We start from the raw sequence: 144179 nt of genomic DNA, 5'->3' as shown, positions 1-144179 counted from the left end.
CTTGACTCTATGTTAACCTCTGTCCTAAGACATTTCCTTCCTACCCCTGACTCTCAACTCCTTTCAATAACTTGATATCAACCATAGGGGTGCTTGAAAAGACTAAGGGATTCCAAGAATCATCACCTGAGGTGTTTTGCATTTAAGATGCCCCCTTGGCAAATCTGGGCCAGAATTTCAGCTATAAGAGACAGCCCAAATCATTTACCAATAATTTATTTATTCAGCTTTTGTAAAAGGCAACATCAGTGGAATTTCAGATTTGATTTGATCATGTGATAAAATAAAGTCATGAGTAACTAAGATTTTTTGCCTATTTAGTCAAAGCAATAATATATAATTTTTAAGAAAACATAGAAGGAAGCAATGCATAATATTGTCAAAATCTCAATTTTTCACAGCAAGATAATTTTGTTTTTGTTTGGTTACTTTATTTTTTGCTGATTTGGTTTTACAATCATTGACATTATATAAACAACACAAATCACAATCCTTATAAAAAATCTCACACACCTGGGGAAATCACACGAAAGGTAAAGATTACCTGTATAATATCTATTTTTAACAGGATTCAGAATGCTTGAAAATCACTTATACTAGAGAGAAAGCAACATCATAAGTTTGCATTAGTGTAACATATTACAGAACTGGGTTTAGGAATTCCTCTTGTCATTAAACATGGCAATGAGTGGATTTTACTAAAATGTTCCCATCTGATTGCTTTTTAAAGATTTAGGTATTATAAACAAATAAATGGATTTCACTTCATTTGGAAATTTTAAAACTTGTTATAACACAACAAAGAGCTTTAACAAGCTCTTTCATACACAGAGATGAAATGACATCTGACTTTAAAACAAAACTAAACTCCTTTTTTAACAAGAAATTAAGTTATATCTATTACTTTACATCATACTTATATTTCTCTATCATTATTACTCCTTATATTGTCACATATACCCATATTAACTCTATCTTGTAGCTAAATTAAGGAAGCTCTATTTTACCATGAGTTAGATAATGGGTCATTATCTGTCACAGGAAATTTTGCAGTCTATAAAACTCAACTCTTGTAGGTACTACCCAAAACTTTCCTGATATGAGAACATATTCTCTAACAAAAGTTAAAATTAGAGACATTTTATAACATAATAATGTAAATTTTTATTTTGTACATATATTTATTATTCGTGTTTATGTATTCAACACATTTAATCTATGTAATATTTATGAAATACTTAATAGATACTTAAATATATGCATATATGTTTCAATTCAGTTCAGTTCAGGGGCTCAGTTGTGTCCGACTCTTTGTGACCCCATGGACTGCAGCATGCCAGGCTTCCCTGTCCATCACCAACGCCTGGAGTTTACCTTTCAATTATATAGTTTAAATTTTATATTTTAGCTTATACTATATATTTAAATATTATATGAGTTAAATGTAGATATATGTATGTAGGTATGTGTGTATATATATATATATACAGATGGCACTAGTGGTAAAGAACCCATCTGCCAATGCAAGAGGCATGAGACATGGGTTTGATCCCTGGATTGGGAAAATCCCCTGGAGGAGGGAATGACAACCTACTTCAGTCTTCTTGCCTGGAGAATCTCATGGACAGAGGAGCCTGGAGGGCTATAGTCCATAGGGTCACAAGGAGTCAGACATGACTGAAGCAGCTTAGCATGCACACACATACATTATATATATATATATATTTATTTAAAATACTTGCTCACTATAGCTTCAAGTCTTCATTTTTATAAATGTAGTTAATTCAAATTAAATTCCTGATTTTAAAGCTTGCAGTCTTTTATGCTATGATAATTCTGAGTACTACCAAAGGTGATTAATATATCAATGTGGTACAGTTCCATGTTCAGCAGAATATCTCAATTATATGTTCTCTAGATTATTGGTGCTCTGCTTATAAAATTTGAGTCCTATTGTGCCCTATTTGATTTTAATACTTTAAGTGTATCCTCAAAGTTAATTAATTTGACTTCATGAGAAGACAATTACTATAGTTCCTAGAATCAGTCCGCCTCAGTGTTCAGTGACCTCTGTTAGGAAATTTTTGTTAGTCATACCTTTGCCTGGATCCATAGCAAGAATACTCTGTATTTTTTGTTTGTTTTACCAAGATGATTTATTGTGTTTCACACAGATAGGATAATAAAAGGTGTTTATTATAGGAAGAGACAAAATACTAGATTTCAGCCTCCGTGATCTATTGTGTGTTGTTAGGAATGTAGACAGTCAAGACTTAAGTCAGAAACTAGAGTTAACTGGATATTGGAATGAATGGCTGTTATCACGCATGTAGTGTGCATTTTGTTTAGGGCAGGGCAGGGGACCCGGATTCAATCCATGGTTTGGGAAGATTCCCTGGAGAAGGAAATGGCAAACCACCCCAGTATCCTTGCCTGGAAAACGCCATGGACCAAGGAACCTGGTGGGCTGCAGTCCATGGAGTCACAAAGAGTTGAGCATGACTGAGAGACCAACACACACACTAAAAAGCATAATAATCATTGACCCAAAACAACTTGCCAGAAAAATAATTCCATTTAGCTGAATAGAGAATTTTACCTGTTTAATACTCCTAAGAATTATATAGAATGTTGGATTATTAGAACTGTAAAACTGTTCAAGTATTTTAATAAGTCTAATCAACCTCATTTTAAGGAAAAAACCCCAAATTTTATTAAAAATAAAATGCACAGTTTAATTGTATTCTGTACTAATAAAAACAGGGTTAATGCAAATAGCTACTTCCTTTTTCTTAAATAAAAATTTTAAACCATTCTAATCTGTTCAGTATTCAAGTTTGTATTTGGTTTCTCATGTAGAAGTACTTGTGAGCAAGAGGTTTATGTAATAAAGATAATTATTTTCACATAAAAATTATCACATCTTAGGTTAACTTTAGATTTATGTCTGTTAATTTAACAAATCAATTAAATATAAATTATTTACTTTAAAATATTTTATAAATCATTAAAACTCTCCAAAGGAGAAATTGTTCACCCTCACATAATGAAAGGTAAAGATTTTTCTCATTCACACCCAAAGTGGGCAGCTTTAATGTCCTCAGTTATACCTCATGAAAAAACACTATAAACGCTGGCTTAAGTTTAAAAAAAAAAATAATTTTTCTTTCAATTAGCGTGAACTATTTTATTTGATGTCAGTTCACAAATATTCTAACAGAAAAGCAAGTAAAAGTTAACAAAAGACATTCTTCCCTGTCAGTTATTTTTTATCTGATAGAGAATGGAGCCAAATCATCCACCCAATAGATATAACCAAAGAAGCAAAGAAAAGATGTTCGTAGCGATAAATAGACCATGAAGAGCATCAGTGGATTAATTCACTTCATTGATTCTAGAAGATGGGTCTACTTATGCATCTCAATAGAACCTCCAAAACTCTGAACACACATAATTATGAAAGTATAGGCATTGCTTAAATAACATGCAAATATGAAATGAGTGCCTGTCAAAGATTTTATTAAATATATTAATTAATGAGGGAACCAGAAACTATAAACCTACTTTGAAGGAAATGCTGGTGACTAGAGATTTAAGTATTAAATTATGTGTACCTTCTACAGATTACTTTATAAATTAATCTGTAATTGTAGAATACATTGCCACTTACCAAACAATACATATAGAAGATCTATTACGCTAGATCTATTACTAATTCTTGGCTAACTCTCCTAAGCAATGGCATGAAGAAGAAGTGCATACAGTCTCGTTTTATTTCCTATTTTATGTTAGTTTTCCTATGTTATGTTAATATGTTATGTTAACTTAACATGCAGTTGCTCAGTCGTGTCTGACTCTTTGGGATCCCATGGACTACAGTATGTCAGGACTCCCTGTCCATCACCAACTCCCTGAGTTTACCCAAACTCATGCCCATTGAGTGGGTGATGTCATCCAACTATCTCATCCTCTATCATCCACTTCTCCTACTGCCTTCAATCTCTCCCAGTATCAGGGTCTTTTCAAATGAGTCAGTTCTTCGCATCAGGTGGCCAAAGTATTGGAGTTTCAGGTCAACATCAGTCCTTCCAATGAACACCCAGGACTGATCTACTTTAGGATGGACTGGTTGGATCTCCTTGCAGTCCAAGGGACTCTCAAGAGTCTTCTCCAACACCACAGTTCAAAAGCATCAATTCTTCAGTGCTCAGCTTTCTTTATAGTCCAACTCTCACATCCACATATGACTACTGGAAAAACCATAGCCTTGACTAGACGAACTTTTTTGGCAAAGTAATATCTCTGCTTTTTAATATGCTATGTAGGTTGGTCATGACTTTTTTTCCCAAGAAGTAAGTGTTGTTTTTTGTTGTTGTTTTGTTTTTATTTTTTTTATTTTTTTCATTTATTTTTATTAGTTGGAGGCTAATTACTTCACAACATTGCAGTGGGTTTTGTCATACATTGACATAAATCAGTCATGGAGTTACACGTATTCCCCATCCCGATCCCTCCTCCCACCTCCCTCTCCACCCGATTCCTCTGTGTCCTCCCAGTGCACCAGGCCTGAGCACTTGTCTCATGCATCCCACCTGGGCTGCTGATCTGTTTCACCACAGATAATATACATGCTGTTCTCTCGAAACATCCCACCCTCACCTTCTCCCACAGAGTCCAAAAGTCTGTTCTGTACTTCTGTGTCTCTTTTTCTGTTTAGCATATAGGGTTATCATTACCATCTTTCTAAATCCCATATATATGTGTTAGTATGCTGTAATGTTCTTTATCTTTCTGGCTTACTTCACTCTGTATAATGGGCTCCAGTTTCATCCATCTCATTAGAACTGATTCAAATGAATTCTTTTTAATGGCTGAGTAATATCCCATGGTGTATATGTACCACAGCTTCCTTATCCATTCATCTGCTGATGGGCATCTAGGTTGCTTCCATGTCCTGGCTATTATAAACAGTGCTGCGATGAACACTGGGGTGCACGTGTCTCTTTCAGATCTGGTTTCCTCAGTGTGTATGCCCAGAAGTGGGATTGCTGGGTCATATGGCAGTTCTATTTCCAGTTTTTTAAGAAATCTTCACACTGTGTTTTGTTTTGTTTTGTTTTTTTGTTGTTGTTGTTTTGTTTTTTTAATTTCAAGGCTGCAGTCACCATTTGCAATGATTTTGGACCCCCCAAAAGTAAAGTTTTTCACTGTTTCCACTGTTCCCCAGTCTATTTGCCATTAAGTAATGGGACCAGATGCCATGATCTTAGTTTTCTGAATGTTGAGCTTTAAGCCAACTTTTTCACTCTCCTCTTTCACTTTCATCAAGAGGCTTTTTAGTTCCTCTTCACTTTCTGCCATAAGGGTGGTGTCATCTGTATATCTGAGGTTATTGATATTTCTCTTGATTATAGCTTATGCTTCTTCCATCCCAGCGTTTCTCATGATGTACTCTGCATATAAGTTAAATAAGTAGGGTGACAATATACAGCCTTGACGTACTCCTTTTCCTATTTAGAACCAGTCTGTAGTTCCATGTCCAGTTCTAACTGTTGTTTCCTGACCTGAATACAGATATCTCAAGAGGCAGGACAGGTAGTCTGGTATTCCCATCTCTTTAAGAATTTTCCACAGTCTGTTGTTTTCCACACAGTCAAAGGCTTTGACACAGTCAATAAAGCAGAAATAGATGTATTTTTCTGCAACCCTCTTGCTTTTTCAATGATCCAAAGAATGTTAGCAGTCTGATCTCTGTTTCCTCTGCCTTTCTAAAACCAGCTTGAGCATCTGGAAGTTTCTGATTCATGTATTGCTGAAGTCTGGCTTGGAGAATTTTGAGCATTACTTTACTAGACTTTACTAGCGTGTGAGATGAGTACAACTGTGCGGTAGCTTGAACCTTATTTGGCATTGCTTTTCTTAGGTATTGGAAAGAAAACTGACCTTTTCCAGTCCTGTGGTCACTGCAGAGTTTTCCAAATTTGCTTGCATATTGAGTGCAGCACTTTCATAGCATCATCTTTCAGGATTTGAAATAGCTTAACTGGAGTTCCATCACCTCCACTAGCTCTGTTCCCCCTCTTAATATCTTCTGCTTCTGTTAGGTCCATACCATTTCTGTCCTTTATTGTGCCCATCTTTCCATGAAATGTTCCCTTGGTATCTCTAATTCTCTTGAAGAGATTTCTAATCTTTCCCATTCTATTGTTTTCCTCTATTTCTTTGCATTGATCACTGAAGAAGGCTTTCTTATCTCTGCTTGCTATTCTTTGGAACTCTGCATTCAAACGGGTACATCTTTTCATTTCTCCTTTGCCTTTAGCTTCTCTTCTTTCCACAGCTATTTATATGGCCTCCTCGGAGAACCACTTTGTTTTTTTGCATTTCTTTTTCTTTAGAATGATCTTGATCAATGCCTCTTTTTTGTATAATGTCTTGAACCTCTGCCCATAGTTCTTCAGGCACTCTATCAGATCAAATCCCTTGAATCTGTTTGTCACTTCCATTGTATAATCATTAATGTTTAATGATTGGAATGTTAATGTTAATCTTTCCAATGTATAATGTTGATATAATTTTATTACAATTTAGCTCATGTTTCTTCCTATTGTGATTTCTTATTTGACTTATGTGTTGTTTAGAAATAATTCATTTTATCTCCAAACCTTTGAGTTTTTGTAATCTTTATTCCACATTTGTTTTTGGTAATCTCTTCATTCATCAGAGTATATACTTATATAATTTCAGTTATTTGAATTCTGAATTAATTGGTTTATTACTCAGTATCTTGTTTCCTTTAACTTGAAAGACACACTTTTTAAAATATTTGTAGTGCTTGTATACTGGTAGCAAATTTTCTAAGTATCTTACTATAAAGCATAATCTCATGTTAATTTTAAAACATTATTTTCCCCTACTACAGAATATTATGTAGCAGCATCTTCCCCTCTAAGGCACACATCCCAGAGTTTAGAAATATTCTGTCATCTTCTGCTTTTATAATCTCCGTTGAAATGTTAGCTGTTATTCTTATTGTTATGCTTCCAAGGTTTTTTTTTCTTTTCTACTATTTTTAAGATTTATTCTAAGATTTTTTTTTTTTGTTGGTTTGCTTAAATATGTAGTTTCTAAGTGTAATTATTTTTTATTTATCCTATTTGGGAGCTTCTTGAGCTTCTTGAAATTATTACTTACTCAGGCGTGTCCAACTCTTTGTGACCCCATGGACTATAGCCTGCCAGGCTCCTCTCTCCATGGGATTCTCGACGCAAGAATACTGGAGTGGGTTTCCATTCCCTTCTCCATGGAACCTTTCAGAGTGAAAGATCAAATCCAAGACTCCTGCATTGCAGGCAGATTCTTTACCATCTGAGCCATTAGGCAAACCATTGAACTTCTTAGATATCTGGTTTAAAATATTTGATAAGTTTCAGAAAATAATTTAGTCTTTGTCTCTTTTAGTATTCCTTTGTGCCATTTTTTCCCTACATTAATTGGATTTATTTCTGAATTTAAATAATGACTATCTCAGAGTCTTTCTTTTTTTTTTTTTAAAGTCTTTCATTTTATAAACCTTGCCTCTTCTTGTTTCTTTTTCTTTCTAGTCTTTTTCTTTTGTTTCCTTTCTTTCTTCTTTCCTTTTTTCTTGCCTTACTTCCTGTCTTTTTATTCTTAATACTCTCTAATATTTTTCATTTCTTGCTTTTCCAAGTCATTAATTCTGTCTTAAGATGTGATAAATTTGTTATTAAACCATTCTCTTCCAAAATTTAGTTTTACACATTCAGTTTTATATTATTCAAGTTATTTATATATTAATTGGAATTATTTTTTAGACTTTTTTTCTCTTTCCCATTTTCTTATCACTCTAATAAAGGAATCATATGCCACTATGAATATATATTTCCCTTGCCCATTGAGATTTTGGTAGGCCTTGTAATTTAATGTAAGATGTTCTATGTTGTCACTGAAAAAAATAAAAGTTCTGAAATGTAATCTTCCTTCAAATTAGTTGGTATATTTTATGACATGTAGATTGATCACTCTTATCCTACTTAGACTTGATTTTAATGGCTACAAGTCTTCTCCCTAAACCTGGAGAATGAACTTTTTTGTATCTCAAAGAAAATACAAAGTGTATTTGTGTTTATCACGTCTAAGTTTGTTGCTATGACTTGATCTCTAATTTTGTTTTTCCTGCTGCATAAAGGATAACTTCTCTAAATAGATTTCTAAAGACTCTGATTTTTTTTTTCCCATTGTTTTAGAGTCTCACTTTTTGTGTGTTTTGACTTTCATATTCTCCTGTATTTAAATAAAACTTCTGCTTTCTGCTTGGGTTCCATTCCTTCCTACTGTGTTAATAATAAAGTTAGGCGGTGATGAAACACAATTAATTCATCTCCCTCTTCTTTCAATAATTTTAGATATTGTTTACTTTGGAATATTCCCTCTAATAAGTTAAAAAAAGATAATTTATGTGTTTTCCAAGTTTTATTGTTGTTTTGGTTAAACATGAAGTCATGTACAATTTAGAACAAGAAATCCTGTGAGATTTGTTTCAATAGAATGATTCTAATTGCGCTTGGGTTAATAAAAAAATTCTACAAATTTAAATTTGGGAAGAAGGTTTTAGATGATATGAAATATTTGAGTTTATTAGTTCAGTTCAGTTCAGTCTCTCAGTCGTGTCTGACTCTTTGTGAGCCAGAAATCACCCCATTAATCGCAGCATGCCAGGCCTCCCTGTCCATCACCAACTCCAGGAGTTTACTCAAACTCATGTCCGTCAAGTCAGTGATGCTATTCAGCCATCTCATCCTCTTATAATCAATGTCATAAAAACATATTGTTTTAGTTAAAAATAATACTTTTATTGACAGTAGTAGATTTAAAAAATAAACTAGTAAGTGTGAATTTCTTGAAACTTATGATAAATATGGAAAGACATTACTACTTTATATAATGTCATCTTTACTTATCTTCATCAAGCTTTCTAACTTTGCATATTTTGCTATCAATTATGAGAAGTAATGTTTTGCTTTTATCCTTTTTGCTAGCTATTCTGTTTGTTAAACATATGATAATTGAAATTTATGCCTGGAAGGACAATGGTACTGAAAAATTTTATCTTTTTATGAACAAACGTTGATTTGTATGCTAGGACATACATGATGACATGTTAAGTCCCTTGAATATGGGTAGGAGTTTTTATAAACTTTATAAGCCAAATTTTAAAAACAAATCATAATTTCCTAAGAATACCTGTCATGATTAGTATTAGCAAGTGGATACATACACAGTTTGGCTAATAGCTTTCTTAGGGAATAGAATCTGTTCAGTGACTAGCAAGACCTCAATTCCTTTGAACTACTGATGAAAATTTACCCTTATTTAAAGAACAGAGAGTACATTCCACATAAAATTGCTAATTACAGTATCTCAATTTTAATTCTAAACTAAGAAAATACTTTTCACACATTATATGATTAATGATTCCCCAGGGCATACTAAGAAGCTTAGTTTTTATATGTATTATCACACAAATGATATTTGCATTAATCCTATTAAAATTAAAATATATTTCAGAAGTTATAATATATTAACTTTCAAGTTGAAAAAACACATTTTACCCGAAAGGTTCTTATTTGATTTAAAATAGAAGAGGAAATCTCTGTATTACTTTGTAATGGTTACTTGTATTTTCTCACTTAGAGTGTATAAAAAATATTTTATTTCTCTAAATCTTCCAGTGAATCTGAGAATAGATACACTTTAGAAGCATGAGAAACCTCCAGATGTTAGGATTTCCCCTTTTTGCAGCTTTATTTATTTTAATGAATATATCTACCAAAGTTGAAATACATAATATATAATATACAATATATATAAATAAAATTATATATATATATATATATATATATATATATATAATAGAAAACAAAGAGAAATGATAGTTCCTGCTGTGATCACTAGACTGTAAATGTTATTTTAAAGGTTTAATACAGTAATTAAAAATGCATGTGCGTATGATAAGTCACTTCAGTTGTGTCAACTCTTTACAACTGAATGGAGTATAGTCCACCAGGCTCCTCTGTCCATGGGATTCTCTAGGCAAGAATACTGGAGTGGATTGTCATGCCCTCCTCCAGGAGGTCTTCCCTACCCAGGAACTGAACCCACATCTTTTAAACCTCCTGCATTGGCATGTGGGTTCTTTACCAATAGTGCCACCTGGGAAATTCTAGTTAAAAATAACAGCACCCAAAAATTTGAGCAAAGGACAAGTAGGGTAAAATGGATTCTCTGAAAAAAAATTACTCTAATCAGCACCAAGGTTTTCACAGAAGGACTCAGTAGAGTGTTAAGACACTAACATTGAATGTTCCATATTAAGTCAAACTTTCTCAAAATGAGGCAAAGTCAAACAAAGTAATGCAACTATTTCCTATCACTCTCAACTCTAGCAGAAGCAAGAATAATTATGGTGAAGAAAACTTTCCCATTTGACTCAGGAAATACTGTTTAAATTTAATAAAATATGAAATGAACTTCAATAAAAATGATAAACCCACAAAAAATTAGTGCCAGGAAAGAGTCCTTGTTATTTTGTTGTCATTAATTGGAGACACATACACACAGAGATTACATAACACACCAATAATAGCAGACTTCTAGAACTTTGTATCAGCAAACCCCCTGAACATGAACATTTTTTCTCTCTGAGCAATTTATATGTTGATATTAATATTGAAGTTTAATCTGTATAAGAAGCTATACTAGAAGAAGAAAAAGAAATTTTTTTAAGTTGAGGGATATCTGTGTGAAAGAACTGACAACAAATGAGATTTATACCAACCTCATATGATTTTGAATGCAAATCAAATCATGCTAACTCTTCTTAACAATTTAAAATAATTATTTGAAGAACCAATTTTTTTTTAAATTTGGATGGTGATAAAGAAGATCATTTTATGGTGTCAACTGAGTATAATAATTACATATATACAAAAGAATGAACAAACTGCTTAAATTATACCTCTGAAAGAGTCACAATTAATGTTGCAGGGAGAAAGCCAATTCTGACTCCATGTTGGAAACTATCTCTTTGACTTACTTTTCATTGTTTTTATTATTATAAGCACACTCAATGGCTTTGCTGGAGGACCTTGCCCTTCTGTTTAACTGTAAATTAAAGTGCTTTTGTTCAGTTCCTGAAGAGATAGTTTGCCCCTGCCCACCCGTGAACAGAAGAAATTAACACACTCTCCTTCCAAAGACTGGCTATTCCCTTCCCTTGGAGGTGTTTTGCCAGACTGAAGACCCTTTCATTTACTTCCCCACTGCCTCTGCTCTCTATTCCGCCCTTTGAGTTTAGTTCCTCATTGCTTCTTTCTCTGATCTATACAAAAACCTGGCGTGCAGACCCCAGTAAAGTTGTTATTTTGAGATGCTAGCCTGCCATCTTCTCAGTCTGCCATCTCTCCAATAAAGTCTCTTCCTTGCCTCAACACCTCGTCTCTTGGACTCATTGGCCTATCATATGGTGAGCAGAACAAACTTGGACTCAGTAACATTAATATTTTGATGTTTCTGTCCCTATTGGAGATATACATATTTATATGTAATATAGACAGATATTATACATAATCATATATTAGATATTGTATAAATATAAAATTGGGGGAAAATAGGAAACAATGCTTATACTCATTTATTTTATTTTTAGTTAGCAATATATAATTCTCATGAACAGAAATATCATTAAACATGCTACAAAAATTATTGTAGAATGTCTGGCAACCATTTCCTGGGAGTATCAGTTTATCCAAATAGCTACTTATCTATTATTTTACTTCTGTCTTGCTACTAGTTTCCCAGTACTTTAATACTTGAACAAATATTCTTACAGGTAAGTCCTGCAGTTAACATGTGGTAACTTTTTTTTTTTTTAAATAATCTACCAATGTGAAAGTCTCATCTAAGGAACATGAACAACTACGCAATTTGTTGTATTTATTGAAAAATAGTTTAATGCTATTCAGAGGAGATAAAGGTTTCCTTCAATCCTCTTAGGACCTCTTGCTGGGCTCAAAAATTAAGCTAAGACATATTTGAAAGTTTGTAGCCACGAACTGTGAGCTACACTAGGATTTGTGACCCCCAGAGGAGATGATTTCAATCTGGGGTCAGAGACGAGGCTTGAACACTTGAGGTTTTTGTGAGTCAACTAAAAAAAGATGTACAACTTGAGAGTTGCGAGTTAAGTTTTATTTGAGGCAAAATGAGGACTACAGCCCAGGAAGCAGCATCTCAGATAGCTCTGAGAGACTGCTCCAAAGCGACAGTGGGGAAAAGTCAATATTATAAGGTTTTGGTGCAGGGGGAGTTCAATACCATGAACTACTCATGTTACAAATGGTTTTTGTTAGTCATGAGAATCTGATGTCACCATGAAGGGATTTACTGCTTTTATAGATATAAGGAGATGCAACCATTGAGACCATAAAATTTGTTCCTAAAAGTATCCAACTATCTAAAGATCTGTCCCACCAGATTCCCTGGAACACAGAATGCCTCACTCCACCCTGAACTCCCTCAGGGGTTGTTGAAGGTCAATAGCTATAGCAGCATGGGGTTCAATCTCCATAGAGACAGATGGCAAATGCCTTTGCTCTTCAGTCATTGGCAAGGCTTTTGGTAAGTGCCAATTTGTAGTTGACATGGCCCCCTGTGGTTATAAATCTGGCCATACTTTGGTGAGCATTTCATGACCATTTTGCCCCGCATTGCTGGGAAAGCTTGTTCCCAGTTCTGAAGAAGGTTTTTGTTGATAGACCACTTAATGTGCTATTGATGGACTAGGTCTTAATAGTCAAAGATCTCTGGACACCAGTCTTCTAGTCATGGTCCAGGGAAGTATTCCCTTTTCATTGCATCTTCCCATATCCAGAGTTATACTATTACAATCAATGATCATATATGGAGCTATACATTTGATCAACTGCTTCAAGTCTAGTCATCATCATTTTTGTTGGAGGCTCAGTCACACACTTGGTAATACAAGAAATAATAATCTTGTGAAACAAGCAAAATACAAATGATATAGTTAATAACACTGGTGGAATTAAAAGTAAATACTTTAGCCATGAGTCTCCCACACCAGACCAGTTTTTTTTTTTTTTTTTTTTTTTTTTTTTTTTTTTTTTAAGGTCATCAGGACTAGGAAATGAGTCCCTTAAAGCATAAATCTGATTTTTCATGTGATTCATCAAATGTGTTACATTAAAGGATTTATCAGGTATAAAAATACAGCATTCACTTTGAATTATAACACAGATATCTCCCTGAGGTGCTGTAACATGTCAAGGGCCTTGCAGTTATGTAGCACTGCCTTTCTCATCACAGAGATCTCAGAATTCAATAGACTAATAGCTCAGTTACTATCATTTAAAGCTTATGAAAGTTGTTAGAGCTTTGATATGGCCAATTCCATCCTCCAACCCCAGTGAAGACACACACACAACTGCTAAATGATCATGCCAGTTAGAATACAGATCTTTGACCCACTGAGATCATACCAATAGTAGATTGGTTAGGGTCACCTCTAATTTGTTAATGTGTATGACCTTAAATTCATGGGACTCCCAGGATACATCTTTGTATCCATCTCTGTAGATGTCAAGGCCATAAATTAGTGCCACAAATCCACTGAATTCCATCCCAATCACTCTTTCTAAGGGTAATAATAGGCAGAGTTCATAAAGCCTTGTTTCATAATTACCAGGTTGATCACTTTTAGTATGATTTAACTGTTTCCAACATAGAGGAGCTTTTAAACTTTAAACTCTATTAACAAATTGGGATTTAACATTCATTGAAACATCTTTTTCTCCCTAAGAGCACTATCATTTTTACCAAATATATCCAAATTAAGACTTGTTTGTGATATAGGTCTGTTCTCAATAGACTTGGCCTGATGATTTATATAACCATAATTGATCATAAGTCTTTTTGCTTTGCTGAAACTTTTATAAAGTCTCAGACTGAACTTTTAAAATTAAACCTTTAGAGCTAGGAAAGTCATGCCAAAAGCTTATCACAGATTTTGCCTAACAGATCTAAGTGAATTCCTCTCATCTCAAGTGAAATGCAGTGAAAGTTATTCAGTCCTGTTCACTCTTTGTGATCCCATGGACTTAAAGTTCATGGAATTCTCCAGGCCAGAATACTGGAGTTGGTAGCCTTTCCCCTCTCCAGGGGATCTTCCCAACCCAGGGATTGAACCCAGGTCTCCCGCATTTCAGGCAGATTCTTTACCAGCTGAGCCACAAGGGAAGCCCCAAAGATTTCTCTGGCCTGTAATATGAAAGTTTTACTTTTTGGTATTCAGACTATAGCCTTCTCAACGTCTCCAAATTTCCATGAGATTTCTGTAGCTCTTAGTGAGATAGCCTTCCTAACTTATCTGATAAAGTAACTGGAAATTAAGAGCTTTCAGTCTCTGGAGGGTTCAGACAGAGAGAAAAGATACATGTTTCAATTTTTTATAAAATATAATTTTACCAAATTACTGTCGTAATTAGAGGGAAGGTTTTTTTTTTTTTTTTCTTTTTTTTCTTACAGTTGGTAAAGACAGGTTTAAATCAGTAATTTTTCAGATAGAAACCATAAAAATCATAAGCATATTCAACAGTTCATTCAGTCCTTTTGTTAACCTTTGTGAAGTCATCAGGTTTTCCATTAGAATTTTTACCCAGTTCAGAAACTTGTATTTATCCAAAAGTCCTTTCTATAATTCTTCTTGAAGAGGAAGCATTTTTGTGAAACTTGGTTTGTGTTAGGGCAATATTTTGAGATAGTAACTAGAACTATGCCTGATAATATTTTACCCAAACATGTCAGAATTTTAGGAACTTCATACCGTTTCTAGGATATCTATATTAGTAACATTTACCATACGATAAAACCTGAGACTTAATACTCACTTGACAATACTCCCCAGGTAATTTTGTATACAAAGTGAACCTAATTAGTGTAATATCTCTCTTTGGGATGTTTTAGGGGTCCTCTGAAGCAACCCAAAGTTAACCATAAATCAAGTTTTTCAGTACAATGATTTAGGAAGTTTGGTCAACAAATATTAAAAAGGTTTAGAACACTCAGTCAGATAGGAGTATAGGTCATTGTGAAAAAATAGCTATTCAGTTAGCCAAAGTAACAATAAAGGATTTCAGAACAGATCATTTAAGAGATGAAGAACCATAAATCTATTTTCAAAGGCAGTTCAATATCTGATGAAAAGTTGACTTCTTAACAGAGAGAAAAGCTAAATTTAAGTTTTTGCACCAGCTTACTTTACTTACCATTCCCATCACTTCATGGCAAATAGATGGGGAAACAGTGGCTGACTTTATTTTTCTGGGCTCCAAAATCACTGCAGATGGTGACTGTAGCCATGAAGTTTAAAAGACGCTCACTCCTTGGAAGGAAAGTTATGACCAACTTAGACAGCATATTGAAAAGCAGAGACATTACTTTGTCAGCAAAGGTCTGTCTAGTCAAGGCTATGGTCTTTCCATATGTATGGATGTGAGAGTTGGACTATAAAGAAAGCTGAGTGCTGAAGAATTGATGCTTTTGAACTGTGGTCTTGGAGAAGACTCTTGAGAGTCCCTTGAACTGCAAGGAGATCCAACCAGTTTATCCTAAGGGAAATCAGTCCTGAATAGTCATCAGAAGGGCTGATGCTAAAGCTGAAACACCAATACTTTGGCCACCTGATGCGAAAAGCTAACTCATTGGAAAAGACCATGATTCTGGGAAAGATTGAGGGCAGGAGGAGAAGGGGACGACTGAGGATGGATGGTTGGATGGCATCACCGACTCAATGAACATGGATTTGAGTGGACTCTGGGAGTTGGTGATGGACAGGGAGGCCTGGCGTGCATGGGTCGCAAGGAGTCGGACACGACCGAGCGACTGAACTGAACTGAACTTTACTTAAAATGTAAACCTAATTAACTTTATTTTAAACTTAGTCCTAACCACATACAAAACTCTTTCCTCATGGTTCACTTTCCACAAATATCACTTTCTGTACCCATTATTGTGTTCTTCCATCCTAAAATGTCACCTGTAAGTCAGGCTTACTTCCTTTCCCCTTCACAAAATGCAATTCAATTCCTCATACCTTCTTTACTGAAAACACACCTCCTACTTTCCTTAAGCAACCAAAACTGATTTTTATATTAGCATTTTATAGATTGGTAAACATAAATACCAGTGATAATTTCTAAAATCTTTGCTTTCTTAGAGAGAACATTTTAAGATGGCACCAAACATTGTTCATTTTTAGTCCCAAATCTCTTTAGTTTCTCTGTAAGAGGTAATTAGTGTTTAGCAATAAATATTTCAAAATCTTCTCTTATTTGGCAGTGACCCAGCTATTCAATAGACTTCCAATACTTAGTTTAGCATAACCCTTAGAAATTCAAGTTAGTCCAATCTAGAGAGACTATTTCAGACAGACATTCCTAAAGCATAATTATTCTTATGTTTAGAGTTTATCTAAAGGCTCATATCTCATTTACATTTTTTTAGAAGTTTCTTTACTGAAGGTAATAATTTCCTTGCTGACAAACTTGTAACAGATATAATAATATTTAACTTATATTAAACTTAGGTACAATGAAAATACTCTGCTTAATGTTAGTTACTCTTAGACATGTCTATATTACTTAGATCAACAAACTAAGTTTAGTATCAGGTATTGAATACTGAATATTTCCCAGTTCATGTGAACCTGAAGTTCATTTAGGTTCATTTCTTTTGTATTTAGAATTATTTGACTTGTAAGCACTTACTTTTTCTTTTTTTTAAAGGCCAATTAGATTAGAGCTTGTTTACAAACTGATCTCAGCATCAACAATTTTATCCAAAAACATCAACAACAACAACAACAATAAAAAACAAAGACATACATTGAGACATACATATATCCAAATAGACACAAGAGACCACATAGTTTTCTTTTCCAAATTTAGTTATGAAAACTAGTTGTGAAAAATGGTTGGAATAAGATTTTAAAAGGTTTTGTTTCCCTTTTGGATTCAGGAATTAGACATGGTTTAAAGAAGTGGTCCAGAGAGCTCTTGTCTAAAGGTATAGAAGGAGCTGTTTCCTCAGGGCAAGAATTCTTAATGACATAAGTTTTGTTTTGTTTTGTTTTGTTTTTCCCAAGATTTCTTTGGAGTCTAAATAATATTGTGACCACATTGTGAAACATCATATTTTTCTGTGATCATAGTTTTATAGCCAACATTTAGACCAAACAGTGCTAAATTTGGCCCTGATAACAAGGCAGACTGGTCCCAGCAGGGATTGTCCCTCTGGGGAAGTAGGCATCTTAGTTTGATCATCCCCAGGCTGTTGATTACAGGAGGAAGTCCTGGACATAAGGGAACTTCGGTCCTTTTCTCTATTCTATGTCAATAAAGATTTAATATTTTTAGGCCATTTTTCTTGTCATTGGGTCATAGCTATAGATTGACCAGCAAAAGAAAAAAAAAAAAAAAATCCCCCCCCAAAAGGGATTCCCAGGTGGCATGTGTAACCTTAGAGTGAGCAATTCCCATATTAACTCGAGCAGTTTATACCAGATGTCTGTGCTCGCAAAACCGAACCAACAAAACCAAACCGAACCAGAACATCACCAGCTAGGAGTCACACTCCAAATGAAACAAAAGGTAAAGAGATGCCCAGAAATCAAAAGCCAAATGGCATAAGTGCCAAACGTGACTTCCCAGTTTCACTAGACCTGCTACCTGGCAGTCAGTGCTAGCAGCCATTTTTAGTTTTGATATAGTTCCAAGCAATTTCATGTTGGTTTCCTGTGAAGAAGTGACTCTATCATTTCCTCTTTTACAAGTTTCTAGATAACAGTCAAAGTAAGCACTGCCAGCCTTTTCTAATTGTGTGGACAAAATTATCAATTTTGAAATATCACAAGAACCCCAATTTGGCCATTTTAGGTTGAGATCTCTTTTAGTATAATTTGTCCAATTATCTAGGTACTTGCAAGTATGAGCTCTGTATGTGTTGTACATGAATCTGGCTGGAGTGTTGGTCAGAGGCAGGCTTTCTGACACCCCTTTGTTTCTGTTTTTGAGAGATTCTGTTTCCCATTTTAAGCTGAATTTGGCAACGATACAAATCACTAGCGAACGTGTGTAGTGGTCCCATGCGCTGCTTGTGAGCTTAACTCCTCCAGGAGTCACCCCAGAGCTGTTTCAGCCCGTCTTATGTGTCTTAGATTCTGGCTCTGGCAGTCTAAGACCACCATGGCTGCTCAGGTCACTGAATGGCCAGTTCTTCTGTGCAACCCCTGGATGAGCAAGTATGTTAATGAATGAGTGGGTTTCCCTATGTGACCGCTGCACGGTATGAGAACTAGGCCTCCACCACTCCCATAAATTTCTCACTCATCTGAGAAAACTGAAACTGGACAGGAGTCTTGTCCTTTATCTTCAGAACAAAGCTCTCATTTATTTTCCTCACTTTTCTCCTAACAAATTCTTTAATGACAGCCAAATTGAGGAAAAGTGTCAGATCAGCTTCTTACTTAACCACTCAGCCAAGACTATTCAGTCCCCTACAATGGAGCGACCTGGGCATCTTTCAGTCGAGCCCTGATATCCATTGATTTTTTTCCCAGTTGAGCACCCCCTTACCCAGTACCTTTCCCTTGGGTGGGCAATTCCCCTGGCATCTTTCAGCCAGCCCCCACCCAGTATCTTTTGCCTGGGTGGGAATTTATCAGTATCTTTCAAGTGAGTCCCACTCAGTGTCTAGACCATGAGAGGGTATGCTGAGGATGTTTCACCGTCCCCCACCCCCACCCAGTATCTTTCCTACTGGGAGGTGGCAGGTAATCTGCTCCACCACCAGATAAAACTCAGAATCTCAATCAATATGGGAGATTCGAGAACCAGGAGTGACTTACCCAAATTTGTCTGGACTCCCCAGGGTGGTGGATGGGTGTAAGGGGCCACTGCTGGTACCCAAGCTCTGGCTCCTTGTGGAGTCCAGCTGAAGGAAGGAAGTCCAATCTGGGTTGCTTCATCAGTCCCCATAACTGTCGACTAAAAAAAAAGATATACAACTTGAGATTTGTTAGGCGAGTTTTATTTGGGGCAAAATGAGCACTGCAGCCTGGGGAGCAACTTAACTTAAAGTTAAACAAATAAAACTTAACTCACAACTCTCAAGTTGCACATCTTTTTTTAGTCGACATGTGTAATAAAGTTTTATTAAAGTATCAAGGGATAGAGGAAGCTTCTGGCATAGCATCAGAAGGGGACAGAAAGAGTGCCCCCCTTGCTAACTTCTAGCAAGGAGTTATTTATCTGTTAAAGAGTCACCTCAAAACTGAGAGAGTAGCATCAGGCCCCTCTCTCACAACATGCATTTTGAAGAAGCTTTGGTGTAAAGTGAGCCATCCCTGTCCATAAAACAATTGACATGAATCTTGAAGAAAGGCAAATTTTCAAGCAAGTATATAGTTTCATTAACATAGTTTCAATGAGTGAGACATACTGGTTTGCTGAGCCATTATTGGTTCAAGATTTGAGTCTTAGGCAACCAGACTCGAAGAAAGACAGATTCTTAGGCAAATACATAGTTCATTAACATGGTTTTTTTTTTTTTTTCCCATAAGAAAAATGCATTGGTTAGCTCAAGGTTTGAGAAAAGTTAAGCTCAGACAGAACCAGGTGTCATCATGACAACACATTATTTAAAAGAAATCTACTTTCAATTTTGCATAGAGAAGAAAAAACACAAAAATGTCTGCCACTTGCAGTTTATTTTCTCTGCTTGGGGGCCCTAGCCTTCCTACCTGTTACCCTCTTATATTAACAGGAGAAATTTTTACAAATTTGTCTGTTTCACATGATGTGAAAAGTCTCATGAGGAAGTAAAAATTGAAGAAAAGCTTAAACCTGATTATCGTTATACTAATTGTGATGTAAACTGAATGCTTGTGGGAGAATATGACAGATGTAAGGTATGAGGTAACGATAGTAAATGAGGGGAAAATTGAAAGTCATATTTATTCATATTTGTCTTCCCAAATGGCTCAGCAGTAAAGAATTTGCCTGCCAATGCAGGATACACAAGTTCGATCCCTGGGTTGAGAAGATACCCTGGAGTAGGAAATGGCAATTCATTCTTGTATTAATGTCTGGAAAATTCCAGGGACAGCCTGGTGGGCTATAGTCTATGAGATTGCAAAGAATCAGACACGACTGGGCACACACACCACATCGTACCCTCGTCTTAAAGATAAAAATATTCCTTCCCTCTGTGTGTAGGAAAAGCACTTCTCACATAAGGGTCTTGTGATCTATCTATCATCTTGTTGCAGTGAGGAAGCCGGTTCTGTCTGCATGTTGGAACTGTTTCTTTGACTTGCTTTTCATCGCTTTTGTTATTATAATCATACAGAATGGTTGGTCTCAGAGAATCCTGCCCCTTTGCCTGACTGCTGAAGTAAAGTACCTCTGTTCAGAACCCTGTCCACCTGTGGATGGCAGGAAGGAAGAAATTAACATATACCCTGCCTGAAGTCTGCCATACTAGCAGATGTTTGCAAGAGGAATGACCCTTTTACTTTGCTTCCTCACCTCCCCTCATCTCTAATCTCTAAAAGAACCTGGCATCCAGCCCACAATAAGATGGTTATTTTGAGGTGCTAGCCTGCCTGATGGCAGTCTGATTAAAGTCTCTTCCTTGTCTCAACACCTTGTCTCGGATTCACTGTCCTATCCTGAAGTGAGCAGAGCGAGCTTGGACTCAGTACACACACACACACACACATGTATATTTGTTCAAACTACTGCACTCATTTCACAATCTAGCAAGGTCATGTTCAAAATTCTTCAAGCTAGGCTTCAACAGTACAAGAACCAAGAAATTCCAGATGTACAAGCTGGATTTAGAAAAAGCAGAGGAACCAGAGATCAAATTGCCAACATACATTGGACCGTAGAAAAAGCAAGAGAGTTTCAGAAAAACATCTATTTCTACTTTATTGACTATGTCAAAGCCTTTGACTGTGAGGATCACAACAAACTGTGGAAAAATCTTAAAGAGATGGGAATACTCGATCACTTGACCTGCCTCCTAAGAAACCTCTATGCAGATCAAGAAGCAACAGTTAGAACCGGACATACAGAGAATGGTTCAAAACTGGAAAAGGAGTATATCAAGGCTGTATATTGTCACCCTGCTTATTTAACTTTCATGCAAAATACATCATACAAAATGCAAGTCTGGATGAAGCACAAGCTGGAACCAAGGTTGCCAGGAGAAATATCAATGACATCAGATATGCAGATGACAACAACCCTTATGACAGAAAGTGAAGAGTAACTACAGAACCTCTTGATGAAGGTGAAAGAGAGGAGAGAAAAAAGTCAACTTAAAACTCAACATTCAAAAAACTAAGATCACAGCATCTGGTTCCATCCATTCATGGCAAATAGGTGGGGAAATAATGGAAGCAGTGAGAGACTTTATTATGTTGAGTTTCAAAATCACTGAGAACGGTGACTGCAGCCATGAAATTAAAAGATGCTTACTCCTTGGTGTAAAGCTATGACAAACCTAGACAGTGCATGCGAAAGCAGAGACAGCATTTTGCTGACAAAAGTCCATATAGTCAAAGCTATGGTTTTTCCAATAGTCACACATGGATGTGAGAGGTGGACTATAAAGAAGGCTGAGTGCTGAGAAGTGATGCTTTCAGACTGTGGTGTTGGAGAAGACTCTTGAGAGTCTCTTGGACAATCAAGAGGCAAGGCAATCAAATCAGTCAATCCTAAAGGAAATCAGCCCTGAATATTTCTTGGAAGAACTGATGTTGAAGCTGAAGCTCCAATACTTTGGCCACCTGATGTAAATAGCTGACTCATCGAGAGAGACCCTGATGCTAGGAAAGATTGAAGGCAGGAGAAGAAGTGGACAACAAAGGACGAGATGGTTGGATGGCATCGCTGACTTAATGCACATGAATTTGACCAAACCCTGGGAGATAGTGAAGGACAGGGAAGCCTGGCATGCCACAGTTCATGGGGTTGCAAAGAGTCAGATGTGACTGAGCAACTGCACAAAACAACATATACAAATCTATGTTAGATATATGAATATATGTTTAAATAGATCTTTATTAATTTTTAGTACATGTTATCTAGCAATTATATGAAACAGGAAAATAACTGCTGTTATTTCACAGGAATATAGTTAGTACATATGTAGAAGTGGATTTGACAGTGAGAGAAATGGAGATGCAAACAGGAAAGGAATGAAGTGATTTGCTTATAGAATTATAGAAATAATGGAGAAAATTCAATAGAATTTCAAAAGATGTCAAATATACTTTACAAATTAATAGTTCAGAATAGTAGTAAGAATACATTCCAGGGTTCAAGGAAGCATGATGGGGACGAAGCAAGATTTTAAAATGTACTCAGATTATAAACTACCTTAAATTTAAAACTAACCACTTTTGCACTTGATTCATGTGCTTAGAGGCCAGACCTGGGGTTTTAAATTAAGAATATGTAGATCAGAACATTCTGAACAAGGAGTCGGAAGCCATCCACCCCTTGTCAGCAGGTAATTTCCTCAGAATCTGAGCTCACACTTTAGGGAAATGGAAACCACCCATTGTTTTGATTGAAGACACAGCTTCAGTAACTTCACAGAGTCAAGTCATAAGATTAATTACTTAGATATCCCAGAAAGAGGGGAGGGAGTTTGGGGCAGAGGCACTGAACCAGAGGAAGGACAGTCCAGTCCCAGGTCACCAGTGCACAAGAAATGGACAGTAGGCTTGCCAGCACCTATTACTTATAAAGTGATTGGTGTGAAGGTCACTAATTTTACTAACTCAGCTTCTAAGAAGTTGTATTAAAAGCTCCCCAGGAAAAGCAAAACAGGAACTTATGGCAGGAATCTTAAACTTATCTAAATGTCTAGATTCTGAATGTGAGCAGTCTTCTATTCTGAAATACCTAACCAGCAACTCAAAGTAGTATTTTTTTTTCTAATGACAATTCTGAAATGAGATCCAAGAAAAATAGTTAAGAAAATAAATACACTAGTCACTTCTGTGCTTTTGAATTATACTATGGAAAGGTAGAAATTTAGTATAAATGGGAGAGAAGTGAGGCTAGGAAACCAAACAAAGTCTATTTTCACAGACGAGGTGAGAAAGAATGAGTGCTTGACATATAGGGCATTGTATTTGAAATGAGTATGAGGGCATAATATCATAATAATTTAGATAAATAGCAGATATTAAAAAGGAGACATGCAATTGTTAAGAATTTGGTAGCACAATCATTGCATATTTTATATACAATATCAGTATATTATGTAATACTATAAGTTGATATATAAAGTAATTATAAATACTAAAATATTGATACATATCTCTCCATAAGAAGTAACAACAAATTAAAGAAACTATTTCTTTTAGGAAGTTTAGATTGTTCTTAATCAGTGTTTTCATCAAGAATAGTCATGTTTTTAAAGTAATAATGAAAAAATGATGGAAGACAGATTAGACTGTTTTTTTATATATCAAAGGATTATCAAAAGCACATATTATAAAATTTCTAAGAAATTTTAATTCCAAAATTTACTAGCTACTTTAAAACACTACAAAGAATAAAACTTATATTTCTATGCACAAAGTCCTTGTGCATTTAGTGCTAATGATATATCTAAGTTATAATAAATATAACAGCCTTCCATAATTCTTTGTAATTTTCTATTATACAGTCTAGTTAATTACAATATTGTTGCCTTATAGAAATTTATAAAACACAATGTAATGCTGCAATACTTTAATAGGTGCTAATTTTTAGTAATATTCTAAATATTTTTATTGCTGTTAATATTGTTTGTGGTGTTTGATATTTTTATCATTTGTGAGACCATTTTTATGGTCCCTACAAAATTAATCCTTGCTTAAATTAAAATCATTCAATGTTAATTCCAGAAAACAAATTCTTACCAATAAAATCATTGTAGCTTCATGATGTATTGTTCAGATACATTGCTATATTTCATATATACTGTATTCAAACTTAGAAATTCAAAGATACTATCAACTTTTGTACAGTTAGCATTGTGCATGAGTGTGCTCACTCAGTTGTGTCCGACGCTATGCGACCTCATGAGTGGCAGTACACCATGGAATCCACTCCAGTATTCTTGCCTGAAATATTCCATGGACCGAGCAGACTGGTGGGCTACCGTCCATGGGGTCACAGTGTCGGACACGATGGAGCAATTGAGCTCACACATACACAATGTTAATTTTACAAAATATAATAGTGTCTTTGAATTTTTAAGTTTCAGTACAGTATATATGAAGCACAGCAATGTATGTAAGCAACATATCATGCAGCTACAGTAATTTTGTTGGTAAAAATTCATTCTCTGAAATAGATGGTTTCACTGTCCTCAGGTGACCTGCCTACAGTTGCATAGTCCAATGTACCTGGTGACTACCTCTGAAACTAGGAAGATTTGTTGAAAGTAATCCTGGACCTGTGCTCTCACTCATTAAAGTTCCAAAAGATATTTTCATGTAGGTTAGATTTTCTTGATAACATTTCTTCTTTTATCTTGGTCAACTGAAATAATGGAAATGGAAAACAAAAGAAAACTCAGTTTTACCAGTTACTAAATATGACTAGTGTTAGCTGAAGCATGTAATTTTCTTGTTTAGAAAATAATGGAACATTAGCTCTGATAATGGTATTATTAAGCATTTTATTCATTGTGATATCTATAGGTGTTAGAACTCTGATTCACAATGGTAATCAGATATTTCTAACTGAATAATGTGCTTATCAGATATTTCTTGAAGGTCTTAATGAATTAAAATGGGAAAGCAGCCCCAGAATACTTGGTAAATATTTACATGAGCTGAATCAGATTCCAGTATACCCATCTCAGGGGCTTCCCTGGGGGCTCAGTGGTAAAGACTGTCTGCAATGCAGGAGACTGCCTGCATGTAGGAAACACACATTCTATCCCTGGGATGGGAAGGTTCCCTGGAGAAGGAAACGGCAGCCCATTCCAGCATTCTTGCCTGGAGAATTCCATGTGCAGAGGAGCCTGGCAGCTGCTGTCCATGGGATCGCAGGAATCGGATATGACTTAGCAACTAAACCACCACCACATACCTATCTCATATTCTGCAGTTTGAAAGAGAAATAATAGTAAAGATGTTTCTCTGTGCAACTGGAAACAGTGATATAATAATTGTCTTAGGCTGATCAAACAATGCTATTTTCTTACTTGGGAGGTATTACACTCATTTTCAGTCAATCATATTACATACCTTTGTTTAAAAATGGATAATTGTGTGTTTATGTCTGCTAGAAACTTTAATACCTCAAGATAAATCTGCTAAACCATTTTCTCATTTATGCATTCATATGCTTGTTTATAGATAATAAGAGGCAATTAAATTGAAAATTGAAAGAAGATTAAAAATTAAGTAATAATGGAATTAGAAGAAAGAAATGCTCTTCTTCACCATCCTCATTGATTCACTTACTCTTGCTTGGTAAAGATCTAACAGTTTGCCAATTGAAAAATGGAAAAACAGAATCAGACTATAATGCTAAGACTACTATGTTTAGAACTCGGTAAAATGGGTTAGGTAGTTTTCTACTCTGTACTTTATAGTAGTAGTGTGGGCAGATGTTTTCTTGAATCCAGCACAATCACCCTTCCAGTCCCCTTTATTCCTACTTGGTGAATTCCATTTTTGGCATGTTGATGACGACATTGATGGAGTTAGAAGTTAGCATACTAAGTGAAGTCAGACAGAGAAAGACAAATACCATATGGTATCAATTATATGTGGAATCTAAAAAACAGCACAAAACTAACAGAAAACAGACTCATACATACAGAGAATGAGTCAGAGTTGCCAACAAGGAGGAAGGAGGGAGTGAAATAAGTGAATGAGGTTAAAAAGCACAATCTTTAGCTGTGAAATAAATAAACCATGAGGATGCAACATGCAGCATAAGAAATATGGTTGCTGATATAGAAATAACTTTATATGGGGGCAGATGGTTACTTGACTTGTCATGGTGATCATTTAAAACTGCCCACAAATATCAAATCACTATGTAATACACCTGAAACAATATAATATCATACATCATCTATATTTCAATTAAAACAGTGTCAGAAAATGGCAAGTTTTGCTGAATATATGGAGAAGTCAAAACACTTGAGCATCATTTATGGGAATGTAAAGTGGTGTAGCTTCTGTAGAAATGAGCATTGGGGTTCATCCAAAAACTACATATAGAATTACCACATGATCACTAACTCTACCTCTAAATATATACCTCTAAATATAGTAAATATATTACTTCAAAGTTTTCCTTTTAATCTTTTTCTTTTGATTTAACCGTTCTTTCTTGTTTTTTTTTTTTTTTTCATTTTAATCTTTCATGTATGTAACTGCTTGATTTTAATCCATCATTTTCTGTCTGTTGTAATTTTGTTTAATTAGTAGCTATTCTGAATGAATGAAAATTTAGAACTCAAGTGTATTTGTATTGCGGTTGGCTTTCTTTCAGTGAATTGAAAATTATTTACCCTAGTTTAATATCCTAATTTTTGATTTGATTTAAAAATATAATTGAATTTTCATTCTCTTACTTTCTGTGAAATTGATAAAAATAAGGTTGAAACATTTTATATCTAGGTGGTGGAATGAGAGTGAAAGAGCTAAACTAGCATGATTAAAGTGTTTGTATGTTATGAAGAAAAAGTAGCAGTCAATAATGTTAGCTTACTAGTGGTAAAGAAATATAGGTATGGAATTTAAGTTGAAAACTATGAACAAATATAAAAGTTAGAAAACAAAAATTTCAGATCAGCAGGGGAAAAAAAACACATTTTAATCCAATGTAAATCTGGAAAGAAAAATATTACTCAATTAAATGCTGCATATAGGAAGCATGAAATATTGAATACTCAACTGAGTACAAGGATTAAAGTGAGTAGCACTGAAATGACCTTTCCATTGACATGGTAGAGAAATGCAAACGTAAAATCCAACAAGTATAAGCTGAAGTAAAAAATTTACTGCTGTAATACTGCAAGAAAAAAAATATATATATACACATATACATACATATACATATACATACATATATGTATATATGTACAAGCATAGCATATCACTTCATTTATTGCTGAAGATGAAGAAGGGCAAGATAATACAATAAGTAGCACAATGACAGGAAGATCAGGTGAAAAAAATATAGAACGTGACTCTGGTGCATCTGGGGGAGACAACTCAGCTTAATCTGAGACCCAGCAGTGAAGATGCATTTCTCCTTTTGTCATTAAAGCAATGTGTTTTTACAAATATAAATCAAATGCACACATTGGCTAAAAGATTTTTTGAAAAAATCATTTTCACTTCTTATAAATAGTTGCATTTTTGGAATGTTTAATCATTCAATATTTTATATTTTGATTTCTACTTTGAATCTTATTTTTAAAATTACAGTAGTGATTAATTTGTGGTGGTGAAAACTTCGTTAGTAGAATTAGAAAATTATGCAGTTGAATCCTTTCAGTTCAGTTCATTTCAGTCACTCAGTCGTGTCCAACTCTTTTCAACCCCGTGAAAGAGATGGGAATACCAGACCATCTGACCTGTCTCTTGAGAAACCTGTATGCAGGTCAGGAAGCAACAGTTAGAATTGGACATGGAACAGCAGACTGGTTCCAAATAGGAAAAGGAGTACGTCAAGGCTATATATTGTCACCCTGCTTATTTAACTTATATGCAGAGTACATCATGAGAAACACTGGGTTGAATGAAGCACAAGCTGGAATCAAGATTTCTGGGAGAAATATCAATAAACTCAGATATACAGACGACACCACCCTTATGGCAGGCAGAAAGTGAAGAGGAGCTAAAAAGCCTCTTGATGAAAGTGAATAAGGAGAGTGAAAAAGTTGTCTTAAAGCTCAGCATTCAGAAAACTAAGATCATGGCTTCTGGTCCCATCACTTCATGGGAAATAGACGGTGAAATACTGGAAACAGTGTCAGACTTTATTTATTTGTGCTCCAAAATCACTGCAGATGGTGATTGCAGCAATGAAATTAAAAGACGCTTACTCCTTGGAAGGAAAGTTATGACCAACCTGGATACCATATTTAAAAGCAGACATTACTTTGCCAACAAAGGCCCATCAAGTCAAGGCTATGGTTTTTCCAGTGGTCATGTATGGATGTGAGAGTTGGACGGTGAAGAAAGTAGAGCGCCAAAGAATTGATGCTTTTGAACTGTGATGTTGAAGACTCTTGAGAGTCCCTTGGACTGCAAGGAGATCTAACCAGTCCATCCTAAAGGAGATCAGTCCTGGGTGTTCATTGGAAGGACTGATGGTGAAGCTGAAATTCCAGTACTTTGGCCACCTGATGTGAAGAGATAACTCATTGGAAAAGACACTGATGCTAGGAGGGATTGGGGACAGGAGGAGAAGGGGACAACAGAGGATGAGATGGCATCACCAACTCGATGGGCATGGGTTTGTGTAGACTCCCGGAATTGGTGATGGATAGGGAGGTCTGGCATGCTGCAATTCATGGGGTCGCAAAGAGTCAGACATGACTGAGCGACTGAACTGAACTAAGCCCTGAATATTCATTGGAAGAACTGATACTGAAGCTGACATTCCGATGATTTGGCCACCTGATTTGAAGAACTGAGTCCTTAGAAATATCCTGACACAGGGAATGATTGAAGGCTGAAGGAGAAAGGGATGACAGAGAATGAGAGGGTTGGATGGCGTCATTGACTTGATGGACATGAGTTTGAGCAAGATCCAGGAGTTGGTTATGGTCAGAGAAGCCTGGTGTGCTGCAATCCATGGAGTTGCAAAGAGTCAGACACGACTGAGCAACTAAACTGAACTGAAATATCTAGTATTAACGTTTGTTTGCTAGTCTAATTAAGATATGTTTTGAGTCATCAATATTGTGTAATACATTTATTGTGCCTAGGTTTAATATAAGCTATATTTGTTAACAAGGAAAGTGACTCAAGTGAAGAAACTTTTGTAAAAGAAAAATATAAATGAGACAAAACCTTTTTGATAAACTTTATCTAGAATAATTATACTTTGTGAATGTCTGTCTAAATTTTTTTCTCCAGATTTGGGTAACTTGAATTTCTAGGGTTGTGCTAAACTAAGTGATGAAAATTTATTGGATAGCTAGGTCATTTTCAAATAAAATAAGATTTTGAAGCATTAATTATTGAACACTAACTTCCTCTTACAGAGGAACTAAAGAGATTTTGGACTATTAATGAATATGTTTTGTGTCATACTGAGATATTCTCTATAAGAGAGTATATGATTTTAGAAAGTATCACTTGCATTTATGTTCATCAACTTACAGAATGCTAATATAAAGGGCAGTTCATGGTTGCTTAAGGAAAGTAGGATGTATATTTTTATTTTAAAAAGTATGAGAAATGAAATTACATTTTTATTAAGAAAAAAGGAAGTAAGTCTCACTTACAGGTGGATTTTTCTAAAGAACAAAGTGATTAAAAAAAAAGAGGTCTAAAGAAAGTGGACCCCAAGAAAAGAGTTTTGTGCATAATAGAAGTTTTCTTGAGATGTTGAACTGTGCCTGATAATGGATTTTAAATTTCTTTGCCTCTAAATTGATCTGTTCTATGTTTACCTTTGAAATATATATATATATATATACGTATATATATATATATATATACGTATATATATATATAAACTTTGGCTAAGTGAATAGCTGTTGTTTCACAATGAATTAGATGATCCTATCCGACTGTTACAAACCCTTTTGATAATTTTGGCAAAACTTCCTAAAATTAAATTCTACTGAAGTTCTTTTGACCTCTATCTGACTTTGGGGTGCTTCAGAGGGTCCCTGAGACATTCCAAAGAGACATATTAAACTACATGTGTTCATTTGATATATTAAATTACATGGTAAATATTGTTGGAAGAGTGATAGATTTTCTTAGTTTATACTTTACAACTGATGTTACTAATATAGGTATCCTAAAAATTCATGAAGATCACATATGTCCTGATAAAATGCTGTCAATTATAATTCTAGTTATCATATTAAAGTGTTATATGTAACAGCAATGATCAGGTTGCTTTGTCAGTTGGAATATAATCTGATTTTAAAAATGCCTTCTATGGTTTCACTTTGATGCCTTTGACCAGATTAGAATGTTGCTTTCTCTCTTTGTTAAGAAAACAAAGTTTTCTTAGAATGCAACTTTTGACAACAGATTGTGAATTTCTTTGCCTTTAAGTGAGTTATATTTGTTTTTAAAATCTCTTGCTACTTTGGTAAATAACATTATTTCATAGTATCTATGAAGATTATGGTACATGTAGATAAAGCTCATTCTGCTTCTATAAAATTAACCCCTCACTGTCAGAATATTGTTATACTGATGTCCTTAAAACATGGCAATAGTTTATTCCTAAATTGGGGAATTTAAAATGGGTGAGCAATAGCTGTCAATCAAACAGTCAGAGCTATGGGAAATCCAAGATGGCCACTTTTCCCAGCTGGCTTTTCCTAGCTCCTTGACAAACCTCTCATTTTTATTTGATGGAATAAAGCCTTCCATGGCTGTAGAGTTAATGCTCTCACAATGAAAAATGTTTATGTTTCACTGAACATTAAATCCTAGTTTTGCTACTCACTTTTGAGATAGTTCCTTGCTGTTATGTTATATTGTTAAAAATTTAATTGAGCTATTAAAAGGACACTCTAACTTTTTTTCTAAAGCTTATATTAGTAGTCAATCTTTGTATAAAAATCAAATGCTCCTTGATTACAACCAGGAGATTAACACCTTTCTATAATCATTTAGCCAGCCAGATGGCTGGATGGCATCACCGACTTGATGGGCATGAGCTTGAGTAGACTCCAGGGGTTGGTGATGGACAGGGAGGCATGGCAGGCTGCGATTCACAGGATTGCAAAGAGTCGGACACGACTGAGCAGCTGAACTGACTGACTGATAATCATTTAATTAATTCAGATAACCTGAGATATATTGGGCTATACCTAATGAGAGTTATTAACTTAAATTCTTGTTTGTGACCTTACTAATAACTGCTAGCTTTATTATTTTCTATGTTGCCTGTTTAAGAAGTTTGTTGTCTCTTACATTACCAAATATGTGACTGAGCCACTGAAAAAATGATGAAATATAAAGCTCCATATGAGATGAAAGATTATAATAATGTACCTCTAGATATGGGAAGAAGCAACAGGGGAAATATTCCCTGGACCAAGAGGCTAGTAAGAAAGAATGGTCCGGAGACTTTTGCTATTCACAGGGCCTAGTCCAATAACAGCACACGGAGTGGCCTATCAATGAAATCTTTGCTAGACCTGGAAAGTGAAAGTGAAAGTGATGTTGCTCAATCATGTCCAACTCTTTGCGACCCCATGGACTGTAGATTACCAGGTTCCACCGTCCATGGGGTTTTCCAGGCAAGAATACTGGAGTCTATTGCCATTTCCTTCTCCAGGAGATCTTCCCGACCCAGGGATTGAACTCGGGTCTTCCGCATTGTAGGCAGACGCTTTACTGTCTGAACCATCAGGGAAGACCTGGAAATGACCCTTTTCATCACGATGGGACACAATGGCCATGAAATGCTCCCAAAGCAGGGGCCCTGCTGACTGGAAACTTGCACTTGCAGACTACCTCTGCAAAGATTAAATTGTGCCCACTTCAGCTGCTGAACTTCAACACCCCTTGAAAGGAATTTGGGGTGGACATTAGAAATTAGTCCCTCAATCTGTGGTCTGGGAAAAATGGATAAATCAGGACTTCGGATAGTCAGATGTTTTCATATAAAGATTTTTTTTTTCTTTTTTATAAGCCCAAATACTTGCATCTTCTCATACCTGGAGAAAAATTAATGTCATGGGCCAATGTCTGGCCCTGGTTCTCCTGTCTAGCTTTTCTTCTAGGCACCTTGAGAGTTCTTCTACTTTTATGCATCTTTAACCATCTGGCTAAGTTTGCCTCTTTGAGAATTCAGTAAATGGATCTCCAAATGATAACACAAGAATATCACCTGGCCAACAACCAAGACAACTTTATGTACCCTACCATTGGTCAGAAGACGCATAAAATCATAGCCTCTTACAAAGGTTATTTTAATGTTACTCTTCTTGCTTATACCGGATGTAGGGGTGATGGACATTATGTACCAATTTCATATTTTACCTGTTGTTTTTAGAGAAATATATTGGTGCCTCAGTTTTACTAAAAATTATCTAGATTTTGATAATAACTGCACCCATTTCCTGACAGATTGTGACAAGACTATGGAAGAACTGCTGTATGAATGAATTTCTCAAGTTGGAGAACCCTGCTTATTGGAACACTCCATCAATTACAGTAAATTGACTGTCTTCACTAAAACCTACAGTATTTCTACATTGTTACTTATATAAGTAATAAGACTGCTTGTGCTATTTTGCCTTGTTCCTATGCTCTTCAGCCGAAACAATCAGGGGATCACTGTTAGGGAAGTAAAACAGAGGTAGTCTTGCTCAGGCTTCAGAGGAAAAAGGGTAGAGCAGACCTCTGACCTTGCTTCTGACCTACCTGGACCCTGCCCTGACTACTGCTGCGGGAGTCAGCCAAACCTGCGGTGAAGGGAAACACGATAGATAGATGGGAAGCAGATCTTGGAGTTTGTTAAGTCCCTGGAGGATGTCTGGCCAACCACTCCCCAGACTTATCAACATTCCAAGATTTACAGAATGCAAACAGCATTAACCTGAAACCAGAGCTGCAATTTGCTCACAGACTGATGATGGTATCCGTTTGCATCCTGGGATTATAAGGGGGAACCCTGAACTGCAATCTTTGAAGTCTCACTCAGGGAGCAGACAGGCTGCCTGGGACCTTTTTTCCCAACTGTGACCCCAGATCTGCTGTGACATTGGGCTTCCCAGTGCTGTTTAAGTTCAGATGTTTCTCAAAACCCAATTTGGTAAGCAAAGTCCATTTTTGCTCTTTCTATTTCTTTTTTGGTGGCTCAGACGGTAAAGCATCTGCCTACAATGCGGGAGACCCAGGTTCAATCCCTGAGTCGGGACGATCTCCTGGAGAAGGAAATGGCAACAGACTCCAGTACTCTTGCCTAGAAAATCCCATGGATGTAGGAGCCTGGTAGGTTACAGTCCATGGGGTCGCAAAGAGTCGGACTAATGTTAGTGTTTTGAATGTTAAGCTAGATAATTCTTTAATAAATATTTGTATTATTTATGAGTGTCTTATTTCATTAACAAACCTTTGAACCTGAGATGAAAATGAAAATTTTGGAAAAACAACTTATTGCAATTTTTCTTTAGATGTCATCTTTTTCACACAGTTTGTTCATGAGATTGCTGAAAGAGAAACTGGGGAAGAGATCTAGTCACATGTTAATTGCTTATTCTTCTTTTCAACTACTTTGATCTAAAGAAAGAACTAACAGTTTAGGCAAGGTATGCATAATTGAAATATCTGAAAGGTGTGTCAGGGCCAGAGATGAGTAGAACATAAGGATGCCTGATTTTGAAATAAGAGAAAGGGGCAGGAACAACCTTTAAAAGAATGACATAGCCTGAGGACACAACGTAAACTGATTGGAACCAAACAAGTCCAGAAGACAGAAAATTTGACTTCCAGTGTACCTTGTGGCTTATTATATGCTCATTGTAATACATTATTATCTAAGTGACACACCCATCAGTGCCATGACAGTTTGGAGGCCACGGAATTGGTTGATGGCCCAATTTCTAGAAATCCCTGCACCTTATTCAAAATGATTGGAATAATCCTCCCACTCATTAGCCTATTAGATTACCCATAAAAACTAACCACACCATATTTCCAAGCACTCTCACTTTCTGAGATGGTCTAGGCTCTGTCCGTGGAGTCTGTTTTCTCTCTAAATCAATTTCTTACCTATCACTTCATGTGTGAATTTTTAGCAATGAATAAATAACCTTAAAATTCACCAGCAACAGTTGAGGGCCACTTACAATGTATTGATATCTCTGTTAAAGTGACAAGAAAAATAAGTTTCCTGCTGAGTGTTCTTACCTGCAAGAGCTGCTTACTTATGGGCAGAGTGGGGGGGAGGAGGGGCTGGGCAGGGGACAATTAACTATACAATGCAAGGGCAAGAGCTTAAAACAAATAGATTCAATATGAAGTCAGGTTACTTCTTTCCTTTTACAGAATGAAGATGGAGATTAGAGATAAAATAGAAATAGAGTTGTAAGTAGTAGTTTGAGACAGAGAGGAAATAGAGGAAAAGAGAAGGAATTGGTATCCATATCTGGAACAGGTGAAGCATGGAGACATAGCTTATTAAAAGAATCCAAGAGATAAATACACCAATAAAAATTTGTAGAGTCATGGCCCAACTTGGGAAATATAGTGAAATATTGGGGAACATATGAGGTTTTCAGTCACAGAACCAAGAGGGTATAATCAGACTATGGAGACATACTTGAGAAGTAAAGCAATCTTTGAAGCCCTATAGGTTTGTTATATAAAAAATGCATTTCAACCTCAAATTGTTTCATCTTTTCAGCACCATGGTATATTTTCAATGATATACTTACTACTGCCGGAGAATAGGTGTTTCTACTGTAGACTATACCCACATATGTGTATAGGATAAAGCTGCCTGTTTCCTACTGATATTTTGAGGGCAAAACAAATAACCTTGAGCTGTTGACATCTGGTGTTCAAATATCTTTCTAGTTATTTTAATATAAGAAATATTTTTAAAAGATTGCAATAGAATGAAGAGATAAGATTATATTTAAATAGAAATAAAAGCAATAAATTCATTTGCTTTTCTGGTTCATACCTCCCACTACTGACATTGAAATTTTCCTATAAACTTATATTATTTGAGCATAGTGTTTGCAGGTGAGGAGAAAAATGATAAATAATGGCACCAAATAAAATATCCCTTTCAAATCATGACTGTTGTTATTTTTTTTCTTCCTCTGAAATCTCTTTGAAATGTGTGAATATATCTTCCAGCTACTTATATAATATCATATTGTATGTAAATTAAATTCAAAATAAGATTGCCTAAAGGAATACCTGAATTTCCTTTGACCATGTAGTCTGATTTGCTAAGACATTCTTTCCAAATGACAAGTGATTGTAAAACTAATAGCTAACAGGAAAATAAATATCATTTGAAGAAGTAACTAAATATTTGAAATGAAAAGATAAAAAATATAGCTGCTCAGAAATGTTGAGCGGATAAAGGCAAGGTAGGTCCCAAATAAAATACATTTGCTGAGATTTGAATGCTGTCAGAAACTTTGACCTAAGGCAGAATTATAAAGTGGAATCTTACTCTTCTAATGCTCTATTTCCTATGTGACCTTCACTATTCACTATTTTCAGATGCATATGGATGTGAAAAGACATTCAAAGCTGTGATAAAGTATTACAACAGTATTTTTTACAATTTTATATTTAATTTTTTGTGTTACTACTGAAGGAGGAAACAGAACAGGCTCTATCTTGAAAGCAGGACTCCATCTTGGGCTGGACTGTGGACTTTGAGCTATATACCCAGTGTCTATGGAAATGACATACCAACTGGAAAACCAGGCCCCCGGAAGGAAGAACCCCAGGGCTCATACCTAAACATCTCCATACCATAATTATCTATGTAACTGAATAGAATCATGCATTCTATTATGCTTATTGAGGTATGACCATAGACCTATTGATAATTGTCCACTGTTAACTACCTGGGTTTAAGGCATATGAATCATGGGATAACTTTGATTGTATCTTTCTTTTCCTTTGTTCACACTAGTTTCAGGGAATTGGGGGAGGTGGGTTTGGGCACGTATACTTAGGGTATATAAGATTTTCACAAAAACTGATCAGGGTCCTTGGCTAAGAGGGGACTGCCTTGGGTCCACCGGTGTAATAAACTGCACTCCACTATCTGCATTGTCTTTCTGAGCGAGTTTGTTTACAGGAACACATGGTTACAACACTATAAATATGGGATATCATAGTGAAAATAATAGACAAATGACTTCATTCCACATAAAATATAGATGTATATAAGTAGGGTGTTTTGTTCTGGGTTGCTGATGGTGGGGGTAATAGGAAGAAAAGAGGAAAGATTATGTTTTCAATAAGTTTTTTTTTAATTGTCGTTTGTGGGAGAAATTACATTCTTGACAAAAGTACTCCCAAGTCTGATTAGACTTAAAATAACTTCACAGAAACAGCAAACACTCTCAGAATTTATAATATACCAAAGCACCTATATTAAACTATCATGACCTTTGTACCTGTTAACTTGTAAGCTCTCCAGTTACTTGAGCACATTTATTTGTCTCTTCTACATAGTTCAGAGACTTTACAAAAAGAAAAAAAATCAAACTTATTTCCAGTTGAGGACCATCCTCAGTTAATTGGATTAGGCACATCTATTAGGTTATTTTTGGTGTATACTGGTAACCACCATACTCTAAAATTTTGCCATCTGGGAAAGATTGAGGGCAGGAAGAGAAGAGGATGACAGAGGATGAGATGGTTGGATGGCATCACTGACTCAATGGACATGAGTTTGAGCAGGCTCCAGGAATTGGTGATGGACAGGGAAGACTGGCATGCTGCAGTCCACAGGGTCATAAAGAGTTGGACACAACTGAGTGACTGAACTGAACTGAATAATACTAAAGAATCATACATTCCAGCCCTCTTAGTTCTAAAACATCCTGCTTGAAAAGTTTATGTTGGAAACATGTGGTGGAATTTCAGAGGGATGTTTAGTCAAACCTCTGTTACATCCAGTCCAAGAAGAGTCTACTGAAGCAGCAATGGGAACTTTAAAGAATCAAGGATACCATTCTAAAGGATTCTTGTCACATAGGTTCCTAGACTCCTACAACTTGCTTCTTTAGAGGAAACACATTATTTGTTCTTATTTAAAATAGATAGCCAATGGGAATTAGCTGTACGGCTTAGGAAACTCAAACTGGGGCTCTGTAACAACCTAGAGGGGTGGGATGGGGAGGGAGGTGGGAGGAAGGTTCAAAAGGGAGGGGGCATATGTATACCTATGGCTGATTCATGTTGATATTTGACAGAAACCAACACAATTCTGTAAAGCATTTATTCTTCAATTAAAAAGTAATTTTTTAAATAAAAAAATAACAAAACAAACAAAAGTAACACGTTATTTTTAAATAGTTGAGCTGATTCATGTATCTTGACTTACTCTTAGTGAAAGATGTTGTCCAACATCCGATTTCCTAATTTGCAAGTCATTAACTTTAACAACAACAACAAAAATTTTCCTACTATGTTTTAAACAATCAAAAAGCATTTCATAGCATATGTATGTATGTGTGCATATATATATACACACATACATGTGTGTGTGTGTGTGTGTGTGTGTGTGTGTGTGTGTGTGTATAATCATAAAAATCTGGGACAAAAAGTTCAATGTGTTTAAATGATAGAAAAGCATAGAAGTTCAATTGCTTTTCATAATATAAATACCTTTCATAAAAGGATAGGTATGGACATACTCATATAGTTACTTATTGTGATACACTTATCACATTCCTATAAAATAAGTAATTTCAAGGCACCTTAAACAAAATTTGGGCTTCCCAACTGGCTCAGTGGTAAAGAATCTGCCTGCCAATGCAGGAGATGCCGGTTTGATCTCTGGATCAGGAAGATTCCCCTGGAGAAGAAAATGGCAACCCACTCCAATATTCTTGTGTGGGGAAATCCCCTGGACAGAGGAGCCTGGAGGGTTACAGTCCATGGGGTCACAAAAGAGCAGGACACAATTTAGCACGCAACAACAACAAATTTTAAGTCACACATTAAAATGTATTTTCATATAAGCACATATATTTTAGACTTTCAAGTGAACGACTGTAAATTTCTCAGAAGAATAAACTGTCTCAACAATTAGAAATAAAGTTAAAAGTAAAATCGTCCTGGTTTTATGCAGAGCAACTGTAGCAGTGGGTAGTATGTAAATCCTAAATAAAATCTAATGAAGGCATATACTACATTCTCTCTCTCACCCTGAACCCGTGACCTCATGGAGAATTCACTGTGACTATCTGCACGAGAGAGATAAAAATGGGCCTGGTTTACAGTAGGCTGCCACCACCTGAAAGTTATTGGTTTAGAGTTACTGCCATATTTAGGGATGATGCTGAGGAACAGTGGTGAAAATGCCATTTGCTAATGGGCAGAACAGTATGTTATGTTGTTATTGTCATTGTTTTATTTTTGTTTTTCAGAGAAGGTAGCAGGAGGGAGAGATCTAAAGTGGTTCATGAACACTGAATCAGTGGTAATTCCAGAGTTTATGGTTATTCCAGTTTTATGGTTCCACAAAAATTGGAAATCTACAGATAAGGGTATCTATTGTTGCTGTTCAGTCCCTCTGTTGTGTCCAACTCTTTGCGACCCTACGGACTGCCACACTCCAGGCTTCTCTGTCTTTCACCATTTCCTGGAGCTTGCTTAAACTCATGTTCATTGAGTCAGTGATGCCATCCAACCATCCTATCCTCTGTCACACCCTAATACTCCTGTCTTCACTTTTTCCCAACATTAGGGTCTTTTCCAATAAGTCAGCTCTTTGCATCAAGTAGCCAAAGTATTGGAGCTTCAGCCTCAGCATCAGTCCCTCCAATGAATATTCAAGGTTGATTTCCTTTAGAATTGAATTTCTTGATCTCCTTGCAGTCCAAGGGACTGTTAAGAGTCCTCCAACACAACGGTTCAAAAGCAAATAAAGATAAGTGTCATCAAGTAAGCAGAAAGTGTGAAAATCTGTAACCTATATAAATATTAATGGAAAAGCAACTTCAGCAGAGAAAGATCTTAATAAAAGGTAGCAGTATATGCCACCCCAAATATATTTCTTTGGTATAATGATTATTTTGAACTGTAGACATTTGACAAACAGCAAATGCAGATTGTTACCAAATTCAAGTTGAGCTGCTTGCCACTCAAAATCTATTGAAGAGCAAAATTCAGTTGAAAGGAAGGGTGCTTCAGTCAGAAAAGCCAGCAATCTGAGGAGAAGCTAGCCTTATGTCCAGAGACCAACTCTGAAGATTCTGCTCAGCCATGTAAGTTTTTAAAGGGAAAGGGGGAAACAATCTCAGTTAATCATTAAGACAGAAGGTTAGATTCTTCATCATTTTCCCATTGCGTGCAAACCTGCTGACTTCTCCTGATCTTCCTTTGTCTCCTCTCTTGTGCACCTTGTTGGCTTGTAAATTTACTAAGGGCAAGCTTATTCGACTTATTAAAGTTGAGAGTCAGCCACTCTTTAAATACTTAGTTCTTCATTCTTACTCATTTTAATTCAGAAGAGGAATCAACAGGTTAAGCAAGGGACTGTGTACCTTCAGTAGAGCACTAGTCAGGAGCTGGGTTGAATGTTACCTAGTAATCTCAAAAGTTTAAGGGGAACAGAAATAAGAAAGGGACAAATGGGCTGCTTACAGGGTTTTCTTTAAACTCCCCTTTCTGCCTAAAGACAGATACTCCAAAAGGAACCATTTGTCACACATTTCTTTCCCAGCAGTTTTATGAACCAGGGAAGATAGCTACTATCACAGGAGATGGGACTAAAATTCCATATCACATTCAACCTTTGTCACAAATGATCATACCTCTAACCTATTTTTCTAAAGGTTTATTCATCTCTGGAAAAAATTTCTTTCCCCCAAAGACTTGCATCCCTCCTTCCTTTTCCTTTATAAGATGATGCTTAATTCTGAATTTAAAGGCACAACTTTGTGCTTCTTGTTTTTCCTGAATATATCCTGACATGAAATATATATGTTAATGTATCTATTGGTTTTTCTCTTGTTAATATCTTTTATTACAGCAATTTCAGCCAAAAACTCAGAAGGGTAAAGAAAAAAAATTGTTTTTCTTCCTCTACATCTTTTGACCAGGTGAACAAGAAGATGACATATTTGTGATATGACCATAACCCTGGTCCTTATGAACCAAATGGCTGTGATGGCAGAGATGAACTTTAAGCCTGAGCTCAGCAACATATGCTTACCTCACCAAGGAAGTTTGGCTATAGATACTGCTGAGTGACAAACATATCAGTGTAGTAGAGAAGAACATATTAGGTTCCATATTGGATCTGTCTATTTTACTGTAAACTTTATGTTCAAGGGATGGTGCCTATAGCTTAAAGTTTATATAATGGCACATCCCTGGGAACCCTGCCTCTCATGCCTGAGAATTAAGCTAAAATACTTTTGTTTAAACTCACAGGAAGTATTCTGACCAGGCCCACCCGTGAATGGCTATAAGAAAGAAGGAATTAGCGCATCCCCTCCAGAGTCTGACCAGAATCAGGAAATATTTGCAAACAAACAATTATCACCTTTTTTACTTTTCCTCCTCACCTTCCCCTCTTTGCTCTATAAAAGAAACTAGCATCCAAATCCTGGAATGATGCTTTTTTTTTTTTTTTTTTTTTTGAGAAAATAGTTTATCATCTTTTTGGTCTGTTGACTTTCTGAGTACTTGCTATTCCTTGTCCCAATAACCTATCTCTCATTTAATTGTCCTGTCCTGCAGATGAGTGGAACAAGCCTGGATTTGCCAACATCAGCAGCAGAGACCAAGCTGAACATGCATTGTAGTATCATTCACCCAAGGGACCAGTCATTCAGGCATCATTGAAGGGAAATCCATTTGTTGGCACTGGAATAAGCCACCAGGATATGGATTGTCTTCCTGGCCCATCGTAGCTCTGCCATAACCACTATCAGTCAGCTCACAGGATATTTTATTCATTATGTTTTTCCACAGGCAAGTATGCTGAAAGGAGATTGCCTTAACAGCAAGCAAATTGCTGTAATTGGCTTATGTTTGTTGAACTCACTCACCCTATAGTAGTTGGTCTGATTTAGAATTGCCTTATTTGGAAGTTAAATATTATTACAAGAGGTATATAAGGAGACCAAGTTGACAAGGGGCACCTTGTGGCAATGTGGACTATAAATTCCCACTTTTGGATAAACCTGAAACTCAAAGTAGGCAAAGGCTCCTTCCTCAACTGTTGCCTGCTGGGGCTTGGCCAAAATAAAAATTTATGAGATATTTGAAAGGCGGAAGCAAAGCAAAGAAGCAAGGCAAGTTTCTGAAGGTTGACCTGGTTATAAATGAAAGACAGTAGCAGAAATGTGTGTGCTCCATCTTGTGCTCACTTTCTTCTACCTCATTTCTAATTTTATTCCTAACTATGAACCTACTTAAAGACAGATCCTGGAGCCTGACATTAAATAATCTACTACAGACTCAAAGAGACAACAATGTCTGGTAAATGTCACCAACTCTCTCTCCCTTTTCCACTTGGGAAACTGATTTTTGGGGGGGTTCTCAGATTGGTTGGTTTGGTGACTCCTTTCTTCTTATAGTCTGTTTCTGATCCTCACTCCACCAGTTTGACTTATTCAGTGCTTCACAGAGGCTCTGTGATGGAAGACCAAAACAAATCTCTATTGTCATGATTGAATCAGGAAAGAATTATAAAAGGATGCTAAATTATTAGGTTATGGGAACATTTCCTCCCTCTCTTCTCCTAATAGTACCTAATTGTCAAATCACAAATTTCTTTCTGGCAATTATTGGTCATCAAGGGAGCACATGTTTTGCCTCATGACATTGATGCAACTTAACTTATTATCATTAATATTAAAATTTTGCCTTTTGGGATTGAAGTGATTTAGTTTAGTACATTAATATTGGAAAACAACATGCCATAGCATATAATCTGAATAATTATATATATGTACATAAAAATATATGTCACAATTTAGAAGAGTAATAAATACATTTTGAAGAAAGAAATAAGCATTTGTTAAGTCTATGCTTATTCCTAGTTAAGAATCAAGCATCTTACTTAACTGATGTGTGTACATGTGTGCAAGTGCATGGTTTATTTTTTTGCTTCTTGTTCTTACTCTCATGTAATTTTTCAAATATTCAAAGCATAGTGCTTGTAGGCAGGTGAACTCCTGAAGTGCAGATAAGGTCCAGGCCTAGAAGAAGCTAAATTTTCAGGCTTCTTCATAAGACTCTTCCCAGAAGCCCTTGATGGCCTCTACTCAAGTCTATCATCAGCTTATCTTGGGACCTTTTTTGATATTTATGGTCTAGAAAATTGGAGTTAAATTTCCAGATCCATTTGTGAAAAAAATAACTGGGTGTTAAAAAATATTTTTTTTTCCTTTGAAAAAGAAAATTTGTGATTTTATAAATTGTTAGATGAAAGAGAAAATAGTAGCAGGTCATTTATTTTCACAAGAGTGATAGTGTTTCACTAACAGATGCTTATTATAGAAAGATAACCCAATCAAGTATTACAAACTTTCCTGGGGTTTTGTAATGCAATGAAATATTGTTTCAGCAAAGTCATAGTGATAATAATGTGCATTTTATTGCCTAATTTAATCCATAACTTATATATGTATTATTTCACCATTTTGTGAATCATCATCTCACATGAAAACAAGCTGTTGTTGGTGATTTTCTTTCCTCATGAGGGAGATATTTGGGCAAACAATCAAGAAAATGTTTCTTCTTCACTATTTTGCATATTTTTAATGGCAGGACTTATGGTAGGTCCCAGAAACCTTGTGTTAAAGCTTTCTGTGAATGGGTTGATTGTCTTGTATGAAATAATCAAAGGAGCAATTTTGTTAAGATTTTAGTAAATAGTGATGCTTAATATGCTCTCAAAATACAAATTTTGTTCATAGAAGGTTGATGGTGCCATGAGGAAACAAATGTGAATGTTAAAGCTTGTGTTTTTACCTTCAAACATATGTAACTAAAATCTCCCGAGTCTGTACTATTGTACAGGGACTCTTGCACTTTCCCTGTTTTAGTGTTGGAGTGCATTTTAAGAAATGGTAACTATAAAGATATATCTATCTGTCTCTCTACCTATCTATCTAGTGTTCCCTTTCTGCCCGTTCGTTCTGCCAGGGAGCTGAGTGAGACAGTTTCCAAAGTTTACATTTTTCTGATGACTAATAGAGAGGATACAGAGGGTGGTGAGATAAAAGCAAAAGATTGACAAAAGCTTTCAAAGAAAATATAAGTTGATCAGCACAATAAAGACTCAGAAGATAGTGAGAATAGGTAGCAAAGAGAGGAAAATATAACAACAGCAAAAGCCTAAAGACAGGGTAGATGAAAGACTTGGAGAAGCAGGAATTTAGTAGAAGCAATGAGGCAAGAGAACTGTAAATGTCAAGACTGAAAATTATTACTAAATTTTAAGAATCAGATTGCTCTGAATACTCATAAGGGCAATAAAACTTGAAAATAATTTATGATAATTATTAATGATTTTATTTTTGTCATTAGGCTTGGCTGCATTACATGCAAATTTGCACAGAAACCAAGCCATGGGAATCTACATAATCTATCAGAAATATAAAGGACAAACTCAGTAAGAAAATAGTCTGCAATTTACAGAGTTTTTACAATTGAATTTTAATTTTGAAGCTAGAGAAAACCGAAACCAATATAATTGACAAAGTCTATTTAACTATCAATGACACAGATTACTGATGAAAATGCTTTTTAAAAATTGTATGTTTGTAAAGATTTTGAAAGAAAGTGCTGTCATTATGAAATGTGAAAATTATGACAACATACTTCAATTTTGAATGACAGTCTTTGAAGGAACAAGCTCCCAGGCAGTTTCCATACATATCTGTTTGCTCCTTTGAGAAACCTACATCCACTTATGGAATAACCTTTAAGCAATTTTTCTTTAACTACCACTTAGAAATCAGAATTTTCTGCAAGCAAAAATCAGGAAGGTTATAACTATCTTTATATATAATTTTTCTTGAGTAAACAGTACATGCAGGACAAGTTCTGGCATAGTAATATTTTTCTTTCAAATGACTGCAAAGATGTATCAACTATTTTTATTGAACTGTAGCAGGAAAGTAAACTGCTTGCCAGAAATTACATTATCTGAAACATTTATTTATCAAAACATTTCTTGGAGGTAGTATTGCTATTAGAATTTTTCTCAACTCAGAATCATATTAAGATATTTATTTTATAATGAAGTCATGTATTTGGTCAATAAATATGTTTATTCCATCTGTTTCTTTTTGTTGATATTAAAATGTACTTACCTACAAATTAGTATAATATTTGAAGATATAAAATTTCGTATCAGAACTTTCTTGACATATGTCATGTATTATGTAGTAAACTATAACAACATATTATCAAGTAAATAAGCTACATGATTGAGGTGTGGCCATTAGATCCAATGCAAAGGGGAAAATCAAATTGAAAAATAATATGTTGTAACAAAATACAAAGAACACTTTATGAACACATTATTAAATAAATGAAAACTTAGTTATATCTAAGAGTTTGTTTGAAATTTAACTCTGGAAAATTTTATTATCTCTTATGCTCTTCAAATACCTGTTAGTAAAATAGAAATGGACAATTTCTCATAGTATAGCAGCAATATGTACTAGAAAGAATACTTGGTTTGGAAAAGGAAATATTAGTATTCAGTGCTGAACAAATTTTAAAACTAGTTACATCTTTAAAAATATGAAAAGTAAGCACTTCCCCTATATAACACTTAACACTTCTCTAAAGATAAAATATTAGTGTGAATATGTTTTTATAGAGCTGTATACAAAATTATTGTTGATAGGACCAAATAATCTTCACCTGTGGGTGAGTAGAATGTCTCAAAGGGAACAATGAGGTCAGCTTTTTGGCTGTGAGGTAGCAAAGGTTTTGAAGAATCCATTTCAGTAAAAGCAGGAAGAAAGGGATCAGGGGAATAAAGAGAGATAATATCAGTTAAATCCACAAAGAAAGAATGAGATATAGAAAATAAATTACAGACACTTTGTAGCAGGAAACATAGTATGTTGAATAAAATATTATCTCTTTTCAAAAGTCTCCTTCTATTCAATAATTATAGAAGATAGCAGTTTTCTGAAAAGGCGAAGTTGAAAGACAAAGAATAACAAACACCTAGTTGGATGCCTGTAGTCAAAGAAAAAGAAGGTGGAAAATAGAAAAAGGAAAGTGTATATATATACACACTCCATAGAGTCAAAGCTGTGGTTTTTCCAGTAGTCATGATGTATGGATGTAGCAGTTGGATCATTAAGAAAGTTGAGTACTGAAGAACTGATGTTTTTAATTTGTGGTGCTGAAGAGGACTCTTGAAAGTCCCTTGGATAGCAAGGTGATCAAATCAATCAATTCTAAAGGACATCAATCCTGAATATTCACTGAAAGGACTGATGCTGAAGCTGAAACTTCAGTACTTTATCCACCTTAAATGAAGAGCCGACTCATTGGAAAAGCCTCTGATGCTGGGAAGAGTGAGCGTAAGAGGAAGGGGGTGGCAGAGGATGAGGTGGTTAGAAAGCATCACTGACTCAATGGACATGAGTTTGAGCAAACTCTGGGAGACAGTGAAGGAGTAGGAAGCCTGGTGTGTTGCAGCCACAAAGAGTTGGGCACAGCTGAGCAGGTAAATAATAGCAACAAAAATATGTATATGCATTAGTTGAATTACATATGTCATTGTCTCAGGGTGTATTTTTAAAATGATCAAAATATTTTAGCACTCTTAAAAATTTATTGAGAGGTCTGTGATATGAGTTGAACAGTGTATGAACTAAAACTTTGGAGTGTAGAGAACAGAGTTAACTAACAACACAGTGCTTTTTTTTCTTTCTTTCTTTTTTCTTTTTTTTTTTTTTACACAAACAGAGCATAAAAGTTCATGGAAAGCAGAACTCTATCTCTTACTGCTACCGAAGAAAACTTTTGAACACTAAGTTTAGTCAATCAGGTATATTTTAAAAGTGAGGACAAACAGGTACTATCACGATTACCTAGTGAGTTTCTTTCACAGTAAAGGTAAGACTTAAGCATGATTTATCTTTTGTACATATTGAATGTACAAATTGGAAAATTTTGAAATTGAGAAAGGAGTACAAATTTCAAAGTTGGGTAAGGAGTAAGTCAAGGATGCATATTGTCACCCTGCTTATTTAACTTATCTGCCGAATATGTCATGTGAAATGCCAGGCTGGATAATCACAAGCTGGAAGCAAAATTGTTGGGAGAAATATCCACCTCAGATATGCAGATGACACCACTGCTTATCTGAAAGTGAAGAGAAACTAAAGAGCATCTTGATGAATGTAAAAGAAGAGAGTTAAAAAGCTGATTTAAAACTCAACATTCAAAAAAAGCTAAGATCATGGCATCCATTCCCATTACTTCATGGCAAATAGATGGGAAAAAATGGAAACTGACAGACTTTATTTCCTTGAGCTCCAAAATGACTGTGGATGGTGACTGAGGCCATGAAATTAAAAGACACTTGCTCCTTGGAAGGAAAGATATGACAAACCTAGGCAGTCTATTAAAAAGCAAGGACATCACTTTGCTGACAAAGGTCCATATTTCCAAAGCTATGGTTTTTCCAGTAGTCATGTATGGATGTGAGAGTTGGACTATAAAGAAGGCTGAGTGCTGAAGAATTAACCCTTTTTAACTGTGGTGTCGAAGACTCTTGAGAGTCTCTTGGATGCCCAGGAGATCAAATCAGTCACTCCTAAAATAAATCAACCCTGAATATTCCTTGGAAGAACTAATGCTGAGACTGAAGCATCAATAATTTGGCCTCCTGATGTGAAGAGCCAACTCAGTGGAAAGGACCCTGATGCTGAGAAAGATTGAGGGCAAGAAAAAAGAGAGTAACAAAGGATGAGATGGTTGGATGGCATAATCGACTCGATGAACATAAATTTGAATAAACTCCAGTAGATAGTGAAGGACAAGAAAGCCTGGATTCTGCAGTCCATGGAGTCACAAAGAGCCAGACATGACTGAAAACTGAATAACAGCAACAACAACATCTCGAATGTATATTTGTGTGTGCATGTGTGTGTATGTATCCCTGAGCATCTAATTTAAAAGGAAATTTCTCTGACACTTTCTAATCTCATATATTTTATTATTTAATAATCACTACACTGTAGTGTGAAAAATACCTTTAGATTTTAATTATTTTAGAAGAGAATTGTTTTAAATGTAATATGATATTGAAAAGTAATAAATACAAAGTTAATGATGGGTATTTTATACATGAAGAACATAATATAAAAAGTCAAAGACAAAGCAATAAAATCAGAAGTTAATTTATATGTGTGAACTGAAGCTAATTTACATTTATTTATACATAAGAATTGTATAATCTGTTATTATATAAGAAATAGGCTAAGGAATTTAAAATTGCTTATAAAACAAAGCATAGTATAAAAGATCTTTGTCTACAATGATAATTAAATATATAAAATTTTAAACTATTTTCAATTAATCAGATATGCAATTATCATGAAGATCTGTAACTAACTTTCAGTCTCAAGTTTTTCTGAGAGAAAAATATTTTCTCTTTTTAAGAACGAAAGACAACTGTTTGTTACTTAAAGGGAATGTAAACAGATAAAGCCTCAGTTCACGTCAGTCGCTCAATCATGTCTGACTCTTTGCGACCCCATGAACTGCAGCATGCCAGGCCTCCCTGTCCATCACCAACTCCTGGAGTTCACCCAAACTCATGTCCATTGAGTCGGTGATGCCATCTAACCATCTCATCCTCTGTTGTCCCCTTCTCCTCCTGCCCTCAATCTTTCCCAGCATCAGGGTCTTTTCCAATGAGTCAGCTCTTCGAATCAGGTGACCAAAGTATTGGAGTTTCAGCTTCAACATTAGTCCTTCCAATGAACACCCAACACTGATCTCTTCAAGATGGACAGGTTGGATCTTCTTACAGTCCAAGAGACTCTCAAGAGTCTTCTCCAATACCACAGTTCAAAAGCATCAACACTTCAGTGCTCAACTTTCATTATAGTCCAACTCTCCCATCCATATATGACTAGGAAGTTAATTGGAAATATCTATCAAAACTATTTAAAAAACACCTAGAACCACCACTTTATCTTTAAATATTTGTAAAAAGACATATATAACATTTTACTAGTTGTATTTGTCATTGCAAAACATTTGAAAAATGCTGGGTGCCAATTTACAGGCTTAACTAATTTACAGCATGCTGATGTAATTTGGGTTTACCAAAATTGTGAAAATTTGGATAATTCCACAGAATACATCATGTCAAATGCCAGAATGAGTGAATCACAAGCTGGAATCAAGATTCCCAGGAGAAATATCAATAACCTCAGATATGCAGATGATTTCACCCTTATATCAGAAAGCTGGAAGTGAAAGTTGCTCAGTAGTGTCCAACTCTTTGTGAACCCCATGGACTATACTACCCATAGAATTCTCCAGGCCAGAATACTGGAGCAGGTAGCCTTTCCCTTCTCCAGGGGCTCTTCTCAATCCAGGGTTCGAGCCCATGTCTTCCATAATGAAGGAGGATTCTTTACCAGTTGAACCACCAGAGAAGCCCAAGAATACTGGAGTGGGTAGCCTATCCCTTCTCCAGTGGATATTCCTGACCCAGGAATCTAATTGGGGTATCCTACATGGCAGGTAGATTCTTACCAGCTGAGCTACCAAGGAAAGAGGAAGTAAGTAAAGAGCCTCTTGATAAGGTGAAAGAGGGGAGAGAAAAAGCTGGCTTAAAACTTAACATTCTAAAAGCTAAGATCATGGCATCCAATCCCATCACTTCATGGCAGATAGATGGGGAAACAATGGAAACAGTGACAGACTTTATTTTCTTGGGCTCCAAAACCACTGCAGATGGTGAATGCAGCCAGAAAATTAAAAGATGCTTACTCCTTGGAAGAAAAGCTATGACCAACCTAGATAGCATATTAAAAAGCAGAGACATTACTTTACTGACAAAGGTTCATATAGTCAACTATGATTTTTCCAGTAGTCATGTATGGATGTGAAAGTTTGACCATAATGAAGGCTGAGTGCCAAAGAATTGATGCTTTTGAACTGCAGTGTTGGAGAAGACTCGTGAGAGTTGTTTGGACTGCAACGAGATCAAGCCAGTCAATCTTCAAGGACATCAACCTTGAATCCTTATTAGAAAGACTGATGATGAAGTTGAAGCTCCAATACTTTGGCCACCTGTTGCAAAGAAGTGCCTTGGAAAAGACCCTGATGTTGGGAAAGATAGCAGACAGGACGAGAAGGGGATGACAGAGGACAAGGTGGTTGGATGGCAACACTGACCCATTGGAGATGAGTTTTAGCAAGCTCCAGGAGATGGAGGAAGACAGGGAAGCGTGGTGTGCTGTTTGCTTCACAAAGAATCAGACACAACTGAGAGACTGAGCAATGCACAACAATAGGGACTGATGTGAAAAAGTTATCCAGACACATTGTGACATAGAAGGACAATTGTATTAGTTTTCTATTGCTACCATACCAAATGACCACCAACTTAATGGCTTAAAATAATACAAATTGATTCTTTAGATCAACAGGTTCTTCAGATCAGAGATCTGATAGCTTGGCTGGGTCTTTGTTCAGAATCTCAGAGTCTCACAAGATCAAAATCAGGGAGTTTCATGCTTGTGTTTCTAGAAACTCGAGGACAGAATATTTTTCCTGACTCATTCAGACTGTTGCCAGAACTCAGATTGTCGACTGAGGCTGGATGACTGAGGTCTCTGTTTCTTTGTTGGCTGTTAGCTAAGGGTCATTCCCAGTTTGGAAAGAACACTTACCTCTGGGTTCATGATTACCTTTATTCATCTCTAAAGCCTGTGTCCACAGGTGGAGTTAGTAGTCTGCGTACCTCAGATCTAATCCAGTCTTCTCTTCATGGAACTCTCTAAACACTTCTGCCTTCCTTCTACACTCTGAAGTGCCCATGTGACTATCTTGAACCTACCCAGGTAATCCAGGGCAATACTCCTATTTGAAAGTCTGTAACCTAAATACATAAGTTATCTCTTTTGCCACTTGATATAATATAATGATATATTCTATTGGTTAGTGTATGGATATCTTCCAGGGATCAATATTCTATCTACTACACTAATCTAACATGTTACTATCTGTTTTATAAAAACAAATGTTGCAACATATTTGGTTATATAAAGAATATCTCTAGAGGTTACTTTAAAAACTAGGAAAATTCTGAAGAGAGAAACTGATTGCCCCATATCTGGAAATATGGCAGTGGAAACTGCCTAGTGAAAAAGATCCAGTGTAAATTAAAAAAAAAAAAAATTTGCAATGAAAAATGATTATATAAAAAAAAGCTTTTAAAAGCCTTTTCAGCTACTCAACACACATTAATACTTGTTATAAAGAAGGAAAAGACTAGAGCAAAAGGCTTTATAGAGAAAATAGGCCCTTAGGTAGTACAATATATTAATAAGCATAGAACATTTTAAAAATAGAAATAATTAAAGAATTAAAAACAAAATTCATAACAGAAGAACAGTAGGATAAGAGAAGAAAGTTTAAAAAAAATAATGGATAAGTGTGTGTGTGTATGTTCATAAATGCTTTTCTCTAGAGTATAAAAAAAGATACAAAAAGTGGTATTTGCAGAACACTCACATTATGGAGAAGCTGTTCTTAATGGGCACTATTTGATGTAAGAGAATGTTGACTATGGGAAACCTCATCTTACTTAGGAAACTCAAAATATTTAACTGTTATTGAACAATTAAAATGTGATGGAACACTTTTGAATATAATGATTGACATTTAATTCTATTAGATTTTTATATATGTCTGAATAAACCTACATATGATTTTTCATTTGGGAGAAGGAATAAGTAACCAGCATAACCAATGAAAAATAGTACATGCTCTTTCTTTAAGGGAGAGACAAAGACTATTGGATTAGGAAGCTTCTGACATGATTTCATATACATGAATAGGAGACTTTCTTTTTGGATTCGATTTTTTCAGATTTGCTTTTCCACCAAAGCAGGAAGAATAAGAAAGGGTGTATGAGAGAAGGTCCAGGAGTGTATCATATTTGTAACAAAAACAGAAAGTCAATGAATGACAAAACACAGAGTATCCCAAGATGGTAAGGTGAAAGAATCATCTTCTCATCAAAAACTATGTTTAAAGAGGACTTCAACTCTGTTCAATTACTTGTAAAGAGATACTATGTCATCTAAACTGCCTAATTGTATAACAGAAAAGATCAGTAAAGTAGACTGCATTATCTAGGAGGAAATGCATAAGTCAATTACAATTAACTAAGGAAATGAATGAAAACTTATTACCCTTTCTATGTGCATGCAGTTTATAAAAACTGCAAAGAGAAAACATTTACAATATTTAAGTTGTCAAAAGTAAAGGATACAAATTCTGCAGGTCTAGAAATTAGATAGATTAAATTATTCAATAATTGAAAACAATGGAGCTTAGAGAAACATATTGGATTACATTAGAGCAAGACACAACAATCAGTAAAACAAATGACTTATACTGAGAAATTATATTTTGTTGAATTAATATCCATTACAAAAGAAGAGAATGGAACTGTGTGAAAAGCAACATATGATTTGAAGGAGAATTCTGCTCCCTTATTTTTTTTTATGTGTTTATTACAGAAGATCCATTGTGTGATGGACAGAAAGATGTCAAAGGCATATGCTAAGAAGATAAAAATATATTGGCAAAGTTATGAAATTCTGTGAGAATGTTTGCATAAGTAGCAATTAATACAGTTGGCTCACAGACATGTGGTTTCCTTTGTTTTCAGAGATCCTATATATTCAGTAAGAGAGGAAGATTTAGTAAATGGAGTTTGCCATTTTTGTGGGAGTCTCTGATGCTGGGAAAGATTGAAGGCAGGAGGAGAAGGGGACAAGAGAAGATGAGATGGTTATATGACATCACCAACTCAATGGACCTGAATTTGAGTAATCTCTAGGAGTTGGTGATGGACAGAGAGGCCTGTTGTGCTGCAGTTCTTGGGATCCCAAAGACTCAGACAAGACTGAGTGAATAAATTGAACTGCTGTTCTAAGGGGCTTCCTACTTGGTGCTAGCAGTAAAGAACCTGCCTGCCAATGCAGAAGACGTAAGAGATGCAGGTACAGTCCCTGGGTCAGGAAGATCCTCTGGGGAAGAAAATGGCAAGCCATTCCAGTATTCTTGCCTGGAGAATCCCATAGACAGAGAAGCCTGGTGGGTCAGACATGACTGAAGCGACAGTACACACACGTGCTCTTACACACTTTCAAGATTGGTCAAGGACTCTGTATGCCAAAGGCTCCACAGTCCTGAAATTCAACTCTTAGACAAGGGAAGCCAAAGTCAATTTTCCTCATGAATTATTTTTCAACCAATCCTGATTCAAATCCTTCTAAAAGGATGAACTAAAGGACAGAAGTGTATTAAAAAATGGGAAGTTATCATTGGAACATAAGATCTGGATTATACAGGTTCTGAGGTCAGTTTTACATTGTATTAGTCATATGTGACTGTCTCTGAAGTATATAATCTCATCAAGGAGGCCTTTTAGGCACATCGAGGAAATAAAGTTGGGATGAGGAAAGCAGCCTTACAGAAACATTTAATGCTTATGTAGCCATGATTTAAAAAGCAGACAATGCTTATAATTTGTGTGGGTTCTTCTTATATATATATATATATATACACATACATACATATATATATATATTTAATTTTCTTTGAATCTCCTGTGAGAAAGGAGTGCTCAACTAAAATGGAGTAGAATCATTTTCAAACGACATAGTATCAATTGTAAAACATGAAGAGAATGCCTCATAACAGAGTAAAAGACAATAAAAGTTCCAGAAATTTAATACATTAAAACAAGGTAAAGAAGGATAATCATACTAAGATTATTTTACTATGTAGTGTAAGACCCAAACGTCAGGTCTCTGTTCCGGAGAGGAGCTTCCGCGACTCAATAAACAGTCCAGCAGATGCAATATGCAAGAGGCTTTATTGTCGGTTTGCGCAAGCCGGGCGACTCTAGTCTCCTCGGAGGCAGAGTCGCACCGTATAGCAGTGTAAGCTGACTTTTATAAGCAGAAGTCACATTGTCAGCACATTCAGTACAGTGAATGAATAACATAATGTATACCGTTGGCACATCCAGTACAGTGAATGAATAACATAATGTACACCGTTAGCACATCCAGTACAGTGAATGAGTAACATAAGAGTAACATAAAAGTAACATAATGTGTATCATATGGGGTCATCTTATCTGTGAGTACAGGTGCTTGACGTCAGTTGGTTCCGGAAAACAGCAGGCTTGTTTGTGCAGTTATTGGGAAACCTATAGACGTTCCGTTTACATTTCTCTATCCTTATTTTGCAAACGGAAAATTCTGCGCAAGTGGAAAATTTACACAGGCCAGGGAATTTCATGGTGTTTTTCAGATTCTTTCAGTAGAAAAAAGAACAATGAAAGGAAAAGGAAGGAAAGAAAAAAGGAAGGAAGGCAGGAAGGAAAAAATAAAAAGATGGGGAAAAAAGAAAAAGATGGGGGAAAAAGTCACATATGTAGACAGTCTTAAAGACTTTTCACATTTTAAAGTCTCTGCCTCTCTTAAATTATTTCCTCACCCTTTCTCTGCTGTTTCCTCTATGCAAGGAAACTGACACCCAGCAGAGTTTTCCTGATACCCATGTCTGTAAACTTCTCGATAAATTGGATCAACAAAGAGTGCTGGCAAAATTTTGATAGAAGTTGAAGCTTCCTGCGGTTGCTAATGCCCGGATTTCTCACCATTCACTTTGTGCATCTCCAATTCACTTTCTTTTTTACATCATGTAGCATTATGGATTCTGGATCTTTCGTCACAACTCTAGGAGTCTTTCAGCAAACAAGGAGAAAGTCTTGATTCGATCTTTTCTTTTGGACAGTATAAAATACATTAGAAATCTGAGGTTGAAGATAAAATCTATCTGGAAATAAAACAATGCAGAACTATGAATGGGATATAATTTCATCACAGATATTTGTACTTGCAATGTTTCGGGTGACAAATATATATGTTTCCCCTGGATAGCAAAGAACAAATTAAAAAAATATATAAATGTTGTTTTCATATCCTATGAAAGTCAAGTTATATGATGGTCCATTCAATTTTCCAATAAAAAGAAAATAGAAGAAAAATATCAAAAACAATGAAAAGATAGGCAACTCTCTAAGGCAAAAGACTAGAAATCACAGTTTTAATTCTTAAGAATTGTGGTCTTCCTTAAATATTTCAAGAACTTTTAATACCTTTACATTAATTATCAAAGAGACTACAGGAGTAGTTTATTTAAAATGAATGAACTTGCCTTATAAAAAGTGTTTTAATGTGCTTTTCTAAACATGTTTTATTGTTTTTTTACAAAAAATAAAAATAAAGCCACATTCTACCTTCAGTGATCTCAGTATTCTACTTCCATGTTTTTACCTAACACCTTCAACATCTTAGTCATTGTGTTGCAGGAAGGGGGACCCCTTCCAGGGCCCAAAACTGGGCTCTTGTCTAACATTCAGCAATTGTCTGAGGAGACACACGTGCTGACAAAGCAAGAGATTTGATTGGGAAAGGGCACCTGGTGGAGAGCAGGAGGGTAAGGGGAACAGCTCTGCCACGTGGCTCACAGTCTCAGTTTTATGGTGATGGGATTAGTTTCCGGATTGTCTTTAGCCAATCACTCTGACTCAGAGCCCTTCCTGGTTGGGCATGCCTTGTTCAGCCAAGATGGATGCCAGTGAGAAGGATTCTGGGAGATGGCCAGACATGTGGTGTCTCCTTTAGACCTTTCCCAAACTCTTCCAGTTGGTGGTGACTTATTAGTCCCGTGTTCCTTACCACGACCTCCTGTCATAAAACAACTCATGCAAATGGTTACTATGGTGCCTGGCCAGGGTGGGCAGCTTCAGTCAGTGTGCTTCCCCTAGCCGTTGGCTGCTCACTGCTCAAAAGCAAATACTTGAGGGTGAGTGTTTGTATGAACAGAAAGTCTGCTTTACTCAGGAGGCTGGCACTGCAAGGAGAAGGTAGACTCATGTCTCAGAACCTATCCTGAAGATACTGCTTGGCCATGTCAAGTTTTAAAGGGCAAAGGAGGAAGTAATCTCAGGTACTCATTGAGATGGGGTGTCAGATTGGTCATCATCTCCCACTGCTCAGGTTTTTTAACTCCTTGTGATTTTTCATTAGATGCTATCTCATTCATGCAGTTTGTTTGGGAGATTATTGAAAGGGAAAGAGGGGGAGAGATCTAGTCATCCATTAATTACTTATTCTTCATTTCTATTTCTTTGATCTAAGAGGGGGAGGGGAAAAAAACCAGATTAGCAATGTCTTTTGTGATCAAAAGATTTGAAATGTGTGCTTGGGCTAGAGATGAGTAGAGCATGGGGGTCTCTGGCTTAAAAGTTAGTTACAATATAGCTTTGCTAAAGTGACAAGACTAAAGGGACCTCCTGCAGAGAGCCACTTCCTGCAAAGAGCTCTTACCTGCAAAGAGCTGCTTACAAAGCAGGTAAATTGCAGATAGAGCTGATAGCATTAGGAAGATAAAAGTTTATTGATTCATGTGGGGCTTTGGAATTTAACTCAGTGAACCTATCTCATATAAAATGCTAAATAAATAGTATTGTACATGTTCAGTTAATGCATTTTTAATTACTAGGCTGTTAAAGAAACTACACGTTGCAAAAAATTAAGAAAATTTGATGTGATATACATAAAAAATATATGAATAGATACATCCTATATAATTGTTTTAATTTTCAATGAAAATTATAGAATACATATAATTAAGTATGTACAAAAATTAATCAATCTTAGAGAATAACTAGTAAATGTTAAACCACCTACCCACCCTCCAGTCCAAAGTGGATTTTCTTGAAACTAAAGTCCTATTCATGACCCTCCTGATATCACCCTCCCTTGATTCCTTCCTAAATAATTAAACAGTCTGCTGTACTCAACAACTCCCATATCCATGCCACAGAATATTCCAGAAACCAAGAAAACGCTCTACAATCTGTCATCCTCTGAAGTCTTACCCTAATTATCTGTGCAACTGAATAGAATCATAAATTCTATTGTGCTTATTGGGGTATGACCATAGGCCTACTGATAATTGTCCACTATTGACTACCTAGGCTTAAGGCATTAAATCACGGGTTAACTTTGATTGTATCTTTCTTTTCCTTTGTTCAGACTAGTTTCAGGGAATTTGGGGAGGTGGGTTTGGGCACATGCACTTAGGGTATATAAGGTTTTCACAAAAACTGATCAGGGCCCTTGGCTAAGAGAAGACTCTGACTTGGGCCCGCCGGTGTAATAAGCTGCACTCCACTATCTGCATTGTCCTTCTGAGTGAGTTCGTTTCCTGGAATGCGTGGCTACAACATCGGCTTGGGGGATCTTCCCAGAGCAGGGATAAACTGGTGGCTCCTGTATTGCAAGCCAGATTCTCAACCATGACAGTACCAGGGAAACCCTGAACTTTGTCTTTTAAGGTTAGACATTTTTCTTCACATTGTACTTTGCGATTAATTCATGATGCTAAGTGGCACATTTTTTTCAATGTGGCATAGTATCCTATTATATGATTACTGTCATTTTTTGTTATTTAGCCTCTAAGTCCTATTCAACTCTTTTGTGACCCCTGGATTGTAGGCTACTAGGCTCCTCTATACATAGGATCCCCCAGGCAAGATTACTTGTATAGGTTGACATTTCTTTCTCCAGAGGATATTTACCGACCCAGGGATCAAATCTGCGTCTCCTGAATTGCAGGTGGATTCTTTACCACTTAGCCAGCAGGGAAATCTCTGGAAACCTCTTAGAATTTTACAGAACTTATTAATATATTCTACCTTAATGAGCATTTTTTTTGGTTCATTTTTGTTATTATCAGCAAAGCTTGAGTAAATATTATTTTATATCTCTCCCACTGCATATGTTGTTTTCTTCTTTCTCTTTTCTTAGTTTTTGATTGTCATTCTTTAGCTTGTGAAGATGTAAGTGCTGGTCGTTGATTCTTAGCATTTCTCCCTTTCTAATACATGTCATCAGCGACTCAATGGACATGAGTTTGAGTAAACTTCAGGAGTTGATGATGGACAGGGAGGCCTGGCATGCTGTAGTCCATAGGGTCACAAAGAGTTGGACATGACTGAGCGACTGAACTGAATTGAACTAATCTGAACTGAATACATGCACTCAGAGCAAATATATTCTTATTACTCTCCAGTGCAAAATAATGTTAAATATTTTATTAGCAATTATTTTTGACCTTTTTGATTTTTAACTGTCCAGTTTAATTTACAACTATTTGAGAATTTCCTACTTATCTCTGTGGTACTTATTCCTATGTTAACTCCACTATAATAAGGGGACATAATTCTTTATATTTGTTATTTTCAAATGTGTTGTGGTTTGTTTTATGCTTCAACATCTGGTCTCTTTGATGAAACATTTGCTATGTACTTGAAAAGAATGTCTTTTGCAGCTGTTTGGAATAATGTTCTATATACGTCAATTAGGTCAAGTTGATTAAATGTCTTGCTCATATTTTTTATATTATTACTAAGGTTTTGTTTTATTTATTTGTCTGCTTCTTTTATCAGATACTAAGAAAGGTGTGTTAAAATGTCAAATCATGATTGTAGATTTTTTTCCCTTTTATTCCTATTAACTTTGTTTTAGTTTTTAAAGTAATAAATTTAAAAACCTTTATTTTTAAAAAAAAATTTAAAAATCTTGTTATCTAATACTTACAAAATTAAAATGAACTTTTTAGGGACATCCCTGGTAGTTTAGTGGTTAATGATCTGCATTTCAATGCAGGTGAGGGGATGCAGGTTCAATCTCTGGTTGAGGAATTAAGATCCCACATATTGCAGAACAACTAAGCCCAATGTGTCCCAAACTACTGAGTCTGCATGCCACAACTGGAGAGTACACATGCCATGACATAAGATTCTGTGTGATGCCAGGAGGATCCTACATGTATCAACTAAGACTCAACACAGCCAAATAAAAAATACTTAAATAAAATCAAATGAACTTCATAATATGTGGAGGAGAACATCAGAAGTGTGTATGTACTTTTTAGCAGAAAAGCTGGCAATCATGGAAGGGTATGTAGGTCATAGGAGGAAATATGAAGTTCAGCAGGAGTGAAATGGGCCACTCTGCAGCATTTTGACATGAAGTAACTGAGCAATCTGACCTATGTGGAAAATAAACTGCAATAGACCAAAGGGAGAATCAAGAAAATCACTTATATATTATAACCTTTTAATCCAACTGAGAGGTAAGGGTAACTCATTAAATTGACAGAAACAACTGAATTCTGTATAAATTTGTGTGTGTGTGTGTATACAGTTTATTTTAATTGAAGGATAATTGCTTTATACCCTTTCTTGGACCACAACTTTGTTGTGGTGAAGGGGCTTGAGTGACTCAATGAAGCTATGAGTCACGCTGTGCAGGGCCACACAGATGGACAGGTCATAGTGAAGAGTTCTGATAAAACATGGCTCACTGGAGGAACAAATGACAGACCTCTGACAGTGTGGATCACAACAAATTGTGGAAAATTCTTAAAAAGATGGGAATACCAGACCACTTTACTTGTCTTCTGAGAAACTTCTATGCAGGTCAAGAAGCAACTGTTAGAACCAGACATGGAACAACTGACAGGTTAAAATCTGGGAAAGGTGTATAACAATGTTGTATATTGTCACCTGGCTTATTTAATTTCTATACAGAGTACATCATGCCATATCTTGGGCTGGGTGAATCACAAACTGGAATCAAGATTGCCAATGGAAACATTAACAACATCAGATACACAGATGATGCTATTATAATGGCAAAACTGAAGAGGAACTAAAGAACCTCTTGATGAGGGTGAAAGAGGAGAGTGAAAAAGCTGGCTTAAAACTCAACATTAAAACCTAAGATCATGGCATCTAGTCCCATAACTTCATAACAAATAGAAGGGGAAAAAGCAAGAGTAGTGGCAGATTTTATTTTCTTGGGCTCCAAAATCACTGCAGATGGTGACTGCAGCCATGAAATTAAAAGACACTTGCTCCTTGGAAGGAAAACTATGACAAACATAGACAGTGTATTAAAAAGCAGAGACATGACTTTGCCAACAAAGGTTCATTTAGTCTAGGCTATGGTTTTTCCAGTAGTCATGTATGGATGAGAGAGTTGGACTATAAAGAAAGCTGAGTGCCAAAGAATTGATGCTTTTGAACTGTGGTGTTGGAGAAGACTCCTGAGAGTCCCTTAGACTGCAAGGAGATCCAACCTGTCCATCCTAAAGGAAATCAACCCTGAGTATTCACTGCAAATTCTGATGATGAAGTTGAAAATCCAATATTTTGGCCACCTGATGCAAAGAGCTGACTCTCTGGCAAAGACCCTGATGCTGGGAAAGACTGAAGGCAAAGGGAGAAAGGAGCAGCAGAGGATGAGATGGTTAGATAGTATCATCAAGTCAATGGACATGAGTCTGATCAAATTCTGGGGGGTAATGAAGGACAGAGCTGCAGTCCATGGAGTTGCAAAGAGTTAGACATGACTTAGTGACTGAACAGCAACAATAAAATTGATAAACGAGGCTGTGCCATACAACAATATGAATTAATCATTAAGTATACATAAATCCTTTCTCTCATGAACTTTCCTTCCAACTATTATATGACCCAGCAATCCCACTGAGAATAAACCTGAGAAAAGCATAATTAAAAAAGATACATGTACCCCAATGTTCACTGAAGCACTGTCTACAATAGCCAGGACATTGAAGCAACCTAGATGAGCAACGACAGAATCTGTATGCATATTTAAAGTAGACAGAAAACAATATTCTAATGAATATAGGCAGCAGGAGTGGGGAGAGGGAGGAGAGAGTGAGAGAAAAAAGAAGTCAAGATGACTTCCAATAGCTCTGGCCTCAGAAATCTGAAGAATAGCACTGTCATCAACTGTGCTGAGGAAGGATTATACAAGTGTTTGCAGTGAAGCATGCAATCAGGTGTATTGCCACAACTGTGCCACAAATATGACTGTTCAACTTCAGAAGTTATTCTCTTAAAAAAAAAAAAAAGATATTTCACACATTTTGTGTTTTCAGTGACAGAAAAAAAAAAAAAGAAAGAAAGAAAGAAAAGAAAGAAGAAGAATGAACCCATAGTATGATTTTAGCACACTAAATTTTGTAAACTAAATAATGTAGATTTGATTCAAGAATTGGGAAGGTGAAGGAATTAGTTTGCAGAGATTATGACTTTTTACAGGCCTTTGTTCCGTAATTCATTTATGTAAGTATAAATGATAGAATACAAGAGATGCTTCTACTTAGTTCTGGTGTATTCTTTATAAACTTTACTACGTCCTTTATAAATTTAGGTAATCAAGAATTTTATTTCTCTGAAGTCATCATACTCAGTTAGTTTAAATTTAAACATATATATTTAGCATAATGCCATATGACTACAAATGACACCTTTCTCTAATTTGGAGAAGACACATTTTATTTCCTGCTGTGGTTTAACAGTATCTTTCTCCCTTTTTAAAATCCCTCGAATGTTATGTAATGGATTCTAATTTTGATACAGTTCTTTGGGCTAAATTGCTCCATTTCCGTCAAGACAAAAAGTTCCTCTGGGTCACCAACTAATTATTCATTCTTCTGTGTACAGTCCCAAATGAAGCTTTAGATCTTCAACAAGTTATTAATATAATTTTCAAAGTCATATACATAAAGAAAGGTGTTTTAGCATTGATAATAGTTAGAGAACTTCTATAATGAGAAAACCTTTCTATGTAATGATAGTATCATAATTTTACTCCCTGCTGTTTTTTCATTGTCTACTAAAAGTGTTCTCTCAAGAAGAGAAAAAAAAGCAAATTAGAAAAAAGAAATAAAAGTAGAAATCTTTACAAATGAGTGAGTTGCATTATCATTTAAATTCTACTGTTTCTACCCTCCTGCTTACCTCTAAGATTGTTCTTACTGAGAAATAGAAGATGTTTATCACCTAAACATATACATTAGAATGAATTATATCTTTCTTCTGCTCTAACAATCTGACCTAAACTCTTTATTGGTGAAAATAAAGCTTAAAATATAAATGTTGGAACATTTATATAGGAATTTATATAGAGCTGTATGTCAATTACATCTCAATAAACCTGGAAAGGAGTATATTTCTTAAGTTGAAATTATTTCTTATCTCTGGTTCAAATGTTCCCTTTTGTAACAAAATCTATGATAAAGGCAAAATGAAAAACTGAAAAAAAAAATTAGATTGTGTTTTAAAGCTTTCACTTCCAACCAAAAGATAAATGTTTGAGTCAGGGTATCAAAATAAATTACGTGCTGTAAATTTTTATTTTAATGTAAAGTATCAGGAAGACAATGAGCAACATGAATCAAAATTGTTATACAATTTTCCAATTTTCTCACTAGAGAAACATTCAGCACTACAGTGCAACTGCATATGCTCTTAAATGCGTTTTCACTAATCATTTATGAACATTGATATGTTTTTTCTTATTTTGTTTGGAAATATTTGAAAAAGTCATTGTACGTTGCATTAAAAAAGAATAAGATGATATACAAGTCTACAATAGCCTTCCTTAATAAATGAAGGCTTAAACATCAATTGCAGTCTCAGCTAGCAAAATTCTCCCTACTTTCTATATAAGTGACTAAGACAAAAAATAATTCATAACAATAAAAAAATGTGGAATGATTTTTCACTCTCCTTTAAAAAGATAATTTTTTACAATTATGACAGAATATGATGAGCCAAAATTTTACCATGACATTTAATGTTGCAGAGGGTTTTTAGCCAAATATCCTACCACAGCTCACCAGCACCTTCTAAATAGCCTTGGGTGTATTTCTCTTTTACTCATACTACATTTTTTCTTCTGTATGGATGTGTTTTGTAGAAAGTTTCACTTTTATAGTTTTCTTTTTGCTGGTTTAAAGGATTCTTTAACAAAAAGAAACCACTCGTTACACACAAATAGACAATTTCAATTTTTTATAGAAGATTATTTGACTTAATTTCAACATTCAGTCATTAAAAGAAAAAAAATAGAAACAGTGGAGAGAAGAAATAGCACATATGTCACCACATTGAACTGACCAACATCCAGGCTTAAACAGTACTGGGAAGTACCTCATTAACAGCAATCTGCAGTTCCAGATGGGAAAGCGTCCCAGGCAGTGTATCCACTTCAGGGATGAAACTTCAAATTGCAGTTCAGAGGCTCCTGCTTGTAATTCCAGGCCACAAACTGAAAAATGAAGCTCTGGTTTTACTTTAACCTTTTTACAATGATGTTTGCTTCATCTTGTGAGACATAGGATTTTGTTAGACCTGAAGGCATTGGCCAGGCCCTCAAAGACTCAAAAATTCTAAGACCTATGCACTGTCTTATCTAAAGTGCCCCTCACCTCCAATTTGCTGTGTTTACAAGCAGGCATGGAATCTGGGCAATGTCCAGGCAGATTACAAGCAAGGTCAAGGGCATGTTCTCCTACTTTTGAAGCCTGAACAATTCCTCATTTTACTTTCCCTAACAAGATACAGGTTTCATATAGGCCTAGTTTGAACACTGTCTTATCCTTGAAATTTGTTTTCACTGTCCCCTTATTCCACATATGAATAACTGCTCTTTCTAGAAGTCTTTGAATATACTGACTGTTAAGCCAGCTTTTTCACTGTCCTCTTAGAAAGAAATTGAAGTCACTCATTCGTGTCTGACTCTTTGCAACCCCACGGACTGTAGCCCACCAGGCTCCATCCATGGAATTTTCCAGGCAAGAGTACTGGAGTGGGTTGCCATTTCCTCCTCCAGGAGATCTTCCTGACCCAGGGATCGAACCCGGGTCTCCCGCATTGCAGGCAGACGCTTTACCGTCTGAGACAGCAGGGTAGTGCCACCATATAGGCATAGTCTGAGATTTGGACACGTTTCTGATTGATGGTGGCCATTGCCTGGGTTCCAGAAAATGTAGCACAAATGTAACCACAGAGCAAAGGCCTCAGCACTCCCACTAGTTTATGGCCAAGTTGGTGATGTATCGATATATGCCACAAGAGAAAGAAGTAGTATTCAATGAAAGAGATGCTCCATAGACATCTGGTTGGAAACTCATTTCCAAGTTGTGAGAAATGCTGTCATCAGTGTTTTTTGGCATAGCAAGGAACAGGCGTCTACATGTACTCACACTGACATTTGAAAGGAATGGCAGCCAATAATTGATACCTGATTCCATTAACCCAGAAGATATTTATTTCACTTTCACTCTGTGACAGGCTTTGTTAGGGGGAAAGGGGTAGGGAAGTGAGGGAGGTACACATGAATAACAAGGTTTCTGTAATCATGAGACCAAAACCAAACATATTCTGACTATTATACTCTGCTCTGAAGACTCAAGCTAGAGTAGTAGTTACTTTGCCCAAAAATCATGATCCATATCCAGTTATTACAGCTGAATACAAAAGCTATATTATGGCTATTAAAACTATATTATAGCTTTCTCACAGTGGTGAACATGACAAGCATCTATTATATTTATACTCGTCAAAGATCTCACATAGCATGCCCTGTAGAGTAGAAAAATTCTTAGTAGCATTTCAAAATATGGAAGCAAAGTTTGGGATGATTTAGGCTTCCTAAGCAGCTCTCATGGTCAAGAACCCTCCTGCCAATGCAGAAGACTTAAGAACCATGAATTCAATCCAATATTAGATCTACTCCAATACTCTTGCTTGGAGAATCCCATGGACAGAGGAGGCTGGAGGGCTACAATCCACAGGGTCACAAAGAGTCAGACACAACTGAAGAAACAGCACACACACAGTCTTTCCAGGATCAGCTGAGTCTTTATAAATACTCTCTTTCTGTTCTCCAAAATGGAACCTGAAAATATTTTCAATGGTGTAATACTCTGTTCATCTCCAATGAGCCACAGAAATCTGCTATGAAGCATTTGATTGCTTAAGTTCCCTGAAATTTTTACCATCTGTAGTGTGACTACTCCATCTGGTTTCTTATATTTGACAGGTGGAAATCAGTCATTGAATTTTTCTCCTTCTGGCCCAGACTTATATTAGTAGACCAATATTCTCTATGTATTCTGTATATACAATGCAAATGCCATGAACAAACAAGTTCAAACAGTATCACTTGTGTAAAGCCCACCTGTTGATGTCAAATTTTCGTCATCTTGTTCATGCTGGAAATGAACATGTGACTTCTTGGAGAAGCCACAGACCTCCCCTTGACATGGTTAAGAGTTTATGCCATTAGTTTCAGCAAACATTCTGGACTCATGAATTCCATCTTCAAGATTTCAATGTCCTCTTCTCCCCAAGACTGTAAAAAATTAATGGGAAGAAAAATCAACACTACAGAAAATGGCTACTCACCTTTATGTGATTTCCCTACTTTATGAGTCAAGATGGGCCTAGCTTCAGGAGTTCTGTCTTTCAAATAATATGAGCCTTATTTCTGAGGCAGAAAAATGTGTGACCTAGCCATCATAGATTGAGAGGATATCTTGCACATATGATGGAGAAAACTTATAATTCTTTGATTTGCATTTTATATGATCGAGATTTTATATCCCATTTTAGTAAAGCTGGCTTAACTCCTGTTACCTTGAGAGAGCAGTGCTTTTTAGTACACCAGAAACTTAATATCAAATCTCTATTATTATTACCTGTAAAAATACTAATCATTCCCTCCAAAAAATTTTGTGGCAGATGTATTTCTTAGGTTGTCAGGGATTATGTCATGAGATAAGTGTAAAAGGAAAAATCATGTATATATTTTTAAAAGTAATGTTACTAAGGTATGCTTATTTTCTAATAACATTTATTTGATTAATTCTTTACAATTAACACATTTTTTGGCTTATATAAATAAAATTTATTAAGGGAAAACAATAATTTGAGTAGTCCTGTTTATGGTTGGCAAATATAACGACTCCCTTGCCTCAGGTGCTGTCGAACATCAGAGACATCTTGAGAATGTCTCTGAGACATCAGAGAATCCATATGGGCTCCAGAGCCAAGGGTCTTAGTCCTGTTTTCTTCTGTGACCTGGAGTTCTGTGTGGGTAACTGATGCCCAGCTCCTTGCATGTCTGGGCTGCATCTTGGGTGGGCAAGTAATGGCATATGGTGAAGATTCATCCAGGTCAGCTTCAACTTCAACACCCCAGCTACACAGAAGACTCTTTCCTTGCTAGAAACATCTGTGACAGGCGAAAGCGTCACTAAAGTATGGAAAACTGTGCAAACACTAAATACAGTCTCTTGACCAGTCACCTGAGGTCAAAGGCTGATTACTTCTTCTTTTACTTCATTGGTCATCCCCTTTCTGTGGTTATCTCCAGACTATGACACCAGAAATAATATAAATAATTTCATTTATATATATATATATATATATATATATATATATGTATGTATGTATGTGTGTGTGTGTGTGTGTGTGTGTACACATGTTAAAATGAAAAGTCATTATAATTTTTTTAAATTATGTTACAATTGAACAAAAGTATAAGAAGCTTTTCAGTATATCAAGAGGCTTTCAGTATATCAATTATGTCAAGAATTTGAAATTCACATAATTTTCTTTCTTTTCTCTGGTGGGGGGACACTCTAGATATTAGAAAGAGCTTAAGAAAGCACTACAGTTAAAATGGAAATTTCAAAGCTAACTATACAAAACTAAGTTAATCTTAAATACATGGATAAGCTACTTCGCTGCTTAGTCACTCAGTGGTGTTCGACTCTTTGTGACCTCATGGACTGTAGCCCACTAGGCTCCTCTGTCTGTGGGATTCTCCAGGGAATAACACTGGAGTGAGTTGCCATTTCCTTCTCCAGAAGATCTTCTCAACCCAGGGATCGAACATGAATCTCCCACATTGCAGGCAGATTCTCTACCATCTGAGCCACTAGAGAAGAACTTAGATACTATTTGCCAACAAACATTGTATCAATTTCTGATGGGAACTCCCTCTGAATGAATATAAACTACTATTATAAATAAAAAGTGTGATGTGAAATATTTTCGTGGAATAAGTCATTTATCCAGATTCACACTTGTAAGTGTCTGATCTAATAATGTAAACTTTTCCAAATATCTTCAACATTCAAAATATTTTTAAAAAATGTTATTTTAAACTGGGTTCAGAAACAGCTCATCGGTGATTTTTTTGTTTGTTTTCCTTTCCACAGGATTCATAAAAATAAATGATATTTTGCCTCTTTCATTTAATATATACCATGGAATATTCTCTTTTCAAATATATTTTTATAATTGAGATAGCAGATTCATTTCAGATTTTTTAATGAGAGAAGGTATATGCCAAATTTCTTACAGTGCTTTCATGTGTAATTAAAAATATGTGTGATTAAAAGTGATTTAAAATGTGTACAAACATTTGCAATAAATAGAATAGGTAAAAATTATGAAATAAAAATGATCTGTATAGACATTTAATTTCTCTCTTTCCTCTTGCTAGCTTTCTTATTGTCAACCTTTCATCTCAGGCATGTTGCATATTAAAGTGATAATTTCAGTTCAGTTCAGTTCAGTTGCTCAGTCGTGTCCGACTCTGCAACCCCATGAATCGCAGCACGCCAGGCCTCCCTGTCCATCACAAACTCCCGGAGTCTACTCAAACTCATGCCCATTAAGTCGGTGATGCCATCCAGCCATCTCATCCTCTGTCGTCCCCTTCTCCTCCTGCCCCCAATCCTTCCCAGCACAGTGTCTTTTCAAATGAGTCAACTCTTCTCATGAGGTGATCAAAGTACTGGAGTTTCAGCTTCAGCATCAGTCCTTCCAACGAACACCCAGGACTGATCTCCTTTGGATGGACTGGTTGGATCTCCTTGCAGTCCAAGGGACTCCCAAGAGTCTTCTCCAACACCACAGTTCAAAAGCATCAATTTTTCGGCGCTCAGCTTTCTTCACAGTAGATCTAATCATTTGTTTGTTTTTTTTTCTTCCCCCTCTGGTTACTTTTCATTGAATTGTCCAATGTCTAACTGCATTATTTATGATCTTGACACAATAAATCTAAAAAATTAAAAATGCAATAAAAAATAAAGTTGGCCCAACAATTAGAAAAAAAGTGCAATAAAACGACCAATGCTTCTGCGTTGCCTTATTAAATCAAAAATTTTCTGTTGGAACCTAAGCCTTTTCATTTAATGTTTTGCCCTTACCTTCTAAAATATATTTTTCTCTGCAATGCAAGCCTGCCTGCAACACATTCTAAGAGTTTGCTTGCACAGGTTCTCTCCTTTGGTTCATTTAGTATGAAAATAATATCCTAAAATTATGCTCATTTTTCAAGCTCTGCTTCATCAATGAAATGTTTTTTAGTTCTTGATATCACTCTACTATCAAAGCAGAATTGATGTTTCCTATGTTAAACTGACATTTTGTTTATTTGGACATCTATTATCTGGGATATTAAATATATCTGTATATATCTTATCTCATTAATCTTGTAATACAAACCAAAACTTCTCAATTTTAAGGAACACCTTTATGCCTCCTCCTTGAAGTTCTTTGTATATATTAGTATTTCAAATACATAGCATGTAAAAAAAGTATCATTTTTGAAATTTTCTCTTTTTTCTATTGGATAATGTAAAGAACATTGAGTTGAAAGATAAAATAAGATGTAGCACAAGCATTTTCATGTATCAATATAAACATTTCCATTGGGGGACCATTTATTTTATGTCCCCACTCCCACCATTTACTGTGATAACCTAGACAGCATGTGAGAAAGGAAAGACATCACTTTGCTGACAAAGGTCCATATAGCCAAAGCTTTGGTTTTTTCAGTAGCCAGGTATGGATGTGATAGTTGGACCACAAAGAAGGCTGAGAACAACAGAATCGATGTTTTTGAATTGCAACATTGGAGAAGACTCTTGAGAGTCCCTTGGAGTGCAAGAAGATCAAACAAGTCAATCCTAAAGGAAATCAATTCTGAATATTCATTGGAAGGACTGATAATGAAACTGAGGCTTCAATACTTTGGCCACCTGAATTGAAGTGCTAACTCATTGGAAAAGACCTTGATGCTGGGAAATATTGAGGATGGGAGGAGAAGGGGTTGACAGAGGATGAGATCATTGGATGACATCACCAAGTCAATGGATATGAATTTGAGAAAACTCCAGGAGATAGTACAGGACAGGGAAGCATAATATGCTACAGTCCATGGGGTTGCAAAGACTTGGATATCGATTAGTGACTGAACAACAACATTTACCATGATGTCTGTTTTTTCACTTAATCATGTGTCTTGCAAACAGATATCTAACTCTTCAATATGATGATGTGTAATGTTACCAAGAATTTCAAATAAAATGGCAGAGAAGATCATATTTCATACTAACATGGAAACACTTCTGGTAAAATACCTTCAAATATATCTTTGTTTTCCCCAGTTTGTCCTGAACATCATTAGTCTACCCTCTACTCTTACATAATACTAAAGAATGCACCAGAGTGTGTATCTTACTCAAGAATAAAATACAGTTACATAATGAAATTTATCACCATGTCAGTTTTTGGAAACCCAAACCATTGCCATACTGAATATCAAGGCTAGTGATATAAAATTTTGATCTAAAGTGTCTAACCAATAAATAATCCTAAGAAATATTGGACAGGTGATGATTTATTAACTACTGTTATAATGGTAATTATTTTGTAATCATTGTGTTGTATATCAAACTGACACAATTTTATGTCAAGTAAATATCAATAAAACTGGACATACAGAGATTAGATGAATATCTCTTGATGAAGATTTAAGGCAAGCTTACCACATTTCTACTAACAAAAACATCACGAATGAATCTGATTACGTGAGTCAATTCATACCCAACCATCCTTCTCTTTGATTGTTGTCTTTGATGTACCTTTGGAGTAGTGTTGCATATCAAATCCAAAAGAGGCAGTGACATTTATAACTGTGACTTTTTCTAAAATGAATGCTCTTTCCCCACACTTGGTTTTGTTTTCCATGTATTATGACACCTAAAAGTTATTTTTTCCAATGGAAAGGATATGTCTTATAGAAACAAACAAGCAAAAACAAGAAGCAGAAGAATCCCTCAGCTATCCAGTGGTTAAGAATCCACCTGGCAATGTAGGAGACATGGGTTCTATCCCTGTTCAAGAGGGATGCTCCACAGGCCATGGAGCAAATAAGTCTGTGCACCACAACTATTGAGCCTGTGTTCTAGATCCTGTGTTCTGCAACAATAGAAACCACTGCAATGAGAAGCTTATGCATTGCAACTAGAGAGTAGTCCCTGCTCTCCACAACTAGAGAAAGCCCACACACAGCAAAGAAGACCCAATACAGTCAAAAATAAATAAACTATTAATGAATTAAAAAAAGAAACAGAAGAAAACTTGTATTTCCTCTGTGCAGCTGACTCACAGGTGAAAGAAGATTCTGTCTTTCTGGAGCCTAAAATGCACACCAAGGTTTGCTTCCCAAATGCATTAATTTGATCAATTGTTCCATTTTCTCAGGTACAGATTAAGTGAGGCAACAGAGGGCTTCCAAGAGTGTAAAACTATTAGGTGTCACTTCACATGCAAGGCACAATCAGCAATTGAAGAATGTTTGTCTCCTAGTAGTCTCCTATTACTATTCTCTTAACCGCACTGGCCTTAACTTCCAAGAATACAACAAACTAAAGGTGTGGTTGTCTGGTTCAAGGACTAGATCAGTGACCTACACAGTTTTGCTTTTATCCTCATAAGACCTATATCTCCATAAGTGCTACTGCTCCTCTTGGGCCCACAAGAAAGTGAGTTATGACAGAAGAGAAGATTTATTAAATCTATCTCAAAGGCATCCTATATCAAGTACATATATTAATCTATATTTTATTCCCATTTCCATATTTGACCCAAGGTTTCCCAAGTGGCACTTGTGGTAAAGAACGCATCCGCCAATGCAGGAGACATAAGAACGTAGGTTCAATCTCTCCGTCCACAATATCCTCTGGTAGGGAGCATGGGCAACCCACTCCAGTGGACAGAGGAGCCTGACAGACTACAGTCCATAGGGTTGCAGAGTCAAACATGACTGAAGCAACTTAGCAAACATATTGGATCCAGCTTTGAAGTTCACCATCATCTATATGTAGTTTTATGCTATATTTAAATGGCATAAGAATACTCATATTTATAATACATGTAAAGATTTTCCAATAGCAATGCTAAAAATGTATCATAATGTCCCTAGTTAATAAGAACCCTTCCCATTACAAAATCAGTTAAACCTCAAATGTTAAAAAAATCAGACATTTGTTCAAAGAAGATAAACAGATGGCCAATAAAAACATGAAAAGATGTTCAACACTGCTTATTATTAGAGAAATGCAATTCAAAACTACAATGAAGTATCAACTCACTCTGGTCAAAATGGCCATCATCAAAAAATTGATAAACAATAAATGCTGGAGAGGAAGTGGAGAAAATGGAAACCTTTTGCAAAATTGGTGGGAATGTAAATTGATACAGCCAATCTTTGGAGAACAGTATGGAGATTTCTTAAAAAAAACTAGGAATAAAACTAACGTATGACTTAGCAACCCCACGACTAGGCATATATTCTGAAAGTGAAAGTATTAGTTTTTCAGTGTTTTTAACTCTTTGCAAGCCCATAGAGTGTATGTAGCCCACCAGGCTTCTGTGTACATGGAATTCTCCAGGCAAGAATATTGGAGTGAGTTGCCAGTTCTCTTCTCCAGGGCATCTTCCTGACCTGAGTCTCCTGCACTGCAGGCTGATTCTTTATTGTCTGAGCCATCAGGGAAGCCCAATAATTCAAAAATACACACGTATGTCAATTTTCATTGCAACCCTATTTACAATAGCTAGGGACATGTTAGCAACCAACATGTCCATTGACAAATAAATGGAAAAGAAGATGTGTTACATATATACAATGAAATATTACTTAGCCATAAAAAAGGAACAAAGTTAGGTTAGTTCTAGTGAAGTGGCTGAACCTAAAGCCTGTTGTACAAAATGAAGTAAATCAGAAAGAGAAAAACAAATATCACATATTAACACAGATATGTGGCATCTAGGGGTCTCCCAGGTGGCTCGGTAGTAAAGAATCTTCCTGTCAATGTAGGATCTGCAGGAGACGTGGTTCAGTCCTGGGGTCAGGCAGATCCCCTGGAAGAGGAAATGATAACTCACTCAGTATTCTTACCTGGAGAGTCCCGTGGACAGAGGAGCCTGGCAAGCTACAGTCCCTGGGTCACAGAGTCAGGAAGAGCTGAGCAATGGACCACAACATCACATGGCATCTAGAAATATGGTACTGATGGACCTATCTGCAGGCAATAATAAAGATGTGGACATAGAAAGCAGACTTGTGGACACAGCAGAGGAAGGAGAGAGTGGGAAGAGCTGAGAGGGTATAACTGAAACTTATGCATTACCATATGTTAAATAAATGGCTAGTGAGAAGTTGCTTTATAACTCAGGGAGCTCAACCCAGTACTCTGTAACAACCTAGAGTGGTGGGATGGGGTAGGTGTTGGGAGGCTCAAGAGGGAGGGGATAGATGCATACCTATGGCTGTTGTTGTATGGCAGAAACTACACAACACTGTAAAATTTAAAAAAAAAAAAAAGGTACCTGAAGATACAAATATGTAAAATTGCTCCCCCCCTTTTATAACAAAGATGGCATACTAGTAGATTAATGAATGAAGTAATTTTTTTTTTGGTCATTTCCTGGTTAAAAAACAATTTAGAGTATATTGTCAAAATTGAGTGATTAAAATAAAAAACTGATTTATTCATAAGTTAAAAGTAAAATAAATGGACATTTATTATTAGTATTATTATATTTTTATTGTACTTAGCTTCAACCAGATGCCAAGATCAGGCTGGAATTTCCTCCAAGAATAATAACTTGGACTCTCACTGGATTAATATAAACCCCATCAGTGCCTTTTACAGGATGCAACTATAGTTCCAGAGCTCTTGTGACCCTCACTTTTATAGAGTACACAGAGTTAATAAGACAAAAATATGATCATATTTGTATATCTCCATTTACCAAGTTTAGAATCATTCCATTCCTGCCTCCAGAGATGTGATGACCACGATGATCCCAGAGCATAGTTCTGAATATTGCTGCAAGACCATATTAAAAATGAAACAGTATCTGCATGATGGAGATTAGGGAAGACAAATCTTTGTTTCTGCTTCCTCTGAATCATAATCAATACCAACTGAGAACAATCTAAAACCTATAAACTATTGTGAAATACCTTCCTGCAAAAGGTTAATTTTGCCATAATTTATTTACCATACAAGAGGGAATATCCAACCACACGTATGTCTTCTCTTGCTAGAGAGAGTGTGAAATGGTGTTGCCTACATAGATAATCTAGAGATCTGTAGTCATGGTGCTTCCATTGGACATATTTTATTTCAAATATGTTTCTTTTCTTTGCTGCATATTCAAAATGCATTAATATTCATTACCCCAACATTTTGTGTTTCTGGCACCTCTGGATTAGTAAACTGAACTTGGATTGGATATAACTACATTGAATCTGATCTATTTGGGGAAATATATTTGAACTGAGTCACAGTGACTATATCTGTTGCCACTTGGTATAGAATCCCTTACATCTAACAAAACTGCCTGATTAAAAATGATTCGTCCTTTATGTGTTAGTAGCAAACTAGAGTCAACTTGAGATCTGCTGGGCAAGGACTTAAATGCCTACAAATGCATTATACGATGTCACATTTCTCTCTTTCCTCCACCTGTAAGAGTGAAAGGCAAATCTGATTCCATATTAGATCTGTTTCCTACACTTTAACTTTCGTATTCTATTGCTTTTGCTTAGCTTAGAATTAAAAATGTTGTGTATAGCCTGAAATATACAGGATAGCCCTTTCTCAAGGCTCTGAGCTTTAAGTGTTGTATCTGTAATATTTTTCTATTCATATAGAAATAAAAAGTTGCAGAACAGTTGTCTTACTGGAGGTTTGCAGGAATATGGTGACTGACCTTCATGGGCAGCTGTAACAACAAAGGATTCTGACACCAAGACATTTGCAACAACCAACCACCCCTTCCCCTCACCTTGCTTTTAAAAATGTTTTGCTGAAACACTTGGGGGAGTTCAGGATTTGGGGGGTCATGAGTCACCTGTCTTCCTTGTATGGCTCTGCAATAAACCTTTCTCTGCTCCAAACTCCAACACTTCTGTTTGGCTTCACTGTTCATTGGACACATGAACTTGCATTCAATACCACATCCATGCTACTGCCTTGACCCTGAATGAAAACTGAAATCAGAAAAAACTAATTCAGAGTTGCTTATGTAGACCAGAGTCTAACATAAAGCTAGGACCTCACTCACTCTGTTCAGCACATTCTGAGTGGTTTAAAGTAGCATATGCTTTTCTGACTCCTTCAGACTAGGAAACCAGTATTTGAACTGTCTGTTTCATCATATTTGAAATTTTGCTTCATTGATGCCTGCTGAGGTAAGGTTACTCTTGATATACAAAGGCCTACTCATTTTGGAAAAAAAATTGAGTACAAGCAGCAGTTACCCACCAAGGTTATAACACCACTTGGCCTGTAGCATAAGGCTTCCTGCTCAGGCTGCAGTACAACTGTAAAGTCAGCTTCATAACTCAACATAAACTTCTGAAAACTGCTGATTTCAAAATGCCACTCCCAGAAGTCCAAAAGCTATAGCCATTTGATTTGACTGCATAAGAAACCTCAATCAGTCCAAACATACTTTTTTCCCTGAAAATTTACTCCTTGCCAATTTCTCAAACTCAAAGGCGAGGCTCCTGTAAATTGAATTTGCCTCTCGATCATTTCCACCCACTCCTGTGCACATACACATCGATCAGGCAGGGCCTTCCCCTTAAAATGCATGTCTTAGATAAAACCTTGCGAAGTGGCTCCCTGCCTCCCAAGAAAAATAAGGATGGTGAGCTGAATGATTCAGGCCAAGTTTCTTACCAATCATGTAACAGGGAAGAATAAATCAGACTCCATATTAGATCTGTTTCTTTTACTTTAAACTTTGCGTCCTGTTGCTTTTGCTGTAAGTTACCCGCTAAAGGGATATTGCCTACTGCATAAAAATTTAACAGTAGTAATTAAACCTATATTTTGTGACTGTCTGCATTTTGAAAATGCCTTCCCTTTTCCCTAATTTCATTGTTGATGTGTTTAGATATTGAATTTGTTTAAATGCTGATTTTGTTAAAGGCACAATTAATCACATTCATTATATTTTCAGGAAAGACTTTAAAAATAAACAGAATTGAAAACAAACATACAAAATGTGCATTTCCAGGAACCCTGCCTCCCATGCCTGGGTGTTAACTTAAAATGCCTTTGTTTAAGCTCAAAGGAAACATCTTGAACAAGTCTACCTGTAAATGGCTGTAGGAAAGAGGGAATGAATACATCCCCTCTGCTGTCTGGAGGGAACCAGGAGATATTTGTTGCAACTTACAGCTTTTTTTTTTTTTTTAACTTTATCCCCTCACTTTCCCATCTTTGTTTCTTGAAAGAAATTAGCATCATAATTGAGCAAGATGATTTTTTAGGACTGTCACCTTTATAGTCTGGTGTTTTAAAAAACAAACAAACAAACAAACAAACCTCACTATTCCTTGCCCCAACACTTCATCTCTCAGTTTCTTGGCCTGTTGTGTAGCAACTGGACTCAGTAACAATCAGATAACCAAATCAACCTGTAAAGTGGGAGGATGAACAAAAGGGCAGAGAAAAACCAAGAGCATGAATTGATACTCTCTAGAGTGAAGAAAGCATCAGAGAGTGTTTATGGGCAAACTTAAATCTTACAGTTAATTTAATTTTAATGTGTGGGTTATTAGATAAAGTAACCTTATTTTTTTGTTTCTGTTAAAACTACTTCTTCCTTGTTAATTATTTTTCATGTTCCTTAAACACATATTTTTATCAACATGCATTACTTATAAAGAAGTAAGCCAACCCTTTGTTGCAAATGTTCTATAAATTAATTGTTGTTTGATAAAATCTAATCCAAAATCCTCACAATTTAGACCACAGGTATTATGATATATAAAAAATATGAATGTATGGCCACTGTATTGATCAGGATATGGTCTTGACTGCTATAATCAAGGACAAAATAACAATAGTTGAAACAAATAAAAGTTTTATTATTATGTAAAAGTCATACTGAGATGGAGCAAGGCTTTATAGCTCTAATACTTTGGCCACCTGATGTGAAGAGCTGACTCACTGGCAAAAATCTTTTTGCCAGGAAGGGGGAGGAAAAGAGAAGGGGGCAGCAGAGAATGAGAGTTAGCAGCATCACAGACTCAATAACTGGAGCAAACTCCAGGAGATAATGAAGGGCAGGGAAGCCTGGTGTTCTGTAATCCATGGCATCACAAAGAGGCAGACGTGACTTAGTGAGTGAATAATGCCATCAACAGCTATGGTCCTTCTCCAAATCTGCAAGTCTGCCTTTTGTCTGTGGAAAAACTTTAACCAGTGAGTAAGATTAATCAGAGAAGTGAGAAAATGCAGAAACAAGGGAAAACTGTCAAAAGAGACCAAATAATAATAATTTTGTCAGTAAAAAATGTTAAGCCCTTTTGGCTCCTTCTTAAGGGCTTTAGATAGTATTATGAGCCATATCCTGTGAGTCGTCTTATAGATACTGAAAGCCCCACCATGTGGAAGAAGCTAACCTCATGATGATTGGACAGCCACCAAGACATCATCACAGGTCCAAGCACTGGCCTCAAGAAATTGAAACAGACTGACTCTTGAACTGAAGATTATCTGTATTTAAAACAATCAAAATGACTGATCAGAACACACACAATTTCAAGAAATTATCAGAGCTGACTATACAGTTTCTACAGGTAGACGTTCCCTCAGTCTATGAAAGCTCATGCTCACTGATTGTGAATTGTGAGGGGAAGGGGAGTCAGCCTTGGATAGGCATCTACCCACCCCCTGGTTACCAGCATCCAAAATAAAGCAAACTTTCTTTTCCACCAACCTGGCCTCTTTCATATTTTTTGAGTGATGATCAGCCAGGCCCCACATTCGGTTGCAGGGCCAACCAGTAAGGAGAAGGGTAGGAGAACATCTTTTTTTTTTTTTTTCCTTCTAAGAAGTGAACTGAAAGTTACATATGCTATGTTTGCCTCTATATCAGTGGATCTGTCATGAGCCACATTTAACTCACAGGAGCCTAGGAGATTTATTCCTTAGCTGAACAAGCATACATCTAAATATTCTATTACTCTGGGTTGAGTATCAGCAAACATTACACGTAAAAGCACTGAGAATAAATATTTGAAGTGTTGGGGGCCAGTTGAACTCTGTCAAAACTATTCAGTTGTGCTGTGATAGCACAAAGCAAGACCTCGAACGGACTGTGGCTCCGATCATCAGCTGCTTTATGAAAAATTCAGGCTCAAACTGAAGAAAATAGGGAAAACCACTAGGCAATCCAGGTAGTATTAATCACTGTCATGTCTGACTCTTTGCAACCCCATGGGTTGTAGCCCGCCCAGCTCCTCTGGGAATTCTCCAGGCAAGAATACTGGAGTGGGTTGCCATTCTCTTCTCCAGGGGATCTTCCTGACCCAGGGATCAAACTTGAGTCTCCTGCATTACAGACAGATTCTTTACCATCTGAGCCTCTAGGGAAGCATTCAGGTAGGACCTAAATCAAACCCCTTAAGATTATACAGTGGAGGTGATGAATAGATTCAAAGGAGTAGATCTGGTAGACAGAGTATCTGAAGAAATATGGATGGATGTTCATAACATTGTACAGGAGGTGGTGATCAAAACCATCCTAAAGAGAAAGAAATGCAAAAAGGCAAAGTGATTGTCTGAGGAGGACTTACAACTAGCTAAGAAAAGAAGTAAAAGGCAAGGGAAAAGAAAGGATACACCCACCTGAACACAGAATTCCAGATAATAGTAAGGAGAGATAAGAAAGCCTTCCTCAGGGATCAGTGCAAAGACTAGCGATCTCTTTAAGAAAATTGGGGATACCAAGGGAATGTTTCATGCAAAGTTAGGCACAATAAAAGACAAAAACAACAAAGACCTATCAGAAGCAGAAGACATTAAGAAGAGGTGGCAAGAATACATAGAAGAATAGTTCAAAAAACCTGTTAATGATCCAGATAACCACGATGGTGTGTTTACTCACCTAAAGCTAGACAGCCTGGAGTGTGAAGTCAAGTGGACTTTAGGAAGTATTATTATGAACAAAGCTAATAGAGGTGATGGAATTCCAACTGAGCTATTTCAAATCCTTAAAGATGATTTTGCTAAAATGCTGCACTCATTATGCCAGCAAATTTAGAAAACTCAGCAATGGCCACAGAAATTGAAAATGTCAGTTTTCATTTAATCCCAAGGAAAGGCAATGCCAAAGACTGTTAAAATCACTGTACAATTGTGTCCATTTCACATGCTAGCAGGCTATGCTCAAAATCCTTCAAGCTGGGCTTCAGCAGTACATGAACTGAGAACTTTCAGTTGTACAAGCTGGATTTAGAAAAGGCAGAGGAACCAGAGATCATTTCCAAAATATGTTGGATCATAGAAAAAGCAAGGAAATTCCAAGAAAACATCTACTTCTCCTTCACTAACTAATTAAAACACATTACCTGCCTCCTGAGAAACCTGTATGCAAGACAAGAAGCAGCAGTTACAACAGGACATGGAACCATGGACTGGTTCAAAATTGGGAAAGTAGTACGTCAAGGATGCATATTGTTATTCTGCCTGTTTAACTTATATGCAGAGCACATCATATGAAATGTTGGGCTGGATGACTCACAAGCTGGAATCAAGAATGCCAGGAGAAATATCAAAGACCTCAGATATACAGATGATACCACTTTAATGGCAGAAAGTGAAGAGGAACTAACGAACCTCTGGACGAAGGTGAAAGAGGAGAGTGAAAAAGCTGACTTAAAACTCAGTATTCAAAAAAATATGATCATGGTATGTGGCCCTATCATGTCATAGCAAATAGATGGGGGAAAAGTGGAAACAGTATCAGATTTCATATTCTTCAGCTTGAAAATCAATGTGACTACAGCCACAATATTAAAAAAAGTATTTTTTTAAAAATACTTTTAAAATACTTTTTAAAAAAAGCCACAATATGCAAAAAAGTAAATAAATAAAGAATAAAAGATGCTTGCTCCTTGGAAGAAAAGCTATGAGAAACCTAGACAGTGTGTTAAAAATCAGGGACATCACTTTGATGACAAAGATTTGTGTAGTCAAAGCTATGGTTTTTCCAGTAGTCACATGTGGATGTCAGATTTCAACCATAAAGACTGAGCACTGTAAAATTGATGTTTTCAAATTGAGGTGCTGCAGAAAACTCTCGAGACGTTTGCCTCCTTGGACACCAAGGAGATCAAGTCAGTCAAATCTAAAGGAAATCAACCCTGAATATTAATTGAAAGGACTGATGCTGAAGCTGAAGCTCCAAAATTTTGGCTATCTGATGTGAAGCACTGACTTACTGGAAAAGACCCTGATGCTGGGAAAGATTGAGGGCAAGAGGAGAAGTGGGTGATAGAGGATGAGATGTTTGGATGGCATCACTGATTCAATGGACATTAGTTTGAGCAAACTGAGGGAGATAATGAAGGCCTGGGAAGCCTGGCATGCTGCAATCCATGGGGTTGCAAAGAGTCGTACACAACTTAGCCACTGAACAACAAGGCACAAAAGCCATCACAAAAAAAAATGCAAATGAGTGAGAGCTTCTGCTCTTCAGTATGATTTAATTTATAAGCGATGAAATTTTAATTCATATAAGTGTCACATTACAAAGTATCATTCATCTTTTCATTTTTTTTAAGCACTTAAACTTCTAAACCATACAAACAGGTGGTGAGACTGGATTTGACTGCCTGGCGATAGTTTGCAAACACTCCTTGATAGGAATAGGGGACATATTGTTAGCTTCCTCCACAAATACTTGATGAAATATATTTCAGAAATACAGGAATGGCACAGCATTACTAAATCTGTTAATTAATTTCATTATGTTAGTCCTTAAAGTCAGGAGACATTTCATATGATCTCAATCAGAGGATAAGATGGTTGAATGACATCACCGACTCAACAGACATGAATTGAAGCAAACTCCAGAAAATGGAGGACAGGAAAGCCTGGCATGCTGCAGCCCACGGGGGCACAGAGTCAGAGATGACTTAGCAACTGATCAACAGGTAACAGCAAATATAACAAAACTTTGTTTGACAAGTTTAAAATCTGTTCCTAAATTATGAAACAACTCTTTAGACACAAATTCAACCCTGGCTCCACATCTTACTATATGTGAAAATTAGATCTTTCAGCCACATTGATTCCAACTTTGCTCACCTGTAAAATGATGACATTAATTTTATCTGTCTTCAATCATGAAGTTAATTACCAAGGGTACAAACACAATCAATTCTCATTTTTCTTATCTCAATAATTTCACTTTTTTTAGCCACTTATTTTATGGAAAAAACTTTGTAAGTCAATTTTAATTGCATTATTCATTAGATTTTATTTTATTTCTTTAGCAATTCTTTTTTCAGTCCTTTTACATGTTTCTTCTTTCTTTATCTATTTTGTGTCAGTTTTTACCTGGGTAAGATTTTTGGTCTTTTTCTCCTTGCATACACATTTCCATTAAAGATTTCATCTTATTTCATGAATTCAGTCATCAGTGGTGACTGTAAGATCTACAATATCAATGTGTTTAAGTGTCCACCAGATATATATTTCTGGAGTCCCCAGGCAATTCTAATTCATCATGACTCCATTCCACAAAACAAAATTTATTTCACAATAATTGCTTCAGTCATTTATACTACCATTCATCCAGTTGTCTAAGTGACATTATCTATTCACCCCTTATTCATCACATTCATTTTGGCCTGATATTTAATTCTCTAGGTATTATGCTATAGTGTTTGGCTAAAGGGAATATTTCCCAGCTTTCATAAGTTCAGACAGTAGAGGAAAAGAAAAAAAAGTGAAAAATGAATATAAATAATTATTTCATTTTGAAGCAAGCATTATGAAGATGTAAGATGGACTACCCTATTGGATGATAAATTTGATAGATATAAGTAAATAGTATGGTCAGGAAAAGACACACCTAGGAGGTAACTCTGAGTTGGATTTGGAATCATTGGTAGATGAGAGCCAGGGCAAGAAGCTGGAAATCTGAATGGCATCCTTCATACTGCCTCGTGATATACCATATATACAGTGTGCTATCCCACTGGCAATTATATATATTTAATCTTGTGTACCCAAATCATCAGTTTCTCTCTTTCTCCTCTTCTGCAATTTTTTTTTTCACTCTCAATCTATCTCTCCACACACCACAGTAACATAAGTTCACCCTCTAGTCTGAATCTGTTTCTGTTTTGTAAATAAGCTTATTTGTATCATTTTTTTTAAGATTCTGCATACAAGCAATATTATATTTGCCTTTCTCTGTCTGACTTACTTCATATATGATAATTTCCAAGTTCATACATATTGCTGAAAATGGCATCATTTCATTCTTTTTATGACTGAGAAATACATAACCACCTCTTTTTATCCATTCATCTGTAGGTGGACATTTAGGTTTTTTCCCACATCTTGGCTACTGTAAATAGTCCTGCAATGAACACTGGGGTGCATGTATGCTGCATATATATCCAAGAGTAGGATTGCTTGATCATATGGTAGCTCTATTTTTAATTTTTTAAATAATCTCCGTACTGTTCTCCAAAATGATTGCACCAATTTACATTCCCACTACCAGAGATTCTCCCTTTTTTGCACACCTTCTTCAACATCTATTGCTTGTACAATTTCGATTCATGTAATCTTATGTTCCAAAGGAATCTTGTATCCTCCCATTAATTTTCCAGATGCAGCAAGATCGCTCTATAATGCAGATCCTGTCAAGTGACTTTGACTTCCCTAATAACCGTCTTCACAGGATTACAATTTGGGGGTCACCATTGCCCCCAAATTCAAAATGCTCAAGACCTCAAAATATGAGGATATTGCAACTTAAATCCTACATTTTCCACTCCCATATTGGTATCTATTCCCAGGCTTCTACTAGAATATTTCAGTGCCCTTAATGTTTGCTACTTAATTTTGACTTTCACCTTTTTAAGTAGTCCTCCCTCTGTTTGAAGTCCTTTGTCTAGCTAGTTAACTACTGTTCATGTCACTTGGGTGCCAGCTTAAATGTGATCACATATATTTTGTAGAAAAATATGTCAGTCAAATTTTTTACCCTTTTGCTAGTGTTTAAATTCCTTGATTGCGAGGAATTTGCACTTTCTCAGCTTCATAATATCCAATATCTGTCCTTTAAACTAAATTGCTTTACTGCAATTTCTGTAGTAATAATACAAGTTGCTGTCTTTGCTATTCAGCATGGTAGCCTTAACACATACACTGGTATATGTCAGTTTCTCAACAAGCATGCTTCTATATCTGTATGCATTTATATGTATTTATCTTTGTAAGAAATAATGGCTGCATGAATGAGATTATATTCAGTTAAAAATAAAATATGATATAAGAGTTATTTAGCACAGGGAGACACATAACACAAGCTTAGAGCTCTCTGGAATGTGCTGTTCAAACTGTGGTTGGTGAACCAGTCCCACTGAATTTGCCTGGGGTCGTTAGAAATGCAATTTTCAGTTCCATCCCAGATTTGATGAATCAGAATTTCCATGAGTGAGCCTAGGAATCTAGGTTTCAACAAGCTCTTCTGACAACAGAAGGCATGTACATCACAGGTTCCTGGAACCCACCCCAAAATGTTGATTTTTCAGATTTAGGCTGGGGTCTGACAATTTTTCTTGGAGGTTCTCAGGGGATATTGACAATCCTGTTTTGGGTCTCACTCTTTCTCTAGAGCAGGAAGTGTCAAACTAGTGGCACGCCAAATCTGACCAGCTCCCCGTTTTTGTAAATAAAAATGTGTTGGGATATAACTAACCATTCCTTAAAGTATGGTCTATGGCTGCTTCCATTGCACCATGGCAGAGTTAAGGAGTTGTGATAGTGACCATCTGGCCCAGAAAGTCTAAAATATTTACCCCCTCACCCTTCACAGAAAGTTTGTCAAATTAAAGAGCATGCTTTTTCTTGTCTTGATCTTTTTTTCAATTCAAGTTGACTTTAATAAGAAGTTGAAACGGATTTTTATTAAGAGGATAAAAGTGAAAGTAGCTCAGTGTCTGACTCTTTGCTACCCCATGGACTATACAGTCCACAGAATTCTCCAGGTCAGATTACTGGAGTGGGTAGCCTTTCCCTTCTCAAGTGTATCTTCCCAACCCAGGGATCAAACCCAGGTCTCCCACATTGCAGGCAGATTCTTTAGCAGATGAGCCATAAAGGAAGTCCAAGAATACTGGAGTGAGTAGCTTATCCCTTCTCCAGGGGATCGTCCCAGTCCAGAAATTGAACCTGAGTCTCCTGCATTGTAGGTGGATTCTTTACCAGCTGAGCTACCAAATTAATTATAGCTTGTATGTGTGTGTTAGTTGCTCAGTTCTGTCCACTCTTTGTGATCCCAAGGACTGTAGCGCTCCAGGCTCCTCTGCCCATGGAATTCTCCAGGCAAGAGTATTGCTTAACCAGCATTTTTTATGATATTTACCTGTTGGCATAAATGCTTTTGAATCAGTTGTCTATAGGACTATCAGATTTGCCGGACTCTACTCAATGTTACAAACCATCAAACCTTACTGTTTAATGTTGGTACTGAACTGTAAACAATATCCTCTTTAAGTTAACTGAAAGAAACTCTAAATTAAAATTAAAGGATATGAATACAATATAAAGTAAGACAATATAAAACTATTACTCTGAGACTTATTTAAATGAATAACTATCAGAGTAACAGATCAATTTAAAAGATACATTTTGTTGTTGTTGTTCTTAACCAGAAAGAGACAAATTCAATATACGTCACAAAAATGTTAACAAACAAGCTCTTTAATGACTCACATTCTAAGTACTAAAGTATAAAATAGCATTTCTTTGAACTGTGGAAGAGTATTAAAGTCATAAAGCTGTTAAGGTGCCATTTCTTACCCAAATAAAAACACATTACTCTCCTGCCTTTACAAATTACACTATATAGAGAATATTTCTTGAGTAAAAACATATTGAATAGGTTTAACCAACTGTGCTTAAATAAATAAATGTTTCAAGAAGCTACAAATAAATATTTAATTTCTTTGTGTTAAATATTTAACACATTTCCTGGAAAGAACTTTCTCTTATCTCTGAAATTGGCTTATGTTTCTGACGAAGTCGTCATTAAAAACACAGTAGCAGTTTTATTATAGTATAAAATAATTCAACTTTAATCTTCTTTTTAATATTCCAAGGCATGAAGTGAATGATTACTTTGGGAAATTTTCTGGTTTGAACCAAGATTTTTACAAATAGCTTCATGCTTATCTATAATGAAGCTATTTTCATATTCATAAGTAAAACATAATTTACTAAGTGTTATTTCAGAAATATTTCAATGTCGTCTTAGCAAGTAACATGAAGATAGAGGCATTACACACACAGGTACATGTGTATGTATGAATGCATATACATAGTCATAATTTTATAATTATTTTTCAGCTCCATTTTAACAAAAAAAACATTTATGTGATCTCATGTATGTTCCATCTTAACATAGAATACTGGGGTTTTTTTGTTTGTTTTTTTAGTTTTTTTGCTTTTGTTTTTTTTTGTTTCTGTTTGAATATCCACTACGTTATTTTTAGGTATTATTACTAGGTTGTGGAAAGAGACAGGTGTGGGTTGAAGTGTGGTCTCTGTCCCACAGTGTTTTGGGTTTAAGTATAAGACACTTTTCAAAAAATTTAAAAACTGAAAAATCCCTGCTCCATTGTATGCTTATATATTTAAAGCAAAGAATTAGAATAACAAAGATCCAAATCTTAATGTGGATCCTACAAAATTTATTTTAAATGTTTTAATTAAATAGGAAGTAATAATTCTTAATTAATAATGCAGCTCTTAAATCTGGACATATATATATTCTATAGAACTAGACCAATGTTTCATTATAAAATATATTAACTCTTAATTTCTTCTTTATGTCTTCAAACAAATTTCATTAGGTGTTTTTCTGCTATTTTTCCCGAGAAGCTCATACAATAAAGCATTCTCCTGCAATGCAGGAAACCTGGGCTCGATCCTTGAGTCAGGAAGATCCCCTGGTACAGGAAATGGAACCCACTCCAGTATTCTTGCCTGGAGAATTTCGTGGACAGAGAAGCCTGGTGGGCTACAGTCCATGGAGTCACAAAGCATTGGACATGACTGTGTGACTAACACACATACACACACATGCTATTTTTATTTATTTATTTGTATAAGTTCATACGCAATACATTTTGATTCTTCTTATCAATATCACAAGCTCGCCTAATTGCCAGTTAAATTTTAACATTGATTATACTGAAATTTATCATACAGAATTTTGAAAGTTTCTTCCCTTATGCTTTTCTTTAATTTCTAATAATTAACCCATTAATCTTTTTCTGGGGAGTACTCTTTAGCTAATTAAATCTTCCCTGCTCTCTTTCTTTATTCTCTTACAAGTTTGAATACATAATTTGCAGTTGAATCCTTGCCTCAGTCTCTGCTTTTGGGAATCCCTACTTATGGCAATAGACTTGGGAGCACCCAGGGAGTTAAGGGCTGCATTGCTTAAAACTCAGGTCAGCAGAGACATATGTCAAATCCCTCCACTCCTGAACAAGGTGTCTAAGTGACCCATCTTAACTAAACATAGCCCCAGACAGAGTGATATTATCTTTATTTAATTATTATTGATATTGTGTCTATAAAGTGTTGCAAATAGATGTTTGACATTAAATATTTCATTTTATTGTAATTTATTTCATTTTTACTTTCCCATGCATGTGTGCTGTGCTGTACTCAGTTGCCCGGTTATGTCCAACTCTTTGTGACCTCATGGACTGCAACCCTCCAGGCTCCTCTGTCCATGGAGATTCTCCAGGCAAGAATACTGGAGAGTGTAGACTATCCTTGCTCCAAGGGAACTTCCCTACCCAGGAATCGAACAGGGATCTCCTGCATTGCCGATTCTTGACCAGCTGAGCTACCTGGCAAGCCCGCATGTGTGCTCTGTACATCTAAGTCACTTCCCTTGTGTCTGACTCTTTGCAACGCTATGGACTGTCGCCCACCAGGTGCTCCGTTCATGGGATTCTCCAGGCAAGAATTCTGGAGTGGATTTCTATGTCTTTCTCCAGAGGATCTTCCTGGCTCAGGGATCGAACTTGTGTCTCTTCTGTCTCTGCATTGGCAGGCAGGTTCTTTACTACCAGCGCCACCTGGGTTCCAGAAATTGATTAAAGCCAAACAATTTCCACACAGGCATTGGGGCTTCCATGGTGGCTCAGACAGTAGAGAATCTGGTTGGGAAGATCCCCTGGAGAAGGAAATGGCACCCCATTCCATTATTCTTGCCTGGAGAATTCCATGGACAGAGAAACATGGCAGGCTACAGTCCATGGGGATCCCCCAAAGTCAGACATGACTGAGCAATTAACACTTTTATTGATTATAATAATGTCCACTAACATTATAGGTAAAAACAGTTAAGATTTATAAAATGATCAGTATGTGTCGGACACAGTGCTAAGAATTTTCAAAAGTATTGTAAACCAAGTATATTACAGCATTATGCCTATTTGGGCCTACCCTTGTGGTTCAGCTGGTAAAAAGTCTGCCTGCAATGTGGGAGACCTGGATTTGATCCTGGATTGGGAAGATGCCCTAGAGAAAGGAAAGTCTACCCACTCCAGTATTCTGTCCTGGAGAATTCCATGGACTGTATAATCCATGGGGTTGAAAAGAGTTGAACATGACTAAGCAACTTTCACACTTATGCCCATTTTATTCATGAGATTAAATGAGACTGTCCTGTCCCTTTAGTTGAAAACACTGTGGATCTTGCAAAATGACTCTTAAGCAACTTAGTTCCTGCCCATTTTCTCACCATGGCCTTCCAGCCTCCATGAGAGGTTTGCTGATACAAATTTAAAAATTTCTCCATGTGATAAAGTTATACAGAATATTTTTGTCACTGTTGCTTTTTAAAAACAAGAACCTTTACTGATAAAGTGTTTTTGAAAGCTGGTCCTTCTTTTCAGTATGTGCTTATAAAATCAAACTCATTAATAAAACCTTTGAAACATCTCAAAAATTTCATCTGTATTTCAAAATGTGAATTTAATTGCTAAATTTTCCATTTCCAGCATTCAAATACCTAGCTAGGGCAAACATTTATTTAGAACAAATAGATTTCTAAGCCTGCCTCAATGAAATGGAAATTACAGTGCATCTCTAAATTTAAGACATTTCTACACTAAATATTCATACATGGAATAGCTGAACAATTCTTTATGCTGAATCTTCATGTTAAGCGTAAAATAATGGGGGATACGTAGGCATGACTTCATAAATTTTCAAAAGGGAATCAACAAATACATGGGTATGTCTGATAGAACCAGAATATATGGAGTTTATGCAAGTTGGAGAGGAGAGAGGAGATATCCCAAAGCTTATCCATCTAAATCACATAGCCTTAGTGAATAACAAAAGGAAAGAAGCAACCACTGCATCTTCACACAAGATTTATGCTCAAATGCCTACAACCGAAGGCATTCCTTCTTAAGGGAAATATCACACTCCTTGGATTATGATCCTGATCTCTCCATGCTGTGCTCCAATTTATCTTGTCAGGTATGCATCTGTTACTAATGTTATTAGGGTCTTTGGTTTCCAAGTAAACACCCTCTGCCTCCTCCTAGTTTCACTACTCTATGGCTAAACAGACTAGGGCTTTAAAGGTATGAGAAATAGGAGTATTAAAATTTCAATGATGCTCTCTGGCTACACAATTAGATGTACATTGTTCAAGGTGATAGTCAGAGACCCAAACACCTTAATTAGTCATTTTTGCTATACTATTCTGACACCATATTGCATGCAAAACTTAATTGTATGAATTATGTCATAAGAATCTTCTTTTTCAGGATTCTTGCTATAATTATTAGGGTTTACATATCCCATCTCTCATACTAGGGCTTCACCTAGCAAGCTATTAGGTTCTTGTTCAATGACCTGAGCATTATTTAATCATAACTCTACCCAATATCCCTGCTCCTGTTTTGTTTACTTGTTTGTTTTCTTTTGAGTAGGCAAAAAGCTCCTTTGCCATTAATCTCTCTTTTTATGATGTATAATTTATCCATTAAGACTTCCAGATGTAGGTAAATTTTCTCCAATTTATTGATATCTGTCAATAGTAGCACAATTTAATAGAAGGATGGTGTTAACAAACAGTGAAAGGTCTAAATTGTATCCATTTTGGAAGCTGAATTATCATATTGCCATAGCAGAGTGTCGTGTATTCAGGCAGAGGCAGAAAAATTCTAGGTCAAGGATGAAGGAAAGTTTATTGCTCACAGCAATAGCAGTAGCCAAAATATCATCACTAGCTTACACTGCTTCTTCAAGTTCTAAAACCCAAAAAGCAACATGGAGGAATCAGGTGACATCTGGTCATGCAGTGGAAATGTGTTTAAGGAAAGGAAATCTGAGTTTAGGAATTCAAGTATTTTATAACAGATAAAAAATTCTACTCATCTGTATTGGAAGATACTATCTTATTATGCCTAACACACTTGTTTTTTCTTCTAGAGGAAGACATTGCTTTCATCTTCCAAGGATGACAGCTTACATGTCATTTGCACTAGATCGATATCCAACTTTATCTTCCAAGGCTCTGAACACCACAAACATCCTGAAAAAATAATCCAGAACAAAGGTAGTGTTTTTTCTCAGAAGACATGCATACAAGGGAGACTACTATGGCGACTCTCCTGCCAAAAATGCCACCACGCATTTCTGCAATGTCTTAGCTTCTGGCAGGTTTCCCTGAGTGTGTGTACTCCATGAGACATTCTGATTAATCTGACAAACAGCCTGGAACTAAATCCATTTAATCTCTCTCCTTCAGCATTTAGTTAAAGTTACTAAGAAAAGGACTTTAAATAGAAGGATGAGGCTATCCTGCTGTACTGACCTCAATCATGTTTCCCAGGGTTGTAAAACCAATCAGCTGAACAAATCTCATAAACTCTCAGGGACTCTGGCAAAACCAGGTAGCTTTCTCCTTAAGTTTCTGTGTTGACCTTTCTCCTGGACCAAAGGCATTAATCCAGGTACAATAACATGTAGTAGTGACTGCACCAATTCTGCCTTGGTTCCTCAAGGACAACATCTAGCGAGATCCAAATCCTTACAATAACACTGACCAATAATTTGAGGCTGATATAACTCCTTCTCAGACCAAGGTGGTATTACAAATCACCTTAGCTAAAATCACGGACACATTTCATAGCATCTTTTCTAATTGGCTTCTTACCATTGTAGAGATAGCACCTGCTTCAATAATAAGTCAGTTATATCTCCAAGAAGCTTCTCCAGTTAACCAAACCTCATTTTGGAAGTGTATCCACATAACTTTCCAGTGTGATATGATTTACTGATAGCTTTCTTAAACCCTTCATGGTGTCTCATGACCACCACTAAGTTGCACATTTCTCTGTTTTCAAGGAAGTAGTTTAATGCTTGGTTTTGACACAAACTAGTACAACCCTGATTGCACACATGTTGCCCCCAGAAAGATTTGTTTAAAACCATCATCCTCTTTCAAGTGGAACCTGTATCAGTGAGGGGGGCCTGGGTTGTCTGGGATTCCATTTGGCCTCTTAGCTGATAAGCTTGCATTTCCCAATTCTCTTTAAAAAATTAAGTCTAGGACTTCCCAGGCAGTCCATTGTTGAGATTCCATGCACCCAATGCAGGGAGCATGAACTCAATCCCTGGTCAGAGGGCTAAGATCCTACATGCCACAAGGCACAGCCAATAAATAAACACATAAATAAAAACAAAGAAATTAAATCTATTCCTTGATTATGGAGAGACAATCTGAGGACGGATAGCACAATGTATCCTGTTTGTCCATAATACCAGCAGAGTGGTAGCCATCCACCCCGTGAAATTATTGAGTGACAGTTGTGTGGGAATGAGCACAGAAAGAACACCTAAGTTTTTAACAGATGTTTTAGGTAGTTGGTGCTAGAATATTGGTCATTCTTTGCTGTTTCTCATAGCCTTCTCAGTAAGGTTATAGAGAACAGAGATCAACTTTTGATCAGTATTCTTTGGTGAGTGATGGAAAATCCAGCAGTCAGTTGACTTTAAGCTTCCTGGAACTGTTTGGGAGAACCATATCAAGAGGTATCCTTCATGAAGAAGGATTCAGGAGTGAGTCTGAATGACACTGAAAAATAATGACCGTCTTTTTTGTATATTGTCCAGACTCAAGTGTTCCTTCCCCACATGAGACGGCTATTGGTCTTCTTACATTACCAGAAATCAGTGCATCGCATTCTGATAGCTCGACTTCCCTGCTCACACCCAGATCTTTAGTTTGAAAGAGTCAGAAGCAAAAAGGATAACACTAACAGAGACTGATCATGTCTCAGTTTGACCAACACCAGCAGTTGAGTTGCTTTTGGAAACCAGAGTACTAAATCAAATGATTATTACCATTGTGGTTATCACAATAAAATTTGAATCCCTAGACCTCCCTTTAGATAAGTTATCACTCACAGTTACCATTAAGAAGAAAGCATTTTGCCATAATAGGATCCCAAAATTTCAAAATAATTCTTTATAACCCCACAACTCTTTTATTCTGGTCATAATCCATTAATTGACTAAACAAAGGTAATTGCTTTCTGGAGACAGCACCCTCATTGACTAAAATGCTTTAAAAAGGGGTATGTACTAATTGCATCTGCAGGAGGAAGACTTAGAAATATTTTAGGGTCAATTTCTGGGGAAGATGCCTTATATTTACTAAATTCTATGGAGGCTACGGATGGTTCACCTTGTTTATCAACTCATTATTCAGTGGCTTTTGTGATGAAAGGCACACCATTGCCAGACTGTAAATAGCATAGGAGCCTGAAACCATGGCACATATTAGTTTGCTACACATAGTTACAATTCTAGAATGAACTGACTGGACTAGAGCATTGTGTTTAACCTGAAATAATGTCAACAACACTGAAGCCCTATAATTAGCCCCAAGGAAAGAATAAAAACTAGATATAGGTAACTGCAAGAAATAGCCAAAGGCCCTGCCTCTTGCAAAGTGGTCATTTATATCATGAGAAAAATGTGCCAAATTTTGGCAAGAGTCACAGTTTAGCATGAAAGGCAATCTCTGCATCATAAAGTGAAGTGAAAGTGTTAGTCACTCAGTTGCATGACTCTTTGTGACCCCATGGACTGGAGCACGCCAGGCTCCTCCATCCACGGAATTCTCCAGGCAAGGAACCTGAAGTGGATTGTCATGACCTTCTCCAGGGGATCTTCCCGGCCCAGTGATCAGACCCAGGTATCCCATTTTGCAGGCAGATTCTATACTGTCTGAGCCACCAAGGAAGCCCTTCCACATCATAAATATAGAGGGATTCACTTTGCTTCCAGTATATTACAGCAGGGTTCTTGTCATGGTATAAATAATGATGGGTAGAAGCTGCATTAATGCCTGGATAATGAATAAGTGACATTCTAGGAAGAAGTGGCTCAATTAATAGTAAAATTTTAAGCCTTCACATCAGAGAATGGTCTTTACATGGATGTACACATGAAGACTATCTCTTATCTGTGAGTAGGTAGCTTTCTGAGGGGCAGGACAAACACCTAGATCATTGACAAAAGCCCAAGAGATTCTAAAAGATATATTTAGTTTCATTAAAAAGGGCATTGGCAAGTACTTTGAGGATGGCCAGAACGTTGCCCACTCAGCAGAATTATTGCATCCATTTCTGCTGCTGCATGACTGTTGCTGAAGTGAACCAGCCATAGCCGCTCTCTGGGCACCACTGATGATTTGCTTAGTTAAGCCATCAATCATGTCAAGATGTTTGAGGGAACTTCTGTGGATTTGGGGTCCCACTGAGCCATTGATGTTGGTGTTGCTCTCTAGTCACTAAGTCATGTCCGACTTTGTGCCCCCATGGGCTGTAGCCAGCCAGCCTCCTCTGTCCATGGGATTTCCCAGGCAAAAATACTAGAGTGGGTTGCCATTTCCTTCTCCAGGGGATCTTCCCCACCCAGGGACTGAACCCACATCTCCTGCTTAGCAGGTGGATTCTTTATCCCTGAGCCACCTGGGAAGCCCCACTGAGGCAGTGGTTTTACTCCAATTACATAATAAGAGGGAAAGTAAAGGCAAAATTGACACTTTTAAATGTAAAACTGAGATGTCCCTATAGTCAAACAAGCTGCATTCTTTTTGACAGCTTCCATTTGACAAATATGGCTCGTGAGTTTGAACAGACTATGCCAGCTCCCCATCCCATCCCAAATAAACACCAGAGTCACAAACACTCTAAATGTAAGGAGTTCAGTCTTGGGAAATCTCAATAGGAAACTGCAGCTTCAAATCTTTGCCTTTTGTGTAAATATAGCTGCATTAGGGAAGCAATGGAACCACCTTAACAGGCACCTCTGGAAGGAGGCTGCCTGCTGTTTCCAGAGGCTGCCAGCTGTTATCCAATCACCACCATGGAAATTTTTAGCTTGAAGGCATAATTAGATTTGTGAAATCTCAAAGGTATAGCATTTCTCTATATGCAGTTCTTCCAAAGAGGGAGAATGCCTTCACTGACAGTACAACCCTATAAAAAATCAACATTGATTATACATTCAGAATATGACCTTTGAGAGTAGAATAATGATTTGCCCACATAGTCTCACCCACATAGTTGAATTTGCTTCTCTAAACTATTGTAAACCTTTCTCTGACTCAGTTAGCTAAATCCAGCTGGTATTTCCCCCCAAAGAATAGGGTAGGATGGTGACTTGGATGCCTGTATCTGAAGTAGCCACAAATGTTTGAGTCTCTCCTCTTTTTGAATTTCTTCACTTAGTGCATATGGACTTTTGGGGACCTGCCCAAGCATTTTGCTCCTTAAATAAGCAGTTAGGGCTAGAAAGGAAATCAAGGGTTAGTAAGCATGGAAGGAGAGAGCAGGTTCATCAGGTGGGATAAATTGTGGAAGCTGTTCACGTCTCACCCAATGACCTGCTGATGGTTTTGGTACAGATGGTACCCACCATCCTATACTAGACAGCAAAGTCATCTTTACTGATAGCATCTATTTCAGTCTTCAACTCTCTTGAGCCTGCATGCAAAGCCCCAGTGCTCTCCAGTCAGACCCCCAAAATTTGTGTTATTTTGATTTCTGTTGTTTTGACTCATAGAATGGCAGGAATTTTTTAAGGTCAATTTAATCTGGGGAATTTGTTGCATGATTGTCATGGTAGCAACTCTTAATATTCTCCCTGATTTAAAATAAAGGGTAAGGGAGTTTTCCAAGATGATAAGATTCACTAGTGTAAGAAAGAACTTTTCTGGATTACTTTGTGCTGCTATCTCATTGTCTAGTACCAACAAACAGATGCCAACAAACAGATGAATGGATTAACAAAATGATGTCTCCCTAAATGCTATTTCATAATTAGAAAACTTGAACATTTGATACACGCTACAAGCTGAATACACCTCAAAATATTTATGCTGAGTGAAAGATGGCAGACATAAAAGACTGTACTATTTGATTGTACTTAAATAAAAGTAATTATTTACTTAGAATATTTAAATAAAATAAAATGTAAACTGGCCTATAGTGACAGAAAGATCCTCTGGGGTTTCCTGGTAATAGGGAGTAAAGAGATGGGAGAGATTACAAAGAGGCTTGAGGAAACTTTTAGGGCTGATGATGTTTTCATTATATTGACTGTGGTGATTATTTCATATGTATTCATATATCACGACTTATCACTTATACACTTCAAATATGTGCAATGAACAAATATTGTATATTAATGCACATATATGGATATCTAGGAAAATGGTATAGTTGATCTTATTTTATAAAATAGAAAGAGAGACATAGATATAGAGAACAAACATGAGCACCACGGAGTGGGGGGAAGGGGATATGGGATGAATTGGGAGATTGGGATTGACATATATACACTATCTATTTATAAAATAGATAACTAATGAGAACCTACTGTAGAGCTCAGGGAACTCTATTCAATTCTCTGTAGTGACCTCAATGGGAAGGAAATCCAAAGGAGAAGGGATATAGGTATACATATAGCTTATTCACTTTGCTGTATAGTTGGAACTCCTACAACACTATAAAGCAAGTATACTCCAATAAAATTAATTTAAAAACATATGCAGTGTATTATGTGTCAAATATACTGCAATAAAGCTGTTTTTTTGTTTTGTTTTGCTATTTTTTTTTAAAGCTACTGAGAGAGCAGTAAAAAAAATGATATGGTGAAGAGAATTTACAAAGAGCTCCATAAATAGATAAGTGGGAAAAAAAAAAAAAAAAAGGACATATTCACACATATAATTCTAACTACTGCTCTGACAAATTCAGTTTTAAAAACTAGCTTTGTGCCATGGTAGATTTAGTCAGAGACCTTGAAAAATATAGTATCAATCCAAGAGATTTTAAAAATCATTAAAGCTTATAATGAATGATCAAAAACACAGATCATTATTCAACAGGGATTAAATTTTTTTAAAAAATGTTAGTATATGTTAGGATTATATCAAAACTTCTAGAAGCTCACATTCACCTATTCATGATTATCTCCACATCATATATTTTGTATATGTGTATGGTAGGAGGGTACTAGTGTGTTTATCCATATATAGATCTATCATCTTTCTAGCTATCTTTATGTTTAAAGGTTAGAATCACAGGAAACAGACTGTGAAATGTAGATATGTATGTCTCTTCAGGCAAAGACTATTCCTGAAGAAGGAGTCACTGTCTGAATCTGGAGAGTGAGTATATTCATCCTGGAATGAGAAGCTTGGTGTCTGAGGCAACCACTAAGTCCATGCTTTATGTGGATGCACTGACTCATATAACAAATTCACCCATCTGTGCACAGTTCAAAGATTCTGAATGGTCAGTTTTCCTGAGGAAACTGATGAAACTTTTGGTGGAATGAGCTACAGAGTCTGCCACTGTATCTAACCTCAATATGAAGTTGACATTCCCTCTCTTCCGCTTTTAATACCCTTGTCTGCTTGTACGGATGACTGTGGCAGGTATGCATTATCCAACTATTCAGACCTCTTTTTAAGAGCACCCACTGTAAGTCAGGTAGTTGCCTGACAGCTGACAGTTGCTACACCTTTAGTTCCATTCCAGCAGCCTTGCTGAGGCCACTCTCTCTGTACTCCCTCCTCACATAATTTAATAGAGTTTGAGCACTAGATCTAAGAGGAGACTCCACGCAAAGGTTCTTGTGTGCTGAAGCTCCCCATCAATCTACCTGTGTCTTTTTGGAGCTCTACTACTACTTGAAGCCCTTCCCAAAGTCTTCCTTTCTTTCCCCTCTTCTTTCACTTTTGTCAGACCTGCATCGTAGTATTAAGGTTTTCCCTGATTCTTCCTCCCCTTACCCCCTATATTATAGGAATATCCCTGACTTTCTGCCCAAAGCCTCTCGCTATTGAATTCACTATTATTGTTTGCCTCTTCAAAAATTCAAATGATCACATAGCTTACCTGGTCTTACGGTGACTCAAGATACTTAACCCTGAGGACTCTGAGTCTGTAGCTATCATTTCCTTCCTAAAGTTGCTGCATGTGTCTATTGATTGTTGAGTTGGCACTAGGGAATAACAATAACCCTCCCCCTCCAATTAATCACCTAGATTCCTAATGTATTCTTCCTTGCTCTTATTATGGAATAGATGTCTTATCTCCTATAGATTATCAGAAAAAATCATTCCTGCCTGGATATAGATTTCTGTCCATTTCATTCTCATCTTCTGGCATCGTTGAGAATCTCAAAGTGATTAGACAACACATAAAACCTAAAGCATAATGGGATCCTTGTTGTGTCTGGTGAGAGTAATGTTCTCTCTCTGGAAACAAGACCCATAGATATGCAAATTCCAGAGTTGCAGAAATTTGTTGTTGCTGTTCAGTCACTAAGTTGTGTCCAATTCTTTGTGTCTCCATGGAGGGCAGCACGTCCATCCTTCAGTATCTCCCAGTGTTTGCTCAAATTCATGTCCACTGAGTCAGTGATGCTATCTAACCATCTCATCCTCTGCCTCCTCCTCCTCCTTTTGCCTTCAATCTTTCCCAGCCTCAGGTCTTTTCAATGAGTCAGCTCTTCCCATCAGGGGGCCAGAGAATCAGAGTTTCAACATCAGTTGGTCCAATGAATATTCAGGATTGATTTCCTTTAGGACTGGCTGATTTTATCTCCTTGAAATTCAAGGAACTCTCAAGAGTCTTCTCCAGCAACACAATTGGAAAGCATCAATTCTTTGTCACTCAGCCATCTTATGGTCCAACTCTCACATCTGCACATGACTACTGGAAAAACCATAACTTTAACTATAGAAATCAAGAAACAAACTACCCAAGTTGATCACTGACAATGAAGGCAAGTGAAATTTAGTCTTATTTATATGTTTTGAGTTCTTGAATCATGTATTTTTACCAGTTAGAGACACAACATTATATAATATTCATTCATCAGGTTGTCAGCTCCATCACTGACAATGGCATCCTATCTACAGAAGGTATACTTTCTAAGCTGAAGCTTCAGTTCACACTTTAAAAGCTTCTGCATCATTCTATTTATTGGAAATTTCTGGGTGGTGTGGTAGAAAATAGGACAAGTCAGTTCCATGATCTTGTGGACAACATCACAATTCAGGTTTAGAAGTGTGAATCCTTTGGTGTTGTGATGTTTTTCTGGGTTACAAATCAAGATCCTATGCTCTGTAGACTCTTAAATTGTAGTGGTCTCTGAGACTCCATGGTCAAAAAAGTCTTGCCCATTTACATAATAGATGTTGTCCAAAAAATACCTGAGAAATCCCCCTGAGGAAGCTGTCCACAGACCAAGAAGCAACAGTTAGAACTGGACATGGAACAACAGACTGGCTCCAAACTGGGAAAGAAGTACATCAAGGCTGTATATTGTCACCCTGCTTATTTAGCTTATATGCAGAGTACATCATGAGAAATGACAGGCTGGATGAAGCCCAAGCTGGAATCAAGATTGCCAGGAGAAATATCAATAACCTCAGATATGCAGAGGACACTGCCTTTATGGCAGAAAGAGAAGAGGAACTAAAGAGCCTCTTGATGAAAATGAAAGAAGAGAGTGAAAAAGTTGGCTTAAAATTCGACATTCAGAAAATTAAGATGATGGCATCTGGTCCCATCATTTCAAGGCAAATATATGGGGAAACAAAGGAAACAGTGAGAGACTTTATTTTCTTGGACTCCAAAGTCACTGCAGATGGTGACTGCAGCCATGAAATTAAAAGACGCTTACTCCTTGGAAGAAAAGCTATGACCAATCTAGACAGCATATTAAAAAGCAGAGACATTACTTTGCCAACAAAGGTCCGTCTAGTCAAAGCTATGGTTTTTTCAGTGGTCATGTGAGAAATAGACTATAAAGAAAACCGAACACCAAACCACTGATGCTTTTGAACTGTGATGTTGGGGAAGATTCTTGAGAGGCCCTTGTACAGCAAAGAGATCCAACCAGTCCATCCTAAAGGAAATCAGTCCTGAAGAGTCATTGGAAGGACTGATGCTGAAGCTGAAACTGCAATACTTTGGCCACCTGATGCAAAGAACTAACTCGCTGTAAAAGACCCTGATGCTGGGAAATTTGAAGGTGGAAGAAGGGGACGACAGAGGATGAGATGGTTGAATGGCATCACTGACTCAACTGAGCAAGCTCCAGGAGTTGGTAATGGACAGGGAAGCCTGGTATGCTGCAGTCCATGGGGTTGCAAAGAATCAGACATGACTGAGCGACTGAAGAGAACTGAACTGAGAAAATACCTGTCCCTGTTAGAGGTGAATGGGTTCAGTGTGATAACTTGTCACCACGGTTGCATCATTCATAACCCAAAGTGTCTACATTGGGCATGGTAATTGAAAATGGCTGGCTGATGTCAATTTCTAAGTCATTCAATCCACTTGTGTTTTGTTTTTAACCTATCACCTCTGATAAGCTTTAGTATGCAATATCAAACCAAAAATCTTCACAATTTATGTGCACTCCTGAAAGTCTCTGCACACACTTCTTCTTTGGAACTCCTTGTCTTTTATCTTCCACTCCTTGCTAGATGCCCCCATGGCTCTATGTAAATTCTAATCATGTACTACTTTTCTTTCCACACAAAGTAAAGGATCAGTTAAATAATCTTCAATTCTAATCATTGGGAGGGTTTCCTCTCACCTATGTTTTTCAGGGTCACCTCTGAGTGGGACAGTAATATAGCATTGTCTATATCCAACCTACACCCAAATGCCCAACCAACTTAACTCAGATCCAGGCCTGGTGTTATTGGTCTCTACTGCCTGGTATTAACTCTGCCTCTCCCACTCACCATGTAAGTATAGGTGTCAGCTGAATAAGTGTTAAACTTTTTTAAACATTTTGTTAAACCTTTTTCTTAATGATGAGGCAAATAAGATGCATTAACGTGATAATGTATTCCTTATTTCAGTCCAAACATGTTCCAGACAACTAGAACAATTACAAAATTTCATTGCTTAAGTGGGTCTTGAATTTTTGTAGGCTTTATCACCTGTCCTTAGGAATGCTGTGTCTTACCAAGACCTTCAGTATCCTTGTACAATCACATGATGTAATTAATGTGATTCCATCAGTAGAAAGAAAGAATATAATATCAAGCAAAGTGTACAGATACTATAGGTACTTTTGACCTACATTATGACAGTCAGCAAGAAAGTTAATATGTAATACATTTAATATAACTCTGGGACAAATTGAAGTATATCCTGTTGTTTATATTACATCAGCAATAACTGCTTCTCATCTGTTTCTTCATAGCAATAGAAAAAATCAAAATCAAAAGTTGGATACCACATACCCGGGATCATGTTAATATGCTGTAGTAAAGGTATATTTGACTACTACTTGATTGAGTTTTCATTAGCTAACTTCATTTTCCAGGGCCCATAGAACTACTTCAGTAACCATATTTGTGAATCAAAGAGAGATATGATGAGGATCAATATTATTAAACACTTTAGATCTTCAAGAATGGCTTTGATTTCTGACATTTCCCTGAAGATGCAGCATTGCTTTTACTTTATTATATTCACAGAACAAGGGGCCAGATTCAACAGCTTATATTTGAGCTTCCCAAATATGATAGCTCTTACTTCATAGGTGAATGTGGTATTCTTGAAGCCACCAAATACCTTTACATAATTATTAATTGTGAGATCAGGGAAATCACTACAGTGTGGTCCATGGAGAGTGGATCTGCTGTGAGGTAGATCTGGACCAGAACAATATATTTTTTATTATCTATTTTTGAACTATTCAGACCTACAATTACCTAAAAAAAATATCTAACAAATTTTGTCTGAATTCCGGAATACAAGGAAATTCCATTGACCCTTGAACAACAGAAGGTTGAACTGCATGGTCCACTTATATGCAACCTCTTTCCTGTAAATAGATACTATCAGTTCAGTTCAGTCGCTCAGTTGTGTCCAACTCTTTGCAAACCCCATGAATTGCAGCACCCCAGGCCTCCCTGTCCATCACAAACTCCCAGAGTTTACTCAAACTCATGCCCATTGAGTCAGTGATGTCATCCAGCCATCTCATCCTCTGTTGTCCCCTTCTCCTCCTGTCCCCAATCCCTCCCAGCATCAGGGTCTTTTCCAATGAGTCAACTCTTCACATGAGATGGCCAAAGTATTGGAGTTTCAGCTTCAGCATCAGTCCTTCCAATGAACATCCAGGACTGATCTCCTTTAGGATGGACTGGCTGGATCTCCTTGCAGTCCAAGGGACTCTCAAGAGTCTTCTCCAACACCACAATTTAAAAGCATCAAATTTTCGGTGCTCAGTTTTCTTCACAGTCCAACTCTCACATCCATACATGACTACTGGAAAAAAAACCATACCTTTGACTAGACAGACCTTTGTTGGCAAAGTAATGTCTCTGCTTTTAAATATGCTATCTAGGTTGGTCATAACTTTCCTTCCAAGGAGTAAGCATCTTTTAATTTCATGGCTGCAATCACCATCTGCAGTGATTTTGGAGCCCAGAAAACTAAAGTCTGACACTGTTTCCACTGTTTCCCCATCTATTTCCCATGAAGTGAGGGACCAGATGCCATGATCTTAGTTTTCTGCATGTTGAGCTTTAAGCCAACTTTTTCACTCTCCTCTTTCACTTTCATCAAGAGGCTTTTTACTTCCTCTTCACTTTGTGCCATAAAGGTGATGTCATCTGCATATCTGAGGTTATTGATATTTCTCCTGGGAATCTTGATTCCAGCTTGTGCTTCATCGAGCACAGCATTTCACATGATGTACTCTGCATATAAGTTAAACAAGCCAGGTGACAATATACAGCCTTGATGTCCTCCTTTTCCTATTTGCAACCAGTCTGTTGTTCCATGTCCAGTTCTAACTGTTGCTTCCTGACCTGCATACAAGTTTCTCAAGAGGCAGGTCAAGTGGTTTGGTATTCCCATCTCTTTCAGCATTTTCCACAGTTTGTTATCATCCACACAGTCAAAGGCTTCGGCATAGTCAATAAAGCAGAAATAGATGCTTTTCTGTAACTCTCTTGCTTACATACTATAGTACTACACAATGTGCAACTGGTTGAGTCTGCAGTCTCAGAAGTGCAGATACAGGAGGAAACTAGGATACAGGGGAACAGAGCATACAGAGAGTCAAATAAAAATTATATTGGAGTTTTGTACAGAGGGTTGGCACCCCGTAACTCATGTGATGTTCAATAGTCAACTAATATTCAAATAACCTTCTCAGAATATAAAACTCAGCTGCCCTCTCTCTACATTGAGTTTTAGACTCACATGAGTCCTTAGTTAAGATTCAGCTTCAAATGCAGGATTCCTAGAGATACAAGCATATCATTCATCTAAAAAGTGCTAACACCAATCTTTGAAAAGTTCAGAAAATAAAGTTTGCCACTGAAGATAGTTTTGACTGGTGTGCACTCTTTTCCTCTATGTAGCTCTGAGAAGAAGGAAAAGTGTTATTTTCCCAGTGGGACTTAGAGAAACATTTGTTAAGTAGAAAGTATATGATTTTTACTCTATAATGTATTATAGTATGAACAAAGATCATTTTTATATGTAGAAGTGGAGACTAAAGAGAACTTGTTTTGAACAGATTGTCTCAGCTGGTAATAGTAAAACTGAGTTTCAAAATTCTGAGGCTTTTGACTTAAATTGCATATTCTTGGTATGCCATACTCTTTTCCAGGATGCTATTTTTACAAGACCCTCACAAATAAGATGACTCTAAAAGTGCCTTGCATTTCCAAGTACAAATGTTGGATTGTATTTTTGTTCTGGAGTTATTGAAATGTCTAGTGCCTCCCTTTCCTCAGTACACAGTTATCAGAATAAATGACTATATGCCTCATTGGGAAAAGACATTGACAATCATTAACATACAAACTTGCTGTGGGGTTGAAGGTGCTTTCTCACGGGAAACTTCCCTGTCCTTCAGTAAATGGGTTCTGGATTTTAAAAGTGACACATGTTTGGAAACTGTGCTGGAAATTATCATGTTTTAATGGCTTGGCTGCCCTTCACTTTCTAATCACCCATGCTTCATTTCTTTTGATTACATAAATGAATAAATACTCTTAAATGTTGTCTGAATATCTTGCCCTTATGGAAGCTGTGTGCACTATTATAGATAGTGAACTAAAACACTATTTTTTTTTATTATTCCTCTTCTTTGAAATATTCAAATATTATAGGTAGAGCATCCTTAAGGGCAAGATTTACAGGCAATATTTTATAGTAAAATAATTCCCATAGTTATATCTGGCTTCTGTTTCCACTCTAATTTTTCTGCTCATTTCAATAATTATGTCCATCATTTTTCTTTTAATAGATGAGTACTTCCGAGATCTTATTATCTTCATTGCTCTCAAGCAACTACCATCAGCTGTAATCAATCTATATAGGAAGCTGTCATTGATCCAATAAAGCTGGTGAACGTTTCACAATGCTTTTCTTATCATGATGGTTGCTGCTGCCAAGTCACTTCAGTCGTGTCCAAGTCTGTGCAACCCCAGAGATGGCAACCCACCAGGATCCCCTGCCCCTGAGATTCTTCAGGCAAGAATACTGGAGTGGATTGCCATTTCCTTCTCCAATGCATGAAAGTGAAAAGTGAAATTGAAGTCACTTCAGTCATGCTTGACTTCTAGCAACCCCATGGACTGCAGCCTACCAGGCTCCTCCATCCATGGGATTTTCCAGACAAGAGTACTGGAGTGGGTTACCACTGCGTTCTCCATCATGACAGTAACCGTGGCCTTTTGGCAGAAAATAGTCAACTGATAGATTGTCCAGTCTTACATAGGATGTCCACAATAGTCTGTCAAGTTCACTGGGCCTTTTGATTTTTGTCTCCCACTTTCCAACATGGAAGTTCTGGCATTTCTACATCATGTTTAAATTGTTTTCCCCAAACTTCCAAAGCCATCCAGGAATTAATGCTATACTCTAAGGTCTTTGTCTGTGTATGAAATCTATAATCAGAAAGAGTGCTTTTACACTAATAGATTATTTTAAAATTAATTTTACTTGGAATATGTTGCTTTACAGTGCTGTGTTACTTTCTACTATACAGTAGTGAATCAGGTATATGGATACACATAAACTTCTTTTTAGGATTTCCTTCCAATTTAGGTTAGTGTAGAGCACTGAGTTCCCTGAGCTATATAGTAGATTCTCATTAGTTATCATTTTTATACACAGAATCAGTAATGTATATATATATCAGTCTCAATCTTCCAATTCATCCCACCTCCCCTTTGCTCCTTGGTGTCCATACATATATTTTCTAGCATCTGTGTCTCTGTTTCTGTTTTGGAAATGAGATCATCTATACCATTTTTCTAGATTCCACATATACACATGAATATACAATATTTGTTCTTCTCTTCCTTACTTCCCTTTGGATAACAATTTCGGTCTATCTATGTTTCTAAAAATGGCACAGTTTTGTTTCTTTTCATGGCTGAGTAATATCCCATTGTGTATATGTACCACATTTTATTTATCCATTTATCCATCATTGGACACTGAGGCTGCTTCCATGTTATGGCTATTGTAAATGTTATTATTCAGCTACATATCCAGCTATTCTTGATCAAGCACCCTTAGGAACCCATCCCATGAATATGCTCCTAGTTCCTGACACTACACATAGCTTAGGTCCTACACTTTCACTGAGCTATAATCCCTTTCATCTCCCAGTAGAAGCATTTATTAGTAGCATCCTCCTATATAATATATATTGAGGCTAATCTTTATTTAAAGATCTAATGGTCTTGAGGAAGATTGGGATACATGACAAGGAGGCACAAGTTGCCTTATAAAGTAGAAGTTTGTTATTAGGTTCAAGTTAAGGACAAGCACTACCCTTTAATACTAAGGGCCATATTTGTGGACTCAGAGGACTAAAAAACAAACCAACGAACAAAAACAATCAAGAGATTCTGGATTTCTGACCCAGATATCTCCACTTATGCTTTATCATCCCTTTTTATCTTTCTTTTTTTTTTTTCCAATCATGGTCTTGCCCTTAGCATAGATTCTGGATTGAGAATTTACATTTTGTGTATTTAAGTTATCCTTCTAATTACTCATCAGGCTTGCACTATAGCTTTTCTGCCCTCTGGATGTAGGAGATGATTACATTTATATGTTTATGTGCTATGTTGCTTTAAGTTAGAAATTAATTTAAGCATTTTGTTGTCCTTTTTCCCCAATGTATTAATGACCTCAATAGCAGCTATTCCATTTCATACTCCTTGTAATTATTAGTTCTCCTGAATTTCTCAAAAGACTGAGATCTGAGACATTTCACCAACCACTGCTCCACACCCCCCAACTGAATCCCTTTCCAGTTTATTATCATGAAAATTTTAATGATGGCATCATTACTACATATCAGGGACTCTCAGTACCCCATGTACTACCAGTGATGGGGTTGTCTTTGCCAACTGGCTAGCAAATGCTTTGATTCCAAAAATTTCATTTCAGCATCTGCTTTTTTGGACCATGATTTGCACCAACTGACATAGATAAAATTCCCTGGGAAACAGTCCCTGAGACAGTTATTCAAATGAAAGCAGTTTACTGAGATGAATTCACTGAAGAACACCTGTCCATGAGCGACTGAAGTAAGACTGGGCAGAGATCTCTGGCATGACCCGTCAGACAGGGTTGCCAGACTTAGCAAATAAAAATAGAGGGTGTTCAGTTAAATTTGAATTTCTGTTAGATAATGCTTACATTTTTGTTGTATGTCTATATTTTGGTATACTTCAGTGTAAGTATGCCACAATGTTACAGGGAACACATTTATGCCAATAAAGTATTAATTGTTTATCTGCAATTCAAACTTAACTGAGTATCTTGCTTTTTTTTTTTTTTTTCCTTTGATGATGATACTATCTTCATAGCTGTCATGAATTGAGACAACAGATCTGGCCTATTTTCTCCCCATCTTGAAAAGTGTTCAGATGCAAGTTGCCCTATAAAAAGAGAGCAAACTTATTTGAGACAAACTTCTTTGTCCAAAGGCACTTCTTGGAGGTGATGTTAACTGCGAGTTGCTAGCTGCTATGACTCCTAAGGACATAAATCCTTCTGTTTTGGACAGAGCAACTGGGTAGTTGTCCACAGTCTTCACGATTATGTGTATGTTAATGAGTGATGGATGGGAAAGAAGGGAAGAAGGATAAATGGGTCAGGAACTATTTCATTATTTTATCTGGGCAATATTCACACCATTGATCTCCACATTTTACAGTATATAGTACATTTATAATATAGTGTAGAATAAAACATGCAGGCTAGAGCTCAGGCTTCATTCAGAATTCTTAGCTTAATCAGACCTATGCATTTTACTCAGGTTAACAGATTTCTTGACTTAAAACTGTGGAACTGGAACACAAGTCAGTTTACTAGACTCTTCTAGAAGTCATACAAACAGACTCCTAAACCAGTCATACAGCTATATGCTATAACTTCAATATCTAAAGCAATGCAAATATTGTGGTTTTTTTTTTTTTTTCCTGTCTAAAACATCTGAAAGTCATTAGAAAGGTATAACTTTGAAGATCATTGCCTATGACATTATTATATAAAAATATAATTAAGCAACCAGACTTAAAGATGTTACTATAATCTTCATTAGTTCTATTACACAGGCATTACAAGTGGAAAGGCACAGTTGCTGCCTGGATAAGAAAGGAAGGACTGAGGTAGAAATAGCAGTATTATTTCATAACAAAGTAAATATATTAGTTTGTTAATCATTGCGGCTCAGTGAAGCACATTTAGAAAGGGTTTGATGTAGGATATTCTGTGGGGTTGATAAAACTAAAGTGGGTAGAAATTTTAGGAGTAAAAATATGTCAAGCATACCTTTACATCATATATAGCATGGTGATTATAGTTAATTATATTACATTATATATTTTTAAGTGGCAAAGAGGGTTGACAGGAAGTGAATTACTGCTATATACTGCATGGAACTTGAAAAAATACTAAGTGAGAAGCCAGACACAAAGGCCACATATTGTATTATTTTGTTCCTATGAAACATTCAGAAAAGGTCAGTCCATGAAGAGAGAAAGTAGATTAGTGGTTGTCAGGGGTTGAGGGGATGTGGAAATGGGAAATTATACCAGTGAGTGCAGGATTTCCTTTGAGGGGGATGAAAATACTATAAATTTAAATAATGAAGATGGTTGCACACCATGGTGAATACACTAAAAGTACTGAACTGTAAAGTCTAACAGCAGGAATCGTTGGTATGTGATTTTTATTCTCAATAAAGCTTTTAAATAAAATAAGTCATCACAAGAAGAAAAATTTCCTACTATTTATGCTAATGGATGTCAATTAGTCACTGTGGTGATCATTTTGTAGTACATACATATATTAAAACACTATGTTGCACACCTGAAATTAATATAATGTTATGCCAATTATTTTACAACTAAAAAAGAAAAGAAAAGAAGTTTCAAAACAATATTTGTTCATACCCAAGACTAGAAAAATAAGAGAAAAGCAAACTCATAGCAACCTGAAGGTATGAAAGATAAAACATAATATGCCAAACAGAAGGATTGTGAATATAAACTTATTTGGGCATAGACAGCCAGGCTCATTAAATTAATATAAAGAAGTGGATCATGCTCATCTTATCTGAACCATTTACAGATAGATCAAAGTTTTAGAAGAAAAGAAACATGTGTGACTGTCCATTTGATTCCTAATAATAAGTCGACATTCTAGGAATCAGCGAACTAAAATGGACTGGAATGGGTGAATTTAACTCAGATGACCATTATGTCTACTACTGTGGGCAAGAATCCCTTAGAAGAAAAGGAGTAGCCATCGTAGTCAATGAAAGAGTCCGAAATGCGTATTTGGATGCAATCTCAAAAACGACAGAATGATCTCTGTTCCTTTCCAAGGCAAACCATTCAATATCACGGTAATCCAAGCCTGTGCCCTGACCAGTAAGGCTGAAGAAGCTGAAGATGAAGGGTTCTATGAAGACCTACAAGACCTTTCAAACTAACACCCCAAAAACATGTCCTTTTCATTATAGGGGACTGAAATGCAAAAGTAGGAGGTCAAGAAACACCTGGAGTAACAGGCAAATTTGGCCTTGGAGTACGGAATGAAGCAGGGCAAAGGCTAATAGAGTTTTACCAAGAGAAGGCACTGGTCATAGCAAACACCCTCTTCCACCAACACAAGAGAAGACTCTACACATGGACACCACCAGATGGTCAACACCAAAATAAGATTGATTAAATTATTTGCAGCCAACGATGGAGAAGTTCTATACAGTCAGCAAAAACAAGACTGGGAGTTGACTATGGCTCAGATCATGAACTCCTTATTGCCAAATCCAGACTTAAACTGAACAAAGTAGGGAAAACCACTAGACCATTCAAGTATGACCTAAATCAAATCCCTTATGATTATACAGTGGAAGTGGCAAATAGATTTAAGGGACTAGATCTGATAGACAGAGTGCCTGATGAACTATGGATGGAAGTTCATGACATTGTACAGGAGACAAGGATCAAGAACATCCCTGAGAAAAAGAAATGCCAAAAGGCTGCCTGAGGAGACCTTACAAATAGCTGTGAAAAAAGAGAAACGAAAAACAAAGGAAAAAAGGAAAGATATTCCTATTTGAATGCAGAGTTCCAAAGAATATCAAGGAAAGATAAGAAAACCTTCCTCAGTGATCAGTGCAAAGAAATAGAGGAAAACAATAGGATGGGACAGACTAGAGATCTCCTCAATACAATTAGAGATACCAAGCAAACATTTCATGCAAAGATGGGTTCAATAAAGAACAGAAATGGTGGGGACCTAAGAGAAGCAGAGATATTAAGAAGAGGTGGCAAGAATACACAGACAAACTATACAAAAAAGATATTCACAACCCAATAATTACGATTGTGTGAACACTCACCTAGAGCCAGACATCCTGGAATGTGAAGTCAAGTGGGCCTTAGGAAGCATCACTATGAACAAAACTAGTTGAGGTGATGAAATTCCAGCTGAGTGATTTCAAATCCTTAAAAATGATGCTCTGAAAGTGTTGCACTCAATATGTCAGCAAATTTGGAAAACACAGAAATGATCATAGGACTGGAAAAAGTCAGTTTTCATTATAATTCCAAAGAAAGGCAATGCTAAAGAATGTTCAAACTACTGCACAATCACACTCAACTCACGTGCTAGTAAAGTAATGCTCAGAATTATCCAAGCCAAGCTTCAGCAATATGTGAACTCTGAACTTTCAGATGTTCAATCTGGTTTTAGAAAAGGCAGAGTGACCAGAGATCAAATTGCCAACATCTGCTGGATCATCAAAAAAGCAAGAGAGTTCCAAAACATCTATTTCTGCTTTATTGACTATGCCAAAGCCTTTGACTGTGTGGATGACAACAAACTGTGGAAAATTCTGAAAGAGATGGGAATACCAGACCACCTGACCTGCCTCTTGAGAAATCTGTATGCAGGTCAGGAAGCAACAGTTAGAACTGACATAGAACAGCAGACTGGTTCCAAATAGGGAAAGGAGGACATCAAGGCTGTATATTGTTACCCTGCTTATTTAACTTATATGCAGAGTACATCATGAGAAATGCTTGGCTAGATGAAGCACAAGCTGGAATCAAGATTGCCAGGAGAAATATCAATAAACTCTAATATGCAGATGACACCACCCTTATGGCAGAAAGTGAAGAAGCACTAAAGAACCTCTTGATGAAAGTGAAAGAGGAGAGTGAAAATGTTGGCTTAAAGCTCAACTTTCAGAAACCTAAGATCATGACATCTGGTCCCATCACTTCATGGCAAATAGATAGTGAAACAGTGGAAACAGTGGCTGACTTTATTTTGGGGGACTCCAAAGTCACTGGAGATTGTGACGGCAGTCACGAAATAAAAGACACTTACTTCTTGGAAGGAAAGTTGTGACCAACGTAGACAGCATATTAAAAAGCAGAGGCATAACTTTGCCAACAAAGGTCCATCTAGTCAAGGCTATAGCTTTTCCAGTAGTCATGTATGTTGGACTATAAAGAATGCTGAGCACCGAAGAATTGATGCTTTTGAACTGTGGTGTTGGAGAGGACTCTTGAGAGTCCCTTGATCTGAAAGGAGGTCCACCCAGTCCATCCTAAAGGAGATCAGTCCTGGGTGTTCATTGGAAGGACTTATATTGAAGCTGAAACTCCCACCTGATGGAAAGAACTGACTCATTTGAAAAGACCCTGATGCTGGGAAAGACTGAGGGCAGGAGGAGAAGGGGACGACAGAGGATGAGATGGTTGGATGACGTCACCAACTCAATGGACACGAGTTAGGGTAGACTATGGGAGTTGGTGATGAACAGGGAGGGCTGGCCTGCTATGGTCCATGGGGTCACATAGAGTTAGGCATGACTGAATGATTGAACTGAACTGGCTGAATAAACAAATATAAGAACAGCTTTGCTGACAAAGATCAGAACTAAAGGTCCATGTAGTCAAAGCTTGGTTTTGCCAGTAGTCATGTATGAACGTGATAGTGAGACCATAAAGAAGGCTGGGCACCAAAAAATTGATGCTTTCAAACTGTTGGTGGAGGAGACTCTTGAGAGTCCCTTGGACTGCAAGGAGATCCAACCAGTTAATCCTAAAGGAAATCAACCCTGAATATTCATTGGAAAGACTGATGCTAAAGCTGAAGCTTTTATACTTTGGCCACCTAATGTGAAGAGCCAGCTAGTTGAAAAAGAACCCGATGCTGGGGAATATTAAGGGCAGAAGGAGAAGGGACAACTAAAGATGAGACGGTTGGATAGCATGACTGATTCAATGGACATGAGTTTTAACAAACTCAGGAAGATAGTGAAGGACTAGGAAGCCTGGCATGCTACAATCCATGGGGTCACAAGAGTCAGACACAACTGAGTGACTGAACAATAACAACAAGAATAGCTTATGACTAAAAATTAATTAAATTAGAATTTGAAATTTAATGAGTTACACTTTATGAGTATAATGCATTGTGATGTAATGGTAACAATATTAGTTCCTCATTAATTCTCATAATAACTAGGACAAAATATGTGTGTGGTAAGTTTCAAAGAGCTGAAAAATGATCAGTGAACCACATTGTAAGAGACAGTGACAACCAGAGTGTAAGAGGGAGTATTCCTTTAAAGAAGTAACCCTGGGATACCCCTCCCTCACCTGACTTTTAAAAGTGCTTTGATAAAATCCATCTGAGAGTTTGGGGTTTTGAGTATCAGTTGCCCTGGATTCCTTGTTTGGATCCTGCAATAAATGATGCACTTTCCTTCTCCATAACCAGGTGTCAGTAGATTAGTTTTACTGGGAATGGGTGAGAGACCCAAGTTTGACTTGGTAATGATGCCATTATGAAAATGTTATAAGCCTTCAAACATTGAATATGATTAACTGAGAAGTTGAAACATTGGCTTCTGTCTACAAAAATGCTATTATCAAAACACAGTGTTTTGTATCCAAATTAATACATCAGAAAAAAGTTTAAACATCATTTCACAAAAGAAAAAAATTGATATTGCAATCTGATCTTAATTCTTAGTTAGTTAATTGAGAGCACTTGTCAATGAATATTTTCCCTTTACCTTAAAAGTTATGTCAAAAAGCTGTTACTTTGGATTGCATATAGCAGGGTGTCTCAGCTTCAGTACTATTGATATTTTGAGCTGCACAGCTCTCTCTCTTGGAGTGGAGAGGGGTTATTCTGTGAACTGTAACATTTATAGAAGCATCTCTGACATCTGCCCATTAAATGATGGTAGCACTTCCACTCTTGGATGTTGAAAACCGAAATATATGTCTAGAGCTTGTCAAATGTCTCCAGTTAGTAATATTGATAAATAAAACTTGTTAAGTGTTAAGAATGTTTGGATAATGTCTAAAATTCAGACAAAAGCATATTACTGATATGCTGGAAAACATTGGATTTGATCATTTATTGTGTTGACGTGCTTATATAGAAATGGAATACAGCAGTGAAGTGGGATGTATAAATTAAATAAAAAAAAAAGATTAGAAGATTAGAAAGCTATCTTTAACACTAAAGCATAATTGTGTTTCTTAATAATTAAAAATGACTAAAAATCAGTGAAAATTCTCAAATATGAAATAATAATTTTGAAACTATTTAGCAGTCTTCACATTGTATCACAGTATAATAGTGCTCATTCTTTCCAACATAAAATGTGAGGAAGGGTGTTTCTCTACAAAAAACAAGGTCAAACAATCAGATAATTTTCTGGATTTAATAACCTACATAACAGAAGTACAAGCACTGTGTTATAATAAGGGAAAAAGGCACAGATTCTCCTTCAAGTTTTTATGGTCTGCTACTGGTTCCAAATAAGAAAAGGAGTACGTCAAGGCTGTATATTGTCACCCTGATTATTTAACCTATATGCAGAGTACATCATGAGAAACGCTGAGCTGGAAGGTGCACAGCTGGAATCAAGATTGCCAGGAGAAATATCAATAACCTCAGATATGCAGATGACACCACCCTTATGGCAGAAAGTGAAGAGGAACTAAAGAGCCTCTTGATGAAAGTGAAAGAGGAGAGTGAAAAAGTTGGCTTAAAGCTCGACATTCAGAAAACTAAGATTATGGCATCTGGTCCCATCACTTCATGGTAAATAGATGAAGAAACAGTGGAAGCAGTGTTAGATTTTATTTTGGGGGGCTCAAAAATCACTGCAGATGGTGATTTCAGCCATGAAATTAAAAGACGCTTACTCCTTGGAAGGAAAGTTATGACCAACTTAGACAGCATATTAAAAAGCAGAGACATTACTTTGTCAACAAAGGTCCATCTAGTGAAGGCTATTGTGTTTCCAGTGGTCCTGTGTGGATATGAGAGTTGGATGGTGAAGAAAGCTGAGCACTGAAAATTTGATGCTTTTGAACTGTGGTGTTGGAGAAGTCTCTTGAGAGTCCTTTAGACTGCAAGGAGATCCAACCAGTCCATCCTAAAGGAGATCAGTCCTGGGTGTTCATTGGAAGGACTGATGTTGAACCTGAAACTCCCAACACTTTGGCCACCTGATGCGGAGAGTTGACTCATTGGAAGTGACCCTGATGCTGGGAGGGATTGGGGGCAGGAGGAGAAGGGGCCGACAGAGGATGAGATGGCTGGATGGCATCACTGACTCGATGGACATGAGTTTGAGTAAACTCCGGGAGTTGGTGATGGACAGGGAGGCCTGGCGTGCTGCAATTCATGGGGTCACAAAGAGTCAGACACGACTGAGCAACTGAACTGAACTGAACTGAAGAGGTCTGCCCACTGTGTACTTAATCGCTTAGTTATATCTGACTCTTTGCAAGTCAATGGACTGTAGCCCACCAGACTCCTCTATCTATGGGATTCTCCAGGCAAGAATGCTAGAGTGGATTTTCATTCCCCTCTACAGATGATATTCCCGACCCAGGGATCAAACCCGGGTATCCAGCATTGCAAGCAGATTCTTTATCATATGAACTACAGGGAAGTTCCTTATTTCAAATAAAATAGCTGTAAATGTACGGTTGTATTTAGTGAAAGGAGAGGTGGCCTGGATGCAATAAAATATATGCTTTGGGCTAATATGTAAATGTTTGCTTGGTGAGACAAATGTCACAATTAATCTGTGATTGAAAAATTGCTAGGGATTTAGTAATCAGTGAATGAGGAGGAGTGTTCAAGTTGAAGGAACAATGTGTGCAAAGGCCCTGGAGTTGAAGCAAGTGTGCTGTTTTTGGAGATGTCATAGAAGTCCACCAATCCCATGTGGACTGGCATAAGATCAACATTTGCAAATGTATTTGGCATAAGATCAATGAAAGTTTTTCATAAGTGATACATCACCAAAGAACTTACAACCAATAGAAGGACCTAGGGCTTATTTAAAAGAACAATGGGAAATCATTAAGTATTTAAACAGCAGCAGGTAATATAATCAAATTGTAATTTAAAAATAAGTGATTGTATAATAGTGACAGAGAAGAACACAATTGAATGACTGATGCTACCCAAATTCAGAATTCTTATAAAGTTACAGTAATAAAGACAATATAATCAACTGTTCTTTGACAAAGAAGCAAAGGAAATGCAATGAAGCAAAGATAGTCTATTTAACAAATGGTACTGGAACAAATGGACATACACCTTCCAAAAAAAAAAAAAAAAATGAATCTGAAAATAAATCATACACTTTCCACAAAGAAATTAACTCAAAATGAGCATCAAAAACACAATCCATGAAAAAATTAATTATCAAGCTGTACTTAATTAAAACTAAAAACTTCTGTTCTGCAAAAGATAATAAGAGAATAAGAAAACAAGCCACAGACTGGGAGAAAATATTTGCATATGACATATCTGATAAAGGATTGTAATCCAAGATACACCAAAAATTCTTAAAACTCAACAATAAGGTATCAAAAAGCCTGATTAAAAATGAACCAAAGATCTTAAGAAATACCTCATCAAAGAAGATGTACAGGTGACAAATAAGCATGAAAAGATGTTCTGCATCATATGTCATCAGCAAAACACAAATTGAAAGAATGAAATACCAGCACAGGCCTATTTGATTATAGAGAACACTGACAATATCAAAATCCAGAACACTGGCAGTGTCAAATGCTTTGAGGTTTTGGTATAACAGGAGCTTTCATAAATTGCTGATGGGGATGCAAATTAGTACAACCATTTTGGAGGACAACTTGGTAGTTTTTATAAAAATAAGCATAATATTACAAGTATCTTTCTAACATTTTCACTGCTTAGTATTTACCCAAGGAAGTTGAAATCTTATGCTTGTACATATCCTGAACATGGGTGTTTAGAGCAGCTTTATTCATAATTGTCAAAATTTAGAGTCATTCAAACTGTCCTTCAGTAGATGAATGAATAATCAACCATGTTACATCCAGATAATGGAATATCACTTGGCACTAAAAAGAAATGAGCTATCAAGCCATGAAAAGACATGGAAGAAGCTTAAATGCACATAAGCAAGTGAAGGAAGCCAAAAGGAGAAATCTAAATACTGTATGATCCCAAATATATGGCATTCTAGAAACGGGAAAACTATGGCAACAATTAAAAGAAAACTGAATTGGATGTGTGGAGGGAGGAGTGGAAGCAGGAGAAAGGGAAACTATCTAACATCGTCTCTGACATATAAGGAACTTGAAAGTCATCATTCTCACCTTAAAAAAAAGGAAACTTAGACAAAATGAAAATCAGTAACTTTTTTGAATGTTTTGTTATTGTTGAGTCACTAAGTTGTGTCTGTCTCTCTGCGACACCAGAGACTAGAACCTACAGGCTCCTCTGTCCATGGGATTTCCCAGACAAGAATACTGGACTGTGCTGCCATTTCCTTCTCCAAGGATCTTTCTGATCCAGTCATGAAGTCTGTGTCTCTTGCATTGGCAAGTGGATTCTTTACCACAGAGCCATCACTGAAGCCCTTTGTGAAACTGCTTAGTTACTCAGTCGTATCCGACTTTTTGCAACCCTCATGGATTGCAGACTGCCATGCTCCTCTGCCCAGGGGGATTCTTCAGGCAAGAATACTGGAGCGAACTGCCATGCCCTCCTCCAGGGGATCTTCCCAACCCAGGGAACAAACCCAGACCTCCCTCGTTGCAGGCAGATTCTATACCACTTGAGTCACCAGGGAAGCCTGAGTCACAGACAAAATCTGCTTCTCAGAAACAGATTGATGGAGTCAGACAATGGTAGGAGCCTGAGAATGAACTTTTGACAAATGGTTGAGGCTGAGTTTGGACTAGCATGAAAGTGAGAGGCTCCTGAAGGAAAGGGAGGGAGTATTTCCCTCCAGGAACCTCACCAGTGTCTCATCATGTTGAAGGTTTGCAAAGGAAGCCTTATGGCTCTGGCAGGTGGAGAGAAAACAGATCATTCTGAAATATACTCAGAGTCTTCTCCATCATGGAAGGCTGTCAGAAAGAAAGACTGTGGGCTGAAGGGCATCCTTTCACTCCAATCCCTTCTACTGTCAGAATGCCTACTAAGGCAGGGGTGGGAGGTTGGGGGTCAGGGGAGGGGAGCAGAGACTGGGAGAAGGAGGCTCTTTACATCCCAAAGACTACATTTCAAAACAATGGCTCTCAGGTCCTTGAGAAAGATACTTCTAAAAATTACACATTCACAGTTGCAAGACATTTCTGATGAATGTTGTAAGAATGGGAGAGTAGCAGCCTTTGAGATGTTGGCTAAAACAAAGAGTAAATTAACCCAACACCTTTGAACTTTGTCAGGCAACAATCTAGTAGGAACTTAGGCCATCTTAAGTACACAGCTGTATGATGCTAAGCCAAGGTAGAGTTTGGTTGTCTCTCAGAGCAGAAGTTTGGACAAAATTGTTCTGTGCCAAGAGTCCTGTAGTTCTCAGTGTTACAGCTGAGAACTACAAGCCATGGACTCTTTGAAGAGGAGCAGTTAGAAAAGCCTAAGGACAGAGTGGGAGTCAAAAACAAAGGCAATTGAAACGCTTTGAAACCTCTTGTATTTGCAACTTTGCAAACTTTAAACAGAGTTCAGCTCCTATCCATGTTAATGAAAAATGTAGCACTAATGACTTAATATATACCTCATTTCCTATTACCCAATAAAACCTGTGTGACTTTCAATAAAAAATCAAGTCATGCTAAAAGACAAGAAAAACACTGTGAGGTGAAAAAGCAAGCATCAGGAACAGATATAGATATGGCAGAGATGTTAGATTATCAGCCTGAGAATGTAATTATAAATAATGTGGTAAAATCCCCAATTGGGGGGGGGGGTGAAATGAAATCTGGTAAAGCAATCAATGAAAAAAACAGGTAATATGTAAGAACATGGGTAATATGTAAGATTATGGGTAATATAACCAAAGAGACAACAACTCTAAGAAGGAAGCAAAAAGAAATGCTAGAAATAAAATATTTTTAAAAAAAACACTATAATAGAATTTTAGAATTCTTTGGTAGATTCATCAGTAAGTTTGACAAGGCTGAGAAAAGAATCACTGAGTTTAAAGACTTTTCAAAAGAAACTTCCCAAACTGAAATGTAATTTTAAAAAGTAAACAAACAAAAAACAATAAACCATTTGCAAAGAGTGAAACAACTGAAAAACTATATAATACAGGACTGGAAAAGGTCAGTTTTCATTATAATCCCAAAGAGAGGCAATCCCAAAGGATGCTGAAACTACCACACAATTGCACTCATCTCACATGTTAGTAAAGAAATGTGCAAAATTCTTCAAGCTCAGCTTCAGCAATACATGAACCATGAACTTCCAGATGTTCAAGCTGGATTTAGAAAAGGCAGAGGAACCAGAGATCAAATTGCCAACATCTGTTGGATCAGCGAAAAAGCAAGAGAGTTCCAGAAAAACATCTATTTCTGCTTTATTGACTATGCCAAAGCCTTTGACTGTGTGGATGACAACAAACTGTGGAAAATTCTGAAACAGATGGAAATACCAGACCACCTGATCTGCCTCTTGAGAAACCTATATGCAGGTCAGGAAGCAACAGTTAGAACTGACATGGAACAACAGACTGGTTGCAAATAGGAAAAGGAGTACGTCAAGGCTGTATATTGTCACTCTGCTTGTCTAACTTATATGCAGAGTACATCATGAGAAACGCTGGGCTGGAGAAAGCACAAGCTGGAATCAAGATTGCCAGGAGAAATATCAATAACCTCAGATATGCAGATGACACCACCCTTATGGCAGAAAGTGAAGAGGAAGTAAAAAGCCTCTTGATGAAAGTGAAAGGGGAGAGTGAAAAAGTTGGCTTAAAACTCAGCATTCAAAAAACTAAGATCATGGCATCTGGCCCCATCACTTCATGGGAAATAGATGGGGAAACAGTGTCAGGCTTTTTTATTGCCGGGGGGGGGGGGGGGGGCGGGGAGTCCAAAATCACTGCAGGTGGTTATTGCAGCCATAAAATTAAAAGATGCTTACTCCTTGGAAAGAAAGTTATGACCAACCTAGATAGCATATTAAAAAGCAGAGACATTACAGTGCCAACAAAGGTCCATCTAATGAAGGCTATGACTTTTCCAGTGGTCATGTATGGATGTGAGAGTTGGACTGTGAAGAAAGCTCAGCACCAAAAATTTGATGCTTTTAAACTGTGGTGTTGGAGAAGACTCCTGAGAGTCCCTTGGACTGCAAGGAGATCCAACCAGTCCATCCTAAAGGAGATCAGTCCTGGGTGTTCATTGGAAGGACTGATGCTGAAACTGAAACTCCAGTACTTTGTCCACCTCATGCCAAGAGTTGATTCATTGGAAGGGACCTTGATGCTGGGAGGGATTGGGGGCAGGAGGAGAAGGGGACGACAGAGGATGAGATGGCTGGATGGCATCATCAACTCGATGGACATGAATTTGAGTAAACTCCAGGAGTTGGTGATGGACAGGGAGGCCAGGTGTGCTGTGACTCATGAGGTCGCAAAGAGCTGGACATGGTTGAGTGACTACACTGAACTGAACATGCATTAGAGATTAGAGAGGTTAGAAGAAAAATTGCTGTTAGAGAAAGATGCTGAACAATAAAAAAATTCTAAGTATAGGTGTTTTTCTTTTTTAATTTCAAAGGAATAGAGATTGAAACTTTAGAGATGTGAGCAACTTTAACAACTAAATATGTTTTAATTTAAGTGCTTAGTCACTCAGACATGTCCAACTCTGTGACCCCATGGACTGTAGCTTGCCAGGCTCTCCTATCCTTGGGGATTCTCCAGTCAAGAATACTGCAGTGGAAAGCCATGCCCTCCTCCAGGGGATATTCCCAACCCAGGGATCAAACCCAGGTCTCCCTCAGTGCAGGAAGATTCTTTACCTTCTGAAATAACAGGTAAGACCTTTAAATTATATAGACGTGTTATTCTTTATAATAGGAGAGTGGGAAGTTCATTAAGTCACTATTAATCTATATTTGTTAATGCATCTTGCATACTTTTAAACTCATACTAAATATATTCAAATTTATAGTGAATGGATAATTTAAAGTGATCCTGGTTGAATTAATAAATCCCTTTTTTGTTAACACCAGAGAAAAATTAAATGTTAAATCCACTAAGAATTTAATACTCCAAAGTCCTAAAAATAAGCACATGTCAACTTTAAAATTTTTAACACATGAAGACTCTCTTCAAGTTCAGTTCTATTCAGTTCAGTCACTCAGTCATGTCTGACTCTTTGCAACCTCATGTACTGCAGCACAGCACGCCGGGCCTCCTTGTCCATCACCTATAACCGGTGTTTACTCAAACTCATGTGCTTTGAGTTGCTGATGCCATCCAACCATCTCATCCTCTGTCATCCCCTTCTCCTTCCTCCTTCAATCTTTCCCAGTATCAGGGTCTTTTCCAACGAGTCAGTTCTTCACATAAGGTGGCCAAAGTATTGGAGTTTCAGCCTCATCATCAGTCCTTCCAATGAGTATTCAGGATTGATTTCCTTTCAGATTGACTGGTGTGATCTCCTTGCATCCCAAGAGACTCTCAAGAGTCTTCTTAAACACCACAGTTCAAACGAATCAATTCTTCAGTGCTCAACTTTCTTTATAGTCCAACTCTCACATCCATACATGACTACTGGAAAAACCATAGTTTTGACTAGACAGAACTTTATTGGCAAACTGATGTCTCTGCTTTTTAAAAATGCTGTCTAGGTTGGTCATTGCTCTTCTTCCAAAGAACAGTTGTCTTTTAATTTCATGGCCACTGTTTCCACTGTTTCACCATCTATTCCCATGAAGTGATGGGAGCAGATGCCATGATCTTAGTTTTCTGAATGCTGAGTTTTAAGCCAACTTTTTCACTCTCCTCTTTCACTTTCATCAAGAGGCTTTTTACTTCCTCTTCACTTTCTGCCATAAGGGTGGTGTCATCTGCATATCTGAGGTTATTGATATTTCTCCCGGCAGCCTTGATTCCAGCTTGTGCTTCTTCCAGCCCAGCATTTCTCATGTTGTACTTTACATATAAATTAAACAAGCAGGGTGACAATACACATCCTTGATGTACTCCTTTTCCTATTTGGAACCATTCTGTTGTTCCATGTCAGTTCTAACTGTTGCTTTCTGACCTACCTCTTGAGAAATACAGATTTCTCAAGAGGCATCTCTTTCAGAATTTTCCACAATTTTCATCCAACCAGTCAAAGGTTCTGGCATAGTCAATAAAGCAGAAATAGATGATTTTCTGGAACTCTCTTGCTTTTTTGGTGATCCAGCAGATGTTGGCAATTTGATCTCTGGTTCCTCTGCCTTTTCTAAATCCAGCTTGAGCATCTGGATGTTCATGGTTCACTTACTGTTGAAGCCTGGCTTGGAGAATTCTGAGCATTAGTTTACTAGCATGTGAGATGAATGCAACTGTGTGGTAGCCTGAGCATTTTTGGGCATTGCCTTTCTTTGGGATTGGGATGAAAACAGACCTTTTCCAGTCCTGTTATCACTTTTGAGTTTTCCAAATTTGCTGGCATATTGAGTGCAGTATTTTCACAGCATCATCTTTTAGGATTTGAAATCACTCACCTGGAACCCCATTACCTACACTAGCTTTGTTTATAATAATGTTTCCTAAGGCCCACTTGACTTCACATTCCAGAATGTCTGGCTCTAGGTGAGTGATTATACCATTGCAATTATCTGGGTTTCATTAAGATCTTATTTGTACAGTTCTTCTGTGTATTCTTGCCAACTCTTCTTGATGCCTTCAGTTTCTATTAGGTCCATTGATTTCTGTCCTTTATTGAGCCCATCTTTACATGAAATGTTCCCTTGGTGTCTCTAATTTTCTTGAAGAGATCTCTAATCTTTTCTATACTATTGTTTTCTTCTATTTTTTTGCATTGATCACTGAGGAAGGCTTTCTTAGTTCTCCTTGCTGTTCTTTGGAACTCTGCATTTCAATGTGAATATCTTTCCTTTTCTCCTTTGCTTTTTGCTTCATTTCTTTTCACAGCTATTTTATAAACATTATCTAATTTAATTCTCACAAAAAATGCCTTGAGTTTGGCCCCATACATATCTCAGTTTTGCATAATGGTTATGTATCCTGGTGGCTCAGATGGTAAAGAATCTGCCTGCAATGCAGGGAACTTGAGTTAAGTCCTTGGCTCAGGAAAGTTCCCTCGAGAAGGGAATGGCTACCCACTTCAGTATTCTTTCCTGGATAACTCCATGGATAAGAAGCCTGGTGGGCTATAGTTCATGCGGTTGTAAAGAGTCAGACACAACTGAGCAACTAACACTTCATTGCCTTATCCAAAGGTTACACAACTAGCAAATAGTGGGTCTTATGTTTGAATCCAAGCCATAGATCAAGAATTTGGTTCTTTCACAAGCTACATTGCCTCACCAAAATGAATTATACTATTCTGCCCTCTTGAAAGAAATTAAAATCCAAAATCAACTTATCTTGCCATTTTGAGGTAAAGGTCAAATTCTAGAGTTCTTGAGTTATAACAACATCTAAAGAATCACCCTCCCCAATTTCATTTTCTGGTCAAGGCATAGGTGACTAACAAAGGCACTGTAGCTATTTGATCTTAAAACAATTGAACTGGTCAAATGTTGCAACTCTGATATATCTCAATTTTTAGAGATCAGAAGTAAGGAAAGGAACTATCAATATTATGTCTTTCCAATATGTTTATGTTTTAGGAAAGTGCCCTACTACTCAATCATCTGCTCCCTAAGCAGCCATCCCAGATGAAATAATGTTACTAAAATATCTATAAATATTACAAGAGATCAGAGCAGAAATGCAACAGTATCAGAGAAAGAGAAACTTTTCAGGCTCATCAGTAGGACAGTCAATGGCTAGAAGTTGTCAGGAATACAAAACTTCTGAATTTAAACTTATTTTGATAAATGTCTCAGCAACATGCTAATTTTGTACTAAGCATATACAATATCTGTGGGGTGATTCGACTTATGTGGATGAATCATAGCCGTCATCTTTTACAAAGTTTAGAAATGTGTCATGTTGGCAAAGCCCAGTTAGCAGAAATAATTCAAGGTGACTTTATTTTATATCCAGCATGTTCAGAATTCTTTAATTTCTGTTTCTTCAGAGGCCCCAGTCTCTTGGTACTCTGTACTGAAGTGAAAGTCGTCTCAGTCTAATATCTTAGTCTTCATACTCCTGTGAGCAGTCTTTTTTTATTTTTTTTTTAATCATTTTTCTTTTTATCATTAAGCACTGAGCAAGTGGCTCTGAGGTCAGTTAGGACTGGAAGAAATCAGTCCCTAATCTAGAGAAATGTTCTCCACACAAGTTAAGAGAGAAGATTAGGAAGCGTCCCTGTAGTCTCCCCATCAGGGAGAATTAGGAGGATGTTGAAAGGCTTGTTAGAGGGCTGAAGGTGCCTGAAGCACTTACATTTGTAACAATCTCTTTTCCAGTGTCCTGGCTATGCAATAATAGCAGACCCTTCCCAGGTGGCTTGGACAGTAAGGCATCTGCCTGCAATGCGGAAGACCCGGGTTCAATCCCTGGGCTGGATCCCTTGGTTAGAATTATCCACTGGAGAAGGAACTGGCAGTCCACTCCAGTACTCTTGCCTGAAAAAATCCCATGGACGGTGGCGCCTGGTAGGCTACAGTCCATAGGGTCACAAAGAGTCGGACATGACTGAGCGACATCACTTCATTTATCATTTCATTTTGAATATTTTTACCAAGAACTACCTAATCAGTTCGGTTCAGTTCAGTCATTCAGTTGTGTCTGACACTTTGCAACCCATGGACTGCAGGTGTTCCTGTCCATCACCAACTCCCAGAGTTTGCTTCAAACTCACATCTATCAAGTCAGTGATGATATCCAACCATATCAGCCTCTGGCATCCTTTTCTCCTCCTGCTTTCAATCTTTCCAGCATCAGGATCTCTTCCAATGAGTCCATTTTTTTGCATCAGGTGGCCAAAGTATTGGAGCTTCAACCTCATCATCAGTCCTTCCAATGAATATTCAGGGTTGATTTCCTTTAGGATTGACTGGTTGAATCTCCTTGCAGTTCAAAGGACTCTCAAGAGTCTTCTCCTACACCATAGTTCAAAAGCATCAATTCTTTGGTGCTCAGCTTTCTTTATGGTCCAACACTCACATCCATACATGACTACTGGAAAAACCATAGCTTTGACTAGATGGAGCTTTGTTGGCAAAGTAATGTCTCTACTTTTTAATATGCTGTCTAGGTTGGTCACAGCTTTTCTTCCAAGGAGCAGGCATCTTTTGATTTCATGGCTGCAGTCATCATCTGCAGCAATTGTGGAGTCCAAGAAAACAAAGTCTGTTACTGTTTCCATTGTTTCCCAATGTATTTGCCATGAAGTCATGGGACAGAAGACAATGATCTGAGTTTTTTAAATGTTGAGTTTTTAGTCAGATTTTTCACTATCCCCTTTCACTTTCATCAAGAGGCTCTTTAGTTCCTCTTCACTACCTAATAGTGGTTCTGTGTTCATAAAGTTTTCCTAGAAAATATTGCAAAATCTCAAATTTAAGGGGGAAAAATTCTTTTTTCCACAATTTTTGTAATTTTTTTTGAAAATTTTATTTTCAGCATATTAAATTTACTCATAAAACATTATAAAACTTTTGGGAGAGTGTGTAATTTCCTTTGTTCTGTCTCATCACAACAAAAATTTGAAATGATGGACCAGTGTTACAGCCCTTGAATGAACCAGTGTTACAGTTTTGTGTTACAGCTTGGTTTTATTTAGAAAGTAAGGGAAAACACATCCTTGAGGCATGAGGGCATGCTGATCCAAAAGGTGTGAAGAGAAGAGAGGCCCCTAGCCTAGCCCAATTTTGACTCTTCTTTTTATGTTTTTATCCTTCCCCTGGGCCTGCCCTATGTAAATTGGGCTGGCCAGCAATGCTGTTTGTTTTACCTGAGGTCCTCACTCTGGTCCTCAGAACTTCCTTTGTTCTAATTTTGTGGGCTTTTCCCTTCCTTGTCTTTTTGCCACGACCATTCTGGAATCATTTTTCCTATTTTAACTACCTAACATGACCATTATTATTATTATTATTATTATTTTGGTCCCATGGAGCTAAGAGGCTTATCCCAGATCAGATGAAGGTCCTTGCTGATATGTCACTCCATGTGTTAATTTCCAGATTAGACCCATTGATAAATAATAAAAGAGTCTCTAGATCCTCTATCTTCTAACCTAATAGGATCCAGGAGATATTTCTCTTGTTGCCTCTTCCCATACCTAGAATCACTATTATAATTATTCTATGTTATTAAAATGATCTATTTTTGGTTATACATTATATAATACAAAAGACACCAATCTTATAAAATAAACAGATTGCAAGTCATATAGCTAATAATGTGATTAAAGTTACAAACAGGGATTTAAGCTGTGAGTTTTTAGAACCAAACCATTGTTATAAAACATCAGTCATTCATCTGATGTGTAAACACAATGTTCAGTTTGAATGCTAGCACAGGTGCCCCCTTGAGATGCTATAAGAATATTAAGGGCCATATGATTTTGTAAGACACCTTTTTCTCATCATAGGGACCTCAGAATTTAGTAGGCAAATAGCCTGGTTGCTATCATTTAATGCTCTTTGAGTGAATTTTACTAAGGCTTCAATATGAGAAATAACATTTTCCAATCCTATTGAAGGCACAAAAATAGTTGCTAAATGACCATACCACTGAAATACAGAACTCTTGGCTCATTGGACTCGTATTGATGGCAAATTTGTTGGAGTCCCATCTAAATTTATACGTCCGCGGTCTTGAACCCAAAGGAATACTAAAGTATACCTTCTAACTAGCCTGGAGGAAGTCAGGGTCAGATATCAGACTCACAAAGCCATTGAGCCCTGTTAGGTGCCAGTCGGCTTATTTCTGGTCTTCTGACCCAATCTATTCTATATCAATCACTGTCTTTAAGAGAAATCATACTTTGGCAGTTTTCATAAGACACCCAGACTAATTTTCTAGTGCTATTGGGTTGATTTTCTTTGGTATGGTTTAATTGTTTCCAGCTTCGGGGGTGGAGGGTAGGGGTGAGGGCTGGGTTTTTAGGCTTAGATGATCATAGCCTGGTGTTAGTTAGATAAATCCATCCCATAACTGAGGAAGCATCCCCTCTTAATAGTCTAGAGTTTACTTTTTTTTGTTTGTTTTTGTTTGGACTGGAATTTAGCCTGTTGTTCTTATTGAGCTTGAGTAATGTTAAGGGGCACTTCATATTTATGGCCAGGGTCAAAATAAGTATGTTTGATTGACCAAGTAAGAGGATCCCATCTAGTGATATCAGTAGTAGCCCAGACAGAGGTGTAATTCATTTTGTATCCAAAATATATGTTCTAAGAGGCATCCAGTCAGAGCTTTGGAGGGAAGAAACTCATCAAGGTAAACCAGAAGTACTGGATGGAGGTAACTAGCCACAAACCCAATAACTTGATTGATTTCTAAAATTTGCATAAGATAGTGCCCATGATAGAAAAACATTGATTCATGTGTCCAAGAAACTAAGAAGAAAACTTATGACCAATCATACAGGTCTGGTCCAACATCTTAGGACAGCTATCTACTCCTGATGTCATCTTTTTCTCATCCCTACATTGCTGTTTCCTTATTATCTGAAAGTTGCTTTAAGATGAGTTTGATGTCAGCAGTGCTCTTTACAGACCAGTCTGATGCAGAAGCCCTTTTTAGGTGGGAAATACGAATCCATGAGTCAGTTTCCTTCAGTTTTGCTGCACATGAACTAGTTAAAATAACCTGATAAGAGCCCTTCCATTTAGCTTGGAGGAAGTCCTTTAAATGATGTCTTTTTCAATATACATAATCTCATGGTTGTAAGTCATGGGACATATGATCTTAATTTGATGATGCATTTGTGTAATAGGCTTCAGAAAAATGTTTAAAATGACATCAATAATTTGGCCAAACTCTTCCAATAATAGGATATATCTCCCTTAAGTAATCTAGTACCATACAGTCTTTCATCCAACCTCATTGATCCCCCTGTAATAATCTCAAAGGGAGACAAACGATGTTTGCCAAAGGAGTGGATATGAGGTTGAGGAAAACCAATGGAAGTGCCTTAGGCCAAGAGAAGGAATAAGCAGGCATAATTTTAGCCAACTGAGTTTTAACTGTTCCATTTTTCCTTTCCACTAACCCAGAAGACTGGGGATGATGGGTGCAATGGAAATGCTGCATAATCAGCCAAATTTTACAAGTTTCATTAACAATTTGTCCAGTAAAATGGGTCCCTTTGTCACCATGTAGTTCAGAGGAAAATCCCCATATGAGAATCATCCTTTGTAAAAGCAGCTTTCTTACCGATTGTGTCATGGCCCTTCTGCAAGGTTAAAGATTTGAATATAATGCAGTTAGGAAACTTGGATATTTCTGCAATATATAACATTTTAGTATAATTAATAAAATTATGACTGCTAATATTATATCAGCACATGTCAGGTGTTATAGATTCCATATAAATTTTGGAATGTCTGTATTAATGGTATTTATCTATATATTACAAACTAAAGTTTACTTTCAATCACTGGACAATGTTTTTAAATAAAAAATACCAAATAAGCTTAGCTTAACATTTATCTCTGAGGTTCCTCAGAGATGTTTCCATCTTAGAGTCAGCTGGAGACTAAGAAGCTTAGTTACATTTTGATATTTGGGAAGTTTTTTGGAAATATCAAAAAGATTTAAAACACAGGCGTATAGGTCATTGAAATAATACCTAGTCACTTAACCAAAGTCACAAAGAAAGTAAATATAGATCATTTAAGGGCATAGAAACCCACACAATCTGTTATCAAAAGCAGTGCTAATAACTGACAGAAATAAAATTTCCAGTCTTTCATTAGCTCACTTATTAAAGTCCATTTACTAAGTTAACTTAAATCTAAATTTAGTTAATACTGATTATGTATAAAACTTCTTCCTCAGGGTTCCTCTTCATAGTCTCTCACCACTTTTTGTATCCAGTCTGCCTTTCATTTTTCATCTAAATACAATTAACTAGCTTATTTTTGTCACTAAAATGTAATTTCATTTCTCATATCTTTTTTCCTGCAAACATACATTTAATTTCCTACTGTATTCTGAAAAGTTACTGTATTTTTTAATAGCTTTAATTATATGATTGAATTAGAATCCTCAACTCTTAAAACCTTCAAATTAGTAAAACTAACAAGGAATTATGCACTGTCTTTACATTGGCATTTTATAAATTAGTGAGCTTAAATATCAGTGATAATTTTTTAAAACTTTAGTTTTCTTATAGAGAACATCTTAGTTTATACCAAACATTTTCATTAATATTTTCAAATACTTTTAATTATTTAATTTAGTAATTGATGTCTCAGTATCTTCTAAATAAGTAAGCTTTCATCACTTAAATTGGCACAGCTTTTGAATCTTAAGTTACCAAACATTTGGGAATGTCATTTTAAGTAGACATTTCTAAAATATGATTACCTTAAATCTTTTACCCAAAGTCCTTATCTAATTTACATTTACCTTAAAGTTTTATCATTTAGAGTTATTTTCTAAATAAGTTCTTATTTACTAACTTAGGTATAATAAAGTATATTTTGATGACACTTAATGACATCCATGCTAATTTAGATCTACAAAATTAAACATTAATATCAAGTGTCAACTTAATATTGAATATTTTCCAGTTTATGAGAATCTGAAAGCCATCCTGGTCAGTTTTCTTTAAATGTGAGCAATTTTTATTAAAATTGCTGCAGGGAGGAAGCCAATTCTAACTCCACGTTGGAAGTGTTTCTTTGATTTTCTTTTTGTTGCTTTGTTATTATAATCATACAGAATGGTTTCCTCAGAGAATCCTGTCCCTTTGCCTGACTGTTAAAGTGTCTTAGTTCAGAACCCTGTCCACCTGTGGATGGCTGGAAGGAAGAAATTAACATATCCCCGGCCTGAGGCCTGCCCTTGTAGGAGATGTTTGCAAGATTAATGGCCTTGTTTCGTTTGCTTCCTCACCTCCCCTCATCTCTAATCAATAAAAGAACCTGGCCTCCAAACTCCCAATAAGATGGTTATTTTGAGGTGCTAGCCTGCCATCTTCCTGGTCTGCTGGCTCCCCGATCAAAGTCTTTTCCTTGCCTCAACACCTCATCTCTCAGATTCATTGGCTGATTGTGCAGTGAGCAGAGCAAACTTGGACTCATTAGCAAAATTAAGTAGAGCTCTTTATAAATCCAACTCTAATAATACCTTTAGAAGTAGAGTTCTCATATGTATAATGTGTACACAGACATAAACAAAATTAGCAGTTAGAATACCTTAATATTGCTTGCTCAGTTGATTAAGGCTTACTCTCCATAAGATTTGGCTGTAGGAACATTCTCAGCAGTTTAGATTTAAAACTGCCACTTATTTTCCCCCTTGGTCTTGCCTGCTTAACTGGTTTTAGTCTGGGTCCTTGCAGCCTGTATTCATATTCTGGTTCAGACATTTGCAGTTGTTTAGTTTTTTAAGATTTTTTTTTTTTTTTTTTTTTTTTTTTGCCTAAAGTTGCTATCAGTGGCAAGATTTTTATGAAACTGAAATGTGATTTACAAAGTTCTATGTTTTATAACTTTAGAGTTTGAATTTATCACATCTTCAAAGCTTTGTGTAAGGCATTTAGCAAAGAACTTTCTGAGTTTATAAATTTAAACCAAAGTAAAATCACTCTTTTTATTTTATTGCATATTATTAGTTCCCAGTTTACTTATTTTGTATGACTCAGGTAACTATTGGTTTCTTCAGTATGTTTAGTTAATATTTCCTTTATGGCAGTTTGAATGCCTTGTTTATCCCACAATATAGTTAAATAAAAGCTGTAACCACCTTATATAAAGCTCATTTAAATATACAATTCATATACCTTTATCTAGATTCCACCTACTTTAATACCTTTAACTTTAGCTCTAATAAGGATACAATCAACAAGCTTTGGTCTTAGGGGAGACTTTAGAAGCTTTTTTTCTTTTTGTTCCCTATTTTACCTACTTTTATATAAAAGACTCTGGGATTCCCAGAGTCAGGTAGAGCTGAGGAAGTCAGGCCCTTTAGCCTAACTGTCCCAAAATAACTAGTCAGATATCTCTGTGTAAAGTTTTCTAGCCTCTTAAAAATATAACTTAAAACTGGGGTAAACAGAACAGATTCACTTAGCTTTTAATGTTGGGGAAGAGTAGGAGTTTATGTTTCCTGCTGGGAAAGATTGAAGGCAGAAGAAGAAGAGGACAACAAAGAAGAGATGGTTGGATGGCGTCACCAATTCAATGGACATGAACTTGGGCAAACTCCAGGAGATGGTGAGGGACAGGGAAGCCTGAAATGCTGCAGTCCGTAGGGTCACCAAGAGTGGGACAGGACTTGATGACTGAACAAGGCCCTTTGAGAAGAAGGTCTCAATGTAGCTTCCTAAACCAGCTTTCTTCATTCAAAAATAAATAAATAAATACATTCTTAGGTTAATTTGACTTTTGTTTTATAGGTAGCAACAGAACAGTTGTTTACAATGAGAGCGCTCGAGATTTAATAATTTGTTAGTTTCTCTAATTTCCAAAGGATTCATCATTTGGCCACCAATAAATCATATCTTCACAGAGATGCAAGTGATTAAGAACACAAAAGGACCTCTTACAGGCCTAAGGCAAACATACAATAGAACAACCTAAGAATAGGAAGATCAGACAGGATGTTTACAACTCAAAGACACAGAGAATTCTGAGTTTCCCCATAGAAGGCCTTGCTTAAGGCTTTACTAAACCAGCTTTTAATTTTTAACTGTGTGTGTTTTAAAGAGCCCCCTTCCCAACAATTAGGGCAATATTTAATTTCTCCAGTTTAACTAGGTAATTACAAATATGAGCTCTGTTCCTTATGTCTTTCTATACCAGAACCACCTGGATGCCTTTCAACTGAGCCCCGGGTATTCCTTACTAAAACCGAGGCTGCCCCACCAGTGCCTTTCCATGTTTGCGTGTTCTCTTGATATGTTTCAACGAATTCCTGGATGTCTTTAATGGGCTTCCTCTCTCTCCCAAAGTGTTTTAACCAGGTGGGAATTCCCTTGGTATCTTCTGACTGAGCCCCACACTGGTGGGTATTTCCTGGTGTCTTCCCACTGCCCCCACCCCTAGGAGCTTACTGAGGGGTTAGGTACCTGCTATATCCCACCAAATAAAAATTCAGGATCTCAACCAGTATGGAGAAGGAAATGGCAACCCACTCCAGTATTCTTGCCTAGAAAATTCTGTGGACAGAGGAACCCAGTGGGCTGCTGTTCATGAGGTAGCACAGAGTTGGACACAACTGAAGTGAATTAGCATGCATGCATGCATTGGAGAAGGAAATGGCAACCCACTCCAGTATTCTTTCCTGAAGAATCCCAGGGACAGAGGAGCCTGGTGGGCTGCCATCTATGGGTCCGCACAGAGTCGGACACGACTGAAGTGACTTAGCAGCAGCAGCAACCATTATGGGAGATCTGCGGACCAGGAGAGATTTACTCAAATCCATCCTGAACTCCGGAGGAAGTGGGTGGGCACGAGGGGCCTCTGCTGTTACCATGGTTATGGTTTTGGGTAGAGTTTAGGCAGAGGAGAAAAATCTGTTCTGGGTTCCCTTGTGGTCGCCAAACTTTCAACTAAAACACATAGTCACATATAGTCACAACCAGAAAGTAGAGAATTATTTAATGGGAACATTTAGGACTCTAAACCCAGGAGACAGCATCTCAGTAGCTCTGAGAAAACTGCTTAAAGGAGGCAGGAGGGGAAGTCAGGCTACATACAAGTTTGCAACAATGGGAGCAGGCAGTCTGAGCATCAAAAATCAGGTATCAAGTTAAGGAAGTTAACACTATATTTTCAGAAGATGCAAGCCTCTGGGCTCACTAAATTCATTCCTCTCATATGCACCTCAGGTCTCTGGGACCAATCCTGTTTCTTTGTTCTCTTTGCTTTTTGCATTCCTCCAACTCCTCAGGAATCATCATGGAGGGTGGCAGCACCTTTCGGATCACAGATCTGGGAACCCTCATTTACATTTGGAGCCCAGAAATTGTTGATGGTTGTAATATTTTTTTCTTTATTAATATGGCAGGAAATATTTTCATTTCACATCATAAAGGCGGAAACTTTTATTTCCTGATACATATAGTCCACATGCCAGAACTGTGTCTTAATCAAAGAAGTGCTAAACTATGTTGAGTCATGGCTTCTTATTAATGGCTATATTATTTTCTATACATTTTGGTTAGCAATATAAAAATTAGTAAAAATGAATGTCTTCTTTAAAGTGTTTTCCATAGATGCACTACAAGGCACAAATATAATTGCATCTTTTGTTTTGGGTATGCATGATTTGTTCAGTCACATCTGAATCTTTGCGACCCCACAGACTGTAGCCTGCCAGGCTCCTCTGTTCATGGGGTTTTTAAGGCAAGAATATGTCATTCTCCTCCTTCAGAGGAGCTTCCTGACCCAAGGATCAAACCTGCATCTCTGAGTCTCTTGCATTGCAAGTGGATTCTTTACCTGCTGAGCCATCAGGAAAGAGACATACCTTGTTTTGGTAGGTGTTAAAGAATGCTCTTCAAGCAGCTTCTTCCAGTTTATATTTCACCTAAAAGGCATGTTTTTCTCAAAATTCTCATGAACAGTTATGATTATCTTTTTATATCTGCAATGTGACAGACAAACCATTCCATTCATTCATTTCCACCCCCCCCCCCCAACTTTCATTCTTTCAACAAACATTCTTTCAACTTTGAATAAACATCCTTTCAAGTGCCAGTTGGTTTTGTACATACTGGAGAATACCATTCAACCTGTCAAATGATGCCTTTATTCTCATGGGTCTTCCTAGTGGAAGAGGTTAAGAAACATTAAACAACACAATATTGAGCTAAGTAGAAATACATCAGGCTATTGGCTCTTATAGGAGTGATTAGCTATTTGCTTAGATGAACAGGAAAGTTTATCCCTTCCCCTGCATTGGAATCATGGACTCTTAACCATGAAACTGCCAGGAGAGGCTCTTGAAAATATTCTTTCAATTTATAATATATAAGATGAAACTGAAGTGCCAAGAAGGAGCCATCCATGCAAAGGTGGACAGAGATGACAGTTAAGGGCACAGAAGCAGAGACAGCAGTGAAGACAAAGGCAACAGGGAGTGGTGATTTTGGCATGTTTCAGGAAGTTAATGAACCACCACTTATATAGTCCCAGGAACAAAGTGAGCTCTGGTGAGTTTAGAGAGGGAGAGACCTGTGAGGTCTGAAATTCACATGACTGTAGGAGAATAAAGGATGGGTGAAATGGAGAGGAGGAGAAACATATAAACTTTTAGTAGGCTTTTTCATTTGTTAAATAGCGATGCATGCTTAGTGTAAGTATTCAAATGCATCACGTATTTCAAAACAATTATCCAGAACCAACTTCAGCAAATAAATGATACTATGGCAAGCTCTAAACTAGTTCTACTACTTTGTTCAAGCTTTTAAAATGATCAAAGCTTCCAAGTCACTTATCATTAGGTTTTAATGTATTGTTTCATTTATTATACTTATTACAAGTTAGAGATAACCAGGCATCCTAGGAAAAGAGACCTCTTATAAATCATGCTGATTGTTTATTTACCTGTAAATGACTCTAAATGATTAACCTATTTGAAATGCATCTACAAGGAAGCATATATTATTCTACAATATATATGCTATTCTACAAATACATAACAAGATTCTTTAGAAAAAACTCCTAAAGTCTATTCATTTCTGTTTAATTTTTACTATAAAAACATTTTTTCCTAAGGAAAATAAAATGACACTTGGAAAGTAATATTTAAGTTACAAAACTTATTCCTTAAGTTCAGGATTTTTCCATCAAGGAAGGATGAGCTCAGTAAGCTGAAAGGAGATATCATTCATGTCCTATGCAATTATTTTAAAATTTTTCTTTGATTTTTAAAAAATTTTTGCTTATGGACAGAAATATTTAAAGTTTGAATAAATGTTGTAGTAGACAGAATTTATAATAGATAAGATCTCAAAAAATTGAAAGGTAATTTTATACTCAGAGAAGATTTTAAAAAGAAATATAAGTATGTATCATCTAAATAGTGATATATTAAGATGTCTTGACATGTAAAATCTTACAAAAACATCACTATATGTAGATATCTTTACAGGAATATATTTTAGGAAGACCATTAGAGCTTATTTTGGAAGAGAAATAAGTGAATTATTAGTGAAATAATTGAAATATTATTTCACTAATATAGTGAAATATAGTGAAATAAGTGAAATATTAGTGAGACAAAAAATTCTATATCTAAGAAGGATGAGAAGCAATATATACACCTTGTAAGGAAATACATTGATTTCTGAATAAACCAAAGAATCTTCTGATATTTCCACCTCCTCACAGTCATCATAACTGAAAGTGCTAAAGTACTAACTAACCATGTGGCCCTATTAGGTGAAAGATAATGGTGTTGTCATTGTTGTCTAAATGATCTTTTTATGGTTTATGACAACATTTGTGTAAAAATTATATGACTTTTGTGTAAAATAAGTGTTACATGAGTTGTGTCTGTACTCAGTTGTGTCAGATTCTTTGTGACTCTTTGGACTATAGCCGGCCAGGCTCCTCTATCCATGGGAATCTCCAGGTAAGAATTCTTGTGTGGGTTTCCATTCTCTCCTCCATGGGATCTTCTCAATCCAGGGATCAAACCCATTTTTCCTTCATGATGTTTTAACAAAACAAAAAATATCTAGTAAGAAAAAAAATCTTAGATTTTATTGGTGTTACATATCAGTATAAATTCAATCATACTTTTGCATTCCTGGTTTTCCACTGTGGTTTTCAAAAGAAAATAAAAATAAATAAATATACACTAATTAAGCTGTACTACGTGCTTGATATTTCTTCCTCTAGTTGAAATGGAAGTGATATCTCTTTAAATAGTGGAAGAGATATATGTAGATCTCTTAAAAGAAGTTTTTTTCAAAATGTTTATAATGCCATGAATCAGGACATTTTATTAAAATTCACACTGAGCTGACATTCAGGATGAGTGTGATGTTCTAGGAGCTCTTTACTACTAATTCATTCCTGACGGATTTTTAAACATTTCACACTCTTATACTCTCTCTCCCTCCGAATTTCAATTTGTATTAAATAATATAGAGGTTTTAAGATGTTTTTTTCACTTAAGAAATGAGTTATGCAATCTATGAAGTTCCATGATATGTCATTACAACTATTAGAGATTTTATACTTCTCTGCTCCCATAGCTTAAATGAAATTATAGGGAGGAAGTATGGCTCACATAAAAATATCAAGTCCAAGGTTCTCCTCTGAACAGTATTTTATAGATTTCTTTACCCTTCTCAACATGTATCAGAAATGGTCCCATATGTCCAGAGGTACTCCACAATGTTTCTAACTCCTATTAAAATGACCCAAAGTTGAGTCCCAGACATAGGACAATTTTGCTAACAGGAAGACTAAAATTCAGTGATATCATTTAAGTTAAACACAGTATCTTAACTAGGACATGGCCAAGCTAAGACTAGAAAATCAAGGTCTTACTTTTAGGTGTCAAAGTAACCAAAGGTCTGTGAAAGTCTCTTGTAACTATGAACATGGTTTCAAACTGTATATTTTAAACTGTTTAATTACACTTTTAAGTCCAAAATGCAGAGTATATGGTTTTCTGTGTTTCCAGTTATTCTTTTCTTTCATTGTGATGTAGTAAATTACAAAAATGTTCCTTATACCGTGAATAATTATGATTTGCTTTATTTGGAAAACACTCTGTATAATGTGTGCATGCTCAGTCACTCCATTGTGTCTGACTCTTTGCAACCCCATGGACTATAGCCCACTAGGCTCCTCTGTCCATGGAATTTTCCAGGCAAGGATAGTGGAGTGGGTTGCCATTTCCTATTCCAGAGGGCCTTACTCACCCAGAAACAGAACATACATTTCCTGCATCTCCTCTTTGACAGGTGGATTCTTAACCACTGCACTACCTGGGAAGTCCTACTCTGTATAATACAACTACACTAATGAAATTATTTTTATAATAGTTACTTTTAATTGAAAGTAATGGTAAAATTTTAAAAAATGCAGTGGTATTGTAAAATATCAAGCTTTAAAGTTCTCTATTTTCTTCAAATTTCATATTTCAAATTACAGCTATTAAAAGTTTTTCAAAATGCAATTATGTTATGACTTTTTGGACAATAGTCCAACAAAAAAAATTTTAATCCAGATAATGAAATTATTCAATATATATAGTAAAATTAGTGGTGTGGATTAAAGTTTCAGAATTTCTTGGATTGAAAAGCCAAGCTTTTATAATTTGACTTATGTATCTGCTCAATAAACATCTATATATTTTGCTTTCCAGTGTACGTGTCAAGGAAGTAAGATTTCATAATATCAAAAGCAAATAAAGGCCTTTAAACTCATAAAACAGCACTTTTAGTTATATAGTTTACTATGTGTTGACTCTAAGTTCACTTGGAACTTCAAGGCTGAAATGCCTTATGCCTAAGTTCTGAGTTTATGAAGACTAAAATGTAAGAAATGGTCTTTCACTTCAGGTTTTAAAAATGACAGTCCAAAGATAAAAGTGTGTGATCTCAGAGATGTGGGAAAAGTATGTCCTTATAGAGAATTTATGGTGTGTACTACAAGTTGTGAGATGGAAACTTCTCAATTTAGACCACTGTGTAGCTCCAGCTCAGATCATTCAGTTTTAGGACTTCTGTCCTCTATGATATACAGAGAAAAGTGAGAAAGTGATTTCCTTCCCCTTCACACAAGCACCTTTATTTTTGTTTGTTAACGATCACCACAAATATTAGTACCTTAGGCTTTTAACTCTAGTATATGTCATGATATTTATTCTATTTCTATAGATACATAAAAAGATCCATGATAGATAATTATATTGAAGAAAATGTCCACAAGAGTTATTATATGCATTCCACTGGTCACTAAGATGAATAAACACAAAAACTTTCAACTGCAAGCTGTATCATTGCAATGTCAGCTCAGGGAGCACCATGGACTCTTAGAACGTTGTAATTTTAAAGTCCCAGTTCAAGTACACATATCTAAGGAATCATTTTTTATTAATTAGAACTGTTTGAATGCAAAATAGACTAACTGATTTATTACAATCTCAGCGATCAGTAAGGAACAAGGAGAAAACAGTTTGTAGGTAATTGGGAACAAAGAAAAATCTAGTGCTAAAAATGATGACTAACATTTATTACATGCCTATGTTATCTACTTATTTAAGTTAACATGTACTTACATGAATAGCTATTTATTATTCAATTAAGCCCTCTATAACATTTTTAAGTATTTCTTCTTCTATTTATGGGTGCGATATGCAAATATTGGCAATCTACCAAGTTGCTAAGCTACTGACTCTAACTGTATACAAAGAGGAAGTGGGCATTAACATTGCCGATCTTCTTCAATTTACAATGGAATATTGTTTTTGTTAAGTCAGCTGTATAGTTCACGGGGTCATAAGAGACAGACACGACTGAGCAACTTTCACTTCACTAAGTCTTGTCTACTATTTGTGACCCCAAGGACTGTAGCCCCCAGGCTTCTCTGTTCATGGGATTTCCTAGGCAAGAACTCTGGAATGGGTTGTCATTTCTTTCTCCACAATGGGGCTATGCCCCTATAAACCAAGCATACACTGAATATACCATAAGTGAAAAATGCAGGTAATATACCTAACCTACTGAGCATCATAGCATAGCATAGCTTACTTTAAACATTCTCAGAACACCTACTTTAACTTTCAACTGGAGAAGTCATCTATGACAAAGCTATGATAAAAATGCAGAATAGCTCATATAATTAATGAATACTACACTGAAAGTGAAAAACGAATGGTTGTTTGAGTTTAGAATGGTTGTCAGTATTTCTATTGTTTACCCTCATGACGGCGTGGATGGCTGGCGGCTGCCACCGCCCAGTGTCACAAGACATGACTTTTTACTGCATATCCCTAGTCTAGCAAACTATCAAAATTCAAAATTCAGAGTATAGTTTCTGCTGAATGCACATGACTTTTGCATCATTGTAAAGTCAAGCCGTTGTAAGTCAGGGGCTCTTTATGAAAGATTTTGGAGTGTTATTGGACTTAACATGTTTTCCATTGTAGCATCTCAAGTACCTGGGGAACTGTATTTTGATTAATAGTAGATTTAAACAAGGCTTTTCTGTACAGGGCCAGAGAAAAGATATGTTTAACTTTGCAGGCAGCAACAGTTCTGTAACATATCTAGAAGTCAGGTAAAAGAGCCTCACACTGACCAATTATGGAACATTGTAGCATGATAGATTATACCTCCTTGAATACAATTAATTCAAGCAAGAATAAATAACAAATGAAAAGAATAAATAATCAAAGTTTAAACTGGTGAACCACAGCTTTAAAAAGTGGGTATTCATGTGATCTCAATGAATCTCCTATAAAATAGTTGCTAATTACAAAGGGAAAAGGGTAATTTTACAGTAGAGAAAATTGGCAGCCACAACCTTTTGTCCAGTTAGTAAAGTTTGTTGTTTTTTTAGTAAATATATCATACCTAACTCTCTGAAAATCCATGGACTGTAGCCTGTCAGGCTCCTCTGTCCATGGAATTTCCCAGGCAATAACATTAGAGTGGATTGCCATTACTTTCTCCATGGGATCTTCCCAACACAGGGATCAAACTTGAGTCTCCTGATTGGCAGGCAAATTCTTTACCACTGAGCAACCTGGGAAGCCCACCTGAAAAATTTATGTATCAGTAATTGGATACCTAAAACTTGTATGGTACTTGATAAAATGCAATTTGAAAAGAATAAATAAGCTAAAGTTACTTCTGCCCCCAAAATGGACAATTTGAATTTATTCATAAAGAAGCTTCAAACAACTCCAAACTGATAAACATTCTACAAGTGTTCTTGAAAATTTTGTGTAAAGTTGGCATCATATTGAAATAAATAAGTAAAAATAAAACACAGTCCATGAATCTGTTAGGTAGTTAGAATAGGAAAAAAAGAGTCTAGAATGGTGGTAGCTAAAAGACAAAGAAGGGAAAAGCCTGCAAAAATAGAACAAATGAAAGTCTCAGGACCAGAGTGAGGACCTCAGGTAAAACAAACAGGCCTCCAGATTAGCTTAATTTACATAGGGCAGGCTCAAGGGGAGGAGGGGGAAAAAAAAAAAAAAAAACCCTATAAAAAGAGGAGCCCAAATGGAGCTGGGGGCTTCTCTTCTCTTTTCATCATTTGGGTCAGCCTGCTCTCACGCCTCGAGGATGTATTTTCCTTTGCTTTCTAAATAAAACTGAGCTGTAACAGAGCTGTAACACTGGTCCATCCAAGCAAATTACATAGGACTGTAACACTGGTCCATCTGAGGAAATTATACAGGGCTGTAACACTGATCCATCCGTCACTTCAAGTTTTTGCTATGGCAAGACAGAACCGAGGAAATCACACACTCCCCCAACCTCTATGGTGCCGTGACTCAGATTTAACCTGGCTGAAACAAACTCAACTCAGCCCCCATGAGGTGGAGGCCAAACACAACAGAACAACTCAGCGAAAGCTCCTGCAGTGGAAGCAGAATGCAAAGAAAACCCAACACAGAGGAAGTGACAAGAAGCCCAGCATGCTGGAAACCGGGACAGCAAAAATTAACTCAGCAGAAAACTCATGTGGCTTGGTCTCAGATTCCAGAAGGCCTTCGGGCAAGGTGGGAGGTCCTCGCTCCTATGGCTGGAAGGACATCTGGCTAACAAAATCTTAATTCCTTTACAATCTCTCATTTGTTGTTTCCTCAAACCCCCCTAGGAACAGGCTAGCGGCAATAGGTTCAATTGAGGGACTCTGCCAGGGGCTACTCGTCAGTGTGTCCCAAAGGCTCCACTATCTGCTGTTAGTAGTAGCTGTTGCCCAAGTGAGTAGCGGGTTCTTCTGTCCTTAATCTTCTTTGTGCCAAGGATCAGACAAATGAAAAGTAAGCACAGGTCAGGTATTTATCAGATTTTCTGGCAGATTATGAAGGGGATTCCTCAGTACGTTTTTCCCACTGCTTTTTCTTCCCCTCCTTCAGCTCCTCTCTCCCAGGACTTAAATCTGGCCAAAACCCATGGTGCTGGCTTCAGGACCTAATGAAGCTCAGGCTCTGATGTCTCATTTCCAAAATTCAGTGAGAGACACAGTGATAGGTAAGAGGTGGATTTGTTTGGATTCAGATAGAAGCACACTCCACAGGGTGTGGGCCATCACAAAGGAGATTGTCGTGGCCATGGAATTGGTGTGGTTAGTTGTTTTTTTTTTTTTTTTTTTTTTTTGAGCTGGGTGATTTCACATGCTAATGAGTGGGAGGGTCATTCCAACTATTGGGGAACCACCCACTCCATCTTTTGACAGTGTCTTGGAACTGTCCTGGCACCTCTGTGTGTGTCATTTAGCTTGCAGACTGAGGATCAAGGCTCAGTTGAATTTGACTTGTCACCTTGGACCCATCTGATTTTAATGGGTCTATGTTATGCCCTTGGGCAATGCTATTTTTTCAAAAGTTGTGCCCTGCCCCCTTCCCTCCTGTTTCATGCTCTTTTCTTGAGCTGTCTGGGCCACAATGTTGCCTCTACAATCTTCTGGAGGGACAACCAGAAAATAACTGGTCCTTGGGAGGGAAATACTGTATAATATCCAATCCTTCTAGATATTCAGGAAACATCTTCCATGTTTCTTGCAACATGTGGAACAACATCTCTCGGTGAACCTATTAAGGTGGGTGACAGGCACACAGTGCCTGCTAGAAGTCCATCTGTTGGCATCTCTTCAAGGGCAATTGGACTTTCAGGGATACGTTTTGCCACTGAGGGAGTTAGCCCTGCAGGCTGTCAAATCCAAATCCTTACCCAAATCCTTACCACCTTCCTCCTAAAGTTACAAACATACCCCTGGATCAAATCTCCACTCTACCTTTATGGAACATCTGGTCTGTTATCTCTTACCAATTTGTTCTTAAACCACTTACCAGCTCCTACAACCAGAACCCTGCCCACTTGTAGGCAGCATTGCTCCACCCTGCTTATTGTTAGAATACTCTTACTGCCCTTAACAGGACCAGATAACCCACTCCTTTGTCATTACTTCTGCTATTACCTAAAGTGAGTCTATGACAGTGAAATATTTACCATTGGAGACACCCTAACCTGCTTTTATGAAGGACCAGAGGAGGATATCAATGACTTATGTTCCCTCAGAAGAAAAGGCTTTGGCTGCTTCACCAGGTTCCAAGTCTCAGGGCACAGGCTTGGATTGCTTTACATCATGATATTTATCCCCACTTGTGGTGAACAAACTGGCAGTGAGTTAAAATTACAACTCCTTAATCCTACCCAGCACTGGTCATGCTGAAGATCTTGGGTATGCCCAACTCCGGTCCAGGGGTCCCTGGAAGTCAACTTGCCTTGACCTGCCTAGGGATCTGGTCCTCAAAAGTTTGTCATGCCTCAACTTGTTTGGGGATCCATCAGTCCAGGGGTTCCAGGAGGTCAACATGCCTTGACCCACCCAGGGACCCAATTCTCGGGAGGCCGACCTGCCTCAACCTGCTCAGGGATTCGATCTCCAGGAGGCTGTTATGTCTCAGTCTGCCTGGGGATCTGCACCCTTTCCCAGGGATCCTGGCTCTCAGGTTGCAACAGTACTAGGTAGGATAAGCTTCAAAAAGGCTCACCCTTAAGGAAGTCCACCCACGGAAATTGAAGGAAGCCTATTTATTTTTTTTATCTCTCTTGCTTTCATTCCCGTCCCCCCCCCCCCCATCATCACTGTCTTTCAGATGAGAATTAACCAGTTCACTTCCCAACAGACACCCTTGAGATGCATCCTTGATAACTGGAAGGTTTTTGATCCTCTAATCCTACAGAAAAGTCACTTAAAATTCTTTTTGTGCCACTTTGTGGCCATGGTATCCTCTGGGGGACAAGAAACACTGGCCTGAGGATGGAAGTTGAAATTACAATACCATCCTACAGCTAGACTTATTTTGCAAAAGACAAGAGAAATGGACAGAGATCCCCTATGTCCAAAGTTTCTTCCAACTAAGAGATATGAAGGAACTCTGTCTTAAGTTTGGGATTGTTGTATGTCCTAAAAGTGAACCTACTAGACAAATGGTGTTAAGCACAGACAACCAAGAGAAAGATCCCCCCACCCCCACCCCGTGAAGGCTCACCTCTCATAGCTTCCAAGTTGCCTGGTGCTCCTTCCTTGGATGCAAACGTGCCCCCATATTCGGGAGTACCACATCCACAAAAACCAACTTGAGTATGTCCCTTAGCTGAAACTGGAGGAGAATTTGGACCAACCTGGGTCCATAAGCCCATCTCCCTCTTAAAGCTAAGACAGATCAAACAAGACCTGGAAAGCTATACAGATGACCCAAGCAAATACATACATACATTCCAACATATTACCTTGGTCTTTGACTTGACGTGGAAGAACATCATATTTAGTCAAATTTTGGAGAAGGCAATGGCAACGCACTCCAGTACCTTACCTGGAAAACCCCATGGACTGAGGAGCCTGGTAGGCTGCGGTCCATGGGTTCGCTAAGAGTTGGACACGACTGAGTGACTTCACTTTCAATTTTGACTTTCATGTATTGGAGAAGGAAATGGCAGCCCACTCCAGTGTTCTTACTGGAGAATCCCAGGGACGGGGGAGCCTGGTGGGCTGCTGTTTATGGGGTCGCACAGAGTTGGACATGATTGAAGTGACTTAGCAGCAGCAGTCAAACTTTATCTGACCCTGAGCATGCTAGGATCTTAAAGGAAGCCTGGAGGTATGCTACAGGGCTTCACATGTCAAATGATAAATACCCAGTAGGGGAATCTGTGGTCCCTTCCTCAGATCCTAATTGGAATTATAATGACCCTGAGCACATCTGGGAAAGGGATCATTTTCTGACCTGTGTGAAGACAGGACCGAAAGCAGTCCAGCAAAAAGTAATCAGCTATGACTGGATCTGAGCAGTAACTCAGGAGCCCAATGAGAACCCCATTGCCTTTCTGAAAATGTTAAAAGAGGCCCTTGAAAACTTTACCAATCTGGACTTAGACTCTTATTAAAGACTGGTGATTTTAAAGGGTGGATTCCTGTACCATTGTGCATCAGACATCAGGATAAAGTTACAACAGCTACAGCAGCAGGACACTGCTGCCTCTTTTGATGAGATGGTTTAGACCTATATCTTTTATACAAGAGAACAGGAGAGAGAGGCCAAGGCCCAGGGGAGGGAGAAAAGAAAAGAGACAAGACATGACCGAATGCTGAACATTCCTCTGGGGAAGCTGTATGGCAAACCCTAAGTCCTTGAAGGACAAGACATGAGGCAAATGCCTAATCCGTAGACAGGCAGGACATTGGGTCAAAGAGTGTCCAAACCATGACAAGTCTCCTAAAACGACTTGCTACAAATGGCATCAACTGGGATGTTGAGCAGTACTCTGCCCTCAGGACCCAAGAGCCTCAAGGTCAAGTGCCAAGCCTTCCCTCACGATGGTTGACCAGGATGAAGTGGCCCACTCCAGCCAGCCCGCCTGTCACGATAACCATCGTGGGGCTGGAGTCAAGGGTGCAACTGGATGTGACAGGTAGGTCCAAGAATTTCTTGGTTGACACAGTCATTATCTACTCTGTCTTAATCTCCTACTCTGGAGCCTTCTCCTCCCAAACCTGTACCATTTGGGGTGCTATAGTAAAAACAGCTACTAAAAGATTCACCTGAGCACTTCTTTGTTGCTGTTATGGACAAATATTTTCCCACCAGTTTCTGGTGGTCCCTGAGTGTCTACTCCCTTATTGGGAAGAGATATACTCACTAAGCTGGGGACCACTCTTGGGATGGGAAGCTTTCCAGTCCCTAGAGCCCTACAGCTTCCGGTTACTACTGAAGAACCCATTACCATCTCCAATAGAGAGGGACCAAAAACTATAGGAGGACAAAATTAACCCCCAGGTGTGGGACCAGGGAACTGGACGAGCCCACCAAGCTGAACTTGTTGTCATTGTCCTCCAAGATCCCACTCAGTTTCCAAACCAGAAAGAATATCCCCTCAGAAGAGACACTTGGGAAGGACTACAGCCTCTAATAAATTCCTTGCCTGTGGGCTATTGGTTCCCACCAGTTCACCGTATAACACCCTGATCCTCTATGTAAAGAAAGAGGATGGGACTTGGCAAATGGTTCAAAATATTTGGATCATAAATGAAGATGTAATCCCCCTGCATCCCACAGTACCCAATCCCTATATAATCTTGGGCGAAATCTCACCCAGTGCCAGATGGTTTACATTCTTGGATCTCAAAGATGCATTCTTCTGCATAATATTGACTAAAGAATCCCAATATATTTTTGCCTTAGAGTGGGAGGCTCCAGGAGAAAAACACCAACAGATAACCTGGACAGTATTACCTTAGTGGCTCAGAGATAGCCTGCACCTGTTTGGGCAGGCCTTTAGCTAAGATCGCCTAGTTCTGGACCTGGGACCTGATGGGAAAATATTACAATACATAGATGACCTACTAATCTGCTCTGCAGATGAGGAAAATGCCCAACAACATGCAGTTCAACAGTTCTAAACTTTTGGCAGAGAGGGGATATAAAGTCTCCCTTGCTAAGGCACAGATGGTCGCAACAAAGGTCACTTATCCAGGAGTTCAAATTACACACGAGTCCAGAGGCTGTCCTCTGATTGGGTACAAGGAATCCTCCAGTTGACCTCCCTCAGGACTTGAAAACAATTGCAAGCTTTCCTGGGGGCTAACTGGGTATTGAAGAATCTGGATACTCAACTATGGTCTAATTGCCCAACCCTTATATGAAAGCTTGAAGGGATGGGGTGATTCAATCCCACAGATGGGGGGAACTCCTCAAAACAAGGCAGAGGCTACACTAAAACAAACTTTAATTTAAGCACCTGCCTTGAGGTTGCCAGATCCAGAAAAAGCATTCCAACTTTATATCCACACAAAAGAAGGAATAGGCTTGGGAGTGTTAACTCAAAGGTTGGAACCTGAGCCCCAGCCTGTAGCTTACTTATCCAAGAGGCTTGACCCAACAACCCAAGGCTGGCCTCCCTGATTTTGAAATCTTGCAACTATTCCAGTGTTCATAGAAGATACTTTGAAACACTCTTTTTAGGGCAAATTAACTATTTTCGCCAGCCACTAAGTGAAACAACTCCTAGATGGGAGAGGCCATTTATGGATGCCTGATCAAAGGATCCTCAGATATTGAGTAGTGTTAATGGAAAATCCAGGCCTGACCATATCCCCTTGTGAGGTTCTTAACTCAGCCACCCTCCTGTCTACCCTAGAGGGCTCTCTGCCCTTTCACTCTTGCCTAGAAACATTGGACCACTGGAGAAAACCCCAAGAGGGATTGTCAGAAGATCCTCTGACCAATCCTGAGGAAATCTGGTACACTGATGGAAGCAGCTTTGTCTTGGATGGAAAAAGAAGAGCTGGATATGCAGTAGTCTCCAATTTTGAGACTGTAGAGCCTAACCTTTGCCTCCAGGCACTTCAGTCCAATTAGCTGAGCTCACAGCCCTGACTCTAGCTTTAGAGCTAGGAAAAGGAAAAAGAGTAGCCATTTACACTAAATCCAAGTATGTCTTTCTGGGGCTACATGGACATGTGGCTATTTGGAAAGAAAGAGGCCACTTGACCTCCCAAGGGCTCCCAATCAAATATGATGATCAAATCCTTAGGCTCTTAGGGGCAGTTCATCTGCCCACTGAGGTTTCAGTCTCCCCTGTAAAGGACACCAAAAAGGGAGCATGGAAGTGATACTAGGGAACCAGGCAGCCAATCAGGCAGCTAAGAGAGCAGCATTACAGAGCAATAACCCAATAGGGATTGCCACCTTTGTTCCACAGACAAATTTGAAAGAAACTCCTTCAAGTACGGAAGGTGAGACTCCTAAAACTAAGAGTGAGGGCTTTCAAGAAGATCATATGGGGTTCCACAAGGAGGGACTCCTTTTTCTGCCTGGGAACCTCCAATGGAAGTTGGTTAACTCCTTACATGGCACCACTCATTTAGGGCAGAAGGTCCTCCAAAGATTAGTAGAAAGGTCCTTCAGAGGAACAGGCCTCCAAATAACTAGAAGGCAAGTGGTCTCCTCTTGCCCCACTTGCCAATTAAACAACCCCAAGGAGCTCAAAGACCCCAGCTGGCCCAGCCCGTCCAACAATGTGGGACCTACCCAGGAGACTTCTGGCAGTTGAACTTCACCCAGATGCCAGTTTCCCAAGGGTATAAATACCTATTATTCATGATAGATACATTCACAGGATGGATTGAAGGCTTTCCCACCCTGACTGAGAAGGCTAAGGAGGTGGCAAAAAAAAAAAAAGCAACTGCTCCATGAAACCTTTCCGAGATTTGGTCTGCCTGCGTCATTACAAAATGACATTGGGACATCATTTACTTCCAAGGTCACCCAAGGTGTCTCTGAAGCATTGGGCATTTCTTATTATCTCCATTGTGCCTGGAGGTCTCAGCCTTCAGGAAAAGTAGGACGAGCCAACCAATTCTTAAAATCAGCGATAAAAAGCTAACCTAGCGGACCTCCCTGGGATGGAAGGAGGCTTTACCAATAGCTCTCCTCCACACCTGTGTTGTCCCTAAGGAACAGGTTGGTCTTAGTCCTTATGAGATGCTTTATGGGAGACCTTTTGTTTATGTCAATGGCCTCTTCCTTGATCTAGAGGCTCAACCCCTTCAGTCTT

This window comes from Muntiacus reevesi, chromosome 13 (genome assembly GCF_963930625.1).
Source record: "Muntiacus reevesi chromosome 13, mMunRee1.1, whole genome shotgun sequence".
NCBI classification, from domain to species: domain Eukaryota; kingdom Metazoa; phylum Chordata; class Mammalia; order Artiodactyla; family Cervidae; genus Muntiacus; species Muntiacus reevesi.
The sequence above is the reverse complement of the archived record's forward strand: the minus strand, read 5'-3'. Positions refer to the sequence as shown.